Source organism: Pomacea canaliculata, linkage group LG2, assembly GCF_003073045.1.
Source record: "Pomacea canaliculata isolate SZHN2017 linkage group LG2, ASM307304v1, whole genome shotgun sequence".
NCBI classification, from domain to species: domain Eukaryota; kingdom Metazoa; phylum Mollusca; class Gastropoda; order Architaenioglossa; family Ampullariidae; genus Pomacea; species Pomacea canaliculata.
Genome location: NC_037591.1, coordinates 1984345 through 2115909, shown reverse-complemented (window position 1 = coordinate 2115909; position 131565 = coordinate 1984345). Strand labels below are relative to the sequence as shown.

General features: G+C 39.4%; 9 protein-coding genes, 1 long non-coding RNA gene and 1 other non-coding gene across 21 annotated transcripts; 4 read left to right on the top strand and 7 right to left on the bottom strand.

Moving 5' to 3' along the window:
• Window positions 1-7136: 7136 nt before the first annotated feature.
• On the bottom strand, window positions 7137-10722 carry LOC112556223. Its single transcript, XR_003097645.1, has 3 exons — window positions 10192-10722; window positions 7627-7698; window positions 7137-7222 (listed from the first exon to the last, which is right to left on the bottom strand). It is a non-coding gene; the product is annotated as an uncharacterized LOC112556223 (long non-coding RNA).
• Window positions 10723-10764: 42 nt separating this feature from the next.
• LOC112556222 (protein RCC2 homolog) lies at window positions 10765-24578 on the top strand. Of its 3 annotated transcripts, none has more exons than XM_025225033.1 (11): window positions 10766-11054; window positions 12164-12254; window positions 12895-13035; window positions 13949-14080; window positions 14623-14711; window positions 15487-15601; window positions 16153-16319; window positions 18864-19044; window positions 19452-19560; window positions 20222-20294; window positions 20551-24578. In XM_025225033.1, the coding sequence occupies exons 1-11, from the start codon at window positions 10881-10883 to the stop codon at window positions 20722-20724; spliced, it is 1446 nt and encodes a 481-aa protein (XP_025080818.1). In that variant the 5' UTR covers window positions 10766-10880; the 3' UTR covers window positions 20725-24578. The 3 variants fall into 3 exon arrangements, with proteins under 3 accessions (XP_025080820.1, XP_025080818.1, XP_025080819.1); XM_025225034.1 differs by having other exon boundaries at window positions 10767-11054; window positions 19455-19560; XM_025225035.1 differs by lacking the exon at window positions 13949-14080 and having other exon boundaries at window positions 10765-11054.
• Window positions 24579-25885: 1307 nt separating this feature from the next.
• Window positions 25886-34101, bottom strand: LOC112557655 (COP9 signalosome complex subunit 7a-like). Of its 5 annotated transcripts, none has more exons than XR_003097981.1 (9): window positions 33978-34101; window positions 32864-33029; window positions 32274-32349; window positions 31757-31845; window positions 31507-31566; window positions 30999-31141; window positions 28185-28290; window positions 26814-27007; window positions 25886-26664 (listed from the first exon to the last, which is right to left on the bottom strand). XR_003097981.1 is itself a non-coding variant. In XM_025227644.1 (9 exons), exons 1-9 carry the CDS (start codon window positions 33989-33991, stop codon window positions 26631-26633), a joined length of 810 nt encoding a protein of 269 aa, XP_025083429.1. In that variant the 5' UTR covers window positions 33992-34101; the 3' UTR covers window positions 25886-26630. The 5 variants fall into 5 exon arrangements, 4 of the variants coding, with proteins under 4 accessions (XP_025083429.1, XP_025083432.1, XP_025083433.1 ...); XM_025227644.1 differs by having other exon boundaries at window positions 26886-27007; XM_025227647.1 differs by lacking the exon at window positions 33978-34101 and adding an exon at window positions 33889-33966 and having other exon boundaries at window positions 26886-27007.
• Window positions 34102-34211: 110 nt separating this feature from the next.
• Trnar-ucu lies at window positions 34212-34284 on the top strand. The gene has a single exon. It is a non-coding gene; the product is annotated as a tRNA-Arg (tRNA).
• A 488-nt stretch (window positions 34285-34772) lies between these two features.
• LOC112557556 lies at window positions 34773-37331 on the bottom strand. The gene is given in 2 exon segments (XM_025227497.1): window positions 34773-36842; window positions 36844-37331. Coding segments are annotated over 2 exon segments (678 nt in total). The 5' UTR covers window positions 37010-37331; the 3' UTR covers window positions 34773-36330.
• A 2248-nt stretch (window positions 37332-39579) lies between these two features.
• On the bottom strand, window positions 39580-50165 carry LOC112557283 (F-box protein At1g78280-like). Its single transcript, XM_025227042.1, is given in 10 exon segments — window positions 39580-40062; window positions 42532-42681; window positions 44477-44542; window positions 44544-44598; window positions 45046-45131; window positions 45942-46103; window positions 47504-47653; window positions 48863-48971; window positions 49106-49556; window positions 50013-50165. Coding segments are annotated over 9 exon segments (1149 nt in total). The 5' UTR covers window positions 49360-49556; window positions 50013-50165; the 3' UTR covers window positions 39580-39945.
• Window positions 50166-64742: 14577 nt separating this feature from the next.
• Window positions 64743-89780, top strand: LOC112557279 (GRB10-interacting GYF protein 2-like). Of its 2 annotated transcripts, XM_025227035.1 has the most exons (22): window positions 64743-64799; window positions 67256-67339; window positions 67728-67829; window positions 69763-69827; window positions 71718-71947; window positions 73699-73929; window positions 74190-74314; window positions 74661-74758; window positions 74934-75104; window positions 76002-76234; window positions 77116-77227; window positions 77743-77820; window positions 78311-78418; window positions 79162-79265; window positions 79533-79674; window positions 80772-80965; window positions 81346-81448; window positions 82124-82223; window positions 82701-82747; window positions 83508-83630; window positions 84014-84206; window positions 88473-89780. In XM_025227035.1, the coding sequence occupies exons 2-22, from the start codon at window positions 67333-67335 to the stop codon at window positions 88478-88480; spliced, it is 2574 nt and encodes an 857-aa protein (XP_025082820.1). In that variant the 5' UTR covers window positions 64743-64799; window positions 67256-67332; the 3' UTR covers window positions 88481-89780. The 2 variants fall into 2 exon arrangements, with proteins under 2 accessions (XP_025082820.1, XP_025082819.1); XM_025227034.1 differs by having other exon boundaries at window positions 84014-89780.
• Window positions 89781-91704: 1924 nt separating this feature from the next.
• Window positions 91705-98564, top strand: LOC112557284 (cdc42 homolog). Its single transcript, XM_025227043.1, has 5 exons — window positions 91705-91812; window positions 93289-93416; window positions 93886-94068; window positions 94476-94673; window positions 95132-98564. Exons 2-5 carry the CDS (start codon window positions 93312-93314, stop codon window positions 95219-95221), a joined length of 576 nt encoding a protein of 191 aa, XP_025082828.1. The 5' UTR covers window positions 91705-91812; window positions 93289-93311; the 3' UTR covers window positions 95222-98564.
• Window positions 98565-99021: 457 nt separating this feature from the next.
• On the bottom strand, window positions 99022-108550 carry LOC112557282 (endoglucanase 4-like). 2 transcript variants are annotated; one of them, XM_025227041.1, is made up of 16 exons: window positions 108401-108550; window positions 107977-108164; window positions 107480-107600; window positions 107240-107314; window positions 106884-106952; window positions 105327-105478; window positions 104276-104483; window positions 103844-104014; window positions 103448-103632; window positions 102574-102733; window positions 102165-102276; window positions 101645-101798; window positions 101078-101222; window positions 100770-100935; window positions 99822-100012; window positions 99022-99457 (listed from the first exon to the last, which is right to left on the bottom strand). In XM_025227041.1, the coding sequence occupies exons 2-16, from the start codon at window positions 108151-108153 to the stop codon at window positions 99375-99377; spliced, it is 2169 nt and encodes a 722-aa protein (XP_025082826.1). In that variant the 5' UTR covers window positions 108154-108164; window positions 108401-108550; the 3' UTR covers window positions 99022-99374. The 2 variants fall into 2 exon arrangements, with proteins under 2 accessions (XP_025082826.1, XP_025082825.1); XM_025227040.1 differs by lacking the exons at window positions 107977-108164; window positions 108401-108550 and adding an exon at window positions 106279-106341 and having other exon boundaries at window positions 105327-105481; window positions 106760-106952.
• A 2847-nt stretch (window positions 108551-111397) lies between these two features.
• LOC112557281 (endoglucanase 4-like) lies at window positions 111398-121867 on the bottom strand. 3 transcript variants are annotated; one of them, XM_025227036.1, is made up of 17 exons: window positions 121741-121867; window positions 120901-121088; window positions 118855-118975; window positions 118604-118678; window positions 117476-117808; window positions 117057-117125; window positions 116584-116732; window positions 116151-116358; window positions 115862-116032; window positions 115213-115397; window positions 114636-114795; window positions 113982-114093; window positions 113482-113635; window positions 113121-113265; window positions 112611-112776; window positions 112209-112399; window positions 111398-111653 (listed from the first exon to the last, which is right to left on the bottom strand). In XM_025227036.1, exons 2-17 carry the CDS (start codon window positions 121075-121077, stop codon window positions 111571-111573), a joined length of 2499 nt encoding a protein of 832 aa, XP_025082821.1. In that variant the 5' UTR covers window positions 121078-121088; window positions 121741-121867; the 3' UTR covers window positions 111398-111570. The 3 variants fall into 3 exon arrangements, with proteins under 3 accessions (XP_025082821.1, XP_025082822.1, XP_025082823.1); XM_025227037.1 differs by lacking the exon at window positions 121741-121867 and adding an exon at window positions 121714-121732; XM_025227038.1 differs by lacking the exons at window positions 120901-121088; window positions 121741-121867 and adding an exon at window positions 119952-120438.
• Window positions 121868-123904: 2037 nt separating this feature from the next.
• LOC112557140 (endoglucanase 4-like) lies at window positions 123905-130717 on the bottom strand. The gene is made up of 15 exons (XM_025226795.1): window positions 130427-130717; window positions 130194-130314; window positions 129970-130044; window positions 129546-129617; window positions 128724-128881; window positions 128242-128449; window positions 127790-127957; window positions 127241-127425; window positions 126932-127091; window positions 126451-126562; window positions 125880-126030; window positions 125357-125501; window positions 124855-125020; window positions 124385-124575; window positions 123905-124082 (listed from the first exon to the last, which is right to left on the bottom strand). Exons 1-15 carry the CDS (start codon window positions 130691-130693, stop codon window positions 124000-124002), a joined length of 2262 nt encoding a protein of 753 aa, XP_025082580.1. The 5' UTR covers window positions 130694-130717; the 3' UTR covers window positions 123905-123999.
• Window positions 130718-131565: the final 848 nt, after the last annotated feature.

The window sequence follows — 131565 nt, the reverse complement described above, 5'->3', positions numbered from 1 at the left end:
GGGAAATGTACAATGGCTCTAGTTTCCTCACATTGTGAGCTAACTTCAAGCCGGTCCTTTTCCTGTAAGTAGTTTTCCACTGTAATTTTATTTTATATATGTGTTATTTTTTTATATCTCGCTGATACGTTTACAAAGTTGGGAGTCAAAGTACACTGATGTTACACTCTTTCAAGTTTGTTCCCCTTTCAGTTAGCGCGCCATCTTGCACGCGGACTATTTTTCTGGATCTAATTAAGACCTATGTGAAATAAGTTGATACTGCATTTCAATCGATAGTCACGGTACACAAAAATTAACTACGATAAATAAAATAATTCCCAGAAAATATTAAAATATTTATTCAAGACTTTTTTCCCTAAATATCCACATTACAGTTTTTTTTTTGGCGTGGATAAACATCACGATGATTGTGATGGTGTATTGTGAGGTGCAGGTATCCATCATCAAGATGCTCATTTGCCACAGGAAGAAACTGGATTAACAACCAAAAGACAGGACAGTAGAAGCAGGAAGGATGCACATTGTGAACAAGAAAGAGCGGGTGGTGGGAGAGAGTTGGGCGGTTTAGCTGATAACTGAGTCTTCAGACGCCTGATAAAGACTGCTGCCGACAGCGTGCTTTGAAAATAGAATTCTCTCATATACAGTGTCGAACGCCCTTGCCCCAAAACTCTCTTATTTATTTATTTTTTATCTTTTGGTGTCTTCGATTTACTTTTTTTTAAGGAAGCTTTTTTGATTGTTTTTCTTCCACAATTGTCGGCAAATAGGTAATTTTTGTGCAGTTATATACGAAAATTATCGAAAACTATCTTTTTATATTCGTAACTCCTATTATTTTGCATACTTGTTGGCTCACTCGTAAATAGGGACCGAGAATGAAGCTGACCCCGGGATAACAGTGACACTAATTGTAACATAATAACAATAAATACCGTTAATAGAATAAAATGCTGCCTTAAATATTAAATTTTTTAATTAACAATCGTCCTGCGAAATAGTACTCAGTAATTTGTTCAACAGAGTCGCTCTCAGTTCATTCTCATCAAGAATTTATAGGTTTCCTGTTGCGAAAGTCTTATGAAAGCGATTTTTAGTAAGTAAAAATTCAATATAAAGAGCAAGAATCTACACGTTGACATTTTTTAGAATAAAGTTCTGTCACAATGAAAGGCAAGGTTGATTCTGATCACGCTTCACTAAACCTGGAGGTATCCATCGTCTGCTGCTAGTTTTCACGTCATATTACAGAATTCTTGCTTGCTTTCTTTCGAAAATTTACGAAAAACAATGTTAACCATTTGAAACTGAGATTAAGTGTTGTTAGCTAACAGTTTTGTTTCACAGTACAGATTGACCTGGGTCAAATGCTGCACACATAACAATTAGTTCATAAAAAAAAAACCCGAAAAAGGTCAAACCGACACGCGATATATATAATACGGAAGATAGCGGAAGGACTGTAGAACAGGTTTGAAGTGTTCAGAGGTTTTTGTACTAAATGCTGTATTTGAAATCTTCTGAAGTATGTGCATGTAGCATTGTACACATTGCAATAATCTAGTCTGGACATGAGTGTAGCCAACGTCACCATTTTATGCAGCCTCAGTGGAAGTGACAGTTACCAATGACTGTGTTGATCGATGTGCAAAGGTTTGGACAATTAAGCATCAATAAAAAGTGCAATGTTGCTGACCTAGTTGACTTATTCTTGATAAACTTTTCCCTGTTGGGCTATAAGACCCCACGCACAGAAGGGCACACATTTTAGTCCTCTGTAACACATTAAAAAAAGAAAATAAGAGCAACTACAGATATTAATTTTATTTTGTGACACTGGACGTCAATTAAAAATTTCAAATAGCCAAATTATATTAAACTGTAAAAATACTAAATCTAAATATTTTAAATCTCCTCACCGTCGTTGTTGTTATTATTATATCAGGTTACTAGAGACCCAAGATGTTGCAAGTAGGAGTGAGCATTTGGTAACTTCTGGCGACTTCGGAAACTTAAAATCTAAACTTAGTGCCATTAAGTTATTTTAGGTTTATTTTTATTGTCTTTTTCCTTAAACAAAAGATATAACACTCGTAACGTTCACTTCTGTTTTCCTGATCTTCTTGCCGTTGTTCTTTTTATGTGGAGGTCGTTGATGTCTTTCGCGCTGAGTGCGTTGCTGTTTCTTTCCATCCGCATGCCGGTCTGAAACAAGAAGAATGCAAACGTCACAATATATTTTAAAAAGATACCAGAAGCATGGCAAATCCATCTCTGGTGTGGAGTCAGAAGATGTATCAGTCAGTTGTGCCACAACAACAAGCTCTATACAAGAAATGTAAAGATCGGCTTACCCTTAACACAATGTGGGCAACACGAGTCTGGCAGCTCTTTTAGAGAACGACCCTGAAACGTAGACAGATTTCAGTATCTTATTATTACCTAAATTATGAGTATTACCGGGTTCTTTTCGGAATTTCGGGCAGAACAAAGTTCAGCTGAAGTCTTCTACAACTCGGTCATGACGTTTTGTTTAGGGCAAAATATCTTCAGTTTTGTTCCTTAAACTGTTAAAACCGTGCCATTTAAACTTAAGCACGAAAACTAAAAAACGAAAGCATTTTAATCCATAGACTAAAGCTCTCTGCGTGCAAAGGTTTTAAATCGTAACACTGCTATCTCACCTCGGGGCATTCCTGTCTGGTTAGGCAACGCTGGCGACGACAGTAAATAATCCCATCGTCACAGCGACATCGCATACAGGCGTCACTCAACCACCTAGATCCGGACTGCCGCAGGACAGAAAATTTCGAGGTTACTATCACGGCAGACCCTTCTTTCCTTCACCACTTACCCCCCCCCCCCCCCCCCACACACACACATATATAAATATTTAAGTACAAGAAAGAAGTCGCCGTGTCTTTGAGTATCAACGTGCGGGCTTTGCTGATGACATGCTAAAAGACCTGTGGGTAATGGTCAGTATCCAAGTTCCTGAATTTCCAATAGTTTTTTTTTTTAATATTAACTATAAGGAGTATGTCGGTCCGATACCTGATAGATTTTATTGTTGTGTTCACACGGACGTTGTTCACTGCAGCGAGGGCAGCACGACCTGCGCCTGAACGTGTACTGGCTGACGTCGCACGGTGGTGGAGTGCACACTTCTCGCTGGCAGACAATGGAACCACGCTGTGACAAAGACGGGTCACCAAAGAGCGATTATTCTCACACTATGCTAGATTTCGGGTACTAGAGTTAATACGAGGATTCCCACCACTGCAAGAACATGGTTGTGATGGGCAGATCACGTGTCATGTTATTGGCCATTTGAATATTTACACCCCCTATTCGGAACAGAGGGGGTAGATATAGAGAGGCTGCACTCTGGTAGCACTACTTTTCTTAACAAGTAAAGACAAAGAAGGAGTGCAGCCTCTCTATATCTACCCTCTCTGATTCGGAATTTGTTCCTCCCACATCTCCATTTTCACATGAGGGAAGCAGAAAATAGCACTAAGTGATTTTGTGAGGCTTATATAGATAGAGTGGGTGAAGGAAAGTGGGACCAGGGGATATAGAGAGGGAGAATATCGATTCAGGAATTCGCGAAATTAACAGACTATCGTCCACCTTACTCGCTTTGTTAAGGATGCTTTTGAGCGCTGTCTCTAGCGCTTCGCAACTTCTGGTTTTAATTTGCAAAGAATGAGTGCATATACGTCGAAAGTGAGTACCTTTTTGTCGTCTGCCTATTATCAAGTTGATCATTTGGCAAACACATACACCATACTTTCTTGGAAACGTTCCCTCTTCCTTGAAAACATTTTGAAGGCTACTTGATTTCCCGTTCCTATTTGTCATGTTTCTTACAAAGTACGGTACTTTCGATATGCATACGAAAAAGTGCCACCTGGAAACCGGGAAATGGTCTATCTTGGACATAGTCACACGCACTTGGCACTGGCTGGTGGACGAAAGGTTACGGAGTCCCTTACCAGGCATGTACAGATTGTACAGTTGTCTGGCTTGATGACTGCTCCGTGCGAGACGATGATGCCGGAGAAGAAACACGACGTACGCAGGTCGAGCGCTCTCCTGGACCCTGAAACGTAACCGGAATCAGTAGCAGCTGTGCGGCGATCGCACAACATGTGACATAACCATGCCTGATTTACACTTTTAGTAGGGTGTAATTTTTTTTAATGATTGGGTAAAGCTCGTAATATAAGGTAATGTCAGATCTATACCTACCTTTCGTTCCCGAGGTTAACGCCTACAAACATCACTATGCACAGAAAGAGGTTAAGAACACTGACGTCAGGATTGTACATGGATACGTTTATGTTGTCAATGCCTCAGAGGGAGATCTGGGGAAAGGGTTATCTGTGTATAAACATAACGGGTTTAAAAAAACGGAATTACTTATATTCACGGGAAGATGAAAGACGTGGGCTAGGGCGGTGTAGCGACTAGTTTTAAAAGCAACAAAACTGTGATATATTCTCGTGAATAAGAGAATGAAGGAAACAGGGATGGCCACTGTGTGAAAAATGTTAGTAGCATCATCTGCTGGTCTATCTGTTACATTACAGCATCCTCACCTTTACACCTTGGGCAAGTCTCGTCCTTCACGAATGTATTGAGCTGCTTCAGGACAATTCAAAACAGGACATGCAGGGTAGGCACACGTGACCTGCCCATCCTGAAACAGATCATTCGAGTAAAATGCAAGCATGATCCTTTATGGTAGTCGAAACAACTGATATGCTGCAGACGTTAAAGAAATACTACTAACTCGTGAGACAGGTGCCTCGAGAAATGAAAAGGAGTTTCAAAATAACTATATATTTAATGATATATATAAAATTTAGCAAAGATTGTGTGGATATATTTTTATGCTTACAGCAAAAACTGTACAATTTTCAAATAAAAATGACAAAGTTGTCCCGACATATTGAGAGCATACCTTGCAGGTGCACTGGAAACCACGGAAAGAAAATATCTCTCCGTTTAGATGGTCTATTCCTTCGTACTTGCAGCCTGTCAGAAACAAGAAACCCTTATTATTATTTTAGCGCCATTTTTACCACTTACATTCAGTTTTTGATTTAGTATGTTGGTAACATTATTTTAAAAATAATTTCTGATTCATGATCCTTTCCCTGTTAGACGTGTGTCTGTGTGTGTGTGTATTGTTGACTTTAACAATAAGCACACCAAAACCATATACGGTCATGTAGTAGACAGGAGAACGATTGAGGAAATGTTGAGCTACCAGTACAAAAGCAATAGCAACTGGATAGTTTTTTTCACTTGTGTTATAACCTGTTATATTGTTAATCAATATATTTTGTCTCTTAAGCAGCTGTAAAAATGAGTTTGGAGTAACAATATGAAATAAACAATTCTACCTGCACACGATGGACAACACTGCCCTGGTGTGTAAATGGGGTTTGTGCAGTCCACAAAGCATTTGTCACGTGACACTGTCAACATCCCAGCCTGGAAATCCACATAAAAATAATATACGTAAAGTTATCTTTTTTGATTTGTATTTGTATCGTACGCTTTTTCGTTTTGCTATTTCTGTTAATTTTATTTTCACGAGTAAAACATAAAACTCCCATAGTTCGCGTAGAACTGATGGATTATGTATACATACTACATAGACTTTGCGGAGCACATAGTAAGTAGCAGCAATACAGAAGGTAACAACTCTTTACCTAGCAAGACAGAAGTCACGCACGTGGCTTGACAGCATGTAGCCAAACAGTATTGATGCCAGAAGGACCGTAGCAAGACAGTATATACCAAGATACTACATCCCTTTAGTTGCTTTGATTGGTCTGTTACAAGACACTGCGTAATAAGACAGAATGCAGCAATACAGAGCATAGGGGGAAGCACACGTTTCTAGGGCTATGGTAGAGTAGCAACTCTAAAGTGTAAAGAAAGAAGAAAGAGAGCAACAGGGACGATGATGAGAAGGAGGAAAGGGAAGAAAGAATGGGGTAAAATTAGAGGATTACTTACTTCGCAGATAAAGCGTTTGCAGGGATCATGTGGGCGGGTCCATTGTGCACCGCTTGGGTACAGCGTCCCATTTATATTACACCCTGAACACCGAAGACAGCAAAGACATATCAGACTGACCATATGCAGGCTTCTAGACAAAATAGTTTCCTGTCGACAAAGCAGACTGACCATACACAGGTTTCTAGACTGACCATAAAATTAGTTTGCTGTCGTTTTCCGAAACTGTACCAAAGCAAGCACGTTCATCCCTGTGTAAAGGTGCCAGTTCTAGAGAAATAAATATACCGGTGACGAAATCTGAGCCCGCGATACAGCCTTAGTGACAAGAGCTTTCTCAATGGGCAACCATGAAAAAAAAAGACAACATGAACACTAGATGTAAACATTAGGTCTGACGTAGGTACCAGATCGTCCCAGCGAGGACAGTTAAGGTCCTTGGTCACAGTGATTAATACGTCATGGACAAATGAGACATAACTGGTCACTCTGACACTAGAGATATGCAAAATAGTGATAGAGTTAACAAACTAACCATTCAGATACCTGCAGCAGAGCAGGCTACGAGGACGGCATAGACAACGGTGATGCTGATATCGAAATGTATAGACAACACATAACCATCATAGACATCATTTCGACGCTTTATGGTCAGCCTGGTATCTACGTGATAACAAGTAACAAGAAGACAGCCATGTGACATATCTTACCTTTGCACACCCCACAGCACGTGTGCCTGGACTCATCAAGACGGCGGCACGGCATCCATCCAGTGCCGGCATACCTTCACCTGACATTTCACCTTGCCGCTCTGATGTCAGATGAAATTTTTTTTTAGAAACGTGATTGAGCTATATTATATAACCATATCTTGCCGCGTATTTTTGCACGTAATTTATAGCCAAAAGCTTTAGACTAAAGTTAGAACCAAGAACACATCGGCAGTTTTGGAAGGGTTGATACATGTTTTATTTGTACCACTGCAGAGTTCGTTACTTGCATCAGTGAACAAAGAAAAGCAAATACTCAACTAGTAGCTAAAGTAATGGGTGATAAAATTTTCGAGCGAGAGTAAAGTGAGTTTAAGAAATACTTGCCCTGCAGTGACACGCTATACAGGGGTCTTCAGTAATGCCGGGTAAAGTCATAGGCTCACCTTCCACCTGGCATATTTTTTCGGCTCCTACAACAGAATGCCACTTTCGAACGATTAACGAAGTTTTCAAGATTTTCAAGATGTTATCACATCCATCGGGTAATAATTATGACATTTGACAAATTGCGTGTGAGAGAGAGTACAACGCCAAATCAAAAAGTTTAAGATATCAGTCACTGTCAAACTTCGCACCTCTACAGATTTTTGAAAAACAACTGTTAACTTTACCCTAAAAGCAATAGACTTTGTTCTAAACAAGTGTTTGTTTGAAATGCATCTTTGTTCTCAAAGAACATAATCATAGCCTGAGCATGAAAAATACTCGTAGCACCACTAAAATCACTTGTGTTAACTTAAACTGCATCGAATTTTTTGCAGCTAATTACAGTCCATCCCTTTAGTGCTTTGATTAGTCTGTTTAAACAACTGACCTTTAATAGTCCCGCCTATGAGGTCAGCACGAAGCAAGAGAAAAAACATCAGTAAACTGATTAAAGGCATTCCTGTAAACAGAAATAATAATGTGACAAGCAAGGTGTAGAGGAAGCGTATTTGTAACAATTCTGGGACATGGACAAAATGAACAACAAAAACAATTTTTGTAATGATTCAGTAGATTACACATATGCACGAGTTTCATCATCGTTTCCTGGCTTAGCTTTTCTGTATTTTCCGTTTCACAGAACAAGTAGCAGCTTTCGATGTTAATGTTTGGGTCGGAGTTATATGCACTTTTACTCGCACGTGTACGCGCACAAGAATGTGTAGAATTAGAACTACGTACCTCGTGTCCACATGTCAACAGCTAAAGAATTCAAAAGTCGCCAAAACAGTACAATCCGGAAGATGAGCTCACAGTCTTCTGACGACTATCGGTGATTGAGAGCTCAGTGTAAATCACTCCTTGAAAATGATCGCTCGGATTATTCGCAGCGGGTTAAGTACCCAAGAGCACTCGGGCGATCCGGTGGCCTTTCACCAAAACAGTGAGGGTTGGCTGCCCTGGGTTCAGCTCTCATCTCGGGCACGCTGTTCTTTCTCTGCACGTGGCATCTGTTTACGGGGCTGGCTGCCTTGCCATGATATAACCTTAATTGCTGGCTCGGTGTAAAACACCAATTCCCCCCCCCCAACAGACACCACCTAAGAGCCCTCCAGGCCCAACACCTGCGGGGCTGGCTCGAGTGTCACACGCACTCAGCGGCTGGTACCTCTCAATTCTCTCTCCTTCGGCACAGCACAGCGAGTTTCTTCGGTCCTTACAAGCTTGCTGAAAATAACAAAAGTCAGGTGGGGAAGTCAGGTGGGGAGAACAGTTTATCAGTTTCATATTGCTTGTAATATTCCAAGCACTAAAACGCGTTTAACCTTTTCTTCTCCAGATGTACTAATGTACAGAGAAACGTGGCGTTGCTTATGTGACGCTCGTATCGATGATCTAAAAAACAAAGAAAGCCTTGTACATCTGTGAAAACTCTGAATGCTAAATTCAGTTTTTATGTTCCCTTACTTTTACCTATATGTAGATCCACGGTTTTAGTTAACTGGCCAGAATAAGATATTATTGGTGAAATTAATGGAAGAACGTTTTATATTCTTTAGATACATTTGATAACACAAATGCTGCTTGAAGTTGCTGGTGGTTTTCTTGTGTTTACAAGCCCGCTTGTTGAGCTTGTGAACGGCAACAATAAAGACACGGCTTAGATCCTAAGCAGAGAGAAAGCGCCACTTCATGGAAACAAAGTCCTGTTGAACGTCGTTATTCAAGCGAAACCATTTCACGATGAATTCTATCTAGCTACAGTGGTAGTAGTGTAGCGGGAGCTCTTGTGTAGGGCAGCGTGTACCGCAGACAGTGATTATTCCCTCCACCCCGCATCCCCTCCCACCCCATGTTTGGTCGAGCGAGCGCGAGCGAGAGAAGGACAAGAGCGGGTGACGTGGCACCCAAACTGTCCAGTACAGTATTAGCAAAAGTCAGTGCTTGCACCTGTTTACCCGAAGGCATTAAAAGCAGTAGAACTTTAGTTCTGAGCAAGCGAGTGCCATTCTGCCGCAAGGTGTATTGGTCCGCTGAGAAGCGGCTCACGTCACTCAGCCTCCACCTTCTATGTAAACTTCAGTTCTGTCCACCCGGAGTACGAGAGAAGTACCATTTTGCCGCAAGGTGTTTTGGTCCGCTGGGAAGCGGCTCACGTCACTCAACCCCCTCTTTCCCCACCCCAGGGAGTTACATGCTAGGTTTTAGTAGACTATGAACGGACTGACTTGGCCGCCGGTGTTGGGACGTCGTCAGTCCGGCTACAGCAGCAAAGTCGATATAATCAACTTTGGTGATAGCAATGATAATACTGAACTAAGACCCTGCCTCTTCAAGAACGAGAGCGATAAACATCCTTTATTTCCACTGTCCTTCGGCGCCTTCTCCGACCCAAACAATCCCTGGTGATGATTATCACTCACGGTAGGAGGGGCCGCACAGCCTGATGAGCCCTGAGGTTGCTACGTCACTGCCGGCGGCGACACCCAAATGCTCACAATCAAAGCAAATAAAATGAAGTACGTGGCCAAGACGTCCACAATAGCCATCTCTTCCTAGATCGTGTTAATTGCATACATTCATCTCCTTAAAGTAAAGGCGTACTAATTAAACAATAACATCGCTTTTCTCCTTTAGGTCTTTGTAGTCGAGGCGATCCCGACCAGTACAGCTCACAGAGTATTGTAACTATACGGTTGGCTTTGCGAGAAGAAAATGCCAACAGCCATGGATTGAGTTCTCCGAAGCTTGTCGAGCAGAGTAACAACTGTCTGATCGTGTAGCTGTTATTTATGTTATTTTATACAAGCTTGGCTGGATGTATATCAAAACCTATTTTATACACTATCTCTATCAAAGATAGCTTACCTCTCCCCGTCCGCTTGAAGTGTTATCTGACTATAGTGGGGGATGGGGAAAATGAAATGGGTCCGCTGACAAATAGAAGGCTTACCTTGTCCATCAACATGTGGCAGCCACTTAGGCACTAGGGTTTTCCTGTGAGAACTTCCTTGTCTTCTTCGAAGTCTGTCTTACATGATTTAACACACATAATGTCATTCAGGCATTTTGCCGATCGTGCGCGACTGAGTTGGGACTGGTTTAGACGCCCTTGCGTAAGACAAGTGCGATCGGCTGCACACACCTTATACTAGCCACGGCGGGTTCTGAACATTTCTTGAAAACCGCTTTATATTTTGCGTTCAGTGCATTAATTATACCACAAATTCAGTGTTTAGAGCGGATTGTCATTCTGTTCGGTCTTTAACAGAATCACACTAATGATCTATATTTCACACCAATATATGTTCGTTTGTACCTTGAAAAGGAAGTATGTACCCCAGATAATTTGCAACATTGTTTCGTCGACATCCACATTCTCTAATAGAATTACCACAATTATTTCTTGTATTTTTCTGTGGTTGAACAAAATCTGCATCAAAACGTTTGTCCAAGAATTCAGGTCAAAATTTCCCGCGAGTTGGCTTAACAACCAATCAGAACAGCTTCTCGTCGTCAAGTGCGGGAGGCAGCGAGACTGTGTGAGACTCCACGAGGGAAACCAATGTGATTGTGTTTCGCGGCATATAGTGGCAGATTTAATTCAACAATAAACTCCAGAGTGAGTCTGTAACAAAGACAATGCCGCCTTCCAAAAAGAGGACGACTGATAGTGATACGAAAGGCCAAACAAAGCGAAGAAAGAAGCAAAAGGAAGACGAGTCAGAGGGATCAGATGTTGATGGTGCCGAAACGGGAGCCGGCGCAGAATTTGACAATGAAGGAGAAGAGGGTTCATCTGGAGATATTTCATTTGTACGTTTGCTTGTTTGTTTTTTTTTAATAGAATGCTATAATTTTATTCGTTGATTTAGTGTACTAAGGTATTTCACCTATTTAGAATTATCTGTCTTCATGATATTGTAGAAGGCCTGACTTCAGAATTGAGTAGGTTGGTAGAATCTTTGATACTCGGTGCGTCTCGGACAATGAATCGAGTATGGAGTAATCAATAATTTTAAGTCGCCTCAGTGTCATGTCGCGTATGCTTCCTCGCTTGTTAAATATAGATTTATGCAGGAATGATTGCCAGCCTTAAATTGATTTGAAGCGCCTTCAGTTTCCTGTGTACGATTGGTGTAAATATCGGTCATTGAAAAATATGAGTTTCGCGATAGAAATATGATTTACGGTGCGGTCAATAAAAGCTTTTGTGAATGTGATACTTGATAGCCAATTTATAAAATGTAAATTTAATTTTATATGAAGAAGTTGATTTCGTATTAATTTTACTAACCAATTATAAAGTTGAATTATTTAAAATGTGTTGATTCGCTCCATCTGAAGAAAATTAATAAAAACGTCCATTAAAAGATCATCCCATGTGTAGCAGTATTCTGTACAAAAAATACGAAGCTTGTTTACTTTTTCTTTCTTTATTTAAATTTTGATTGTAATTTGTTGTTAGTACAAACTGTGCAATCATAGACAATATAATCTTTGGAGTAATTACACCAGTAAGGATAAAGATTTTTTAATCATTCATTTTATCCTCAGTCAGATTATTCTTTTCTTGTTATTTCATATATTTTGTTATTATACTAAGTGCACACTTTCTTATATATGGATATGTGACATGCCACCAAGTAGGATATACTGAGCAATTTGGTAGTAGAGTCCCAGAAAGATTGTTAGGCTCAACTTTTGCCATCAGACTTGCACACTTCAAACCTTTATAAATCAAAAGAAAGGTCAAAACATGTACATTTTAAAAAATATACAATTTGCAAAATTTTAAATTTCCTTCTTAAGATCTATTCTGTAGTGGTGGGTCACATATTAGAAGAAATTTTGCTTTTCTTATATCCTTGCACATTTTAGTGCAGTAATTATGTATTTTAATGACTGTTTCCTTTCTTTCAAAGAAACTTGAAAGTCCCATGCTGGCTGGGGAAGTTTTGTTTTGTGGTGGCACAAACTGGGATTTAGTTGGACGACGTACCCTACCTAAAGGAGGTAAAGACTGGTTTATGCTACCTTGTACTTTTTTATGTTTATACAGATTTTAAAAACTGACTCCCATTAGATTGCTTTTTTGTTATCAAATGTTTTTATAATTGTATGACATGTATCAGTTTTGTTTTTGTAGTGTACAGTCATCATGAAGGATATAAACTATTTAGAAAGTGGAGTCAAGTATCATAGCTTGGACTGGCTCTTCAGGGAAAAAGTGTGTTTTTCATTGACTTTTTCTTCAAGGCAGCTGTATTTCACATTTAGAGTTAGTGCACGTGTGTTTATTTATATTTACTGTTGTTTGTTTGCATTGTTCATCTTTTTTCCACAAGAAATAAAAAGATCTGCTTTCCTGGACTTGGTAAAGAGTAATTTTTTTTGTTAGAACCTTAAGAATAATTGCATTTGCTAAGTTAACATTAGAATAGTATTGCAGGGGAGTATGAACTGGTATGTAAAGTCATTTTAACATTCATGATAATACTAAAGGATGTTGCGTAAAAGCTTTGATTACTATATAACAACTAGTGATAAAAATGGCTGACTGGAATGCAAGGTGTGGCTTTTTATTACAAATTTGTTAACAGTTAAAAAATTAGCTTTGCTATATTTTTGTTTTCTTTGCTGACTCTTTTTTAAGTAAAACCAATTGGTGGACCAAATCTTTGGGGACCACACCGGCTTGGGGGATTGGAGAGCATCAAGATACGAACTGTAGCATCAGGGTGCAATGCTTGTCACTGTGTCGCAATTACAGAAGAAGGAAAAGTATATACATGGGGTGAGTGTGTATATGCCCGGATATTGGAGTACAAACATTTTGCGTGTATATTACATTGATTGACAGCACACAATAACCAGTTTCCTTCTCTTGCATGTGTTGACTTAATTTGCCTTTAAGTGACCAGTCATGACATGCCTGGACAAATTTAGAGTCATGTGGCATATGGATGTGTTAATCCTTTTTCTTTTTCAGTTTTAAAAGTTCTGGAAGCTTATCATTTGCATTTGCCTCTTGAGATGATTGTCTTTCACTTGAAGCTAAAAGGAACAATGGTAGGCTGATAGGTAAGCTGTACCAGGGCTCCTAGCAGACATGCAAACAAGTGTCTTTAAGTATTTCATCAGAATTTGAGATCCTTTTGGTCACACTCATTTTTGCTAGGTTCAGGCCCCTTGGAAACTCTTGATTTTATAAAAGAGATCAGGAGCCTGCGAAATTTTGTTTTGCCAATGAAAACCACTATATAAATCTCTGTTTTGTAAAAGTCAGCTTGCATCTCGGGTATGAGCATGTGTTCTGCCACATTTGTATGCAAGAGAGTAAAAACATAAAGGAAACGAATCACCATAAATCTTCTGGGACTGAAAGCTTCATAGACCAAGAGTGTAGTTTTTTGTTTTACCAAGACCATTGCTTGCTAACAGTGAGAACCTAAAGATGTGCTATAATGGTCAGCTTTGGGGGCTAGAAGTAATAACTTATAGGGAGGGAGCCTGATCTTAGAGCACAGATCTTTGAATTCTGTCTTCTGTCAGTGCGTGTATGTGTGTGTATATATATATATGAGGCAAAGAACATGCAAAGGCTACGATATTCTTCAGAATATATGACTGGGGTGGAAATACCGGTAAGCTCGCAGATTAGAGAGTATTACATTGAGTACTCTTTGTAACTAACAGAAATATTACAGGTCGTAATGAGAAAGGTCAGCTTGGAGTGTCCGACATCAATAGGCGAGATGTGCCCACAAAAGTTGACCTCTTAGAGAGTTTTAACATTGTGGCAGCTGCCTGTGGCAAGAACCACACACTTTTTCTCACAGGTACGTTTATGCAGCTTTGATGATATTTCAGATGTAGCCTGCAACTTCTAGGGTAGTTCTTGACAAGTGGTAACATTGACAGTGGTTAATAATGTGATTATTTATTTGAAGCATTTCTTCTCACAATATAAGCTGCAAGCTTGGACAATTGCAAACACAGAGCATAAGTAAAAATCTGGAGGGGGCAGGGGGACGTGAAAAAAGCTTCAGTGTGAACAGCTAGGTGCATTTCTTTGTGAGATCATTATTGAAGGCTGCATCCATCGCAAGAGCATTGTTAACTCAGTCAAGATGAGTCACCAATTTGATGACGATCATTAACAGTCAAGATGAACATCCTAATGTACTGAGTGGGTTCCAAGTTACTGAAGAGTTGGATATAATGACATGCCTACTTTATGACTGTAGATTCATAGACAAAATTTGTAATGTTACATTCTAGATCAGTTTTTTACCTCTGTAAATTTATGATTGTTTTTTTATTTCTTTGTGTTAGATGTGTAGTCAATGTTTTGAGTGCATTGTTGTCTTTTCTTTTAAAGATCGAGGAAAAGTACTTGCCACTGGAGACAACAAAATGGGTCAGCTGGGGATTGGTAATCAAACACAGCAGGTGCCATGCCCCATGCAAGTATGTAGACCTGTGGCATCATTTCTATGTATGTGTGCACTTGTGAAGGGAACAAATTGGTTGTTATCCGCCTAGAGTATTAAAAGATAGTGCCGTACTCATAAGTTTCAACTCGTTAATTTGTTGTCTGTACTTTAGCAGCAGGCATTATCCTCCTTTAATATCCTCCTTAGCTACTTTGTTCCTTCTTAATATGTCGTTAGTGGTTGAAGGGATAAAACTGCTGCTGATATAGACTGTTTTTGTATAGGAGCTTTTTACCTTGGCGTCAAATACATGTTAAGTCTTGATTTTGTGGTCTAGTGGTAGTTAGTAGATTTAATTAAAGATTTATAAAATGAAAACAGAAAATTATGACCTAAGTAATCAAGTATAATTCATATTACGACCCTGCTGTATTGAATGACAATAGAACTATTTTTGAATGGCTAACATTGCTGTAAAGTAAATTTCACAAATATCTTTTTGAATGTAAGACTCTTGCTGTCTTAAGTACTTATCACAGATTTTTTAAGGTCACTCCTATCTAAATACTATTTGTATATGTAATCTAATAATACTGTTATTAACTTTTGTCATGAATGTGTTCCAGTCTGACATTTTTACAGTGAACACCCCTCCATGTGAACATTAGGAAATTTAGTCACTAAACTTTCCTTTAACATTTTTCTATCTGAATCCAAATTCCATTGCTTTTGTACCACAAAAACTAAGATAAATGCTTACTATACCAGGTAAGAAAAAAAACCCTTAAAACCTTTGTGGTATGTTTTAGGTAAAGTACAAAGGGCCACCAATCCGGCGCATTGCCTGCGGAGGGGAGTTTAGCATGATCTCAGACATCAATGGCAACCTTTATTCCTTTGGTTGCCCAGAGTATGGACAGCTAGGTAAAAATCTTTGATTTATGCTAGATAACATCAACTTTTGCATTGTAGTTTGGAATTTGTCACTTACAATTTTTTTAAATGGCTCAAGATTCCTCATTGTTCATTCTTTACCATTAGCAAATGGCTGGTTGCATATGTATTTATAATTTTCTCATTTCTTTCATGCTTAGTTTGCTTTTAGTTTATGGTAGGACAGGTACATTTCTTGGGATGTTGCCAAGATAAATATTGTCAACACAGAATTAGCCCCCTGCTAGTTCTAATTTTCTATCTTCAAGAAACAGCAAATTATATGATAAAACAGTAGTAATGTAAACCAAATTAGCATTCAAGTGTTATTAAAAACTGTTGATACTGGCTCTATTTTATTTTATTATTTTTTGCGAAAGTAACTGTTGGGAAATGGGAGATCAATCTGTCATTGCATCATATAGTCCAGATGAATTTTTTTTTCTCCTTCAGTCATGTTTTAAGTATTTGTATAGCATGTGACTTTCACTTTCTAATTTGATGACAAGGCACATCAGTAACATTTATTTCATTTTTGTCAGGTCACAACACAGATGGAAAATATTTTGTCACTAGTAATAAGATGGAGTACAAGTGTGAAATGACACCTCGAAAAGTGAATGTATTCATTGAGAAAAATCGAGATGGTCACATTACACCTGTCACAGATGTCGATGTCAGGGAAATTGCATGTGGTCTTAACCATACAGTGAGTAGATTCACTTTTACAACTGTTAATGCATTTATCAAAGTAATTTACATTTGTGTATATATCAATAGCCTTCCTTAACCTAGGCAGTACAAAAGGCATCTACTAAAGATCTCCATTTTTTTTCTCAGCAGCAAGTTATGTTCTTCTAGGTTAGTTTCTAGTCCGGTTTTTTTTTTTTTTAACTGATCTGCACTTTGTGTCTTCTTGCTGATCATGTCAGATGGTGCACCTGGTTTCCTTCTTTATCCATGCCCTAGCCATATCCATCTTGTTTGGTCCTGGTTTCCATAATTGTGCAGCTGGCTGTTATGAGGATTTCTTTGTTGATTGCACTTGGTCAGAATATCTTGAAGAATTTCTTCTGACATTTTCTCTAGTTTCTGCTATATATATATACTAATACAAAATTTATGCTGAGAGTGAGAGTGTTTAATGGTATGATTTTCTCTGTTTTTGTGTTTTATATTTCTTCTGTTTTTAGTTCTGACAGTAGTGTTTCCACACCCTATTTGACACAACAACACTTTTGATAGTTGGTTGCTGCTTTGGAGCTGCTGGATTGCTTTGTACTACACATGCTCTAATAATGCATGGGGTATTATATCTGCAGCAACAATATGCACAGAAGTGTGACTGTTGAATCAAGCCAGGTAGACTTTAATGTACACTTGGTTCAAACTTTCAGTTACAAACTTATAAATTAAGCTTCCAACACCAATGAGAAAAAGAATGGATACCAAGCACTTGAGCACTCATTAATACTAAGAACTTCTTTGGTGTTGCAACTCCAAAACACACACACAAAGAAATAAGCTATAATATTCAATTTGATACTGTTTATCAGCTCCTTTCTGATGAATGTTTTCTCCTCCATCTTGCCTAAAAGTAGAGCGGTCCGGTGGCGCAGCGGTTAGCGCTGTTAGCGCCTGTCACCAATACAGTGAAGGTTGGCAGCCCAGAGTTCATTTCTCGTCTCGGGCACGCTGTTCTTTCTCTGCACGTGGCATCTGTTTACAGGGCTGGCTGCCTGCCGTAATATTGCCTCAGTTGCTGACACGGCGTAAAACACCAAACCCACCTTGCCTAAAAGTAGGCAACTAGCTTTTTCTTGTTTTTTTTTTTTAACAGACTAAAACAAATAGCACTATTTTAGATAATTTTGTTAAAAACGTAATTTATTTCTCCTTATTTTCTAACTTACAAGAAGGTAAGGATATAGTTCTGAAAATAGGGGTAAATTCAGGCATAATAATAATTGATTGTTTGTGGAGTGCCTTATCCCACCAACAAAGGCAGACAAAGTGCTTACATAAGCATGGTTTTAGTAGACATCAAATGTGTCTTACAAATTCATTTACCATCACTCATATCATAACTACTCAGTCTTTCACATGAAGACTACTGACAGTCAACCCTGTCACATGATAAAGATGAGATATGAACACATGACCCCCCACCCTACATGGTGGTGACAGGCACTTTAGCCACTGCACCACCGTGTCTATGTTGTAAAGCATAAAATGTGAGAAATAAGTGCAGTGTCATTATTTTAAAAGCATGGTATATATTTAGCAAGTGTAAATAATATTTCTTTTTGGGTAATTCAAACAGCCAAGAACTTGGCACTTTGGAGCTGTCAGATATTCAGTGTACTCCACTTGTTCAAACAGTAAATGTGGCGTCATGTCTGCAGCAACAACATACACTTAAGTGTGGCTGTAGAATCAAGCCAGGTAATCTTTAATGCGTACTTGGTTCAAACTTGCAGTTACAGACTGTCCATGGTTTTTGCCCTGCAGAAAGAAACAGACAAATATACCTGACAAAACTTTTTCAGTATTGTCAATGACAACCCTTCTAAGAACCCTTGCATCTTATCATATTCTTATCTGATGTTAATCGTATGCCATGGGTGTTGGCTAAATGCTTTAGCTGTGTTAAAATTTTTAGTTTTTAATATTTGTATTTTCCTCTTTCCTAAAATTGAGGAAAACGAAAAAAGATAAAACTTGTTGGATACAGTGTTGCTGTAGTTTTTATTTTGTTTGTTTCTTTTAAATTTTTTAATCAAAGTAATAATCTCTTTTTAGAACCTATTTACTGTGTTATTAAAATCTTTGTCTTCGATGTTTTCAAATCTAAGGCACTTAAATAAGTATACTTGGGTTTTCCTTAATTAAAAATTAAATTTGTGATTAAATTGAGAACTGGAGCCAAATAGTACTGAAGAACCTGGATCTGTAGTCAACAAACATTTTAGTATACAAAAAGAAGAAAAACTGGGGGAATGGTGAAAGGAATGCAGGGTGGGCAGAGTTCATCGACTGGCAAGAAAAGTTGTACGTTAACTGAATAGTTCACGTTTGGTCAGTTGTCATTGTGTCCTCTCATTCTCAACATTATTTTTTAGTTACAGCTACAGAATAATATGTGGCAGTGTAGGTTTTTTTTTCGGTTAAATGTCCAAATCATGGATAACATAAAGCAGTTAATTGAACATTTTGTTGTTATAGCTCTTTTGTTATCATGTATCTGCTACAGTTGATCATAGACTCCAAAAAGCGCATCTTCAGCTGGGGATTTGGAGGTTACGGTCGTCTTGGACATGCTGAACCCAAGGATGAACTTGTGCCCAGAATGCTTAAGTTCTTTGATGGTCCAAACCGAGGAGCAACACAAATCCAGTGTGGCTCTAGTTTCAGTATGGCAGTAGGAGAGCATGGTATGCCAGTATGCATGACAATAGCAGGTTTTGCTTTGAAACTAAGTTTCTTTTTTTTTTTTTTTTTTTCCTAAGTAGTTCAAACTGAAACAATTCAAACTTCAAGCCAAAAGTACAGGCATTTATCTTTAATATTTATTACCACTTATAATAACTCATTATAATGAAAGTAACAAACTGCTATTTTATGTGTGGTGTTAAATGTTAAAATTCTTGTTACCAATGAGGCTGCGTGTCATTAAATAGCTATCTGTCACAATGTGAAAGCTTTCAGTAGTTTTACCACTAACCTTATATCTTTTGTTCCTTTGGTATAATTTGCAAAGTGTCCTGAGGCTGTTCAGTGTAGTATGTAGCTTCCTTTCTTGCTTTGCACAGGCCATCAGAATATTTATTCTTTAATGTTGAAGGAGCAATGTTTTTTTGGGGCCAGTCCAAACCAACGGGGGAAGCCACAATGTATCCGAAGCTTGTGCAGGACCTTAGTGGCTGGAAAATTAGAAGCATTGGCTGCTGGTGAGAGAAGTCTTTTCTTTCTCTCATTTTTTTCTTGATTGCTTTCTTTCTAAACCTGCTTCACTCTCAACTTGTCCTCTGCCTGCCTCTCTGTCTCTTTCACCACTAACATAATTTTGCGATGCCTAATATTTAGAGAAAGTTAATAGTTCCAAGCATTTATGATGGAAGAGTCCAGCATGTGTGTATGTTTGTGTATATATATAAAACTGCTTATTGTTACAAAAAAAAAACAACAACTAAGGGTGTAATTGCTTTGAGTTTGCATAGTATGATGTGAGTGTGAGCTTGCCAAATTTGCATTATGTTATGTAAAAGATAGTGGGCATACATTTTAAAATCAAATTGTTGCAATCCTGACCAGAGTTATGCTTGTTCTTTCAGGTGCTAATGAAAAATATTTACCATGTAAAAATAAATTGCTTTATTATAATGAAGTGTATAACTGTTTACAATTCATTTGATTTGATTATTTGTGGTGGAAAAACCACATCTTATTGGTTGAGCAAGAAACTCAGAACCTGAAACAGTTAAAAAGAGAGAGACTCCCATCTGCTTATCATTAAAGACTTGCTTGGACAAATACAGTAGCGCTTTGTATGCAGTTTTATTAGCTTGGATTAAGTTAAACTCTTTTTGTTAATCTCTATCTTTGTTTCAGTTACCGCAGTATTGTTGTTGCTGCTGATGACAGTGTAGTAAGCTGGGGACCCAGTCCTACTTACGGTGAACTGGTGAGTTGCTTGCTTCACCCATCAGCTGGGTGCATGGTTGGGTTGTAAAGTATGTAGCTAATTTCCTCTATAGAATAGCACAGTTAGACCTTTTTCTTGCATGATTGTGAGAACAAATAACAAAAATTCTTCACAGTCTTCAAATGCAGTAACAGTTGTATGATTTTGTTGTTTTAGTTTTTTTTTTCCGGTGGTTTTTTTATTATTTTTTTTTGTTTTGATAAACTGCAGATTGTAGGTATTATTTTCGTTACAGGGGTATGGAGAAAACAAACTCAAGTCCTCAACTGTACCACAGGAGGTAAAACTGCTGGACGGTACATATGTTCACAGTGTGGCTTGTGGTTATGCACACACAATGATGATTGCACGTGCAGACACTGAAGAAGACAAGTCCAATTTGCAAAAACTGCCTGTTTTCAACCCATAGCTGGTTGGGGATGAGTGGCTATACCACCCTTTGAAAGACAAAAAAATGTTGGTCCAATTGGCTGGTTGTGCGGCTTTATTGTTTACAGTGTCTAGGAAAACAATACAAAGACAGTGGGGGAAGACCATTCAGGGAGATGCTGGCTCAACTTCACCTATGTATCAAGACAGCTGGGGTACAACATTTAACACCTAGGGAAGAGTCTGGATTCTCTTCACTTGTTTAAGCTTGACTTAACTGGAGATTGCATTGTCTGTCTCTAGCTGTTTTTAATGCCTGTATGATGATAATGTGTTGTGAGAAGTCTGGCATCTTATTCATGAGATCTGTTAGGTGAAGGTTTTTGTGTTAAGTCGCGTTGTTCCTCCTGCTGCATTCTCATACTTCTCAGGTATTCTCTTAGCATAGCTAGACATGACCTTTGCTTCACTTAATGTTGCAACTGCAGGATAAGACCCTGCATGGTCCCTGTGTGGTAAACGTGCATCCTGGAATGACATCAGCTGTGTAAGGCCTGGAGCCTTTACAGAAATTAATTCACTCTTGCACCTAATGCAAGACACTGTGTGAAATGCTTGGAAAGTGATGACGTCCAAAGTACATGAATGCAGAAAACTTGAGACAAAGTACAGAGCTACTTTTTATTGCTACAGTCAAAGTGCAAACTATAAAATCCCAGGCTATGATTTTTATATTCTATTCTTCTGATGCCTGGTGTTTTGAAGACATAATTGTAACAGCCAACTTTTTCAGCCAGAAATAAACCCACTTCAGGTGGGCTTTGCTGTTTGTTGCACAACAGAATTGGTTTAATACCATACAGAGTGTTCTCAGATTTAAAACCTTTGCTTATAGCAGGAATTAGATGTGACAAGTTTCGAAGCACAGACAAAAAGAGTGTACTGATACTTGGTGGATTCCATGTCTGTAAATTGTTTCCGTTTCTCAAATACGGAGGAACTGCAAATCTCCCCCTTTGAGTACTTGATGGGAGAAACAGTGTGCCTTCCTTGCATCACAGGGGTTGTGAGTTGGAATCTTGTCTCCAGTCTCCATTTCAAAGGAAGAGGGCTTTGGCAGCTGTGACAGTTTCTCTCTGGTGACATCCACAGGGCAGAGGTCACCAACAGATTTTTAACTATCATCCATGTAAATAAAATTTATTGCTGTTCTGCTTTACTGCTAGATTTCTCTAATGAAAGGTATTCTTTTCCCTCCTCATTAAGTGTTGTGAAGCATAGCATAAATGTGTTGATATTTCATTTGCTGTTTCACCATCGCAGATCATTGTTGGATTTTCATCTTTCATCCCTTGTACATTCATGTGTTGTCAAAGCCAGCCATTTGTGTATATGAAAAAAAATCAATTATTTTGTTGTCTTAATTTTCCACCTGTTTATTTTTGAAGTCATCGACATGACAAACGGGTAATTTTGTCAAATGACATCAAGAACATTGCACATGGCTTCATAGAAACGTGACTCCAGTGCAAACATTTGTGCATAAGCATAACATCAAGATGTCACTTTGAAAGGGCATTAGTGAGTTTTAGAGATTTTTTTTTTTTTACTGAGCTAATATGTTTGGAGATTTATTTTATCTGTGCAGGGTGCAGTGTTGATAAAGCTGGATGTTTTGTAGAATTCTATTTAAAACAGTACTGTCTCTTTTAACCTGTCTCCTTTCTCACAAGCAAGTTTTATTTGGGCTTCTGGTAGAAGTTAAAATAAGTGTAATTGACTTCATCTGATCTTGCTTTTTTTTCACAATATGGATAAAAATAAAATTATTATGCAAAGATAGAAAACCTATTTGAAAGCATAGATAAGGAAGTCTCTAATTTACTAATTCACAATTAAAAGCACATAGAAATGTGTATAATTTCTGGACTAAACTGAATGGGGTAAACGTTGATGGACAGGTTGTTAAATAATGTTTTTAAAATTTAAAGCAAACTCCAGGTCTGTAAAGTCTTAGGAATTGTGTGGCCATTGTCTGTTATGAGGACTGTTGATCAGTAAAGCTAAAAAATGATTGAATGCTGATGGCATAAGCAGTGCTGCTGTCTGTGATCATGTGACATTATCTTGCCCATTTACACTCCTGACTCTAAATGCTGGGAGAACAGTTAAACCACTCTTTAAGTTTGTTAATTAGAGTGATTTGGCTATATAATGAGTATTTCATAATGATATTTCTTCTAAACGTCTTGGATACTTAAGCATTTGTTTCAGTACTCTCTTTTACACTCAGTTATTACGTCAAGACAAATCAGGTTGGCATAGTAACTATTCTTTTAGGTTTGTGTTTGTGTAGAATGTAATGCCATAGTTTTGTAAACAATCTCCTGTTTTGTGACCATGTAGGTCTGCAGCATGTCATCAGTGGGATTTTGATTAGTTTTTACAACATAAAGTTTCATCTTCTGTAGAGAGATTGTGCATCTTTTCATCAGTCTGTGCATGCTCATATTTATTTATGTGCAAGCACCTGCATTTTTTTTTTTCTAGCAGATGGCAAAGTTTTAAAATCTTGTGGATAATATATATACTGAAAAGCATGACATTAAGGACTAATAAACTGGCAATCTTTAATCAGCATATCCTTGTTCAAGCTATACCAAAAAAGTATTGTAGATTTTGATACCACTTTCAGGAGGAATAAAATTTGAGATAAATCAAAATATACAAGTGCTTTGGGCTGCATGCAATAGCTTTCAAACAAGGTGACATCAGAGGGAGAAAGATGAGGCAAGAAACTTGCAAGTTAATTTTCACCAGCATCCTGAAAGTAATTTGCACCATATTCTGTATATGCACATTCATATGCTTAAATATTTCACAGTTTGGTCTCATTTGATTCACAGATTTAAAAAGGGTGGAATCAAGAGTTAAGAAATGTGACACTGAAACAAATACATAGCTGAAGGAAGAAACAATTCTCCAAGTTAAAGCAGTTGACACTAACATTACTATTTAACCTTGCCTTTGGTGTATGGTGTAAGGTTCCGTGGTCATGTCTGTTATCAATGCAAGCTAAAAGTAAATCTCAAAAACGTTCATTATGCAAAATCTTATCCACTTGATAAATTTTGAATACTCCAGTGTGTAATTACAGAAACTTGTTCTTTTTGTGATGGGAGATGCAAGTCATGGGACATCATCTTTTGATGTTTTGAAGAATCTTAGATATCCACAGAAATGACCCAGTTCATTGCACCTTATTTCTAAAGCAATGTTTACATCTCCATCCCTAAACCTCGTCTTCCACCTAAGCAGCCATTTTTGATGTCTTGCTTTTTTTAAAACACTTCTTCATCCCAGATAAGACCACTCAAGTCATGGCATTTGTATGATGTATTATTACTGGCTAAGGGCATTTTAATAACTGTTCTTACATTTGTGTGACCACAAATTTGATTCTGAAAAACACCTTGCAGTTTATACTTTTAAAGAAATTACCTGCTATGTAATATTATTGGGGATGGTAGGTGTTGAATATCAGGTCTGTTAACTATTTAAGAATTTTCTATTTTAGACAATTTTAAGCACTAATATTTACAGAATTTAATGCTTTTGACAACAGGTCCTCAGACTGTTGTCATCACCACATGAAGATTAAACAGTAATTTTTTGTGCAAATAGCTTCTACACTTGAAAATCAAATAGATGTTTTATCACTTTAGTCAAGTTTAGTGGGATGAACTGAAATGTAAACATTGCTATCATATCCAGTCGTGCAAAGTGTGCATGAATGAAATTGGAGATAACTGAAGTTGATTATTTGAGTGTAATCTCGTATCCTTTATGTATTGACTTAGTAGACATTGAAATGCAATAAATCTTTGAAGATTCTCTTGTGGTTGAATCTTGATGCCTTGCTTACAAGAATGTAGTCTGTATCTGTGAGAGCTAGGTAAATCTGGTGTGCCAGCAGGGACTTGGCATACTGAAGACCTTCCAAAAGCTTATAATAATGAGGAACGTAGGGTTGGTGTGGATTTCAGGGGGTGTGGAAAAGTTTTTCAGGGTTGGGAAGGTATGGAAATTTGAGAAGGCCAACATGTCATACTATTCATTTGGATTTATTTCCAGAATGAAATTTTTTTGACAAAATGATAGCGATGAGTGGGAGACTTAAGGATTATTGGTTCATTTCCTTGCCCTGGTAATGAGCTGTTCAACTCGTACAGGTTTGAGGGGCTGGATGGAGGCAGCTTGGTAAGGCCTTTCTTCAGCGCCTACTATCATGGGAGAACTAGTCAAATGTTTGACAGTTTTTTTTTTTTTTCCCCCAGCTAGTTCTTCCTTTGTCTGCATTTTCTAGCTGCCTTCATGGTTACCTTAGAACACTCTTCAGCTAGGTCACAGACTGTTTTGCTGAGGGGTTCATCATAAACAGCATGGGAGGCAACCATGTTCCATAATCATCGTCTTGTGCATCAGGTTATGGCGGTCTCCTAGGCATTTGGTTTCAAAAGTGCAAGTTTTCTGTGTCACCAAACAGAAAAATCTAGCACATAAAGCATGGAATTATGAAGAGCTTGCACAGCTGATACTTCATAGCAGATCTGATACTTTTGCCATGCTGTCATGTTTAGCATGGCCATTGCAGCTGTTGTATCTTCATGCAGGTTTCTGTGATACAGCTGCTCTCTTTGAATAGTGAGGTTCAAGGTATTCAAAGCTTCCGAAACAGTTTTGCACTTCGAACTCTTGATTAAATTTCTACTCCTTTCAAATGTGAATGGAAGTGGTTATCATAAGGCTAGAACTATGAAGGTTCTAAAGTTGTCCTTCCAAGTCAGCAGACCAAAGAGAGTTTACATGAATTTTAAAGTGTGTGTGCATGTGTATTATTAATTATGCAGCTGCAACTGAGTAACCTACCACATCATGTACGCTTTGTAAAGATAATGCCCCTTGCATAGCCATAGGTTTTTGATGCCTTCACTAATGCAACCACCTGCTGTTGGCTTGCAGCTAATAGCGTGACTATCGCCAAGTAAACTTTTTGCCTCAGAGTCCAAGTTCAAAATCATGGTGATGGTCAAGGTGATGATTTCCCTCAGATCCCCAATCACCCCACAGGGCAAAGCTGCCTTGAGGTGGAAGCACTTTTCCATTCCAAAATCAACAAAAAGCAAAATCAAACGCTGCAGTTTATACATTGTTTTGGAGCTTTACTGCAAATCAGCACCACATACATATACACCAGTAATGTAGCATATTAATGTTACCAGTGGATGCCGAGATTCAAGAAAGTGTGGAAAAAGGGATTGGGATAAAAGTCTGGAATTTTGTTTGGTCACACCTGTAAGAAGCCTGCAAACATGAAAAGGATGGCAATCCTGAACCAAATAACCATTGATAATCTTCCTTGGTAAAACAAACTACCATTAACCTCAATATTTTGCTGAAGTGTTTGCCAACTGTAGCAGGCTAAACACAATATAGTCATGTGACCTTTGGTAACTCCATTTTGATGCAACAGTCAGAATGTACATATACCAGACCAAATCTAAAGAATTAACCAGCCCCAAACTCCAAAAGAATCCCTCTGATAAATGCCAATTCTTTAAAAGCACTCACGTACACATAGCATGAATTTCAACAGAACATATCTGAAACAGTTTGAATTTAAATTTAATTTACAATGAACACTCATAACATTCACCATGTCACTCAGCAAAAGCAGATACCATGCATGTCCACTGCTTCCTCTGTAAATGTATTGTTTGCTGGGTATTTAAGTCTCTTCACCACCACACAAATATTTTGTTGTCAATGTCTGCCTCCGAATGCAAACATCTTTATAAAATCAAACTTAAAAAGAGTCTGTGTTGTCTCATGTATCATCTCTAATGCTGCAATATCTTTGCTTATCATGTAGATACCGCTTCATGGTCATTTCCACAGTTTTGTTGAGCTCCCTCGCAGTCTGCAAACACAAACTCACTCAAGTGATCACACCTTGTTAAAGTTGTCAGTACAAAAAATTGTGACAACAAAATGAAGTGCAGAAGTACATATTGAAAACCAGCATATCTTCAAACATCTATACAAAAATGAACTAAAAAAAATTCTTACAAAAAATGCTTCATGCTGTCTTCTATGCTCGTGATATTTTGAAAAACAAAGCAGCATTAACCCAATATTTACGCTTTGTTTTTGGCAGACTTCTTAGGCTTGTCAGTTGAAGGCAGGTCAGTGCGGCTGTCTGTAACCATGTGCTCATCATCTTGTTGATGAGTAGCTTTCATTGTCTTTTTTATGGCTGCCACCTAACAAAAAGAAGTATGAAAAACTTACCAACCTCATCTATTCTGGTGTTTAATTTTTCTAATTTTTTTAAAACCATACTAAATCTCCCTAGCACTTATATCCCTCCAAGGATTTATTCTAACTCACAAACACATGACTGCACATTTTCAAATTTCAAAACTGTGTACAGAAATACCTTTGAAGAATAAATTGATAAATAAGACTAGAAAATCAGCAACATATTTTAGAGCTTCACATCATGGGCTAAGCAAGAGTTAAAGCTATCCTGTAAACATTAAAAAAATTGTTAATTGTAAACCAATTTTTCTGTCAAACTCAGAAATGCAAAAAGCAGCTTGATTAATTTCATTTCTCTCAACTACTACTAATACCACTGATAACAGAATTGTTCCCATCGGATTGCTGCAACATTAAAGGTATAGCAGAGTCATCTGATAGTTTCTTCTTTGACTATACCAGATGACATTACCATGGAATATTATAAAGGGTTACTCTAGCTCTTTTACCATCAAAAAAATTTCTTTTAGTTTTTGTTATTTTTTTATGAAACTTTGCTGCTTCCAGAATGCAGAAATTTTGAGTACATGCATTATCTCTGCACTACACTTAGTGCTGCCATCCTTCTTTGTATCAGATGACATGACCAAAGGAGATAAAGGGTTACACTGGCTCTTTAACTACCATAAGTTGTCTCCTTGACACTGAGCTAGCATGTGCCTGGTGTACTACATGCTTCCCTGGTCAGGTGAGCAATCGCTCTCTGACAGCTATAAAGGTAAAGCCAATACAGCATTTTTTTTTATAGTTACAGTGGTATTCACTAATATTACAACACAGAGTTCATTTTGGTCAAAATATTTTTCTAGGTGATGAATTTTAATTTTTCATTTGTGGAAACCGTTTATGCAGAGTGCTGTCCTCCCAAAATTCATAAACTTTCCCAGACTTTATAGGCAAAGTGTCAATTCCAAAACATTTCCAGGTCTGAAGAAAGTTTTCAAAACACAAGAAATGGTTTTTGACACATTCAAAACTATACAAAATCCTATTTAAAAAATCCTGCTTTCCAATGATATCTGTAAGTGAATTTTATACTCATGAGAGAACTTCCATACTCTACCCCGAAAGGAAAATAAAAAACACTTTTTAAAAGAAAGAAAAATAAAAACTGCTTACCTCGCTTTCCATCTGTGTTATCAGGCGATTCTGTGACTCACGACTGCAGTTTGCCTTCAAAATCTGATCCTCAATTCCCTTTAGTACTGCTTCACAGCCTGAACACCTGCGCACCAATGTTTAGGCTAACATTGTGTAGTTTACTACATCGGTATGGGCTAGTCTGCACACTTCCATACCAATGTTTAGGCTAACATTATGCAGCTGGCTACATCAGTATGCACTTGACTGTGCGCCTCCACACCAATGTTCAGGATAAGATTATTCTGTTAGTAAGTTTATCAGTATAAAAATGTGCCTTGATAAAAAAAGGTAAAAAATTAACTTTGAAAGAATAAGAATGCTGAATGGATGGACTACATCAATATAAAATGGGATAAAATTAAGACTGCTGAAGTCTTTTTATCAAACCAAAACTAAATGCATCATAATGTAAAAAGAATGGTTGATTAATTTGATCTCCATGACAGGAGTAAAACACTTTTTTCAGTCCTTATAATATTAAAATAATCACAAATATCTTTTAATTTCCAATTCTCTTACAGTTAGGGTGAACATTTAACAAAATCATTTATATCAGACTATTAATTAAACCTGTTACTCATTAATGTTCTACACTTATAGAACAAAGAGCATGTACTCCTGTTCTTCTTTGAGCAGTGATTTACAATTCAGTGTAAGCATTCCTGGTTTAGTTGTGTAGCTGAAATACTTTGTAGTAAAGAAAACACAAAGATATAATTATTTTTGTTCAGACCACTTTTTAGCATCCATTTACAAATTATAAGTTCATTAGTTGACATGCATTTGTCATGCAAGCACAATAAAACATATATTTTAATACTGAAGTGTTTACAGATCTGCACCAGGAACCTTTTAAAAATGTAATATGAATTATGTTTGCCTCAACTGTAGAGTTCATTCATTTCATTCCATAACAGTGGTGCGATACCAGTTGTAGGGAGATCAGATGGAGCACAGCAGTGGTGAAATTTGTGCCAGGGCTGTTCTTGCACCCACATAAGGTCCCCCAGTGAACAGCTGGTCCACTCCTTCACGTTAATCACCCAGGTATTTTCTTGTTTGCCACCTTAAACATAACCTCACCTTGTTCGACCGTCTTTGGCAAGGTATCATGTCAGGTGATGTGACCAAACCACTTCAGTTTCTCCTGCTTGACAGTACAAGCACAGACTCCTGGGGACCTACCAGTCAGGCGACTAAGCTGCATACAAAGATTCATCTTTTGCTCCCTGTAGAAAATCCAGAGAAGTTTCCTGAAGCATTTCATCTCAAACGCTTGGATCTGTCACTCTTCTTTTGTGAGCAAGGACATGTCTCACAACCATACAAAATAACTGGCATTACAAGAGACTTGCAGATCATGAATTTGGTGCAGAATCTGACACCTCTGCTGTCCCATTATTGCTGTGATCTCTGCACAACCACTGTCTTTGGAACGTTTATGCCTAAGTACATACAGGACTGCACCTCCATCAGTTGTACTCCATTCATTCAAATGCCTTTCTAGATCCAATGGTGTTTACCACGCCCTTGCTCTTCTTCATGCTGATCTCCATCCTGCACACACTTGCACAGGTGGTGAGTTTGTGAGCGTCTGTAACTCCCTCTAGCGGCCTGCCATGAGATCTATGTCATCAGCAAAGCAGAGGTTACTGAGTGGCCTCCTTCCAATTGACACCGAAGTGTGATGTTGAATAGCGCTGGAGAAAGCAGGCATCCTTAATGTATACCCACTGTCATGGGAAAGAGCTTACCCACTTCGTTATTGAAAATTAATGAGCTCCTGGAGCTGTCATGCAGTGCCTTGATGATGAGTAGCAGACCTTCCTCCACATTGGATGAACACAGCACATTCCAAGGCCCCTCATGCCAAACTCTATTAAATGCCTTCTTGAATTCAAAAAGTTATGGTACAGATCTTTACCATGATAAAGGTCGTTCTTGATGAGTACTAAACTACTGAAGCTCAATACTGCTTCTGCTGGCCTGGAATCTGGCCTGTTCCTTGGATAATATCTCCTCTTCAGCAGGTATAAGACAGTGTTGGATCTCTTTTAGCATAACTTTACTTTGGTGACTGACCAGGCTGATTGTGAAATAGTTCTAACACTAACTTATTTTGCCTTTCTTAGGCATGGGTATGACCGCGACTGTGTCCACTTTAATAGACACAGCTTGGTTGCCCAGATCTTCTGGTGCAGTGTGATAAGAGCCATTACTATCTCTTCTCTGCCACCTTTGATAAACTCTGCTGGGACGCTGTAAACCTCTAGGGACTTTCCTCTCTCCAAGCTCTAAATAGCCTATGTGTGTAGTACTTGCAGGTTCTCTGAGAAGCCGTTCATTTCCTGGATATCCTAGACTGACCTAGAGGATGTTGAGGTCTGTCGTCAGCAGGTAGTTGTAAAGCTTGTGGTAGTACTCTGTCCTACGGTCTAGGACAACTTAAAGAGCAGATGACCCTCACTATATTCGATTGCGGATGTTTTCTGCTGGCTCTCACTGGTGAGGGTCTTAAGCAGTTGTCACCCTAGGCCACATTGTCATCAATCTCACTGCACCTCTCGTCGATCCAGGCTGGCCTGGCTGCCTTCATGCCTTTCTGTATCTTAAAATTGACCTCCCTGTAGGCAGCCGCTATCTCAGGGTTTTACAGCTTGTTGTGTTAAATCTTTGTATCAACTGTTATCACACCAGAATACTTTAGTGAGTCCCACATATTTCAAGTTCAAATGATTACTATACAAGTATAATAAATATGATGCAATTATAAACACCAAGTTGTCTCACCACTCCTGTAGTACAGAAATCATTTGTGTAATAGCTGTAGGACGGATGTCTCGGCCAATAGCATAGTCCACCTCCAGCTGTTGGTTCTTCTGATCTAGTTTGCCATGGATGATGTCAGCATAGATCACCTCAATAATTAAGTCCTGCAAACACAATCTTCATAATCATGTTTCATTGGCATACCCACAATCTTTACAAAAGCATTTTACCCGAAGTAAACAAAATGTAAATACAGACATAGACCAACACATATCAACAAATATGGAAACACAAGAACCCAACATAAAAGCATAACAAGATGATCTGGCAGTTAAGGCAACTTCATAAGAGATAGATCCAGAGACACAATACTTTCCAGCAAAGTCAGCAGAACACACGGCAGTTGTGTGAACTGAACAAAATGCAAAGTGCAAGTTTTAATGTGTGACAGTCAAGGGCATTGTAAGATTTGAAATAAATCCAAAGGTTAATTAAAAGCCATGAAGGAAGACAAACAAGACACACTCACCTCTAAGTTCCTTACATTCTGTATGTCCAGCTCTTCCAAAAGGATGGAGTAAGGAATACACTGCAACATCAAATAATTCTGTCAAGCACAAACTTACGGCTGTTTGATTGCAGTTTAAAAAAACAATATATAGTTGCTTCCATATAATTTGCATCTGACAAATGGCACTTTCTGAAATGCATTGTGAAGAAAAATAAGAAGAATGGTGCCAAAGCTTGGTAGCGCATTGTGCTAAGATACAAGCAGGTACCTTGCTTTTTGTTGCCAAAGAAACAACTGTAAGATGTCGCAGCTTTTTTAACTGTCCAGGTGTCAATTCTGGCAAGTTAGCTTTTTCCTCTGAAATATATGACAAAAATATATCTAATTTATATTTTGATATGAATGTGTGATGACTAATGCACAGAACATTTATTTAAATTAAACTTACATGATAATACACTTTGAAAAGGTGCTCCACAGACATGTCATTAATGCTCTTGATTTGAAGCAGGAAAATAATTTAAGGTCAGTGACTAAAAACTGCCTCTGTACACAATAGTAAACATGGACTTAAAAGTTCAGTACTGCTTAAAAGAAACAGATGAAGGTTGGATTTTGTCTTTCATATGCTGTTTCATAGACATGGTAAAACACATTTGCCACTGCAATCACTAGGCCTTGAAATCTTTAAAATATTTAAGAGGGAATTAAGCAAGTGTAAGTAAAGTCCCCATGCTGTCACAAATCTCCTCTCCAAAAACAAGGGACTGATGATCAATGCTTACCTCTATAGTCTTTAACTGTTCCATAGGAAAATAAATTCAGTAGATTAAAGTATGGGCTATGCTGACCATTTGCAAGCTGAAACAAAAATGAAAACATAATTTCACCTCAAGAGTAACGTGTTTCATACAAATAATTCTGTCAACTTTGTAAAATGTTATTGCTCAGCTTTATAGCAAATCTTTTTAAACTACACTTTTGATGTAAGTAGTAATATCAATATATATATATATTCTAAGCAGCATGTGATGGAATGAAGTGGCTAACATTGCAGATATACTGGAGTCTTTGAATAACATATCATAGATTGTTGAGCATCCTAGTTCAAGTAAAATATATAAAAAGTGTTGGGCTTCTACTGTAAAGGCATACATGTTGGAACTGTTACAATAACCTCAATTTACCTTACCGCCAATATTTGATATTGTCATCAGTTTAAATCTTATACATTTAAAAATAAACACAACCATTTTATCGTTAAAAAATCGATCAGCAAATAACACTAGCCTTCTCAATGATTAGTATACTATCATTAGTATGGTACCATTAGTACCATGGTAAAAATGACTCAAGAAAGCAAAACGCTGCAGACCTCTTGAACATTAGGCATATCGAGCAGCTCTCCAAAAACATAAACATTTGGTGCTTCCAGTGCCTGTGTTAACACACTCACTGCTGCTGCTCCTCTTGCATTTTTCATTAAAAGGAGGAATTGCTCTAGTGGGTTGCTTGCAGCTGGTTTGTCTCCAGACATGATTCTGACCAAAGACAACACGCACCTTTAAAAGCTGGTGTAAATACAATTACTTTTGCCAAACTAAACTAACTTGGTATTTAAAAATGTTTCATTGCTTTTCTCCTAACTTTTAGTTTCAAATAATGAAATATCTATATATTGATGGGGGGGGGGGGGCGGGGTTGATCACTCTCTTGTTCTTTCTCTTAGCATTTGTTATTACTAAGCTAAACATGTCTCTCTTACTCTTAAACACTGAGATAGATCTCTACTTTAAGCAGAGGAAATACTAAAAAATCTTAGTAAGGTGTTGTCATTTACAAAGTATCAATTTGCATTTTCTCGGATGAAGATTTAATACGAATTTTAACATAACATGTCACTAGGTTCGAATTTGCACAAGTAGAATTTCTAATGACTTATTTATAGTTGTTTTTAATCTGCGTGAAAATTTCTGATATTTTAATTGGTGGATGGAGTGGGGGAGGGGAATTTCAGGAGAACCTGATAGTTTCTTATGGTAAGTAGCTCGCACTTTATGCATACCAAATAGTTTAATATTCATTTGCGGTGACTGATATAAACTCTCCAAAGAACAGTTACCCTGAGTGAATGAGAAATGAAAGTGTATATCGCACATTAATTTTAGTAAATAACTTTAAATTCTGCGTTATACAACTGGTCACGTTAACATTCTTTATAAATCTTATACGTGTTTCCCATTTAGCGATTAAAAAATATGCCGTAAGGAAAACTCAAAAAAAAAGAAATAGCGGTTTCTAACACAGTTCACATTCAGCAACCGACGTGTGTGTAAATTTCAGTACTCTTTCCCCTATTTCATTTTCGCAAAAAAATTGACGTAAATTAGCATAACCGACATAATAATTCTCTGACTGTTAAATACAGAAAAATTCTTGATTTTTCAGGAAATTGAGAGCACACTCATATACACGGTACAGCAACTCACTTATCAGTGCTCATTACAAACCGGATGTCATTAAACCCGAGAAATAAGAATAGCCTCCCCTTCGTGCACACATTCGCATGGAAAGACTTGCACAGTCGAAAGAAAATGAATATCACTAACTTGCTCATTGTTGTATATAATTAAATAAACTATTCATACTAGGTTTCAACTCTTGAAAGATAGTGAGAAATGCTAAATAAAATATATAACATACTGAACGCTTAGCTACCACCTGTCCCCGTAGCGCAGTGGATAGCGCGCTGGACTTCTAATCCAGAGGTCGCGGGTTCGAATCCCGCCGGGGATGAAATGTATATTTTTAACACCCCTGTAGAAGAACAAATTGTTCAATTTATTGCAACAAATAGGTATTGTAATATGCTTTTTGATCACTTGTGTGTCAGACTCTAGAAATCAAAGATTAGTCTTTCCTACCAGATTTCTACCTCAAATAATTTAAAAAAAAAATTAAGGTATCGTAAACTTTACACTGATATTGTTCCACTTTCCATACATTTCTTTGGTGCTTTTCTTCATATCCAGTTCAGAATGCTAGACTTTTTTTATTTGAATTGTCACAGTCTTATTGGCTTTAGCCTAACAAGAGACAGGGTTAATGAGACAATAGCACTGCCCTATTAAATGGTACATGTTTGTGTGTACGTGCACATGTTTGCTTAGATGTTCTTGGTCTTCAGTGTAGTGTATTCCTTGTTACTTCAATAGCTGAAATTTGTCTTATATTTGTTGCAAATTACAAAGCATGGTACAGTAGTAGTCAACATAAAACATTCTGTTCTTATAAACGTCCCTGGTTTTTATTAACATTTTTTTATGAAAAGAGGATACAAACACATTAAAAATGACATTTAAAGTTATCAAGCTATTTAAAAAGTTTTACAAAAATAAGACTCTTGTACATCATTACATATATCTCCCTTAGTAGTAGTTTAGTTTATTCCTTGTTGCTCCTTAGAGGAGGACCCAGTTTTGAGCAGCCCCCTTCAGTTGGGACCGGGTGGTTCCGATGTCCATTTAAAAAGTTTTACAAAGATAAGCCTCTTGTACATCATTACAGATATCTCACTCAAGGATGGCAAATAATAGTTTTTGCACATACATCCCTCAAACACACGACTAACTTGTGAAGTTGAAGGCAGTGAACCATTTAGCAAATTAATATCCAGAACTGCAATGAAATCCTTAAAACCAACAGACTCTTGCAATACATTTTTTAGTTAATTTTTATTTCTGTCTTTTCTGGTAAAAGTTCTCGACCTCCACTCCCATAACTTAGACTCATCTTAGAGCAAACAAACCGAAAACACAACAGACCATAATGCTTGAGCTTTACAGAGAGAACAGATATCTATTCTCTCTGGTTTCACATCGTCTGCTCTTCTTCTTGATCTTGACAGTTAAACCAAATGCAAATTTATGCTTTTGCCTTGTTTTCAAAAGTATATGCAGAAAATTCATCTGCATGCTGTCTAGAGATATGTGTCTATGGTTAAAATAGCAGCTCTTTGGATGGGTGACCCATGAAAAAGTAATCTGCAAAGAAATTTCATGCACATCAAAGCAACAGGACAGAGGCACAATTATGGATACAAATAATAAGAGTATGAAACATCAATCAAACAGAAGAGAATGAAGCACACAAATCTTAAGTCTTTCATTTTTCAAATAGTAAAAGAAACTTTCTGATATTTCATTAACTTATATAGCTGGCTTTTAGAACATAAAATCTTGATTCCCTATTCCCTAAGAAAGTTTTGAGCTCAATCTGCTGCATTTTCACAATATCCTCATTTGTTTTACCTGTCATGTAATAAAATGTCTGCATAATTTAATTCAACTGTTCAACATTTGTAGACATCAGCATTTTACAATTTAGGGAACAGGTGTGAAGAAATGTTCTATTGAGATGAACATACTGACATCATGAAGATGGACTCATAAAGCACATCGATATAGAAATTGCCAGCTCCGTTAATAATAATCACTATTATTAAATGTGTTAACTACAGTCTTCATTACATTACACATGCTTATTATTGAATATTAGGTTTTATACTACTTATATCAGCTATAGAATACCAATCCATTTTTAAAAGTAAATCAGCACATTTGTCTGCAAATCTAAAACAGCGGCACAACCACTGGAAAATATTCAAAAACCTTTCCTTTGATTGATTTTTGAATTACTTTTATGCAATGTTTGGGAATGCAGGAAAAATCATACTGATGACAAAAGAAGAAATTTTTTTTTCAAATACAGGCATATATGTTAATGGCAAAGAAAAACAGAAAAAAAGGATGCACACCAAATGATAATCTGATATTCAGTACATTACAAAATGATGCAAACACTTTCTTCGGACGTATTTTGAAAAATCTTAAGCTTTTCGAGAGCTGGAGGTACTGCCTCATGCTCTGAGATTTCTGGAACTTGCAGTAAGCTAATAAGAACAGAAAGAGCACGATTGAGGTCTGTTCTTTTGGCTTTCATTCGACCACGTCGCAGGAAACTGTTGCGAAGAACCCATGCTTTTTGTATAAGATCCTTTGATACATGAATGAGAGTGCAGTTTTCCAGAAAGCAAAGAGTGAATCTGATGTCTTCATGGAACTCGTTGGATCTGTAGTAAAAGCGATGCGCTCGGGGTATGAAAACACGAGCAACCTCATATGGATTGCTTGGCCAGTCTTTTGAACGAAACCTTGACCACACCACTCGACTCGTGTATTCTGGTGATGCAAGTGCTAAGATCTCTCGGTGCCATGTGAAGCACATCCCGCACCACTGTTCTGGCTCTGAAAACACCTGGCTGCAGTTTTGTGAGCACGGATCATGAGCGGGAACCACTCGCTTTATCTGCTTGTGCATGCGCCCCTATCCAAGCATGCATGCTGGCAGCAAGTGCAAGAGTTGCATCTCGCAGAGCCACATGGACATAAATCCATTCACGACCTCCATGATTTGAAAGTTCTTGGTGGATGAAGTCTAGCCGAGATGACAACTGTCCCATGGCGATAAATATTGGTATTTGCCAATTGTTTGGTTGTGTTCACTTGCGCGCCCACAAAATGAAAGTCCATCTCAACAACGTAAATTCATGGCGTGTAGCTAACACAAATGTGCCGCGTTCGCAGAGATGGTTGTGCCTATTTTTATGACTATTCACTCAAACACGAACTAATGCCTTTAATGGCAACTGAAAAGAAAACAACGATCGTTCCATATAAAAATACCATTCCACGACCCAGTGTCTGGGACCACGGATTTATCCCGAGTTGATATGAATGACCGTCTTGTTCTCGTCTACGCGTGCGCATAGGGCCAAAGTTCATTACCGCTTTCGAGGGTCATTTCCTCTTTGAGGGGTTGTACTAATGAGGTGCATGTGGAATCTGTGGTAATTTTCTTATATGGATTAAAAGCTTTAAACAAGATACTGAAGTTGACAATCTGCAGGAATGGTGTAAAGATAATATGATGCACATATAAAATAAAAATAGATGGTGAAATACGAATAATAAAAGGTGTAATCAGAAGGACTTGCAGATTAATTTTGACTATGAGTCATCTTTTGATGCACATATTCAGAGAGACAAATCAAATGGTTGGCATTTAGGAGGACTTTCATTTGGATAGATGTTTTTAAAATTGTGCAAAGCACTTGTGTACCCACATTTGAAATATACCAATATGATCTCAGTTAAATTTCCTTATTTGGCTAAATCAAGAGTTCAACCTTAAAGAGGCAATCCATATTTTTTAGTTGAAAGAGTACAAAGATGTGCTACTAAATTACTTTTAGTATGTAATATGTCTTATTCTGTTAGATTTATGTACTTAAGATTCCACTCTAAAGAGAAGAGAAATAATTATTTATAAGGGGAAACCTCGATCATTCAAATACTCAAGGTTTTTTTCACAGATGTGATATCAATATGCATGTATTTTTCTCACCATCACAAGCATCACTTATTATTCAGATGGAAAAGTATTCATCAGACATTGTTCCACTACTAAACACAAATGTTACTTTTCACAGAGTTGTAGAAAATGTGCACCCTCTGCCGACTAACAATAAATATCCACTAAATTTAAATAGCTTCAAGAACTCTAGAAAACAGTTCAAAATTTATCGAACTATTTTAAAGCCTTGGTGAAGCTGTAATCTGGTTGAAACTCAGACTCAACCAATAATCAAGTGACTTTAAGAGGGGACCTTAAAAAGGGCTGTGAGGCCTGGGCAAATGATAGCTAGTCTGTATGGTTACTATGATTAATGCTCATCTGCACACTTGCACTACACACATCTCCCACAGACTTTGAAGGAACACATTCCACTGAACATTTAGTACTCATTCATGGCACAGCAAAGTTCAGGAAAGCTACTGCATTGGCCAAGAAACTGTTCCTAAGGAGGGATATTCTGCCTTGGACATGTCTATACCTGACCCTAGACTGGCCTGGAGGATATGCAAAATATAGGCCAGCCGAAGGGTGGATGAGTCAGTTTGAAATAAAACTAAATGAAAACAGTTTATTAGTCCTTTCTGTTATGTGTTTTATTTCATAATAATATGAAGCAAGTTATTTAATTATCAAACAGTGTTACTGTCATGACCATAGTCTTCGCAACAAAAATCACTTTATGTTTCAGTTGTGCCTGTTGTTCTTTATCATCTTTTGTGAAATGTTACTCATGCCTGATAGAGCTGTTTGAACAGAACCACTTGATATAAGAAAGCTACACAGCTTTGTGCTCTAAAAATTACAATATATCACAATTTCATGTTTCTTTTAGATAAATTTTTTTTTTTAGAATAATAGAAATATAAAATAACCAGAAAAAGTGTTGTAAAACTGCATTCTTTATTGAAAACTGTGCAAAATATGAAACGTGTCATAAAAATGTGCAAAAATATGAAAAAACATATAGAAACGTGCAAAAGAACTTACACTTGTGTAAAGATAATAGAAATGTATGAAGATAAAAAATATATATAGTGCAGATCTTTCTGTAACAGAAGTGCTTTTCAATGTTGAATATTCCCATAACTATTTATCTGTTCCCTTATAACCACAGACTTTGACTGCTGGAGATGTCAGATAGATTCATCCTGATGCAGCACAGAAAACAAGATATTAAATTCAGCTGGACAAACATATAAATCTGTGCTACTGAAAGTACTTTTAATAAGTCTTCGATTGAATGAACTGACAATAGTAAGATGTGGGATATATATATATACCTTGCAAATGTTTGTCACATTAGCTTTGGTAAAATGTTTGCATCATCCATTGCAGCATATGTAATACAGTCAAATCTCCCTACTATGCCACCCCGCTACTATGCCACTCTCGGTATTATACCACTTTTGCTCGGTCCCGACTATAAATTCAATGTAAAAAAAAATTTACTATGCCACCACCTACTCTCGCTACTATGCCACTTTTTTGTGATTGTTAAAAGGCACAAGTTGTGAAATTCCATGCAGTGCTCGATTACTATACTGTATGGTAGTGTAGGACATGGCAGTTAGGTGGATGGAACATAGCACGCACACAGGGAGGGTGGAGGCTGGCGATAGGGGGTGATGGTCGCTGGCCGGGTGACAGTCACGTGACAGAGGGAGACCGGGAGGGGGTCGACTAGCGACAGGATGCAGGTGCGCGGATGTGGTTAGGAAGGGTGGAGGATGAAGAGGTGATGGGGAGAATGACAGGAGACAGCTAGTGCAAGCAGACGATTCTTGAGAGTTCTGGACTGACGGATAACTTGAACAAATAAAGCCGTTTTTACGAACCCTCTCTACTATGCCACTCTCGCTACTATGCCACTTTTGCTCGGTCCCCGTAGGTGGCTTAGTAGGGAGATTAGACTGTAGTAGCGTTCTGTATGAATCAAAAAAAAAAAATTATCAGCAGTTGGGTATTCTTCTGCCATGGTTTTTACTCAGTTGATTTCCTGGCCATGGCTATTTTCTGAATTGAGTTGAGATAGTCCTGAGTCCACTTTTTCCCCTTTTTCAACAGCTTTTTGGGAAGAAGAGTCATAAAGATTTTGACCTGTAATAATATAACAGAAAGTAAAGAAATTAATGCTGCCATTCCATACAATAATAATAATAAATGCAAATTTGTAAAGTGTATACTCACACTCCGAAGGAGCATGCTCTTAGCACCTAAGAACAAAAACAAAGCATGGAAGAGGGACAGGAAAACAACATGAATTATAAAAGAATAAATAACAGTACTAATGAAGAATACAATCAAATACAGAAAATGCAAAGATGAACCAAATAAGAACAAGAACTAAGGTTAACATGATACAGCAAAAGGAAAGGGTGTGAAAAAGCACTAGCATTGTGTGAAAGGGTAATGGATACTGAAAACCTACTCTTCCTTACTTCCTTTAAAATGTCTCTTAAACTTCAGGTTTTTTTCTGCCACTCTATATGTCAGTATACATACAAGTGTGCACAAGTTCTTTATGCACGCACCATGAATTGCTGTAGTAGTGAGTGGGCTTGTATTAATAATATTAGTATTAGGCAAATCACCTTTACAGTAAACATAAAGTCAAATATGTAAAAATACTACAATTAAATGAATAACACAAAACAGATGTCAAATACATCACAAAAATGCAAAACGAACAAACAAGCTGTAAGGCAGTATTGAGCCAACAAAATGATGCATCGTAAAATATAAGGCTAAATGCTTGTATTTATTTACAAAGCTGTCTTAATGCAGGTCTTTGGAACTTGATATTTAAGCAAACTTGTTATTCCTTTACACCCCCAGTGGACCATAGGGCCGCAACTACACCATGCCATGGGATCCAGTTCTGGGTGTCCCTTTCCAGTTGGGTCCATGTCTTGCCACCTGCCTCCACCTTTCTGTGGACTGATCTCCTCTATGTTTGTCTGGGTCTCACAACCCTGCACCGGCTCTGTGGGTTCCACCCCAGAGCTTGTCTCATTAAATTGTTAGCCCGGCTTTCGCAAGGTGTAACCGATCCAACCCCACTTCTGCTTCTTGATGTCCTGGCTACCAGGATTTTGATTGGTTCTCTCCCACAGTTCTGTATTGGAGATCTTCTTGGGCCATCTGATGTCAGGATGTGGCGCAAACATCTGTTGACAAATGTCTCAATCTTGCTGGTGATGGTGTTTGTCACATGCCATGTATCAGATCCATATAAAAGAACTGACTTTACATTTGCATTGAAGATGCAAATCTTGGTGTGGAGAGATAAAGCCTTGGAGTTCCAGATAGGTCATAGGATGTGGAATGCAAGCCTGGATTTATTTAGTTGGCTTCTTACATCTTTATCTGCACTCCCATCTTTGCTGAATATATTGCCAAGACAGATGAAGCAGTCAGTCTCTGTAATACATTCCCCATATAGTTAAGTGGGGCTTCTTGCTTGTTGACCTGCATAACCTCCGTCTTCTTGATGTGGATGGTCAGGCCAGTCATCGCTGCTTCTGAGAGCTGAGTGAGCTTTGTCTCTACATGTTGCTACTTGTGGAACAACAGGCAGATGTCATCTGCAAAGTCAAGATCTTCAGGTTGCCTGGTGAGGGTCCACTGAATGCTGTGTTGCTGTTAAAGGATGTTCTTCTCCTGACTTCCTATTGGGGATCACCTGGCATATCAAGTCTTCATACAGCTGCTGGATGATGGCAATGAACTTTGCTGCATCGGCTTCCAGATGGTTTCCCTGTCTACGGAGTCAAAAGCCTTCTCAAAATCCACAAATGTCAAGAAAAGTTGCAACTGCCATTTGATGGGATGTTCAATAATGATTCACAGTGTACCGATATGGTCTGTGCATGATTTTCCCTGCTGAAAGCCTGCCTGCTCTTGCCTCAGTCTCTTGTCTAGGGCATTCTTCAGTCGCTCGAGGATGATTCTTCTCAGCACCTTGCTGGGAATGGACAGTAGCGTAATCCCGCGCCAGTTGCTGCACTGGGTCAGGTCGCCTTTCTTGGTTAGCTTTACTAGCCAGTGAAGCTTCCAGTCTGCTGGAACTTGCTCCTGTTCCCAAATTTTCTGCAGCAGGGGGTGTAGCATCTCTGCTGCAGCTGCTGAGTCTGCCTTGAGTGCCTCTGCAGGAATGCCATCTGGGCCTGCCACCTTGCCAGTATTCAAAGACTTGATGGCTTTGATAATTTCTGCCTAGGTTGGTGGGTTGGTGTTCACTTGGAGCTGCTCGGCGGCTGGAGCAATATCTAAAAGCAAATTATAGGTCAGAGCAATCCATTCATGATCACTTTCAATTTACCCATTGGTTTAAGTATTGTTTGGGTAACGACTCAGCATCTAAGCAGTAACTAATGGCTAACAGCATAAATAAGTGAATATACAGATCCTTGCAGGACCTGCTATTTGCTGCTCAAGAAACGCATCTGTGGCAAGCCTTGCTTGCAGAAAAATGAATAAATGAATGAATCTAATATGGACAGAGAATTAGAGATGCCACACATCTTGTGAAACGCTTATATTTATGTTCAGAGTTCATCCTTTCACCTGATCTGGGGGCAGCAGGTTGTGAAAGCCATCTGGCAGACGTCTTTGTTGCAGGTTGCCTGCTTTAAGAATCTCCTTAAATACATATCTGTAATTGTTGCGATTCATGACCTGGCCTGAGACAGCCAGTGTCTCTTCTGTGTTGTATGCCTGCAACAGAAAGCCACACAATACTTGAGCACATGCTAAAAAATTATGAATATAGTTACAAAGGAAATGATATCTCATAGTCATAGGGGATAAAAGATATTTTCACTCTTTAAAGGTCTAATGGGGTGGAAAATCATTTTTTTAAATGACTGAGTATAGCTCAGTGCACATTACTATTTCCCCAAATCTGTCTGAATACTGAGGTACCTTAGCCACTTCACAGCAGACCAGAACACTACACGGTGCAGTGGTGCTTCTCCTGCATTCAAAATAAGAGTAAGAGAAGTTACAGGTGCAATGGTATTTGGAGGTTCAGGGTGGAGGAAACAAAGCACTGTCACACGCTGCCCCAAACACGCGCTTCCACTACACTATGATTGGCGATTTATGTAGCCATGTATCTTCAGAATGGCAGGAGAGTGGTCACCCAGGGAAATAGTGTTGTGCACTATAAGCTTTACCTTGCTATTAGAAAAAAAATTGTGCACCCCACTAGACTTATGAATGCATGCTAACTAAGAGCCCTAAAAAGAGCATGTGCTATCAATGTCAAACTATTGTGAATTCAGCTTTATGCTTTATTCAGTTTCATGAGCTACTTAAAAAAATAGCCTCTCTTTTCTTCAGCCACTTCTTTCCAATCAACCAAAGCTTGATGCCTCAGAAAAAGCAATGTGTGTCTTAGCTGAAGCATGGGGTCACCTAGAGCGGGTTTCAGCTGATCAACATCAGTGGCAGACTCTGGTTGAGGCCTTATATGCAACCTGTTGCACGAAGAGGAATAGATAGATGGAATGACATGGTGAGATACACACAAGACCCTGGTCATCTACTGCATCCCAACCTGTCTCCAGTTGTCTTTACTTTGTCTTGCCACTAGATCCACTACAGTTAGATGGGAGAGTAAGGATGACACTGCAGACTTCTCCATGCCCTTGCTATAATCCAAGTCCCACTCCTTCTGGAAGCTATTTGGGTAACCTGCCGGTCCCAATCCCGGATGAAGGAGGAGGGTTGGGCGTGGGGCTAGCAACCCTACCCTGTAAAAAAGTAAAACACTGCAGAAACCGCAAGCACACTAACTGTACAACTGGAGCCTGGACGAGAAGATCCCTCTTCAGAGGGGCTTATGATGCGTGCTGGTGAAAGCCCTTGGGAAGCCAGCTCGCTGACCCATCTTCTCACGGACAAGGCAAAAACCAGGATAGGGACCTGGAACATCAGAACCCTATGCGAGAGAGGAAAATCAGCTCAGATAGCACAGGAAATGAAGAGCTATAACATCAAGCTCCTCGGCCTGTGTGAGACAAGGTGGAACGGCAATGGCCAGACCAGACTTTCATCAGGGGAGACTATCATCTACTCTGGACATGAAGACCTTGACCATGACCACACACAAGGAGTAGCAGTACTGATGACACCAGAGGCTGCAAGATTACTAATAGCAGAACCGTGTCCTATGGCGGAGTGTGGTTGCGGCCCTATGCTCCACTGGGGGCAAATAGGAACAAGAAGAATAATCCAAGTCCAGTGCAAGTCATGACTTCGCCCAAGCGGCAACCACTCCACCTTTTTACAGAAGCTCTACATGTGGCAGATTCTTTTGGGTCCTTATCAGCCATCTCCAAACCCATCACTAAATCCTTAAATGTGTGTGTGTGCTTGAATTGCGCGCATGAAGTCATAGTCATCATCAGCCACTGATGGACAACATACTTATAAGAAAGTAAAAACCCACTTTTCATAAGCTTTTTTGTATTTATGGTAAACATGAAAAAAAATGTGTATTCCCTGCCTGATGAAACCATCCTGTTGGAATGATGAGCATCTCGCCAGCTTTCTGCTCCACTTCTATGTAAGGTTGCCAAATTGTAGAGAGGATACTGTTTTTGGTCTGGTGCAAAGGTGTCAATTGGACTGTACAAAGATAAAAAAATACAAAAATCGAAGAAGCAGTGCCTGTCTTCAATCTACGAAAATAATTGATCTGCCACTTATTGTGAGACAAACAAGATGTCATTAATTAATTCAAAGTGTTAGTGGTCACTGTTTGAGGACAAACGACAATCAAAAACTATGCTGCGGTTTACATTTTCAACCTGAGACACTGTGTGACTGCTTTAGCATGTGAATCACACATCAAGTTTTGATACTTAAATTGCTATTTAAAATTATTGCAAAATGTTTCATGCATTTTTGATATGATTAATAAAATACCTTGTGATTCAACAGATCTTTTAATAATTAACATATTTTGTCATAATGTTCCCTGCAGTCAAGCTAAATTGTTTCCCTTACTATGACAACATTTTCTCCATTCTTTATAAGAGCATTAAATAACATTTATGAAAAAGAGATCTATACCTGTTATACTTGTGGCATTCCAAAGGAAACCCACACATGGCTTCTGGATACACATACAGAAGGTGGTCTTGACCTGGTGGAAAAAGCTTTAAAAAAAAAGTGGTGTTATTCTTTGAACAAAGATCTGAGCAGTGAATTAAAGAAACTAAAAAAATTGGTTGATTTCCTATTAAAGCAATGCATGTTCAACTTCTGTAGCTAGAATCAGCTTAGCCAAAAACTTCCACAACTTGAATAATTTTCCTCCCCCATCGACCATGCGCTCCCATATTCTCCTTTCTGCATAGGAAACACATCTGCAATAAGTGCGACTCCGTCTCCACGGGGTGCCAGAATGTCTTTAAAAGAATGACAAGAATTTTCTACTCACTTTCTGTCATTGATTTGCTTATTTTAAAAGAAATGAAGGGAAATTGTTGTGAGATGTCCATAACAGACTTTTTGCTGGGAATAATAATGCATGACCACATGCAGAAATAAAGATAAGTTCACAGTGAAAAAAATGTTCTTTTTTCTATGCACTTCCTTAATTTGAACTTTGCCTAACTCAATTTTTTTTCATCGGTCCCTTAAAGCTTGGACTTACAGATCGAAGTTTGACTGTAATATCTACATAATGTGTTTTCAGTGTCAGCTAGTTTTAAATTATGTTATACTTTTAATCTAACAGAATTAAGATGGCAGTGCCTGTCACAGAAACAGAATGCTGCTTAGGCTATTGGCTAGCAGGTCACTAAGCTTTACCCTCACTTGTTTTAGACAGTGTAGTGTGAAAGTGAACTCTATGAAAGAGAGAAGTAACAAAAGAATAATGTTATAGCTAACAGTTACAGAAGAAACACTTGTCAATTTATCTTTTCGCCTCATGATCAGTGAATTCAATAAATGATATCAACCTTCCACTTCTTCGTTCCCTTAATGACAGCATTTGTGCCTGTCCAGTTATAAGGGTCAATGTGCAGCGATGATCGTGAGTGAGCAGTGCCCCATAACAGCATACAATCCCAAGGTCGTATATCTTTAGGAAACAACTTGAAAAAGTCTTCCTCTGTGTAAATCTAAGAATAAAACAACAAATCAGGAAAAGAAAATTTGTATGAATGTAGAAATGAACGAAAAAAATAATATACACTGTGTCTGTGTTTTTAAACATAAACTATAGGGCCTTTTGCCATCATATCTGACTCATAAGCTATTTCCAGACATAAGGATTTACTGCTGTGATAGCAGATTAATAATCTGGCTCGTAATCTCTGTCTGAATCTTAGAACCTATACAACTTGAAATGAATACCTCACATAAGCTGATGGGCTTAAGGATATAAATATCATGCTTAGACATTTGTAGTTCGAGGACGATGATGACGGTTATTTATAGTGTCTTACCGGACCATCAACGGCAGCTCAAAATGCTTTACATAGTCAAGCATACACAAATAGATAATGATATTTAGAACACATCATTCAAAGGTTATATGCACTGCACATAACAAATCGCATTGCTCTCTTAGCAACAAGTTACAGTACTAAGACACAAATTCTGTGAAGAGAGAAACCATTATTGTTGTTCCGCAAAATGTCACCACTTTAGAGTCCAAGATGTTTATGCAAACAAACACGTCAGTCACTGATGAACACGTAGTGATGGGATAGTCATACAAAGCAAAGATAGAATTGTGGCATATCTGTAGATTTTATTCATAGTTTTGCTCGGTGGCTGGACTGCCATCTTTCCACTCTCACTTCCAAAATCAAAAAGTCTCCCTCAACTGTAAAGCTACACTACTTATCCTATCCCTGTCAAACATTCCAGAAACCACCACCCCCTTTTTTCCCATGGTCTTGTACCGACCTTTCCCTGCCCCCATGTCGGCAGTTATCACCCCCACCCTGCCTGGTCTGGTCATGGCCTTCCTGAGCAGCTCAGGCAACTTCGGAACTTCTGGTGTAACAATAGGTTCAGTAGCCACGAGTAGACAGTTCAAGGCTGACTGTTACGTATGCACCCGGCCTGAGAAAGGGACAGTCCTAAGAGCTGTTCGACCCCCTAGCCTCTACAAAACAAAGACATAACTTACTACTACTAGAGTGCTACATTTATGACGCTATAGTTTAGATCTAAAACTTCAACAGTCCATAATGTCATCTAAAAGAATAGATTAACACTCAGGAGAGTCTTGATCAGATAGCTGGTTCCATTCCCATCAGGTACAGAAAAGATCACTCTGCATTAAAATGCAAAATAAAACATGATTGGCACTTAAAAGTTAAATTGCTAGCAACTTTCACACACAAAAGAACTTTGCTATTAGAGAAGAAATTGATGGAAAAGTGGAAAGCCGTAAAGGAAAAACAAAAAGGCAACGAAAAATAGTTGAGGACAATGATGAGTATCTTAGGAAAAAAATACAGGAAGACAACAATAAGGATAATAAAAAAAATTCTAGTACAGTACTTACAGATGGCAAAATCTGTTGGTAGAGCTCAGGCCTAGTGATAATAAACAACTCATCCTCCAGGTATGTCCAGTAGGTTGGGGTGCTGGTGTTGATGTGTGTGATAAAACGGTGAAGAGGAAGTGAAAAACCTTGAGCATCTGCAAGAGTCCCCTGTAACAGACACAAAAAATTATGGCTAAACACTAATTTTATGCATCTTGTAATAAACTTTATTGCTCTTTTTTGCAGCTGAAATAAAAATTATCTGTCCACATGCAGATACACACTTTATCTTATACGTGTATATGCACATATGAGATAGAAAGCATAGAAACACAGACTGATACACATTCAACAGAAAACGATCAGGGTCACGGCACCATTTACTTTGTAGCCTAGGTCGATCCATTTCTTACTCAGGCTAACATTGCTGCCCTATAGCGCCAATCGGTCTGTTCCTTTTTTCTGTTCCATGGAAGAGGATGAAAGTTCCATAGGAGAATTTTCTGCTAAAATTCTGACTCTTGTTTGTCAGGCGTGTTGTGTAATTTACCTTGCACTGTGTTCTTTTTTTGCCCCATCCACTATCCAGCCGACTTAGCCGACCTTGGAATCCACAAAAGACCCTGCTTTTTCCCTAACAAAAGTGTTTTCTCTGGTGTGGATCTTCATGTGTGTTTTGCTGTGTTGTGGACAACACAAATCTCTTTTGCTCTAGTGATACACGTCACCTCATTCACACGATGAGGACACACATACAACATGCTAGCATTCATTCTGAATGACATGCTCACAGAGGTAAATAAGTTCAAAGACATAGATTTATTTATGACACTTACACATACAGCTACTATTTCTGTTCTAATCCACCTACCTAGCCTACTAAAACCAAGCACCTAGCTCCGTGGGGTGGGGAAAAAGGGAATTGAGTGACATGAGTTGCTTTCCAGCAGAACCAAAGCACTTTGCAGCAAAGTGGTGCTTCTCTTGCACTCAGGGCTAAAGCTTTACTGCTCTGCCAAGCAGGATCAGTCACCTTTTGAAAATGGATGCAAGCACAGTATTTATATATTGGAAAGTTTGGGTGCTATGTCACCTGGTGTTGTCATATGTCTTGCACAGCACTGCTTGCGCGGCAAAGTATTGGGGTGGAAGTGCGTGTGGGGTTGTGGGAACAAAGCACTGTCAGCAGTACGCACTGCTCTAAGCAAGCACTACTGCTACACAGCAAAGATACTAGGAACTCTAAAAACAAACTGCTATCAAAAGATTGAAACTGCCAACTTCTACCCCAGAATCGGTAGGTTTTGAAATTTGTATTTTATAATCATGTTATATTCATTGTACACACTTTGTTAAAATGTGTCCCTTATATTTTACCTTGACAGCTTTCATTGCCACTTGTTCATTCCCATAAGTTATGTTGAAAAACTCTGTTGTCCACGAACGAGCTGGCCAGGTACTAACAACATCAGTGACAATCACTGGCCTAAAAAAAGAGGCAACAATCACAAATGGTTATCCTTCTTCATTTATGAAAATTTTAAGCAATTAAGAAAAACCAGAAGAAACATTTAATTTTCAAAAGTGAAAAATAGGCTTGAATAACACACTTCAACTTACCATTTCGCATCATAAAGGTCCCAAAATTCCTGTAATGACAGATTACTTCGTCTTTCAACTCCTGTTAACTGTAAGTCATGCTTGTATTGATGTAGTAGTTCTTCCCTTTCTTTTATCACAGTCTGAAAGTCTAAGACAAATTCTGGGTACACATAGGTCTTATTTAGCGATTTTCCTTGTTTGTAGCTGCTGTTGAAGGTTTCCCATAGTATAGATATACATATCACGCAATCATAGCCAAAAATGCAGCCCATGAAAAAACAGACATAAAATTGCCACCACGCACTTTCTTCAAGTCTTTTTTAGAAAGCTGTGAGTTCTTCATAATTTTGGCCTCCAGGTGCTGATGGTGAGTAGCTGGAAGTTAAAATGGTTTAGTTCTCACTTATGGCATCTCAGAGACATGAGGAGAGTCCAGACTGCTAAAGAGATTTACGCTGACATCGATATTCTGTAACAAATTATAAAAGAACAATCAGGGATATATATATATTCTTACATTCACTCTAATGAAATGGTGACATGTATTTTGTTCATCTGATTAGGGTAGGGGAGGTTTAAATTAAGCAGATTCAGTTTTATCTCAAGTAATCCAAGTCAATTAGATCTAAAAAATAAACTGCTAATTTTTTAACACTCGCTCCACACTGTTTTCCGTCTCCAGTAATTAATGTGATTTTTGTATCCTTATGAAATATTCTGGATTGGTAAACTACTATTTTTTATCTGAACAACACTACTCATATTGTTGACTTTCACAAGATTATATATATATTTCTATATCTCAGACAGCTCAATTTTCTGATCTAGTTTTAATACTTTCACATCTATCTTGGAACCACTGGACAAGGAAAACTGAGAACAGTTAAGTTTAGGAAAAAAATAGCATAAATTAGCTATGCTGTACTGAGTCGATCGGTAACTGAATTTTAGGCATCCTGGTTATGGTCGTCAGCTGGAGCATCTTTCGTGCGGACCTTGCAGCCGTCGCCAACCAAGCTTGACCGCTCCGCAGGAAACTCGAGTCTCATTTCCTCTTCGTCAGATCCGGGGAATCGAGTCACGTGACTTGTGTTGTACTACGGCCATTTTGGTTGAGTGCTGTCGTGTGCTGTCAAGTGACGAATTTAGAGGGCTAACAGCCAGCATCTTGCATTTCCAAGTATTCTAACTATCAAGTACGATTGTTGGTGTCAGTTGGATTAATATTCGGTTTCATTTGAAGAGGGGGTCTGGCCGTGCAAACTTGTTCAGAGCTTTCGCATCTGGAAAACACTTGCTATGTTTTGAACAGTCAAGTGTAGTCGAGAAACGGGTCAAACATGAAAACGTCACGTTGTAAATTGTGTAGTTTATTCATCTTTCGAAAGTTGAAAAGCTTTTATAAACATATATAATGCCACAATCAAAAAGTTATGAGTTGTATATTGCTACCATTACCATTTAGAAAGAGGACCACCAGAAAAATCGGCTATTTTCATTTTAGTTTTTCTTCCCACACTCCCATCAGTTTGTTTCCTTTATTAACTCTGCGTCGGGATTGTAATTTTGTTATACTCAGTAAGCCGTCTTTGTTGAAGTATTTCTGAAAGTAAAATGGTCTGAAAATGGCTTGAAATGTACAGTTAACGTGCTTTAGGGTAGCTCGTGGTAAAATTGTACAAGGCGTGGTACAGTAACACTAACAGCTGTGAGAGAAACTTTTGTGATCGTCATTACAAAGAAGTGTTAAGCTAAAGTCTGTTAGCAGAATAATTTTTCTTCTGCTAATTGAAGCAAAAAAAAAAACAAAACAAAAAAAAAAAAGTACGAGAGAAATATGTTGATCATGACATCTTATAAACTTTAAAAAAAAAATTAACCTCCTTTTTAAAGTCAGTTAACAATATTTTGAACTATTTTATCATAGCATATTTAGGGTTTTGAAATAAAAGGTGGATGATTATTATGAACAGTGAGTACAAATGACTAAACCAGCAATATAAAAACATAATATTCATCTGTTATTTCTGCTTTACACTTGCAACTGCATTATTTTGGACACTTTGAATTGTCACCAGTAGGATACCTACTTTTACTGACGAGGTCTTAATCCATTTATTGATTAAAAGATTTTAAGACTTGTTTGAATGTAAGGGCTTATTGAAATGTTGGATACTGATAGACAACATTTTCTTTTTGTTGACAGTTTCTCCTGTTCAGCAGCAATGGCAGATACAATGAAGTTTGGGCCTGAATGGTAAAAGTTTTAATATGTGTAGTTGGCTTTCACAGTTTGATTTTTACTAGTGTTATTTCATCATTAGTCTGTTTCATTGTTATCTGGCTATCCAGGTATCTTGTCAGATAAAGGGTTATTCTCATATTTCAATCTTTTCAAGGTTTGTGTGTGCGAGATTTCACTTGCGATGTAGCTTTGTTGCACCGTTCTCCTTACATGTAGCAAGACCACTTGCAAGTGTCTTACAAGGTGACATCATATGTACAGAGGATTATGGGTAGTAAGGAATATAGCAGATAACATTGATGACAAGATATTTTCGGTAACTGAGTGGCTACCTTGGTCATATTACTCAAGAAAGCGCAGAGAGAGGAGTGGGTGATGGAGTGCAGACTTGGTTAAATACAGGTAATTCTCCCAGAATGATATTAGCATGAAATATATAGGGTAATTCTTCCACGATGATATTAGCATGCATCATTTCTCAGACCACATTGCCTTTTCACTTTTTAATTTGGAGGTAAAAAGAAGCCTACTATTTTTTTATTTTCTATTTGATTGGTGACAGCAATGCAATGTAGGTCTTGCTTTGTGAAAAATAAAACTTTGCATACAAAACTTAAAAGGATAAGAAAATTCCTTTGTTTGCTTGAATGGTAGAATTTAAGAAGATTGTTTATGTGTTTCTCAGAATATTTAACCCTTTTGCGACTTTCTGACTAAAAGTGTAGAATGTGTGGCTGAATGGATGAAAACATTAGATAGGAAAGGGTTAACTATGACAGTGTTTAGTGAACACAGTTCACCAGTAGGTTTTGGCGAGAATGAGTTGTGGAAATTTACTGAGGCCCGGGATAGTGAAGGAAGAAGACTTGCCTGAATCATGAGTTGTAAATATCCCTAGTTGAGATTTGTGTATAGTAGAAGGGTAGTGTTGATCGATGCTGGACGCGGTGCAGTACTGGCACACTTTTGGAATAACCGCCTAGACGAGGTTTTAATTGTATGGAGCCATTCTGGATAAGGAAGAATTGCATCCCAGGACCATTCCGTGATCAATGTGATTTTGGTTCAGCACCCAGCAGCCCCTGAGCAAGAAGCCCTGTGACATCACCACGGAGTACCTCCATTGTGATCCTGGAAACCGCCTGACCGACACAGCCAGTGTGTACGGCCTTCGCGTGTGTATTTGTGTTAGTGGATTTTAGTTGGCTGAACATGTGGAGAGCGACAACCTTAAGAGGGATGATAAACTGTGAGTAACGGTCATAAGTTAGAAAACAGAACTGGAACTTTGTTATTGAACAGAAAAGAGTGCAAGGCATTTGATTTTCATACGTGGATTGTAAGATTGGACTATGTTGAAATTGATCAGAGGAGTGCCCCGGATGTAAACATTGTGTTTAGCATTAGATATTCAGTGCCTTTAGAGCTCTGTGTGGAGGCGAGTTGTTATTAATGCATATTTGTGTTGTAGTCTGTAAAGTCCTGAGCCACTCAACAACGAAATGAACCTGATTTGGGTAGCCTCAGGCAATTGTTTTGTTGTGTGTTGAATGTGCATTTGTCTGGCTGAGTGAGTTGTTAAGCCACCCGTGCCGTGACAGTGGTCCTAGTAGATATACTCATCTGTGGGGAAAGATGTTGTCATGCAGTTAATGCGCATGCATATAAAGTAAACACTGGTAGTTTTGAGGCTTAATTGGGCCAGTGACTGGCCATACCATGCTATCCACTGCTCGAGAGGCCAAAGTGGCAAGACTTGTCAGCCACTGCATCTGTCTTGTTATTTCCCTGACGATTGGTTTAGCAGACTAATCTAATGGTACCAGACTGACTCAATTACAAATGGGCTATCAAAGAACATAAAAGATGACAGAAGGTTAGACTCCCTTTTCTACATGCTATGTCCAAAACACTCTATCACTTTCAGCTTCTTGACTGCCTCTGGGCCATCGAGTTCATGAAATATAATTTATTAAAGTGTTGTTATTGTCCATTTGTAAAATAAATGCACATGTCAATGTCAGTTTTAAACATAAATGCTTGTTGAGGCTATCTTTGCATGTGGTATAACAGATTTAATTCACTTTGTTTACTTCATTTGTCATGTGACCCTTAGTCACTATTGATGCAGTATCACAGTGATGCCCAACCTTTTTCGGCCTGCAGGCCATACACATTTCCGACGTGTGTCACGGGCCGCTTCATTGCAAAAATACAAAAAAAGAAAAAAATTTAGAGCAGATACCATTTTTATTAGAAACAAGTTATACTTACCATTAATTATGTAGTAATTAGTGGGATATTTGAAGTTGTTTACTCGAAACCAACTTCTGAATGTCCGGCTGCATCGTAGAGACACCAAGTCGGAGCACTGAATCGAAATGTTCGTCCATCGAAAAAAAAGATTGAGAGATGCCCCTACGTAGGGATAAATACTTCTTCTTCCCCCTTTTTTTTCGTTTTTTTAGGTCTTAGGTTTAGGTTTTTTTAGGGCCATAGGTTGGGCATCCCTGCAGTATCAGAATGACAGTAAATAGTGTTGTGGGTTTGTTGACATATATTTAATGACATCTGTGAGAAACACTAATAATAAGATTTATATAGTGTGTTGTTGCATATGGAGGTGAGCTCGATGTGCTCTACAAGAGACCGAGTAGGGAACGAGGACAGATGACACATCACGATCAGGCAGAACGTGTATCCACTCTAATTTTAAATGTTGCAGAGCAGAATGACATTCACATGTTTTTGCACTAGACATAGATAGTATACATCTTTTGAGTAAGTAAATAGCTTTTTTAAATTTTTATCTGCTCAAGGCTTCGTGCATTGTCTGATGGGCCTTTATCAGCATCATCTGCAACAACCAAGTTCAAGCTGGCAGAACATCGCTATGGTTTGGAAGAGATGCTAGCACTGTACCAGGAAACATTTGAACCTCCTGAACATCTCAGCAACTTCAGGTCCATTTTTGTTGAAGAAGCTCAAAAACCGTTGGCTCTCTTGCCACCTTCAGAGGAAGAACAGGTACGAGAAAGTTTTTTTAAAAATATTTTTAAAAATCTTTTTATTCCTTTTCACCGCCAGTGAAGCATAGCACCACAACTACACCACTCCATCAGATCTGGTTCTGGGTGTCACTTTCCAGTTGGGACCATGTCATGCCAGCTGTCTTCGCCTTGCTGTAGACCGATCTCCTCCATGTCTGTCTGGGTCTCCCAACCCTTTGCCTCCCTTGTGGGTTCCAGCCCAGAGCTTGTCTCATTTGATTGTTAGCCAGCTTTCGCAGGGTGTGACCAATCTAGCCCCACCTCTGCCTCTTGATGTCTTGTCTGGCAGGTTTTTGGTTGGTTTCCTCCCACAGGTCTGTATTGGAGATCTTCTCGGACCATCTGATGCTGAGGATGTAGCGCAGACATCTGTTGACGAATGTCTCGATCTTGTAGGTGATGGTGTTTGTCACACACCATCTCTCAGATCCCTATAGAAGGACTGACTTTACATTTGCGTTAAAGATGCGGATCTTGGTGTGAAGAGATAAAGCCTTGGAGTTCCAGATAGGTTACAGCTGCAGTTCTCAACCTGTGGGGCGCGCAACCCTAGGGGTGCATGACTTGCTTACAAGGGGGCGTGAAGGTGGTCATTTTAAAAAAGTTTCTTATACCGGTATTAGTGAAATTAGCTTACATTGTGTGGCTGAGGGGGTCGCGCGGACGTACCTTTGTTTTTCATGGGGGAGGGGGGGGGCGTCACAAGTAAAAGGTTGAGAACCGCTGGGTTACAGGATGTGGAATGCAAGCCTGGCTTTATTTATTCGGCTTCTTACAATTCATCTGCACAAGAAAGATATAGCATACCTTTACCTGGAAAAAACCCAAAAAAACTGGATTTTTCAAGTTTGAATTTGAATGGCCTGTAAAAATAATTTTACTTTGAAAAAATGGTACAGTCAGTAAATAATGTTTTGATATAATGGGGATAGTGCAGACAGAGATAACAATAGTTGTTTGTGGTGATTAATACAGCATGTGGTTTACTAAAAAAAACTATAGTAATTTTGCTGTTATGTTTCAGAGGATTATTGCACAGGGTGTAAATAGCACATTAGTAACGCGTGGACGAGGTGGCGTGGCAGCTTTGCGAGGTGGGAGAGGCGCAAATATTGATCGAAGCAGAGGAAGAGGTAGGACATCCTATTTGGGTTTTTTTTGTTTTATTTTTAGCAAAACTATTCACCATCTGGGAAGGTTCTGTAAATGTTTGTTGTGTGTGCTTGATTTTACCACAGTTTTAAAGCAGAAGTGATTTAGAGCAGAGTTGGATGACATCATCAGGGAAAATAAAAAAGGGGAAAATTGAGCATGAGGTCGAGCTGCTAAAGATAATGATAAGAGCGACATGAACATCACTGAAAATCCTGTACATCCTACTAAATAAAGTTGTTAATTAACAGTGAAGAAAATATTTCTCACTTTGAGGGAGTGATTTCAATAGTGTGTTGTGCAAAATTCCATTCGACGACCAAATTTCATCACATTCAGTATGCCACCATGAGAGGAGTATACAGCAGCTACCTTTCTCCAGCTCTTTGGAGATCATCAGATTGTGAAAGCTGTGAAGCATCAGGCAAAGAGATTTGGAATTCAACAACATTTAGATTGGAATTAAACGGATTGAAACCTGTACATGCAAGAACTGTTCAAAAATATTGTTTGGAAAGGCCATTGTTTTTTTTAAATTTGAGAGAAATGCTTTTGCAGCGGCAGTGAAAATTTTATTTCCTGTGCAAAACTTTGAAGTGTGTGTTTTGTGATGTGTAGGAAAATGCAAGAAAAATAAAAAAACTAAGGCTCTGTCATTTAAAGAAGCAGTGATATACTACTTCAAAGAATGCAAAGTTGTATTTTCATCTTATTTTGAGAATTTTTTTCTCAGCTTTGCAAGCTTGCCATTTTTGTTTAGGGCAAGTGAAGATAACAATGACAATATTTTACAACTCTAGGTTGTTCTTAGTTCAAACAAAATCACCAATTCAGGATAATTAGTTAACCTTAAACACATGATCCAAAATAAGCCAAAACAGCTTATTTTGCCGATGTGATTTCTATTCATGGATATTTTTTTTTATGTCTGTAGCCTCAACGTTTGATAATTTGTTAGGTGGAAAACAGATACATCTGCAAAGCAAGATTGTTCAAGGGTGTGTAAACTATTTGTAGGCTGTAAATCTGTCATGAAACATTTACTCTTAATTTACGGGAAGGGAAAATAATGAATTTCAAAACAATGTCTATGCATACATTTACTAATTTACTTAACACCAAGTCCATGTATGAATTCTAAAGCCCATCATTGAATACACAGGAAGTTATAGTTCTCCAGTTACAAAATACGACAGTGGGAAATTCAGCCTTTAATTTCATGTGTTTTTCTCACAACGAAATAAAGGCATACTAAAACAGCAGTTTGAAAACACCATAATTTGGATTCTTTTATGCATTTCTGTGTCCACCACTAAGTGACTGTCACTACCCAAATTTAAGGAAAAGGTGAGGTAGAAACAGTTGATGGCTGGATATTTTGAACTTTATGAATAGTTTTGATTTATTTCATCACTTTCAGTTAATTTTTATGACTTTTGAAAATTGAATTTATGCATACCTGAGTATCTGCATTGATATACTTTGTGGTGTTACGTGTTCATTTGGATTTCCTGGTTTTAGATGAAGGCATTTACTGTAATAGCCAAATGTTATGACAGAAATCTTACCTTGATGGTCTACTCCTCACCTAACCCCTTCCGCATGTTTATGTCTTTCTGTATCTGGTTATATGTGGTCTGTTTGTAACAGGTCATGTGGCTGTGAATCTATATATACATAGAAATATCTATAAATAAGATGGATAAGACTTTATTTATCTTAGAGGACAATTCCATGTAGCTCTGTATGAAAGCAAAACAACAATACCACAACATATCCTCTGTATTAAATTGACTCTTATACATTCATGGTTTGGGCTTACATAGAGGCTACATTCGTTCACACACAGTAACATTTAGAAGTTGCATGGCCAAAACAACGAAGGACAGCTGAAGACTGTTAGTCCAGCATTCAGGTACACAGAGTCGGCGGCCCAGTGGAAGTTGAAAATATTCTAATGACAAGGAATGCCTGTCATCACGAAGAATGATATTCTACAGAGTCTGAAGAGCATACATATGATAATAATGGGGATAAAACTCAGCCTTGATGTCGGTACATATTGTGATGAAGTGCCTTTGACAAATAAATATTTGTCGCCACCTGTCAACAAAAGAATGATCGATGACACTAGCTGGTGGTCAAGGTAAAACTCATCAATGAGTATTCTAGCTAGAAAATGTGGCTGGATGGTGTTGAAAGCTGATAAGAAGTCAGCTGACAACAGTCATGCATGGGAAGATGGATTCTCTGTGTGTTTGAACAGAGTATGGAGGATAAGCAGTTTGCATCATCAACACTTCTTTTGGCATGGTATTCAAATTACAAGGGTTCAAGATATTTGTTAGTGACATTTAGAATAAGTGCTTTAATGATTGTCTCCAATTTTTTTAATGACCAGCAATGTTAAATTCATCGAATTGCTGAGCTGAAGCTTTCTTTGGAACTGGGACTGTGGTAGACAATAAATAGATACTGGAAGCTGACTTTGAAGAACTGCCTGGTGAATAAAATATCTTTCATAATAGGTTTGTATATTCTACTGTTTTGCACTTCTAATACACTTATCACATCTTTTGGCTTCTGCACTTGTAGGGCGTGGTCGAGGAGATGTTTACCCTACAAGAAACTCTTTAGAAAATGGAGATATTGGTGGAGGATTTGGTCGACCACGTGGACCAAATAAAGATGGCTGGGAGGAGGTGTAAGTCACTATAAGTCCTGGTTGTTGCTGTTTTAATAAGTGAAAAAGGAACTAATGGGTAACTATTTCAGAAATTTTGAAGTTCTTGTTTTGAAGTATTGGATATTTGATAAATTGTACATATTTTGTGTCCTACACTGATAAATCAAAGAAGCTAGAATTTTTTAATTAGTTTTCTTTCTCTTGCAATGTCATTCCCTTGTATTTCATGCCCTTGTACGTTTTACTTGTATGAAGTTTTGTTACTTAGAAGCATAGTATCAGGTTGCTAGGTGACTGTTATATTGCCTTTTACAGGGGTCGTAAATTAGATCGAAACTATCCTCGCCCATATGATGAGGTGGCCAGTGGAGGCAATCCTCGATTCAACCGGTCCATAAGTGATAACTGGCGAGACAAAGGTGCAGGAGATGATGATGAAGAAGGAGACTGGAGGAAGGCTGGAAGAGATAAATGGAGTAAGATAGTGTATTGTGGTGTAAGCAGATGGTTACAAATCAGTATAAGCTAATCAATCAGAAAACAGAAGATAAATGTACTTCAACCAAAACTTCAATTTCCAGCATAATTAAAAGATAAACGTAAAAGCCTTCCTTTCCTTGTAAACTAATGTGATCAGAGTTTGAGGGACATATGGGAGATTTAGAGCAAGCCCTCTCAGGCTCTAAATTTCAAATGTCTATATTCTCCTGTTAGTATCAGTAAGCAGAACCTACATGTTATATCCATATAACAAACGGGTACAGTCTGTACTTGGTAGTTAACCTGTTGATATTCCTGCAACATGTCCTGTCCAGTCTGGCCATTGCTGCTGCTTTGTGATCCTGGTGCAGAAGCTGCTGTAGAGCTTCCATCTTTGGAAAGGGTTGTTTCCAAGTACTTAATGCTGTGTTCCTTTCCTTTAGATCTCTGCTTTGCTGTTGCTGCTAACAGAGACTATTGCATGTAACAGCCTTCATGTTAAATGCCAGTGTAAAGTCAGCTTTGTTGAAGCTCTGTTGCTGTCTCTGCTTGTCCCGCAATGTTCCTCGAGCATGATTCTAGCCACACTAGGGTCATGTGTGGACATTCCACATTTCAGTGGATGGTCGTGATCTGTGGAGATGTTATACTTCAGTAGCACACTTTCCTCTCTCCCATGCTGGGGCTTACCTGAGGTGAGCACAGTTGTGTTTCAGGCCTTGACCAATCCAGCATGTTTCTTCTTTGTTATCCATGGTCCTTTCTCTAGGCATATACACTTGGTGGCACCCATCTCCTCTCTGAGCAAGCTCACAATTGAAGGGTCACCATGGTTGTTAACATGTAGGTAGTGGGCCCTGGCTGGTGATTTCCTTGTGGAAAGCCTTTTCCTGGTCGTTCCCTGTTAATGGACAGAAAATGAAGCCATTGAACACTAGAACAGTAGTGGTGGCACAAATACTCTAATATTCACATCTATAACCTGAAATAAAGACCACCACCATGCGACACACCATTTTAAAAACATTTAAGAAATGGGATTTGCAAAAAATATAGTTTCCATTTTCTTGTACTAAATGCAAATAAAAGATGGTAACAGAACGAAGAGTTCCTGTCATGAAAGTGGGTTATGAGGAAGAAATTTACAAAATACATACAGATTGAAGTGCCAAGCAGCAAAATATTTTATTAGAATATACATTAGAATTCAAATATTACATTTTTGGATGTTGGAGGATCAAATCAAGTCAAGTAACTTACAACTGTCTCAAACAAGGCAGAATTAATTCATAGTAAAACAATCCCTGAAAAAGCCAGCAGTTTCTTCCTTTATTTATTCACTTATACACATTGTGATGTGTTTTGTGACACTAAGGCATGTTCATATTACAGTGTGTGAAGCAGTCAATGTACTTGTCAAAATTTGTGTTTATGCAGGAGAAAAACATAAGGAAAGTTACTTACTGTAAGTGGCTTACTGTAAAGATTAAATTCTTTAGCTTTTTATTGTTCTGAAGACAACCTGCTTGGCAGTAGGACCATTTGCCCTTTGCAAGGGTGGTGATAGAGGGGAGAAAATGTGAGCCAGGAAAAGTCTATGCTGCTTTGTTTCACCTAACAGTATCATATGCTGTATGCGCTTTCAATTTGTCATTTGGGGGTAAATGAGCATATGAGCAGCTTTGTTTTGCTTGCCATTCACTAGGTGCTGGTGTTCAGATTTTCCTCCTACAATATACAGGAGTGACAGTAAACTTTTCTCTAATTTGTCATTACCCAGTTCTCTATGAGTCATTATGCATTGGCCCTTGTCTCATTTGAGACAGTCCGCCACCCTGTATGTTCTGTCGCCGTGATATAACCTTAGTTTGTCATTTGTCATAACATTTGTCATTTTGGGGGGTGGAGAAATGAGCATTTGAGCAGCTTCACTTTGCTGGCCATTCAGTGGGCACTGGCATCAAGATTTTTCGTCTACCAATATAAATACTTGAAAATGTGTTCTTGGTGTTTGCTCTAGAATGTGGTAATATGGTAAAGACATCATCACTACATCCACTTTGACAGCAGCATGATAAGCTTCTTTGTGTTATGACAGATTATAGCCAGCATCTTTTTGAGATATTGCTGTTTTCCCGTAGTAGGTCACAGAAGCAGTTGGCGTGAACCAGGCAAAGGTGTCTCAGAGGCTGATAGGCGCAATGGAGGTATCAGCAGAGGTCGAGGTTTCAACACAGATGAAAGGGGCCGCAAGCCAGATTCCTGGGAGTCAGAAGGTATAGAAGTCACATGTCTTCTTTAAATCAAGATTAGGTAATGCATAGAAGGACAATGTTGTTGTGTTTTTTTTTTTTGTTTTTTTTTTTTTTTGTTTTTTTTTTTTTGCATTTGGGTTGGTGGAGGGAAGCTGTGGAAAAAAAAGGCTTGCTAAATAAAATTCATGTAAATGAGAAAACTTTTACAGAAAATGGAATAATTACATCTAAAAATAGTGAATACTTCAGGCCATTGGTGATAAGTATTTCTTATTCTTTTCTAAAATAGAATGAAGAACAACTTTTGTAATTTGTTAGTGTCCAGCAACTTTTACTTTTTGGTCATAATTAGAATGAATTATGCTGGCTTGGTGTAAAACACCATTTTCCTTCCCCTCTTCTCCTCCTCCCCCCCCCCCCATCATCCAGGGATGCAAGCAGAAAACGTGGTGGTTGAGTAACATAAAGGAGTAAACAGGCCACCAATTAGGCGACAGGAGGGAAGGGGCACAGCCAGTGCACCTACCTCAATTGCTGTAACTCATGATACCATCCAAATGACTGGAAACAGTTAAAAGACAGAGAGAATGAATGTGTAAGATGCATTTGATATCTAGTGATAGATGTGTGGTCATTCAACTTCATGTCAGTGCTTTGAGCCTTCCTTCATTGGTTGGAAAAGGTGCTTTATAAACATTCATTGTTAAGGTTATGTATAATGTATAAGGAATTTTTCTTCAGCTTTCTTTTCTTATAAATCTGTGGGACATTAAATTTTCAAGTTTCTTGTGGATTATTATTATGGGCACATAGCAACAAACATAGATGGAGAGGAGACGTTCTCAGAGGGGAGAAAATCAAAAGGTCCATACAAATCAGCAGAAGATTAATTTTTTTTTTTACTGGGGTTGGCAAGAATGTCACTGTTTGGTTTACGGTGAACTCTTGGAAAACACTTTAACATGCTTATATTGAGTCTTTCAGGCATGTGTAATGGAGAGCTTTAGGCGTGTGTTTAAAGTTAATCCAAGTCAGGGTTAGCTTAAAATTGTGGACAGCTTAATAGAACGTATTGCTCGTACTATAGATATGATTAAAAATCTTGCATCTTATGCACAGTTAAAGCTAGTCATTTGGAAAAAAATTGTCTGGACTAGAATTATCCTTTAGAACACTAAAACATTCTTCTCAGATGTTCCAGAATGGGCTGAAGATGGGTCTGATGAAATGGGTTCTTTTGATGGTGGTGCTTTTGTTTCAAACAGGGTAAGTATTGATGTAGTGTATTTTGGTATCAGGATATATGTTTACATTTTTAGTCATTCTTGTTTAAGTTTGAAAATTACTTCTTGTCTGTTTAGTTAACATCTAGGATGAGGAAGGAGTAATCAAGAAAATTGAAGGAAAAAAAGGTTTACAGTCCTATCAGTAAAGCAGATAGTGGTAGTTGTTGACTGCAAAATCTTTTATTGTGATCAGTGCAACTTCAGTGAAACAAAATGCCACAAAGATTTATTCATTCCATGTGCCTACCACTTCACCAACAACATGTTTTAATTTACCTCACTTTATAAATTTGTTTACCTAATATTAAAACAGATCACATCTACTGTTGTAAATTATTTCTCTGCATAATCAGCTGTATACTTGCTAGTGAGCCAGCCACTGTATTTGTTTAGGTGGGTATATAAAGTTGTTGATATACAAAGATTGACTTCTTTAAGGAATTTTCTTGTTGAAATGGTGTCGTCTATTTTGAGTTGAGAAAATCAGTTTCCTTCAAAACCAGTAACAGCAACTCTGTGTGTGTGTGTGAGAAAGAGTATGTGAAATATGTAGGGAAAATGGGAGATTGATTTTGAGAAATAAGAAGGTACAATGGGAAAAACTTTGTAATTTGAGATGGTTGTCTCTCTTGTCATTTCATTGTTGTAAGGAGCATCAAGCAAATAAAGAGATAAACAAAGGAAGTCAGTCCAGAGAACATTTGGAAGAGACTACAGCTCAGACAATAGTGAGTTATTGTTTTCTTTTTTTTACTTTACCAGAAGACAAAACGATAAGAGTTTCACTCTTTTACATCTTTGTAGAACTTGCTTCCCTTAAGGAAAGACAATTTACTTGAAAATTTTAAGTGGTCTTTGGCTTTACTGAATGACATAACTTAAAACATAACATAATATATAACATTGAGGGATGTAACTAGCAGGGTTAACTAAGCTCATGTGACTTCTTTACTAAGTTATTCACAATGGCAAACTCATTAAACCTTTTATAATAAAGACTGGCAGAAGATAGGGTTGCATATTATCACCGACAATCTTCCTGATGGTCATACATGCAAGACAATTCAAGATGACGACACCGGTATCCAGTGGACCTTCACCAAGCAGCTAGAGGACCTGGACTTTGCAGACGACATTAGTCTCCTTTCTCATCAGCAGCATGCATGCACAAACCAAAAGAGTAAGCTAGCAGAGGAAGCGGAGAAGACGGGCTTTAAGTCCAACAGAAAGAAGACTGAAGTGATGAGAATCAACAACAAGCAGGAACTCCCAATCCAACTTCAAGGAGAGAATGTCGTGGAAACGGACCGCTTTGTGTATCTGGGGAGCATTATCAACAAGGATGGTGAAGTGGATGATGACATCAAAACCTTCATCAACAAGGCCAGGCATGCTTTCAACAGCCTATGTCCCATTTGGAACTCCCGAGCATTATCCTTCTGCAGCAAGATCTGCATCTCCAACACCAATGTGAAGGCAGTCCTACTGTATGGTTCTGAAACCTGGAGAGTGACAAATACCATCAACAACAGTCTCCAGACCTTTACCAACCAATGTCTACGCCAAATTCTGGGAATAAGATGGCCAGGAAAAATCTCCAACAGCAGCCTGTGGAAAAGAACCAACCAGTATGCCACTAGCCAAAACATCAAAAAGCACAAATGGGGCTGGATGGAACACACCCTGTGCCACCCAGCTGACACCATTGCCAGGCAGGCACTTGACTAGAACCCTCAGGGGAAGAGGAGAGTTGGGAGACCAAAGCAGACTTGGAAAAGAACAGTAGAGAGCGAGGCATTGGAATCACCTGGGCCCAACTGAGGGGGTGGGTGGGTTGCCCAAAACCGGGTCTGCTGGCGAGGTGTTGTTGTGGCGCTATGCTCCTTGAGGAGTAACAAAGAATAAACTAAACTGTGTCTTCCATTGTCTATGGGTGAGAGTGTTAACGGTAAAACTCCTTTGGTAATGGCATCTGCTAAGTCTAAAAGAAAAAGAATTAATATAAAATGTTTTTTCTTTAAGAGGATTATATGGTCAAATTAGTTTGTAAGAAAATCTTTGGAGCTAAAACAGTAACATTTGTGATTGTATCAGATTGTCATGTGTAAGTTTTTCATTCTAGAAAATGTTATATACATATAGTGCTTAAATATCAATTAAAAATAAAAGGTATAGAGACCACATAACTTAGATTGTGGACAGTTCATTTCTGATCAGTCCTTTTAGCATTACAAATAACTGATATTTTTTTTCTCCAGATAAAATCTCAAAATAAAAAAGAAAATGATAGCTGCACAAAAGAAGAAGCAGCAGTAAAGAAGTCAAGTATAACAGACAGAGCAGCACCCTTAAATGGACTAGCTGAATCCCCTCGCAAATTCAAGGACTTGAACACCCCATTATCGATCTCAGAAACGCAGCCCACCTCAGCTCCACCCCAACATACAGAAGCTGTGTCTATGCCTCTTGAAGTCACTGCTGCCAATACTGGTGGTGAGGAGGCTGTCCATGAACCAGCAGAAGATTTAGCGGTTCTTTTGACAGATGCTCTTGGCGAGGTGAGTGTGGAAGCATTGGTTGGATGTGAAGGATGTAATAGAGCATCTTTGGTCTGTTATACTTCTATGTGAAGGTTTACAGTATCTGAAAACATGAGATCAGTGTAATTATTTAGCATCATGTACAGAACCAGAAACATTGGCACACTATTATTTGGTTGGGTGTTATGACTGTGATGTTTATTGTGGCTGTAAGATTGACATGTTAAGTAGTTGAGCAGTTGTGGAGTTACGGGGGGTGCGCCCTGTAAAGCGCCCTGTAGTAGAAGAAAAATATTTAAAAAATGTCTGTCAACCAAACAGAAATCTTTATTATAATAAGCTTGGATGCATTATTGGGAGATTTTCATGTAAATTTTGTTTTCTATAAAGCATGATTTTTTTAAAAATAGAATTATTAATATATTTTTTTTTAGTAATAATCTTAAGGCTACAGCTATAGAAGCTGATGTGATGTGTACAAAGAACAGAATGGACTGGTTGGGGATGTTGCAGTTCTTTATAATGTAGATGTTGTTTTTTGGATGTTGAGATTTATAAAGCAGATATGAAAAATATTAATCAGGGTTTGGAAAATGCCATAAATTCTGTTTAACCTCTATTCTGCATTCAGTATGGAACAGCACTTGTTCTTTAATATAGCTAAACACAAACATCTGCCAGTGGTCTTATGCTTAGCATAGAACTGAACTTGTAAATTTTCTTTAAAGTTGAAAGAAAACGAGCGAGCATGCTTTTTTGTTAAAAAGCGTTTAAACCAAGCAGCCATGTAGGGCTGACTTAGTCACGCAGAAAAGACCTACTGGTGAGCCTTATCACCTGCTACATCAGTCCAGCACCTACCCCTTCACGCTGATGACCAGTACTGGCAGACTAGCAAAGAGGGTTATTAGCAAGTATCAGTCAAGGGATGAATAAATGAGTGAGCAGTACCTGAATATAAATGCTTTTATTATTTCATCATTATGCTTTATTGTATCTGAATAAGCTGGGATACATAAGCAGACTCAATATTTGGGTTCCCTATGAACTCAAAGACATTCACATGATGGAGTGTATAAACATCTGCGATATGCTCATTACATCCTCTTTTTGAAGGCTGATATTTAATGATGAGAAGTGGATTGTTTACAACAATGTGGTGCGCAAACTGTCTTGATAACATTGTGATGATTTGCCTTAAAGCAGACATCCTCTAGAGAAAGGTTATGCTCTCAATGTGTGGGTTTTAAAGGGTGCCATGTTTTTCAAGTTCCTACCAAAGAACCAAACAATTTGAATGTGTACTGTCGTCAATTGGACAGCTTGAATGAACCCATCATCCAGAAACGTCCAGCCCTCATTAATTATAAAAGAGTCATGTTCCATTATGACAACATGAGACTACACAACACAAGTTTGATCACCTGTCAAAAGTTATTGGAGCTTGGATGGGATATGTTGTCACACCCACCATACTTGCCTGACTTTGCGCCATTAGACTTTGACTTGCTTCGCTCACTTCAAAACTCCTTATATGGTATAACCTTCAGTTGAGATGAGGCTGTTATTGAGCATCTTGTTCAATTTTTCACTGATAAAGACAGGTCCTTCTATGGAAGAGGAATTATAAAAAATATCATGACTTTTTCTACAATCTAATATACAGTCAAATCTTGCTACTATGCCACCTACCGGGACCGAGCAAAGTGGCATAGTAGCGAGAGTGGCATAGTAGTGAGGGTTCGTAAAAACGGCTTTATTTGTTCAAGTTACCCATCAGTCCAAAGCTGGGGTGGGCAATTAATTTTCCCAAGGGGCCGCATGAGAAATTGGGATGGTTTTAGAGGGCCGGACTAATATAGTTAACTCAGTTTTACCCAATACTATATGTATAGTATATATAGTGGCGGGTGGGCCGGTCAGAGACAGGAGGCCTTTGCCCAGGTCTGGTCCAAAGCTCTCAAGAATCGTGGGCTTCGCTAGCTGTCTCCTCTCATTCTCCCCCTCACCTCTTCATCCTCCACCCCTCCCAACCACATCCGCGCACCTGCATCCTGTCGCTAGTCGACCCCCTCACACCTTCCCTCTGTCACGTGGCTGTCACCCGGCCAGCGACCACCCGACCCCCACATTGCCAGCCTCCACCCTCCCTGTGTGCGTGCTATGTTCCATCCCCTAACTGCGATGCCCCACACTACCATACAGTATAATAATCGAGCACTGCGCGGAATTTTACAACTTGTGTCTTTTAACAGTCACACAAAAGTGGCATAGTAGCGAGAGTAGGGGGTGGCATAGTAAATTTTTTTTTTAATTTATAGTCGGGACCGAGCAAAGGTGGCATAATACCGAGAGTGGCATAGTACCGGGGTGGCATAGTAGCAAGATTTGACTGTATCTCTGTTCTTTTTATTTCCTAATTTTGATGAGTGGAATAGAACTTCATAGGTATTTGAAAAAGCTTATTTTTTCAGAAACCTGAAGAAAGCACAGAACTAGCACCAGGAATGAAGAAGCACTGAAATGGTTCTACACTGACCCTCAGGGAGAAATGCAAGGTGGGTTAACCTTTAAAGTCTGGGGAAGATGTTGCCATGCAGTTATTGTTTAAGATGGATTATTTCGTATGATCTCTGGTTTTGTGTAAGAATAAATGCTCGTAAAACAGCAGAAGTTAAAAGAAATGTGCATCTTGAATTTTTTTCTTTGCTGGTTATTAAATAAATGTCACAAAAAATGTTAAAATTACATGCACTTTGCAGTAAACTATTATAGTCTGAAGGTATGAGAAATATTTTTGTAAGAAAAAGTTTCTCAAGGGCATTAGAAATTTGTCTGATATGTGTATTTTAAAACAATTATGTCAGTAATGAAAATGCTCACATTATGTAGAAGAGCTAGACAGTATTTCCACCAAAGGACTAAACAATACATTTGGATCTGCAGGACCATTCAGTGCAGAAGAAATGGCCCAGTGGTTCAGCGCTGGCTATTTCACAATGAACCTGCTAGTGAAGCGAAGGTGTGACCAGCAGTTTCAGCCATTAGGTGAGGATTGACATTTTCAACATATTATCCATTTCAAAGGATGGATTTATATGTTGGTTACATGTATTTTGTGATTTTCCGTAAATTTTAGCATCAAAAATATTATGGTGAGTGGTGACACAAGTCATTTTCAAAAGACTCTTTTCCAGTTCAAATCTTTCTCTGTGCAAAAACAAGGCAAATGGTTTTCCTTCAGTCTGCTCCTGCACTACGAGTTGTACTGAAAATATATCTAGAAAGTGTATAAGAATGCATAGAAAATAATTAAGAAGGAATAAGTTTTCATACTTTCTTAAATGATCCATCGTTGATCAAACAGCTGGTCACCTTGGTATATATGAGGCCAACTGGTGATAGTCTTTTCCTAGAACCTGAAGAGTACATTTCTTATTTACCAACACTATAGTTTTCCCTGTAAACTTCCTGTATTTGTAGCACTATGCTCAGAAACTGTAACAAGTACAATGTCAGCCTGCAAAAGGCTAGCATATACCAATTGCAATATGGTTTTTTTTTTTGGGGGGGGGCGCTAGTGTAATAAGGTGTGCTCTGTCAATACAAAACAATCATAGCATCAAATTTTACTTTTAGTGAAGACAATTTAAGTAAATTAAAAAGAAAATAATGACATCAATACATTGAAAAATAAAAAAGAGGGTTAAAAGGCATTTTTTTAAAGCAATGTTTGCAGTTGGGAAAATAAGTTTTGCAGGATTTTAGGAGACATGAAAATGCCCCTCTACCTCAGAAATAAAGCTGGTTTTGCCCTAAACACATTACAGTTCCAACCTAGCAGAAGAAGACATAGAGTGCGGTAACAGAATTCAGCAGAAAAATGATACAATAAAAATTTAAGGTGCCAGACAATAATGAGGCTAAAATGTAAAAGCGATCTTGTGTTTGTTCAGGGTTCAGCTAATTTTTTGCTTTTGGTAATTGTTGTGTGTGCAGTGGAAAAGAGTAGCTTGCACAATTTCAGCAGTGGCTAACTACTTGTGAAGTTTAGTGGCTAGTGTAGAACATGTACATTCAAAAATAGCAGACTGAAGTAAACCGTAGGTTGCAAAACCCTTTTTTTTCCCTAGAGAAGCTGGGACAGTAAATCATACTGCAGTTGGAAATCTAATAAAATCCAATGCAGACGTGTGATTTGGCCATCAAAAGAGGATGTGAAGTGAGTTGAATAAAATGAATGGAAAACAAAGGGTATTTAGCATAGGTGGAAGAAATAGGTTCCAAAGGTGGGCTAGCCAAAAAAGAAAATTTTAAAATATAAACCCTATGCAGATATGTGGGCCTAGTGGCAATATAGAGAAACCAGAACTGGTGCCTTTCTTTAAAAAATAATCCCCTCATTTAGCAACCAAAACAGAAATAGGCTTCTTTTTTGCCTGTGAGGTCATCAAACCTATGTTAACAAACTTTACAAATTACAGTCTGCGGAAAAGGTATGCACATGGAGGAATAGAAAACTGAAAATTTACTTAATGTTTGTTGTATGTGGCTAAAAAGTCTAGATTTGTTCTGTTAGCTACCCACCGCAAGGTTTTGCACATGCAACAGTGGTTTTCAGATGTACATTTATGGTGATATGGGAGTCAACGTCTGTCTTTGTGGACACCAAACACATATTGGACAAACTGAAGATCTTTTAAGGAATTCATCACTTTGACTGCAGCTGTTGTTTGGATGCATGGAATGGCTAAACTGTTGTGACATTATTTACCATTATGAACAGAGTTTTGCTGGGCTTGCAAATTACAGGTTCAGATCACAACTTTAAGTAAGATAACAAACAAGTATATTTTTGTTGCTGATATTTACCAAATATATTAAATATGCCCACCTTTCCAGAATTAGTATAAAATGTTTATCCCCTGAGCTTTTGATATGCATGTTATCTGTATGTGAAGAGAGTTTTTGTTGTTTTCAGGAGAGCTCATCAAGAGGTGGGGACGTGTTCCTTTCTTGCCTGGTGCTGCACCACCTCCTGTTGTAGTAAGTTAGATAGTGAAGTTCTTTGAAACACAAAATATTATTTCCACTGTGATCATTTCATATGTTAAATAGGGTTTTATAGATATATATTTTTTAACTTTTCTCTTTTTGTTCTAAAAAGTATAAACCTACTTTAAAGGGCAACAAGAGTGCTCAGGAAAAAAATCTCTGGAAATAGAGCATAAAGTATTACAAAAAACATATTCTGGTGCTATTTTATGACGAAGAGACGTGAAAAATGTTTAATGCTTTTTTCTTGATCACACCTTAATTTTTTGAGAAAACAGAAAGTGATGAAAGGGTAGTATTTCTAAATATAGTGTAGATAATGTCTACAAATGCCAGTGAAATCTAGATCTCTGTTTTGTTTAAACGTTCTGTGTGAACTTCGTCCCCACACTGTAATCAAGAATTTGCTTAAAATATTTCAAAAGCGATGGTTATCCTGTCACTTATACAGTACATGCAAGTCTTGAACTTTCAGTAAAGCGAAGAAATCTTCCTACAGCAGTGCCAACTATACAAAAGTATGAGCTGTTAAAACCAGCTATGATTGCTGGTAAGAAACAAAGGTCAAGCAAAAACAAAGATCAAGCACCAGATAAGCAGCATCGATACTTTCTACACCTTTCTGGCCTACAAGTAACATTGTGATGCACTCACAAACACATCAGTTCTATCCCTAACCAGCACAAAACTGACAGTGAGGGCACCGTTGATGTGCATGCTCACAACAGCTAAAAAGAAGAATTGAGGGTGACAAACAAACGTATGAGGACCGTAAACAGGAACACATGCGATTAAATTTTGCATGCAGTTAAAGGAGGAAGAAATATGTTTTTACATCAGTGAATATGTGTAAAACTTTTATGTTATTTTGAGTGGTAAGAAAGTCATTATCAGCAGTTGTAACTAAAAAATAAAATTGCTATGCTAGAAATAACCTTCTAATGAAAATGTTACACGAGTTTATCGTAGATAAACACACATTTGAATTGTGTTTATATTTTATTAACAATAATACGTGGAAAAATTAACTCAAATGCATCCGCTTAATAGACAATAATAATAATAATACAGTGTAAAGTGCAATGATCGTGATTGTTTCCCATTAAATTTTGATCAGGAGAAGATTTTCTTACCAGTCTGTAAAGTGAACTCCATTTTGGACCTTTTTATTTTTTCAACTTCAGTCAGAGCATCTAAATAGAGTTCAAATCTTTAGGCCTGTATTCCAAAATCAGCCGTTTCATTTTCTGGAGTGGGGGGTGAATCGTTTCTTGAACACCATAATCTGAGCGATGTTTCTTCATCTAACTTGAAGACATGCATAGATTTGCTGGAATCGCTGTTACAAATACTACTTATACACAACAGAACTCTCCATTATAGAGAGTGATTTTCTTCTTTCCTACTGGCAGGTGAGAATGCCGATGTGTGAAGACTTGTATCTTGAAAATTAAGCATAGTTATGTACTCATATTTTGGGAATTATTTGGTTTAAGAGAAACTTAACCTGATGATAAAGAAAAAACATTGCACTCGTGTTGCCCTTTAAGAATTTTTAATGAAGGGTTGTAAAGTTAGAGAGAAAAAGAATGTTCGGAATCCCTAAAGAAATGCATTCAAATCAACCACCCCCACCCACACTACAATCAGACAGCAAGTGTAAGAACTATGTTGAAAGACTGATAGTAGGTATGGACATAAATGTATATATCTTTTTATCTTTCCATGAAAAGTCTGTTAGTATAAGAAAAAAAAGTATTTTATATGCCATTTATATTGTGCTTTGAATACAGCAGTGGGGTTTGAGGGGATGACAGAGTTTTCTTTTAATTTTGTACTTTGTAATGTTATGTTTAACACAATCATTGAATGTCTTGCAAGCACTCTCCTTTGGTGATATCGGAGCCCACAGAAACTGTTGCCCAGCCACTTCCCTTGCACCTGCCTGAAATCACATCTATGGCCCCACTTCAGCCTGCATTGCCTGTTGTCACCTCTACTCACACATCAAATCTGACACTGCCTCAGGGACCAGGAATAGGGCCAGATCAATTGCTGGTGCAACAGCATCTTCTGCTTCGCAACCAACTCCTTCAGCAACAGCTGGTCAGGTGGGTTTTGCCTTTTGCCTTGTAAAGCAAGATATTCCCCTACCTACTGTCACACCTTCTCCGGTCATGTTGGGGTGTTGGGGGAAAATGTTTGAGGCTTTAAGTGTGGGACCATATGTCCAACAAAATTTTTGAACTGGATATCTGAAGCTGGAGAGAATGTTGATTGACAGATTGTGAGGAGGAGAAAGACTGATAAAAGTTTGTCCCCCCGCCCCACCACGCACACAAACACACAAAAAGAATTATCATGTGGTGTGTTGAATGGCATAGCTTGGGGAAATATTGAGTTTTTTAGCTAATATAATTTTTAACTTATTCGATACGCCCGGGTTCAACGAGGTCAGATTCCCCTCGTACACATGGAAATTCACCAATTTAAAAAAAATCATAAAAAATTAACTGTAAGAGATAGAAAAAAATTTTCAACTAATAATAAGAGATCAAACTGTGTGAAACAAAAGTGTTTACATTTGAATCCTGCATGAACAGTCACTTATTTGTCCAAAGCAAATTAGGTGTAATTGAATTTTTTACAAATTTTCACACAGGGTTGCACAGGATATATCATGCTAGCACAAGCTACATCTCCAGGAATCACACGTTGATAACCGCATATAAACTTGAAATGAATAAACATTGTTCTTGTCCAAAAAAAAAATTCAGATTGATGCATTTAATAATATTATCGGTACGCTAAGAAGGTACAGCTTCGCAAAAACAAATCACTACGGAGCACAGAGTGCCCGCGAAGCAAATTTTCACCGGTGTTTTAAAAAAGAAATTATATCTGTTAAACTGCAAAAAAGACAAATATATGTGATACGCCATTTAAAAGAGCATTTTAAAAACATTTGCAGGGTGTTCAGGGCTTCTGCTTATGCAAAAAATTGCTTACAGTATGCATTAAAAGTTCAGAGGACCCCTTCAATTTTCGTCGATGGGGTCCCATTCAAATATGGACGAAGAACAACTTAAAAATCTGAAGAAAGGGTCCATGGGACCCCAAAGAATTTAGCCTTATCAGAAGCCCTGGTGTTAATTTCAAGAATTATAGGTTCTGATTTGTAGTAAACTCACATCAAAGATAGTAACTGTATGGGGCAAAGAAATCAACCTGAGTGGAAGGCCACATGTCAGAAATTAAGAAAAACATTTTTACATAATATATACAAGCATAAAGGACCAAACATGATCATATTTTATTAGAATATACATTAGAATTTAAATATTTCATACTGTTTTCTTCTCATTTCTGTTGTTTGAGTACAAATCCACGTGAAATCGAGTAACCCCCCAACGAATGTCTATGGCGCTCAAATAAACAAAACATAGAGTGGAATTTACACGAGGTAACACCCGATTGACCTTTTCACCCTTTAAAGGGAAGTAATCATTGGAGGAACAAGTCTTAAAGGTTCCCATGTTTTCTCCCTTATGTATTCGTTCATTTACGCACAGGCTTACCCTTAACTGGTTACTGCAGTGTTGCGTCCCTGGGCGGCGGGAACGTCCAACTTTATTCTAGCCGTTTTACCGTCCGCAGGCAGCTGAAACGTATCCACCGTGTTAAGGGTTAGCATATTGTCTATTTGATTCTGTGTCTAACAAATGTATAAACTGCAAACAACAGCAGTTGAAAAAAAGTTAAATCACAGAAAAACTTGCATGATCTCTGGAAGAAAATTTTTCTTAACCAGTATTGTTGCACATTTGTTATTTGTGCGTACTTGTATATTCATCTTATGCAGGCAGATACAGATGCAAGCACTGGCACATCTGCAGCTACAAGAACAAGAGGGTTTTAAAACATTGGATCCAGTGCAGCAGCAGCACCTGAACTTACAAATCCTGCAGTCACATCCTCTCCTGCTTCACCAGGTTCAGCAACTGCAGCAAGCACAGCAACTCCAGGTGTCACAGGGTCAACCACAAGCCACAATTCCAGTCCAGCCTATATCTCAGCATGTCCATTCCCAGCAGTAAGTGTTGTAATCACACGTAACATTGAAATAAACTTTTGGATGGCTGAGGTTGCTAGAAGTTAGAAGACTGACAAGAACTTTGATTCATGTGTAAACCTAATATATGTAACATGAAATAAAAATTGTCAGCAAAAAATGAAACTGAAAATATCTGAAGATGATGATTTTGTTAAGAGAATAACAGCAAAAAGCTGTTTTGCTGATGAAGAGTATAAATCAGAGCCGATAATTAACTTGGTCCTCTTTGCCGTGTGTAGACCTAGCACAGACATGGATCTGTCCTTGCCATCTCCCAGTTTTCAGCGGTCTATTTCTCAACCAGCAGCATCCACAGAACGACAAGGCGACATGACTTCTATATGGGGCACAGTTTCCACAGCAGGTATGCATTTTGAGGTGTTGGTGGAAATAAGAGGAAAAATGTTTTGTCATATCTACATTTCAAGTGTTATCTTTCAAACTATTTTCATTTTACACAAAGGATGATTCTCCAGGGAATCAGCGATATGGCTGGATTCAAATGGAAAATCATGTCTCTTGATGTACGTTCTCTCAAATAGTTCACCAACACAGATGAGCAACTATGACTGTTAACTCCTTTATTCCTGACGGGGGGTGTGTGGCCTGTGTGGCACCAGTTTTTGTGCCAGGTGGTGAACATCATTTTTGACATCTTGATTTAAACAAAAGCTGTTGTAGTGCTATAGCACACATTTGTTTTTTTACAGGGGCATGGTCACAGCCAGGGAGTGTGTGGGACTTGGAAAATGATGGTGCGTCCTCTCTACCTAAAGCTGATATAGCTGACATCGAAAAACTTCGACAGGTGAGAAAATGATGTTTTTTTTTAATTTTTATTATTGTTTAGAAAATTACAGTTTTCATCTTTGCCTTATATCTGATAGCTTGATCATTAAAAAAAATGTCCGCGGACCACTCTTTGAGAACCACTGCTTTAGCAGACTATATTATGGTTTAAGTGGTTGCTAAATGTGTTTTAGGAAAAAGAAACGGAGTTGGCAAGACTGGCAGAAGAAGAGCGGAGACGTCAAGAAGAGATTCAGAAGCAGCAAGAGGAGCTTAGACGACAGCAGGAAGAACTGCAAAGAGAACGGGAGCAGGTGCTGAGGGAAAAGGAAGAACTAGAGAGGCAGAAACAGATGGAGCTGCAGGTTTGACAAAGCTTTTAGTAGTACCATTATTGTGAAAAGAGACTTATATTTTCTGCTGCGCTTTGTTACATAAAGGTTAGGGTTAGTGTTTGGATGTATCAGCTGAAAGATTTCATGTCCTTTAAGTTTTGTTTGATAAAAGTGAAATAATTTACAACAAACTTAATCAGATTTTTCATATTTAATTAGACATAAACGAATCCTATGAAGACTGAGTTATAATTTAAAAGTTTTTTTTTTTTCGTCTGTTGATTTTGTTGATGGTGCATGTATCTATAAGTCATTGAAATGCTATAAAATTCATGAATGTCATTTAGACCATTGTCTCAATAATGCATGTATCCACAAAATTCTTTGAAATTCAGTGAAATACTAAAAATACTAGAAAGTCTATGTTTATCATGTAGATCATTATTTCTGCATCACAGAAATTGGGAGGATTATAAATCATAGCAATTTATATTTGATTTGCTGTAACTTTTTAAGAAGTGAGCTTTACACAGTAGGATTGTTTTAGCATAGTCTTACAGAAAACTTGTCACTTGCAGTTAATGCACGTTCTAATATTGCTGCATGCACTGTAATGTTCAGGATTTCTAAAGAATGTATAAAAGTGGTAAATCATTCATGAAAAGTCTGTGTTTCTGTTCTGTTAAATCAAAGGAATACATTGTCACTATTGCTGCTATTGCTGCATGCTTCAAAAATTAAATTCAACTTGCAGAAGTGCATCATCAGTGTTTAAAAGTTATCTCTTCCCAGGGAGACATTCCATGAAATTTAATAAAGTGGAGTGGTGGGCGTAGTATGTTAAAGATTCTTGAAAGAAAGATTTTTGTATTTGCTTATTCCCATATTGTCCTTCAAAAAGCTCCAGAAGTCTTAATCTGTTGACAGCGATTAGAGGAGGCACGTAGACAACATGAAGAAAGGCAACGACTAGAGGAGGTGCGTAGACAACATGAGGAAGAACAGAAGAGAAGGGAATTGGAAGAGGCTGAAAAGCGTAGATGGGCAGAAGAGGAAGAAAAAAAGAGACTTCATGAAGAACAAAGAAGAAAAGAAGAAGAAAAGAAGCGGTTAGAAGAAGTTCGGTGGCAGGAGGACAAGCGAAAACAAGAGGAGCTTCGGTATGGCTGTCATCTGTTGTTACAAAACTATTATTTGTACTTGATAATGATAAGCATTCACTTTGCTATGTAATATCTAGAGTAGCCTCAGTGTCTCTAGAACTTTAAGGTGTGGAGACTTGTAGGACTACTTTTTGTGCACATTTTATGATCTTTTTTTGTAACTGGAAGCTTTTGTCGGCCGTTGTGGCAGATGAAATTCTTTTGTTGTCATTACACTTCCTTTTTTTTAGGTCCTTATTTTTTTCATTGCTTTGTTTTTTTAATATATATATTTTTGCATTTTGCCTTTGCTTTATGTCTTCTCTCATTTGTGTTCAAACAACATTGTTTGCGCTACTAGAACTCCATACATTTGTATGACCTTAGTTTCACAGTCAACAGTCTAATTCCATAGTAGCTGTAAACAACTCCTGATGCTCTCATGCGTAATTGAAGCTACCCTTCTGGATTTTTGCATTGCCGGGGATTACAGTTATTGCAGAAACAAAATAACTAAAATCCAGTATAGTAATAGGAACATTAAACTTGAAGGAAAACAGAAATCACCTTTCATTTTTGTTTGCTTGTCTACAAATGATTAAATAAACATGGAATAAGAACTACCTTGGAATTAGTTTTCTCAAGATAAAAGGTTGGTCATCCTGAGGGTAAACAGGTTTAGCTATGTTTTTATATTTGCTACTTACTTTCTGATCATAGTTTTTGAAATTTGGTGTGTGCTGAGAACATTGCTTCTTTGGGTGGTTTGAGTGTCAAGTAGTGTGGCTTTCTAACAGATTTGTTGATCTGAAAGGGATGTATAAATTGTGGCTTACAATAGAAACTTTAATTTAAGCATAAACAATATAGCATAGGAATAAAGAATGCCTCTCATGCAGTCGGAAGGCAGACGAGGAACTGGCATTACAGGAACTCAAGAGGCAGGAAGAAATGCGGCAACAGGAAGAGGCTGAACGGCAACGGCAGCAAATGGAGATCCAGAAAAAACAGGTATAATGTGTAAGCAACTTGTCGTCAAAATCTCTTGTGCATTCATATGATCATATGCAGTAAGCATGGTTCAGAATAGAAAGGTGAAAATTATTTGCATAACTGACAAAGAATCATTATCAATCAAAGAATAATGAGTCACTCCAGACTCGTACATCACATTTTTACCAAGTTTCACATTCTTTACATTCTTGCTTCAAATCCTCAACAGTAGCCCACTTCCTGCAGGACTGTTCAACCCATCAGAAACTAAACACTGATGAAAGAAAAGATCCTCAGATCATTACAGTGTCTGCAGCACACAGCAGACTTTGTAAGAGCCTCTGGAGTTGTTGTCTAAGCATTCAAAGAAGTAATGTGACTGGATTGCTAGACTTATCAAACTTCTTGTCATCACAGTTGAGAAATGTTGCACCATGAATAAAGTGCCTTCATCACTGCATATATTACTACTCCCCCCCCCCCCAATTATCATCCAGAAAACATCTGATTGTGTCTAATGTCTATATTTGCAGCAAGAATTCCAGAAGCAGCAACAAGAGGCACTTAGAAGGCTACAGCAGCAGCAGAGGGAGCAGTTAGCTGATATTCAGGTAAGAGGCTAGTTCTCACAGATCATTGCCTTTTGCTGGATCACTATCAGAAAGTAGTCTGCTATCAAATGTCATGACTGCCATTGTACATCATGAAATGGGTGTGGTTTTTTGGTGATTTTTATTTTATGTGAATAGATCAATTTTTTTTAATAGTGGGGGGGTTAAGGTTGGATGTTTTCAAACACAAGGGACCACCCTTTATAATGCAGTTTGTTACAGTCTCTTGACAAATCATGATATCAAGGCAGTTGAACACGTGTTTCAGTAGCTCTGTTTGGAAGCTGTATGATTTTTATATTTGTGCTGATTGCTATGTGTTAGAGGTTAGTGTCATTTTTAAGTGCCTTTATTGTGCAATAATAATATGTTATGGTGCTTGTGACAAGTCACTGTGCCAGACATGCAGGCACTGCAGTCATTTATCTTTTGTGATTGCCTGGGACTGAAACTGAGATATATGAATTGATGGATATGCTTATGTTGACAGCTACCTCCTACAGCCAACTGGGCAAGGCAACAGCAGCAGGCAGGGGGACCACAGCAGTCACTGACAGAAATACAACAAGAGGAGCAAAAGAGACAGCAGCAGTTAGAAGTAAGATAACTTCACTGCCTCATTTCCTTGTTTGGGTAAAAGGTAGATGAGCTCCTGACTTCTGTGTATGTTTGTGTGTTTGAGAACAAGTGTTGTACATATGTTTGAAGAAGACAGAGACAATCACAAGCAGAGATGCATGTATACTGAGCATATGATAATATGAGTGTGCAACTTGTATGATTGCAACTGGCCATATTATCTTTGATTATTATACAACCGGTTTTATTAGAATCAAAACATGCATGGTCTTGAGTGAAGGAGATATCAGAATGATTTGTTTCAGAGGAATAAATAATTTTTTTATCTTATTTTTCATGCTGTTGCTATGTGGGTTGCATCAACACTGTGCAAATACATGAGTGGTGGTGTTGGGTTTGGAACATGTAATTTTGTAAATGCATTCATTTATCCCTTGACTAGTGTTGATGAACATGCTGACCTACCAGTACTAGTAGGTTGGGAGGAGTGTTGGGTGGGAACAACTAGATAGATGCAGTGCTCACAAGGCTTGCCACTTAGGTCTGTTGAGTGATGGTGAGCAGATCCTGAGCAGAGCCACCATACTGCATAGCAAACATAGAGAGGTCATGTTGCAAAGGTGGAAATGGAAGCAGCAAAGTGAAACTACTCAAATATGAAAAAAAAAAAATTAAGTTTTGTGCTGGGGAAACATTACTTCTACCACAAGCAGTGTTTGTTGAACCTGCCAGTAAGGACAGATGCTTTTCTTGATATTATAGTTAAAGAGACAGCAGATGCTGAGACTGCAGGCTGAGCAGTTGGCACAACAGCAACTACAGCACCAGCACCAGCAGCAGCAACAAAAATCTTGGGCCAGCAGTGCGTAAGTAAACATGGATTTGTAATCTCATGGCTGGAAAACCTTTTAGAAGAGAGCAGTTGAACTGAAATACAATTGTGAAATTTTGTAGGCAGCATTTAAATACTGTGCATCATTCTGTATATTAGCTTTAAATGCTTATTCATATCTTCCTTAAGCAGGGGTATCATGTAGGCAATAGAACAGTTCAAGAAAAATGTGTGGGTTTTTGTTGCTCTGTAATGCATTAGCTTGCATTATGTCTTAAATTTTCACGGCCATTAATTACAGCGCTGTGCCCCAGTCTGCTAGAATTAAAACACTAGCAGAAATTCAGGAAGAGCAGGCCAAACAACTCCAAGAGGAACAAGAGAAAATAACACAGCAACAGCAGCACCACCAACAGCAGCAGCAGCAGCAGCAGCAAACCAAGGTAAATTCTTTATCCCTTTAAACTAGCTCAAGATTGGGTTCTTTTTATTGCCAAGTTTGGGTGGAGGTGAAACATCCCCTGTGTACATGTGACCTGCCACCACGAAATGAGTCGTAACTCGTGCACATCTGTTTGGTGGCCCAGAAAAGTGATTAGGGTCAGCATTGTGCTGTTTCACTTTTGTGAGAATGAATTTCTTGGTCATGAAACAAAAAGACATTGTTGTAATAAAATAGATGTGAGAATTAGTCTTAAAATAGGTTTTAACCAAGGTACCCTACAGCGATCAGAAGGATTTCTGTAGGAAAATGATGAAATTCAAATGATGTTATTATATCTCTGTCAGAACCCCATCATATTATACCTTATCGGAGAGCTTCTAGTCTATATTTTCATTTTCTGTAATATTAAACATAAGATCTGTCTGCATAGTTTTATGAGTATGCAATTCTTGTCATAATTTTGTTATTATCCAATGGGATAATCAAATAGTGATGTTGATTTTAATGAGACAAAAAACACACTAAGCGATTGGCTGACAGGAAGGTGACTCGTTGCTGCAGATCTTTCTTCACACTTACAAAGCACTGTGTAGATCGAGAGAATGGCAAAAAATTATCTTACTAATTATTATTATCTTAAAGCCAGGCATGGCTTGAAATTTAAGATTTGCAAGATGTATATAATATTTGATTTGCCATAGATTGAAACTTAAAAAACAAAATTTGTGACTTGATGCAATTGGTTGCTATGGAAATGATCCAAATTGGTGCCCAAACAAATAATTTTAAAAGCTTATAATTTTATTAAACTCAGTATTATTTTTGTAATAGTTACTTGAAAGAAAGATCTACATTTTGCTGAGAAATTTAGATTGCTTACATTCACACACTCAAAATTAAAAAAACTGTTTATATGAATGTGACTTTTGTGGGTGCAGTGAAAGTTTGATATTTTCACCATTAAATTTGTAGAGATTTTATAATCAACTTTGTTCCTTCTTCCCTCTGTCTTATGTGGATGATATCTGGTAATGTCCAATTCATCATATCTGTGTAAATCCTGTTGTAATGTGTTATTCTTCATTCATTGCACAGAACATGGGCCTGTCTATGGCAGCTGTCTGGGGTTCTGGTGAGCCCAAATTTAACCTTGGTTCAGCTGCTTGGGGTGGCGGCTCTGTTTGGGGTTCAGAAACATCAATGAGTCTGTGGGGAAGCAGCTATAATAGCACACAGCCTACACCAGTCTCAAGCAATGCATCAGTGGCCAAGAAATCGGGGAAAGAAAGGTAAGGTTGGCACACCATCCTAACCAGCTGTTTTTAGCGTGCCATTTATTTAGATGGACAGTAATAGCAATCTTTCAGCGGAGAACAGATAAAGTTTTGCAAGGAATGTATATAGCAAGTTTTGATTGACAATGATCTGTAGTTTGTCATATAGTTTTTGTTGCTCACAGGACAAACGATAATAATTATCATTCATTATATACAAATAAGTAAAAAAAAATTACATTCAAGGCAATTACAGGCATATATCTGGGCACTTACAAAAGCCCCAGAAAGAATTCACCACAAAGCGAAGCATGCTGATTTTGTTTTTATGTTTTTATTTTGTTTTTATGTCAGAATCGATGTATTCAGATTCACATTTCACTTGTATCATGCAGCACCTCCCAGTCTTCAGATTTTCCCGCACTGATTAATCGGAAGTCCAGCAGCAAGAGCCAGTCTAACAATAAACCACAGCCCACAAAAGCTATGAAAGAAGAGGTATGCTTTGAACGTATTTGCGCTCGGCATAAAAATGAAATGTCTCAAAATGTAAATGTCAATTGTTCCAGCAGGTTGATGGTTTGCTTTCAGCTTTAGAGTCATGAGGAACAGGCGTATACTAAATGTCATATTATGCCTGCACTGTGAATCTAGTGTTTATGGTTGTTAAAAATGATTGGTGTGCAAGGTGGTCTCATAAAATTAGTAACCGTCATATCTCCAATATGAGTTAGTACTGACTTAGAGCTGGCCAGAGTTACTGATGTCAGTCACTCACACCCTATGAGATGTCCCGCTTAACTTTCTGCCAATTCTGCTTTAAAGTTGAATCCCCAACTGTTTAAAGGAGGCCAGACGTCTGTGATTAGCCTTACCTATAGTATTTGAGCGCTGTCTCACACTATCCCATCCAATACACCTGGTCGGCCATTTTTTTATTTGTTGTTTTTATGATTTGCATCAAATTTGCATTCATCCTGCTAAGCGGCATTCAAAGCTCTTTAAGAAATGCACTTTTTTTTAAACAATACCAGTCCACTTCAAATAACTCAACTAAACTCATTCAATACAGACAAAAGAACTTGGTAACACTATACACTCATAACATTCATACAAAGTAAAGAAACTGCCCAATTTGACTTCTCTGGAAATGTTTTTCTTGATCTTTTTCAGGAAGCTGTGCAACGATTATTTCAACAGCCTGCACAGAAAAAAGATGACTTCACTGTGTGGTGTGAAGCTTTCTTACAGGGCATGGATGTCACTGTCGACAGTACGTTTGTGTTTTGTTTGTGCGGTGGTGGTGGGAAATTAGATAAAGGGAAAGGCAAACACTGATGACTGAAGATTTTAAGAGAATTTACAGTTTTTTCTTTAGCATAATATTTAGACTTTTCCATACATAGAAACAGATTAACAGCAAGAAAGAAATAACATAGTTTGATTCTATTAATAATAATTATTTGCCAGATTTTGTACATATGCACATGCAAGAGAGGCAATCTGTTAAAATAATTGTTTGATTTCATTACCGTTACCAGTTCACTTGACTGTTAGGAGCTTGAAGGCTACAGCAATTTAAATGAATTATTGTCCTAATGAATAGAATTAGCAGTCCTGGCTTCCAGGCTTCCTTGCTTCCACTGAATCCAGGTGCATCTGCCCCTGATTACAAAAAAATTTGGCTTTTGATAAAATTTATCTTTTTACAGCATCTTGAAATATATTTTTTTGTTTTTGAAATTTTCAGTTGAAACTTTTGTGTCCTTCCTTCAAGCCGTTGAATCTCCATATGAAGTAAGTGTAGTTTTGTCTTAGGAATCTTTTGATCAACATTTTTCAGTAACCCCTCACAACAACCCATACCCTCACCCCCCTTTTTTTAATGCCTATTTTTCATTACACTTAAAGGCCTATACTTCATAAGAATTTAGCAGTCTCTTAGAGTCGCCACAGGTCCATCCAGTTTACATTAACACTTTTTTTTATATTTATGCAATAATTAGGTGATACTTATGTAAAATACTTATCAGAGCATTGGTGAGCAATCTGTAGATGCAGACACTTGAACTTTTCTCAGATCTTCCAGTGGTTAGGTATTTAGAATCTTGAAGATCATGATGGGTGAGATGAGTTATTTCATGCCTGTTCCCCAAAGAAGACGCTTTAAACATAGTATATTTACCAAGAATTGCAACACATGGAGATGATAGAAAAGTTGTTGATAAAATGTTAAACAGCTTGCAAATACATGCATACACAAATATGAGGTCTCAGGTTAAAAAGAGAAGGAAAAACTTTTTCTGAATTTTGTAAGCAGCTATTGCTCCTAGTAGAGGTTTATTATTACAGTTGTGACTTGAGAAATGAACCAAAACTTCTATTTTTTAACTTGTATAATAATGTTTTTGATAATAATTCTATGTCTGTAGTTTCTAAGAGTAATGCTAATTCTCACTAACTTTTTAATGTTTTAAGATTGACAAAGTGTTGCTTCATATTTTTGTGCTAGAATGAAAGTGTTAAAGAAGGGTTAAAAGTGTGTTTTGCTATGCAGGTTCATGACTATGTTCGCAACTACCTCGGAGAAGGTAAAGATGCCAAAGAGTTTGCTAAGCAGTTTCTTGAGAAGCGCAGCCAGTTCAAAAATAAGGCTCGAATGGAAAAACGACAGGAAGAGGTAACATCTTACCCCACCCACTTAGATTTTTCAGTTGCAATTTTTGTTGACAACAATAGAATTAGACCATGAACTAAATTTAATTTTTCTGAATTTAATGCTTCAAAAGCAATATCGGATAAAGCTTCGTAGAAAATGTATCGTTCAAGAGAAAGCATCTGGTAAAAAGTGAATTAAGAAATTGAGGTTTATTTTTTTTTCATTATTAGGAAGCCTTTTGTCCATGTTTAATATCTTATTTCAGCAATAAATGCTTATGTAACAGAACTTATATTCTGTCAAATCAGATTTTGTTGATGTAAAAGATGATTTATAAAGCAGGAAACTTAAGATTTTGATTTAAAACATATGGAAGAGGAAGTAAGAAAAGTCTGTTTAACCAGGAGAGCATATGGGGTCCAGCACCAGCAGTTACTCCTCGTGAAGCTCGTCGCCTGCCTCAGCAAGCTCCTCTGGAACAGAACCATGGTGACGGTAGTAAAGCGAAAAACAAAAAGAAGAAGAAAATGCAAAAAATGGATGGCAGCAATCTTTTGAGCTTCACTGTGGAAAAGGACCCAAACAGAAAAAATGCTGGTGAAATTGCAAGCCTTGATTGAATGAATGACACGATTAGAAGATGCATGGATGATCAGCAGTATGTTTATGTGAGAAAGAGGAGGGGGGGTGAGAATGCAGAAATAAGATCTGAAGGGTGGATGCTGAGGGAGGAGAGACAGCTGAAGTGTGTTCATGGAGAGAAGCCTGTGTAAAGCCAGGATGCCTCTGGTGAATGAGCTAAAGTTTGGAACAAGGTGAAAAGTGCCTCAGGTATAACAGCTTGATTAAAGGTGCACGACAGCTGATGGAAGAGTGCATGAAGGATGATACAAAATCTTAAACCGGTAAATCTTCATTAGGGGAGCTCTAGTTTTAAGTGATCAAGTATTGGAAGTCTGGCATTGTGTAGGGGTCATTTGTTGATGGAAAACTTGGTCATCTTTCCTCATTCTTTTTATTGATGCTTCTGCCATGCTGCTGATCATCGCACAAGTGCTGTACATGCAAATCTTGTACTTGTGTTGATTAGTAATGATGCATGTGAGATTGCATGAGAGGAAAATGTGGGTAGGAACACTATTTGAGGTATGGTTGTCATTGAAAAGAGCTAAAATCGTATACATGATATGAGAAAAACCTTTGAAAAAGTGTGGTGACATTGTTGTACATCATGAATATAATTAATGGGTGGGCATAAATTCACTGGGAAGGGCTGGACTGATTTGAAAGCGCAGGTAAAGATGTTTTTCAACTTTTTAACAACCCAGGTATATGAAAATGCAGCACTATGGCGATAATGTCCTTGGAAAGGTTTTTGAGATTCAGAGATGAAGCACACTGTTTATGTAATGTAGAAAAAGCAGGGCAGTTGACATGCATACACTAGCATCTCAGTAAAGGGGATATTTAGGTAGTGTACACAGCAGATAAAACCCAAGAAAAGTCTTTTTAGGTGTTCTGTGAACCAGCAATGTAAGCAGTTGGGAATTGGATGGTTGAAACAGGAAGAGAGCCAAATGTGAACAGGTTCTAAACTAGAAGCAGAGTGTACACAGGAAGTAGAAAACACATTTTCATCACACTTGTGTTTCCCTTGCATTAAGATGCTTGGTGAACACTTAGCTATGGTATGTAACAGCTGGCAGATTGCATTGCAAAACTGAATCACTTGACAGAATATCTGTTGGCCTCTTTCATGATGTGGATGATCTATTGTTAATGTGTTCTGCATGGATATAAGTAATTTTGAGTTACTGGATATAGTCCAATACTTCTCAGGCATATTTTTATTTGTATGACAACATGGCAGTGCTCTTTTAAAGTTTGGTTTGACCTATAATTCTGCTCATCAATTATCCTATTCTGGCAGCAAATCTTTCATTTGGTAAACACCAATAAATGCTAATGAGCAGAGAAAAATTCCATATCCATATTTTGTCACCAGTACTCTAGCTGCCATGCAATTTGTAGCGAAGGAGAGCACAGGAATATTCCCAAGTACCTCACTGTATGTGTTAATCTGAAACTACATACCATTTCCTGTACCTCTCCAGTACAGCATATGTTCGCAACAATAGCACCAAAAGTGATGTGCCTTTGGCGTCAGTAATATTTTACATGTTGCAATATTTCCAATACTACAATGTTTAAGTTGTTTTGCTATCAAGCCTGTTACCTATCCCCTACCACAAACTAGTTACAAGAAAGATCAGTGTTAATCAGGGCTAGTAGTCATATTGTTAAGGAAAGGATGTCATTAGTAGGTAATATACCATTCATTTTTCCTGACAATTGTGTACTTTCCTGCTTCCTGGCAACCCTATGGGCTTCACTTGTTAATAGGTCAGAGATTACCATTTTACAGGGAGTGCATATTAGATTTATATCTGATTTGAAATATGAAAGGAAATCAAACATTGCATTTCGTTCTAAATTTTCAGGCATAGTGGCCAGCAACACGACTTAGTCAATATATATATATCCTTAATTTTGGGGGTTAAAGTTTGTGTCTAAATGTTTATGCTAGGAAATTGACCTAGGCACAGCTTCAGTCTAACACTTGAAATGGAGTGCAGGATTTTTTTGTTTTTAATGACTGGAAAAAGCTTTGAATTTTTTTCAGTTTGCAAGATATTTGAAAATTTAGGTAAATACCCCACATTCCATTTTCCAGAGAAAACCCTGTGGATCATGCCAGAAAGGCTTTTCAGCCAGTATGTGGACCATTCCACAAAGGCTTTTCAGCTGGTATGAATACAGTTGCTACCTTTTTGGCCAGGATGCATGTAGCCTGCTACCAGCTGATAATTACAGAAACTGAGGAGTAACAATTACAGAAGAACTAGCAGACAATGAGGAGGAATTTATTATTGCGGCATGTGCATTGTGTATTGTGCAAAATGCATTGGCTGAAGAGAAGTATTGGATCTTAACGAAAGCATCTCCATTAAATTTTGTTATAGAGGTGTCGGAACTGAGGTGAGAACCCTTTCTGGTGTGATCCATAAACATGACCATACACAGAAAAAGGTCAAACTCATGACACCACATTTGTACACTGATATTTCTAATTAACATATGCTCCTATTTGCTGAAACTATGATAGCATGAGCTTATTCATGGGTGGTCTAGATAACTGGAGTGTAAGGTGACCAGACGTTTTGGGGGCAAAAGCGGGACACGTGCCGATGATGGTGTCGTCACCGTCAAAGAACGCCGAAAAAAGGGGGGGGGGCGCTGTGGGGGGGGCCTTTCCTCTGACTTTGCCGGATGCGAAGCAGCATACGACGGTATTCAGATTTTTAAAGACAACCGGGACATTTGATGGACTTTGCCAGAAAGCGGGACATTGGGCGTCCAGCCCGATGAGCAGGTGGGACACAAGGTCAAAAGCAAGACTGTCCCGCCTAATGCGGGACGTCTGGTCACCTTACTGGAGTGTGTATGTGCATAGTGATTATACACATTTATTTCAAGAATGAGAATGAGGACATTGACTCATCTTTGGTAAATACCATCTGAGCCATGTAAGCTTTACCCCGTCATTTGAAAATTTGCACCCCACTAGGCCTTTAATGCTGGGGCTGGGTATTTTCATTTGTGAGATATAGGTGTATGACAGATCGACTGGCTACACACAAGCCAATATGTTGCCTTAGGTGCTGACACTTACAGTCTGTGCTGCTCATGACACTACCACACAACTATCCTTCCTTTCACATATTATATCCTTTCCCTTTGGCCACCATCACAAACCAAGGGTTTACCCCCTTTTTAATACTAATGCTATTTAGCATTGACAAAAATGGTTTTTAGCCTGGATGATAGTGTGCCTGAATGTAATTTTTCATTAATGATAGCAGTTTTGGTCAGGTGTAAAACATGACTTTTTGCATGGTTTAGTACTGCTGTGATTAAAATTTGAATTTTCAGAGAGTGATAAGCCTAAAACAGCATGGTGAGACAATGTTGCCAGTAAGATGATTAACAATTAGTAATCACAACCTGAGGTCCTAAATGAATTAAGTTTGTCAGATCTTGGTGTTGATTTGACAGTGGTACCTGGGCAGATCTCTGTGCAGATGTTTATATTCATGCAAGAACGAATGTCTTGATTCAGGGTGTGTGCACACTTGTGTATACGTTGTTTACATTCTTGTGTCTAATTGAAAATGTGTATACATTTGTGCTCATGTGGTGAATGTTTCTGTGGCTCTCCGTATGTATGCACCTTGGATACATCGCCTACCTATAGCATATAAGAGAATTTTTTCAGTTAACAGATCTACATTTACCTTTAACAAAGGAGGTGACAATATTCTTGCATACATTTTTGCCCTAGTACAATGTCCTGATGGTATCAACTTTAAAGATAATGAGGATATTGTCTGTTTTACAGATGCTACAGCAGCCCAACCACACAACTGTTCTGTGATAAACTGTACATAAAAAGTCAGCACCTCCATTTTCCTGTATTTTCATGCTTATGGTCTCTGTCTTTCTGAAATATGTATCATTTGATTTTCTACATATACTTCTTCCTCTGTGACCTGAACACTGCAAGAGAGCTGGTCTCATACTGTCTCTTCCAGCTTCTGCTTTTATTTCTTTAGATTTTTCTCTCTCATTCAGTTTTTGCAGATTGCGTCCGTTACTGTCAGCTTGTCTTAGTTGAGTTAGTTTACTGGTTCAATTGTTGCTGCGTTCTTTTAGTCTGTGAACTATGTGTGCAGATGGTTGTAGGATGGTAAAGCAGACAGGCTTTTACAGAGGAACATTTCTGTTTGTGAATTATGTGTGCAGATGGTTAAGCAGGCAGGCTTTTACAGAGCTACCTTGCTATGGCACCTGGATGCCCTGATGTTTGCTGGAATGCTGTGGCTGTGATGTTTTTATGTCTGTTTTTTAAAAATGTGTACCAACTGGTCATTGTACCTATAGTTCACACACTTTACATTTGATAAATGAACTAAGTGAAGTTGACTGCCCATTATCTCCAGTCTGATTAAAAGAGTATAACTTTTTTTTTAAGCTGTTAAAAAGTTTTATGTGAATATAATGCAGCTGTCATTCATGAAAAAATACCAAAAATTGCTATTAAAGTGACATTTAGCAAAGAAAACTGCACAACATAGCTTGGTAGTGGAATAGTTTGTTAGTAGCATGGACGGAAGAAGCTCCTGCTGAAGAAATAAGATTTCTATGCATTTTTTTTTAATTTTATGCTTTAATATTTAAATTCTTGATACTTTTTGATTGCATGCATAAGAGTGGTCACATGCTGCCATCGGATTAAAAACTAAACAGCCTTGTGCATGTATGAATGCCAGTACCTGAGGTGTAGAATTGATTGCAGCATCCCAGGGTTTTCTTTTTTGTTTTTACTTGGTTTGTTTTCCTTAAAGATTTTAAGCGTTTTGAGTATGACAGTTGTGTTTTAAACCTGACAAATAATGAGTTGTGATTTGAGAAAAAACACAAGCATGAATGTATATAGTATGAATGGGTGGTAGTGCTAGTGTTTGGGGATTTTTTTTCCACAGATGCTGCCATGCTAAATCAGCTAAAATTACAGATTTTGTTATTGTATGCATTTGTAAGTGTATGCAGTCATGATGGTTTGAAATGTCTACAGTAGCCAGCTCAGTAAGGATGGTTTGGTTGCCATTTTTTTCAGAGACAGTTTTTAAGATTAAGTAGTTTGGTATACTATGGTACCAAAGCAAAATTAGGATTCACCATATAATAACTTTAAAATGAAGTTTAAAGGACAATGTTAAAGTTGGCATGGTTACCGAGTATCAGTATTTGTGGCTGGCTGCATTCTTGGATGATGGGACTTGCATGTTTGCTAGTGTATATGTAGACTGTAAGAGTCATTTATCAGTCTTTCCATGAATTTTTATCGTGAAAATTCAAGGGGTGTGTGTGTGTGGTTGGAGTGGGAGGGGGATGTAGGGAGAAGGGTGGTGATGCATCTTTGAGGTGGCATGGATTCCCATGACATTATCTGGCAAAAAGATTGTGAAAATGTTATACTTAAAGTGTTCAAATGCAAGTTTGTTTTTTTTTGCATGTGTAAACAATAAAGTGCCAAGTTATTTTCACACATTTAGAATCTTCTTTGTGTGATGTGATTGAACAGGGTTTGGTATTACGCACATAATAATAAAGGAGGCAGCTATGAAATGCAATTCATGTGATGTAATTTACAAAAATTACCAAATCGTGTGTTTACAACTATACATTTTCTGCTGAAAAGCCTTTTCATTGCCATGATGATCATACATTTATATGTTTGTTCGTTGAGGGTTGATAATGACAATAACTTTAAGAATTTATTTTAGGAGGCTGTGGTTCTATCCGCAGGCAGCTGGTGAGGCCAGTCCATGCTAGAAATGTTCTCCCATATGGAATGGCATGGTACTTGTAGGCTCGAGTTCTCTTTCTGCCCTTGAAACATGCGTACCTTCCGCTTCACAAGCCCCTTTGGTGAAGTTGCTACACCAGTCCAGGCGGTCAATGCTGAGGAAATCCTTATACCGCTCCATCAGCTAACGTCCTGCCACAGTTCTCTAAAGATAAGAAGCTGTTTTGGCAGACAACGCGCCCCACCCATCTTGCTTGGACATTCAACAGGAGGAGGCAGGTGTTGGGAACACTAGTCTGCCTCGGGACTTCCGTGTCAAGGTTCATAGACAATGGCAGTGGAACATCACATGGAGGTGCTTATCTTCTTGCGAAGCTCTCTGATGTTAAGTCTCGGCAAGCCAATACAACGAACGTGACTAAACCGGAAGTATTGTACACACCTGCCTCGTTTTAGTAGTTAACTGGGAAAAAAATTTGTTGGCCAGCAGTCCAGTAATACAAGTTTGTGGTTCCAGCTAAACTGCTTCAGCAGTGTGTGGATTATACAAAGAGCCTGCGCCTGCGCAGTGGGAGAAGTAAAGTTGATTCTCATGTAGCTGGAGATCGTGACACTGGTGCTAGTGGTATCTCCATCTCCTGAAGCACCATCCCACCAGGAGCTTTGGGCAGACGTCTCTTCTCGCCACCCCTGACGCCAGTGGTGTTACTATCGTCCAAGGCAGGCATGAGTGGCCACATCTCTCCGTGTCCACCCCCACAACAATGACTAATTACTTATTGCTTGGTGGTAACAAAGGCAGCACTGACTGAAGCAAGTCTACCTCAGCTTCGTGTTCACTTTTTTTGACAGTCTCATCAACCGTCTTATCCAGGGTAGGTTGGAGCATGACATTTTAGTGGTGCTACTGATGGTCAGTCTGAAGTTTTTCGCACGATGATGAGAGGCAGTCAGCCTTAAAAGCTCAACACGATGATAATAGCAAAAGTGCTACTGGAGTGTAAGGAAAACAAACTAAAAATGAAAGAACTAAAACATTTCCTAGACAAATATAGACGGGGCTAAACCTTAATACCTGCCTCACCCCTCCCAAAGAAATATGGCACAATACGCTTTCATTAGTATTATCAGTAGCGACTAACTACCCAAACTCTAGACTGACAAGATAGTCAAAAGATTCTAACTGGATAACAACAAAAATTATTATATACACCAATAGGAAAGGGGTACCAAACCGTCTAAAATCCAGAGTAAAAATTAATCCATACACCACCACGGTGGACCAGACAAAGTGGCAGCAGCAAAAAAGGGTACCATTACAGTACACTACCAAAACAGACTCGGCAAAGATAAACAGAAAAAAGAGCACAAACAAAATAGACAACACCTGCGGCGTCACAAGACATCGATCCCATCCCTAAACCCACGTGCCCCATCCCCACACGCTCCGCCAAAGATCCGCCGGCAACAGTACGAAATCACCGCGAGGTGGAAGAACTCTCCCCCTGCCCCTCTCACAAAAGCAATAACAACAACTTGTGGATAGGTGTCACAGTGTCCCAAGACGAGATCTGAACCACGAGCCGCTACCGAGCGCCATTGTATCGGTGAGCAGTGAATGAACTATTTATATAAAATGACATCATTGCTTCTGCGCATGTCTGTAAAAATCTTTGTATCTTCCTTCCGGTAAAACTGGATGAGTGGAAGCTGCAGCTCATTTATTTGTTGAGGCGCTTCTCTGGTGGTCTTGGATTATTAAAAAAAACCCAAGTAAGATGATGAAAAATAAGCCTTTCTTGCTGTAATAGGATACCATAGCTAAGACTGATATTTGTAACTTGACGTATATTTTCATCTTTTGTGTAAAGAGTAGCTGCGCCCACTAGCTAGTCCTGTGTCGGCGGAAACAAAATGGCTGCTCGTTATCCAACTGACATACTTCGTTGATTTACGGGATTTGCTAGGAGGCGTTCACAGTCATTGATAACATTTTTATACCAGGCTGAGGTGTTAAAATACAAGTGCAATGGTAGAGCGTGTAGTTAATATCTTCTTGAACTTAATTTTGTCCGTGTCTATCCACTAACCCAGTAGCACTATAAATACATCAGAAGTGGATCCACGCGAAATAGAAAATTTCAAGTCACATAACGGCTCATATTTTTAGGTCTGGGAGAGTTAGAACAAATGAAGCAACTAACTTTTTCTCGTATTTCTCGCGCATGCATTGCTTATGCTGTCTGCACCATCAGCATATAAACATTAAGTTATGCAGACTAAGAGAGGACCGCTCCCGCCACACCCGGAAGCAATCAGAATTGACGTCGGTTTTAATTGCTGCTTTATGCTGCTATTCTCAGATTTATTTTAGCTTGTTTTCCACATGGCATGGAATACATAGTTGTTTTAGCGTAAAATCAGAGTAGGTGAAACTTGTAGCTAGGAAACACCAATGATGAACACATTGATTCTGGATTTGAAATTTTAGTGGAGTTAGTAACATCTTTTAGGGATGCCTCATGCATTTGTAACCAAACCTTGGTAATCATCTACCCTCAAATTGCTTTGCATATTTAAGGAGATTGAAATGGTTTTTGATTGTTTTGTTTTGTTTTTTTTTAAAGTGCTGGTTAAATACCGAGTCTGGATTAAGGTCGTTTATAGTATAAGAAAGCAGTTGAATTTCATTTATAACATAATTAGAAACTTAATTTGGATTTGTTTATATATCAGGGCTTCTGCTTACGCAAAAAATTGCGTACAGTACGCATTAAAAGTTCGGAGGACTCCAATTTTCGTCAATGGGGTCTCCTTCAAATGTGGGCGAAGAACAGGGACCCCTTAAAAATCTGAAGAAGGGGTCCCTGGGACCCCAAAGAATTTAGCCTTAGCAGAAGCCCTGATATATTTTTTAATCTTATTTACTTCATTTACTTTAGTAATTTACCATAAGAACAGTTTTATCAATGGGTCAGTAAATAAAATGCTAGATGCAAGGATTTACTTTCAAATTCTGCAAAGAAACTATGGACATTTTGGTTCTTTTCAGTAAGTACACATCTAACATCTTTTCCCTTGTGTACACATTATTTCTCTTCGATACCCACTCTCGCAATATTTAAGAATACAAATACACTTATGGGCACACCATTTACATGCACACTAACACTAACACTTTTTTTTATTATGTCATCAAAGAAGTATTTATTTATGTTGTTGCTAAGCTACACAACATTGATTCTACAGCTGTTTAGCAGTAAACATCCAAAATGCAGACCATCAAGTGCGTAGTTGTGGGTGATGGAGCAGTGGGTAAAACCTGTCTTCTCATCTCGTATACAACAAATAAATTTCCATCAGAGTATGTTCCAACGGTAAGTTCTCGTCTATGAAAAACTATTAATGTGTTAGTGTGGTAATTTGTTAGTAAGTATTTATAATTAAAAATGTGCTTTGCTGTTTAAATACCCACTCTTTTATGCATTCTTTTTTAGTCATTATTGAGACATTTTTTTAATGTTTTCAGAATGGACATCTGTATATTTTTCACAAATTTTTATTAGAATATGATGGACAAAAAATATTGAAAGTGAGGAAGGTAGAGTGAAAGAGGAGAGAATAAATATATGGAAGATAAGGGGGAATAGAGATGAGCTTTATATGTGTTTGATTCCCTTAGCTTACAGTTACCTTTCCTCAAGGTTGAGGGAGAGGATGTGGAAACGTATTCCATTATCACTTAAAAAGAAAGAAATTGAAAATAGCATAAATTATGTTATTTAGGTACTCATCTTCAGTTTCAATTAACTGTATGGTCTTATGATCTGTCACTGATAATAACAGGTGTTTGACAACTATGCTGTGACTGTGATGATTGGAGGGGAGCCCTACACACTGGGACTCTTTGATACAGCAGGACAAGAAGACTATGACAGATTGCGTCCTCTTAGTTATCCTCAAACAGATGTTTTCCTTGTCTGTTTCTCAGTTGTGTCACCTTCATCATATGAAAATGTCAGAGAAAAGGTAAATGTGAATTTAGTTAAAACGCATAGGATTCATAAATATATTTAAGACTATACTACTTATTTTGAAAGATGTTCTCATACAGCACATTAAACATAAACTTGATTCATGTGCCTGATTTATTTTCAGTCATTTTGTTTTAAGTGTGACACTGTCATGCTGAATGCTAACAGATGTATGCAGATCATGAAAATGCAGATTAAAACAAATTCCTTTCAGATTTTGAGTTCTGGTGGTGTCTGGAGGTCAGGATATGTAAGATCTCTCCATCCTTCCCTTTAGTCTGTTTTGCTTAGGGTACATGAGTATTTAAGGACTGGTGTGTATATGTATTGTTGATGGTGGTTTTTGCAGTACAATGTTCGATTATTTTCCACTGCTGCATTTATGTTGTACAATGTCAACAGTGGGTACCAGAGATCACACACCATTGCCAGAAGACTCCATTCCTGCTGGTTGGTACCCAAATAGATCTACGGGATGATGCAGGCACAGTAGAGAAGCTGGCAAAGAACAAGCAGAAACCGATTACAGTAGATATGGGAGAGAAGTTAGCACGTGAGCTCAGGGCTGTCAAATATGTAGAGTGTTCTGCCTTGACGCAGGTGTGTTCTTTCTCTTGCCTTCTGCTTCCCATTAAATCTCTTCCTCTCTCATCTTTCTTTACACACCTTGTCACCATACATCATTTAGAGATTTCAAATATTATAATATGAGCTCATAACTTTGGCATCATACACATGTGAACTAATGTATATATTATCAGTTTGAACTAAGCTTAGGTGAAAATAAACTTTTAGCTCCATTATTTGAAGAACAATTTTCATTATTTTGAATGGCCTTTACCCTGTAGTCATTCATTTTCTACTCTTGATTTTGAATATTGAATAGTTATTAGTATTGCTGTGGTAAGTGCTAAGAGAAGGATTCAACCAACCTTGCCTCTCCCCCACCCCCATAACTCCCCTTGATCAAAGCAGCAAATATTTATGTGCAAAAGTAATTTCATGACATATTTGTACTTCAGGAAAGCATTTAGATATTTTGTTTTCTCTGTCAACAGAAAGGGCTTAAAAATGTCTTTGATGAAGCCATTCTTGCAGCCTTGGAGCCTCCAGAGCCCCCAAAGAAGAGGAAGTGTGTTATCCTGTGAGAGATCCTGCAGACATAGCAAAGACTGAAGGGTCAGGGAACAGGATTTGATTTTGCAGACAGCAGCATCAACACAAACAGAATGTTGCTTATTTAAAGCAGTGTTTTAAATCTTAGCTGCATTTACCTATGGTCAGTTGCCTTTCATCTGTGTGAAGGTATGGGAACAAAGGACTCTCCAAATTCTATAAAATTAAAAATCATCGATGTATTAAAGAATAATGGATGGTGTTCCTGCTTTTGAGATTTTAAGTAAAATGTTTCTTAATGGAGGAAGATTTTATAAAGCTGTATATGGTTAAGATAGTCTCACATGGGCAGTGTATTAATGCATTACAGTGAAATGTGTAGGTGACATGAATGTTAAAACACCCAATGAATATAACATTTGACCATCAACCTTGCTTTAGTGGCATGTTAAAAAACTGGAGAGACAATGATGCTTCATCACACAGTAAGAGGATTAAAATTTCTAGCAACAAATATTGTTCAGCGTGTACCTAATCAGTGTTCTTTTCCCAGTATGCATAGACAAGGTCAGCAAGCTGTTCTTTGTACTTCAGGAAGACTTTTTGATGACAGTTTGAAATCTGCGCTTTTAAATGAAATAATCTTATCAGTGCAAGAAACATGCATTGGGAGATAACTTTGCTCACATCGAGGCTTGCCTTTTACAGAGTTTGGGAAATGACTTTGATTCATAATTGACATGAAACAAAGTCAGTCCATGATAAAAATTATTTTTATCATGGAGGGGGAAATTTTTCCCTTTTCCAGCTAAAACAATCACCATCATATCTTCTTGAAACTGTCATAAATGACTTCTTTTCTTCCAGTTTGGTTCAGCCTGCACTTTTCAGGGGTGTAAGCTGTCTAGACTATAGAGAGAACTGTAATGGTTCCTATTTTTCGAACAGTTTCTTTTTTTTTAAAGCAACCAACTGTAGTAAATGTTTAGTGTTGATCAAACATCATCGACTCATGAAAACTACACATTAGCTATGAATGAGTTTTTGTTTTTTTGGTCTGAGAAAGAGTTACTAGTCTCCTTCCGTGTAACAGCATAAACCATTTGTGTGTTTATCATTTGTTTCTTGGCCAAATTCAGGTCAGCGTTTTATTTTTTTAATCCCCTCGGTTATGCTGCAATCTTTACCCTTCGTTGAGTTGGACTAAAATTAGCAAAGCATAATGTGGTAAGGTCTAAAGCATCGGCTCATTACCATGTAGTCTACAGAATGTTATAAATACTAATGGTACATACCTAAGTCTGCACTCTGGTTCTGTCATCAATACTCTTTTCACTCCTTGGAACGGGGTGGCTGGTTGCACGTGTTGATCAGATTGCATTTGTTGCAGTCTTACTGGTGTCTCTTTGATCTCTTGAAGATTAAGAGATTTTGATTAGAAATGAAACCTCGTCTTAAATTTATAAAATAAAATTTATTTTAGGGATTGGGGTAGGGGAAAAAAGGAGCTGCTTCTTTTCTTTGAAGAACTGTACATTTTTGTCAAGTAGAGTTCATGAGTTATTGTCTTTGAAAGAAAGAAAATATGCTTGTGCTTTTACTGGCAGATACATGTTGCATAAAGATATTTAAGCATTAGTTTTGCTTGAGTAATTTAAAAGCGGCTTACATTCTGTTGTGAATTAATGAATCAATCAAAATTGAAGATAGTGATCTTTGTAAAATGGTAGGCATTGTTGTCATCCATTAATAAAAACTTAAAACCTGTGCACTGTAGACTTTGCATTTAAATTAAAATAGATACAAAGCACATTAAGCTAAAGCTGATTTTTATGAAATTTAATGCAAGTAATGATAGCAATGCACTTTCATGTTTTAATGTCCAGCTGTAGTTAGAAAGGATTAAAACATTTAGTATATTTTCCATAATATATAATAAAGTGAAGCTAACAGTCAATGCTCTTTGTCTGTTGTCTCTAATATACTCACAGTTTAAGGAGTAATGACAATTTCGTTATATCTGTAGAAAAATTGAAATCTAAATCTCTCCAGTCCTTTGATTTGATACATATAAAAGAAGTTTGCTGGACATGGGAAGAGGGAGGAGAGGTACACACACTATAAGAAAAGACTTTGTTCCTTTCTCATGTTAAATTATATGTGTATATAATGTATAGTCAGGACAACTCATTTCTATGTGGCTTTGAGAAGCATTGCAGTAGGTATGTGATGGTGTTACAGTACTGTAGAGTTTTGTACAGACCAGTATTTATGGCTGCCTTTTTGCATGAGTCAGATTTTCCACACTTTAGATTTCTTTGTTATATTTTGTTGCTGTAAACATTTTGTCTTTGGCAAAAGTAGGCATTCTTCATGCTTGACTGTTAGAGCTGAACCAGCACAAGGAGTTGGACAATGTAAAGCAGTGATCAAGACTGCTCTCATGACATTGCCTTAGCTCTAATTGCTTTTTTTTCGTTTTAAAAAGGAAAGTAATGTTGTCTTGTACTTAATCAGGTTAGAGCTGTTGAGCCCAGTCACTACATTTTTTTCCAGTTTGCCTCTGATAAAAGCAGAAAAGAAAATTATAGTGCCATATGTCTTCCCAACCAAAAGGTGACATGGAAAGAAAGTTACTAGCTTGTATTGAACCAGTGACCTGTAGCATTATGGTGTTGATAAGTTTTCTTGGAAGAAGACTTTCAAGGATGTTGAGGTGTCCTGTAAACAAAGTATAAGAGATGAAGATTATAATTGTCACATCTATTGCAGAACTGTGAAAGCAGAGGGAGCTTGGAGCCTTAGTGCTAGAGTAGCAGCTGTAATCAGTAGAGCTACCAGACTAATGTACTGCTAAGAACAAACAGTAGTTTTTAAATTCGCTGAACATAAGAAGCACATTTAGATTCAGGATACCTGACATATCGATGTTGGAATGTGTAGAGTGCAGATTTAGGGTGGTGATTTGGCATAGGCTATGCATCTACAAAGTCTTCTGTGCAAGTAATTAAAAGTTACATTAATGTTGGGTTAACTTTATAGGTTATGTATTACTTGGACGAATATTTGATCAGTCAAGTGAATGCTGATCTGAAGCTCACTTTAAAAAAAGAACATGAAGTCGAGTGCCTCAGAACTACGTTAGATTTTAAAAATTCGGTTTTACTTATTTATTTTGTGTATCGTTTCTTGCATGGGGAGGAAATTGTCATTTGAAAGAGGATCATACCATAGAAATGTTAAGTAGTGGGTGTGGCTTTCTGGGACTTTTCTTTCTATTGACTTGCATCTGTATGAACGTTGCATGTCCATTTTTTCAGTGCTGTATCCTGTGTATACCTTATTTGTCAATAAACATGCCTGTTTTAAACTGTAGTATGGCTTGTTTTTCAGCCATGGATGCACACACATTTGTGGTCAATTTGTCAGGAACTGAAACAATGCAATTAAAACTTTAGTTTCATTTCATAGTTTAGCTTTTGATATAGAGCTAAGTAGCCATGCCAGTGGTTGCCAGAGGTACCTTAATGTGATCTTGTGGGATAGGTTACAGAATTCAGGAGTCACCTTCCATGCAACTGGTAATGGAGTCTGGCACTTGAAGACTTGCATGATTGTAGGATCATTGTGGAGCTGGCTTTGTTTTGAGTTGAATGTTTTCAGATAAAAGTCATGCATTACTTAACACTGGAGATGTGTCATGAAATGATTTTGTCATTGTACAAAATCACAGTGTAAGTGATGGTCGTCCTGTCAAACCTCTCATGCACTGGACATGCTGGAGGGAATAAGGCAGCACTTTCTTGCAGAAGTATGGAAGACGATGCACTCATTCCTTTGAAGGTTCATTCAAAAGTAGCAGTACCTAACGAATTCTTGTTTTAGTCATGTTTCAAAAATCATTGTGTATTAAACATCAGCTTTATATCTTTTTATCTTGTTTTCCAAAAAACAACCATTCCTCTCAATTACCAAATGCTAAACAAAATGACACCAAGCTGATAGGTGCAGAATTTTAAGATCCTAAGTGAACACACTTTCACTCTCTTGCACAGATAACTAACAAAAACCTGTTTGGTGTTTTTAATACTAAATGCACAGTAAGCACTGATAGTGCAGCAAGGACTAAAAAATAATTCTTATGTTAAAGTAGTATTGATGGCAGGTTAGGTCAGTCCCCTTGGGTCAGGGAGCTGGCGACGTGTAAGGACAGGTGGACTGACCGGTCTGTTCTGGGTGTAAGTGTCTTAATAACAGGGAACGAAGTGCTGTAAAATATAAAACAAAATATTGACTCTTATTACTCCGTTAATTTCATTTTGAGTGGATGTGTTTCTTGAGTGTGCAGGTGAGAATTTTGTTAAAATAAAAAACATCCCTACCGCAAAATGTTCTTTTTACACTGACAATTACTAAGATAATGACACTGAAAATGATAACAGAAGTGACAGCCTTCACACTTGCTGAGTTATTCCACATCCTGCTGATATTAATAGTGAATGATAAACAGCTCCAGGAGCAGGGTTTTGAGTGTAACCAACTCATGTTGTAGACATCTAATGACTGGGAATCATTCAGCCTGAAACATTTTCTGAACATTTGTCTAGGACAGAGTGACAACCACAGACTTACCCGCCACAGCTGTTTGGAAGCCGGCGTTGTAGACAATGGCGATGTCGTTGTAGTAGTACTCCTCGCGGTCATCTTTGTAGCCGTCTCGCCCATCTGGCCCTCCCACCAGGGCTCCACACAACACATGAGGGTTGGGGCCGTGTGCATGAAGCACACTTGGGGTACACGAGGCTGGTGGGCTAGGGCAAGAGCTGGTCACAAACGATAGACACTATACCATTTCATTTATTGGTTAGTCTGGAGTTAGAGGGGAGTAGGCTTTATAGCTGACACATAAAAATACATTAACTTGACATTTGTTCTGGAATCTATACATTCAGAGGAAAAATGTTGCAAGAAGAAAGATAAGATCTAGGGTTTTATCAGTATCATTTTTTGATATCCTCAAAAGAATAAATTCAGGGTTATGTTATGGTTAGGTTATGCTGTTCAAGAATAAGAAGCTGAGTTTTTTCTTAAATTGAAAGTTCTTTCCAAAATTCTTGATTGCGTGAACAATGCTAAAAACTATGTTCAATAATCTCAATATCTTGGTTACATAGGCAACATGAAGAGATTGTGAAAGTCTACACATTACAGAATATTAGTTGGATAGATGCAATTAGACAGTCTAATTTATAACACCGTAACAATGTTTCTGTGGTAATGTACAAGGATTTATAGAAAGTAGTCTTCCGGTTATGGTCCTTAAATTATGAATTTTCTCAATGCAGATGCAGTTTTAAAGTTACTTTTCAGTATCTTTATTATCGACTTCCCCATATTAATAGCGCCCCTTGAAACAAGCAGGTCAGGTACAAGACATTGACTAAGTCTCTACAGTCAGGAGGAAAGACCAGAGGTACTAAGGTATGTATGCATCGTAAAGGATTCCAGTCTTTAGCTGTGCTCCAAATTTTGTCTAGCAATTAAGCCTTCGTGATGTACACATATTTTTTTCCTTTCTACCTGGAACGGTGGTGAGGACTGACAGGCGGGTTCTCGCCGAAGCCCACGACATAGCTGTGGCCGGCATCACCCAGAGAGTAATGGATCTGACACATGGCCCAGTGACGGTACTCGTCCGGGTGGATACCCGCTTCTGCAGCCATCAGCGCGGCCAGAGCCATGTTGGCTGTTGCACAAAATAAATTTGAGGCTAAAATTTACTTCTAGGCAACAAACGCGTAAAATGTAAAACTAGTACAAAACGTTTCATAATCACTTTGGTCTCATAGATGTGAAAAATAGAATTAAGACATCAAAGACACACATACCAGCGTAGCGCAGGGAGCCTGGAATTTCTTTATAACCCAGACCCTTTGGCGTGATTAGTATGGTGCCGTTAGGGAACCAGTGTTGGAAATATGCTTCAACACTCTTTTTGTATGTTTCTTGTTTCGTGACTTGGTATAGCAGTATCTGAGAATACACGTGAACATCGTCAACAATCAATGTAAGATCGAGAAAAAGCATCAGTGGGCAACATAACTGACAAACGTGTAAGTTAGCTGTCAATGCTTGGAATTTCCTTTCTTCAAACTGCTTTTTCCATCATTATTTCTGCTTGTCTCTGAGGTTGGAAAGGATGACCCAAGCAACATAACGCCTAAATTGAGTTCAAACTGAAAATTAATGGAATGATTAGATGACATTGCTGACTCATGAGAAACAATAAGGGAAACTTATGTCTTGAAAGTTCTCTATAAGTACCTCGTTTGGGTGGTGTAAAAGAGACTGTTTTCTGTCTAGTGCATACTTATTTGCATTCACGTGTAATTTAAAACTCTGAAAGTGGCACTCGTGCGGCAAGAAATAAACTATGTATGTTCTGGTTCACTGACCTGACTGCCAAGGAATACATGGTTCCAATCCATTTCCCAAGCGTAGGGAGTAATGTGACAGTACTTGAGTGCCTCTGTCATGTACTTGTTTTTGTTGGTGGCTTTGTACATCCACAGCGAGCCCCAGCAGATGTCGTCGTTATAATCCCAGGAACTAGAACACCGCAGGTGAAGGTACAGTTTGACACTGCCTGCTAAGTATCCACAGGATAATAGTAATGTTTCTCTCATTCTGTTTGACGTAAACACGTGTTAAACTTTAATAATGATAATTCTATAAACAATAATGCTTAGAGTATTCATAGTAATGATACAGAAGCCTAGCAATAAGATTATAGAGCACTCTTTTTTTGTTTAGTGACAAAACAAGAGTTGTAGCAGTCCAAAACACTTACAGTAACAATACACAAGACACACAGCTAGAGAACACTTTTATAACATCACTAACACAGTATTATTTGTGCTGACATGATAAAATATATGATATCACTACAGCACACTATAGCTGTAGAACACCTACTTATAGTAACCTTGCGATTCGATGATCCACTGACTGGAGACACCCGGATGTTTGATGCCATAGTCATACACGGTTTGCGCGTGATGAAGCAGTGTCTCTGCGTATTCCGCATCTGAGACGCGGCAACAAAACTTGACAGTTAAATAACAGACGTAGCAGAAAAAGGCGAGAAATTAAAGAACAAAAGCTTTAATCGAACTTCCTTGTAGCAGTGACCCGGCGCTTACCCTTCATCAACTGAGTCTCTCCTCCCGTCCCCTCCCATCCTTTTCACTTCTACATTCCCTCTTTCCCCTTTGCTCTTGTAGGATGGAAGACATGGCAGGAGTGATTATACAGGAAGACTGCACTTTCACAAATTAAGATGATGACTTAAGACCATGAGGTCGTTCGTTCCCAAAACACGCACCCCGTTCTCTAAACGCGAGGTAGCCAGACGCAAAGGCTGCAGCCATTTCCATGGCAACATCAGCGCCACCTCCGATCGAGTCAACCTTGAAGGAGGGTCTGGACATTGCCATGTCCTCGGGGCGTCCCCAGTGTGCTTGGTCGATCATACCATCGCCAACCTGGGGATCAGAAAGTGCTCGTTAGGCAATCAGTTGTGCTGATACCTTAAGACAGTGATGCCCAACCTTTTTCGGCCTGCGGGCCATATCCATTTCGGACAGCCGTGTCGCGGGCCATATCCATTTCGGACAGCCGTGTCGCGGGCCACTTCACCGCAAAAATACAAAAAGGAAAAAAAAATAGAGCAGATACCATTTTTATTAGAAACAAGTTGTACTTACCATTAATTATGTACTAATTAGTGGGATATTTGAAGTTGTTTTCCCGAAACCAACTTCTGAATGTCCGGCCTCATCGTAGAGACACCAAGTCGGAGCACTGAATCGAAATATTCGTCCATCGAAAAAAAGAGACGCCCCTACGTGGGGATAAATACTTCTTCTTCTTTTTTTTTTCGTTTTTTTAAGGTCTTTTTTTATTACTAACATGCCGATTTCCTGCACTGTGGGCAGAAGTTTCGCGGGCCGGATATGGCCCGCGGGCCGTAGGTTGTGCATCCCTGCCTTAAGATATGCTCAACTTGTCACGCACTTAAGTTCACCAGATTGTAAGATATGTTAAACTGGTCATGCAATTAAATGCATCGAAGATTTTCAATTAAAAAAATGTTCCAACTCAGCAAGAGGTAATTTCTGGCTAGTCCGACTAAGGCGTGTATCCTTTACTAATATCCGGGTGTTTGCGTGTCGGCCATTTTGCCGGAGTTCACTGACCTGCACCCACACCACGTTGTCCGACGAGTGACACTTGAGTAGGTAGTCCAGCGGCCACTTGATGCAGTCGTACATCCACTCCACCTGACCGGCGGCCTCGTACGCGTCCCTGAACTCCAGTAGGCCCCAGGTCAAGATCACGGTGGACCAGGCTGTGGGTAAGGTGAACTTGACATACCCCCCGCCTGCGAATATATAATACATGTATATCAATGGCGCTGTGGTTATTGATTTTACGGAACTCAGTTGCTGCTTTATTCTTTATAAATAAAAAGGATATGGGCGAGAAACTAGATATTTAGAAGACGTTAATTGCTGTTAGGAATAACAGAAAAGAAATTATAGGAAGTAACCAGAATGCAAGGTGCGTCGTGGGATCGGGAATAGCTGTCTTACCGTCGTACCAGCCGCCTGTCAAGTCCTCGCCTCCGGTGCCGCGGTCTTGAAGGCCGGAGTCACCTCGCCAGGGGATGCGATTTGTCGCCGGAAGTTTGCCAGAACGCTGCGCCTCGTAGAACATGATGGACTTCATGAGAAGCTCGTCATAGTTGTACTTGGAGCCTCCCGCTGGTGACCGAATTACACTAGATTAGTGGAAGCCATAATGATTCAATAGAATTACACATTACCGGAAACCAGACTTACTTTTTCCAATCACACGAAAAGAATTGAAATCGGCCTGTGATTAGCGTTCACAAAAGTGCCATAAATACTAACAATTTTGTTAACATAAGCCTATCGTTGGGTCTTGGTTTGATACAGCAATAACAACACTCGCTATTGGACCGCTCGTTATACTTGCTGCCATAGAAACGAAAAGACACTCACTGTTAGGCACCTCGCCACAGTCGTTTTTGTCAACTCCCAAGTCGATGAGCACAGCCGAGCACTGGAGGTCTGAGGCGCTGCTGTCCACAAGCGACCCATCAACCTTCATCTCGAACGGCCCGGGCTGGAGGGTCATGTGAGCGTCATTGGCAACCAACTGCCACTGCGTCTTGTCACTGTCGTGGCCCTTAGTATCTGCTTCACTAGCCTGACACATCGTTTGGGGGATCAAACAGTTAAACACTACTCTACTATCCCAATCACAAATGTACTCACAAAGTATTCACTAAATACATTTAACATTCAGGTCGGGGCAGAGGCGAGTGAAAGCTGCAGTCAGAGGCTTGGCTGACGGCGGGAACACAGGGTGGTTGAAAGTAGGAGCTATACACTGTGCTCAGTCGCCTCAACGTTAGTGGTGAGGAAAGAGAAGTTCACACGGAGGTTTCGCTGAAGGCGGGAACCACACAGTCACCTCGGTTATTGCGCTTGGGAGAGTGAAAGCAGCTCACAGGTTTGGTTGAAGGCGGGAACCATTCAGTTGCCTCGACTTTGTTCACCTTTCTAATTGTTGCCAATGCCCCATCTTGCTCTTTTTTTACTTTCACAATCTGTTAGGCAACCGCCTCTCCCCGTTACGTCAGACATCCGTTGGTGTCATGACGACACATTTTACAAGGGGAGAGCACTACGGCCCGTTCGGACGCTCTGCTCACTCCTGTCTGTCTCGACTCTACTGTCATTCTCATGTCGCGGCATACACTTCAGTGACAATCAGAAAAGTAAATAAAACTCTCACGTACAGCTCCGACTCTACCAGCTGTTTCTTAAAGGCCCACAATCTGGCAAATGTCGAAAGTTCGACCAAGTTTGGCGAAGTTTGTATATAAAGGTTGCAAGAATTGGGGAGAACGAACGGGACTTTGTAATTTTGCTCAGCATATTCAACAAAGTTTAAGCTTGTTTGCCAATACATTACCAGTCCGTGGTTTGACCCTTCAGTACTTGACCCAGAATCGAATGAACCCAAAAGCCTGGACGTGCGACTTACACTGAGGCTGTCGACTGACTCCTCACAGGTCAACCTGACGATCCAGCCCGTGATGGGCTTGTCGATCTGAAAGGTCAGCCATTCCTCGAAGCGCCCGTCGGTGATGCTTGCAGTTCTTGTAGTGCCCTCGATGCCATTCCCTCCAGAGGTGGGCGCTAGGAGGTAGGAGGAACACGAAATAGTAAACGACAAGTGACACGCTGGAGGTTGGAGGGTGGGGGAGAAGGAGTTGAGATGAACGCGTGGGCTGCGGGGACTGCTCTAATGAAGAAAAATGTTTGAAGTCTACGACGGTTCTCTAAAGAAACTAACATGATATTCTATGTTAAAGACACACAGCGTCACAATAACTCACAGTTGATCACAATCGCCCTCTTCCCCCTGCCAACCTTTCCACATTGCCCCACTCTCTATCACAAATCACGTTGCAATGTGCGAACCCTTTCTTTTGTTAATTGTTCTTTTTACTACACCAAGGTGATATAGTACAACAACTAATTTTATGTTCCCTTGAACACAGGAAGTCATAATTTGACACATTGCAACGTGTTTTGTGATAGAGAGCGGGGCAGTATGGAAAGGTTGGGGAGGGGGAGGGCGATTGTGATCAACTGTGAGTTATTGTGACACTACGTGTATTTCTAACATCATCTTTCATAAGCATATGCTAAATTCTTTGGTATCGCACAGTAAAATACTCTTACGCTACAGTAACATGCTGTTACCACAAAAAACAACAACAACAACAACAACACCACCACCACCACCAAGCGTATCAAGTACTATCATTACAGTTAAGTCTCTTACTACACAGGAAGAGGTACTTATTTCACACAACTAGCAAAACTTATATAAGACGGTAAGAGCAGCTCAAACGAAGAGTGAGAGATTGTCATAAGAAATAATTCCTTGTTCATTCCTTATTAAATAACTATGTGGCATCATTACTCACAGTGGGTTCCAGGGGCGTTGGTGGGGCCATGCGTGACACTCTTTGTCGTGTGTGTGGCTGCTGCTGACAAGAGTAGAGTTAGGTTGTCAGCATGCGGACAAAGATGCCCGTATCAAACTGCGCGCGCACGCGAGCGAACACACAAAAGACACATTGATACAGTGGTTGACATGCCCGAGTGTACATTTTCTTGCTATGAGTAAAATTGGACCCCTTAAAAAACTTCTTATAAGGGCTTAAAAATTGAACACAATTCAAAGTGATTTTTTTTTTATTTAAGCTCTGAGCACATTTCATTAAGAGGGATATTCTATGTTACTGACTGAGATAGAACCTTCTGTGAAGGTAAACAACTGAACATCAAATTGTCTTTATTAAAATTGCATTTTTCTTGACATTTTCACACCACTGGATGATAAAAGCTTTATGGATTTACAAATGAATATACATTCATGGGATTACATAGCAAAACGTAACTTACTGTGAGTAACAGTAGGGTGGGTGGTGACAGTATGTGTCGTTGGAGTGGTGTGAGTGGTGTGTGTAGTTGGAGTGGTGTGTGTAGTGTGTGTAGTTGGAGTGGTGTGTAGTTGGAGTGGTGTGTGTAGTTGGAGTGGTGTGTGTACTAGGAGAAGCAGTGACTTCCTGGCTATGTGTGGTTCCCGGTGCGCTGGCTGAAAACAGAACAATTACGGATTAGGTTTACAGATTACACACGTATATGCAGATATTCATTTACACAGAAGCGAATGTGAACACCTGGAATCCATAATCACGAATCAAGAAAGCTTCGATAACTCCCCAGATTCATCAACGGTACCTAAGCCCACCTGTCTGGTGTGCAAATAATGAACGAAAATAAGTGAAATAAATGCAAGAATTGAAAAGAACGAACGAGTGAAGGAATGAAATACTGTAGCAGGAAGAATCTGTAAGGGAGGACACTATTTCAGGTACTCACTTTCTCCTCCATGCGAGCCACCATTAGTCAAACCGTCGATGTAGGCCGTGACGACAGGGGCGATGTCTCCGTTGCCTGAAATAGTTGGCAATAGGACAGTAATCTCAGTTACAGCCATGAGTGCATAGGTCACAAACAGCCACCAACACCTTCTTCACCTTCAGCATTGCATCAATAACCAGCATAAAACCCCACGGAACTATCATCAGTACCCCCAACAACAGAGTAAAAATCTCTCACCGTGCCCCATGAAGTCCACGCAGAGTTCTTGTCCGACATGTTCCACTGCGTTCCACGTCTTACTGTCGAGAATCCATTCCGTCTTGTCGTCCGTCGAGGTCTCAACATCGGCCGTCCACACCTACACAAAAGGACAACCAACGACCATGAAACTTGCACTAACCTTACGATTTGACGTTATCACCGGTTGACAACTTGTCGTCCCTGCCTATTTTCTTCCTTCCTTCCTTCCTTCTATCACCCACTCCTACCCACTTCTGTCACCCGCACCGAACGTTCATTGTTCATTCGTCCTTCTGTCTGTTGTTTTCATCACCGCTTTACTCCTTCCGCACCAATTCTGCCAAGATCTCGCCAGGGTGAATCACTGACCACTGATTCTTGAAATGCATTTCTCTTTACATCTAGTGACGGGATCTCTCATACATCTAGTGACTGGATCCCTCTGACATATGGTGACAGGACTTTTTTACGTCTAGTGATGGGATCTCTCTTACATCTAGTGACTGGATCGGCTGATCAAAGATGAGGTGCATGTGCCAGGACGTGAGCTCGCTGTCGATGGTGAAGCAAGCCTTGCCCTGGAACCCACCCGACCAGTGGTTGCTGACGGGTACCACCACGTTGCCCAGACTCATGAGCGGCAGTGCCGCCAACAGAATTAATGTCAGCATTTCTTAGAAATCTGCCAGAAACAGATAGTGGGAATATTTATGTAGACATCTGCCAGAAACACAATGGAAACATTTATATCAACGTCTTGACAAACAGACGTACACACAGAACTTGTGTGGGTAGTTCTGTAAAGGTCTGCGATCAACACACACACACACTTTGGTGACAAACTGCAGTCAGGTGCAACTCTGTGCCATGTAACATTCTAGATACAGCAAAAGAAAATACGTACAAGGACTGACTTACCCGAGGTCTGTACTACTGGAACATTAGGAGTCGCTTTTAATAACTCCATGTCGAAATTGCTTTTGTTATCTTCTTGTCGTGACTTAAAAAACAATGTTTGATCTCCGCACGCAGTTTGCATCTAAAAATAGAACTGTTTGTGTTTATCGTTAGTGCTACTTCCCCACTCATCGAACGTGTCATATACATAGTGACATACACCAACAGAAATACGTGATCGTGGTTTGTATAAGGTGAGACAGCTTACTGCTCTTTACTCTGTCTTTTACAACATAATACAAACAATAAATATAACTTTATTATCTCTTGAGTGAAATTTGCAAAAAGACACAGAGAATGGATGAAAGCGTTGTGTGGTAGCATGACTTCTCTCCTGTGTAGTTTACTAATTATCATGATGAATGTTTTAATCATAGTAGTTGTTACGATAATAAGGACAACGAGGATGTTAGTCAAGTGACATCAGCAGAACAGGGCGGAGAAGGGAAAGAGGCCGAGAAAGCTCCTCTGAAATCGAACTAAGCGTTGTAACTAGGTGTTCTTTACCAGGACTAGTTACCACCTTCTTGAAATAGCTTCACGATGGTTGTCTATTTCCTGGCTTCAAGTTCAGTTCTGTAGCTCATCTTCTTTGTAGTTCACCGTAAGGATCGCCAAAGGTTTGAACGAAGTGTATACAACGCTTCAAAGCTAGGCAACGAGAGAAACGAGCTCTGATGTATTGTGATGTTGATGCTGATACCACTGCTGGGATTTGGAGAAAACTCATCTCACATTGAGCCCGGGCCACCCTTTTCAAACAAATGAGTCTGGCTTGTTATAGTCTCGTTTGTCAATCTGATTTGATACAATAGTTGAAGATCGTTTCCCTCAACTTCATTCATAACCATCACACATCCCGAAGTAACTGTTGACAAACAGTGTATATAAAATATATAAAATAAATTTCATGAGGTCAATATTTCATTTCAAAAAGGCTACCATAACCTACATTTATTCTTATTGTCTTTGAAAGTTCTACAGACTAATAAAACTAGAAAAAAGCACGGTCTGAATATGTGCTTATCTTTCCTTCCCCAGTTTAACCACATTGTGTTTAATTTATCAGCGTTTGCTTTGTGCAAGGGTGAGGGCGGGGCCGGGAGGCAGTACAGACTGCCCGGATGTGACGTCACGCCTTTATCTCAGATCTTGTTTCGAAGAAGGTTTTGATTCTTTTAATATAAATGCAGAAGTGGCAATCGCTTTCGTACAGGTTGATGTTACCCACATACTAAGCACTATGAGAAATTTACTCACAACAACAGGTGCAGTGAAGTAAGCTGCTGACAACTTATTACAGACAAATCACAAAAACACGTAAAGGCTGCATATGGTGGATCTTGAACAAGTAAACAAATGTCCACTGGCCATAAGATCTGAGGACAAGGAGAGAAACTACGACTGACGAGGAGAAAGTGTAGTCAGGGCGTGAGAAGCTAGAAGCTCAGAGAAACAGACTAAATAGATCAAGAGAAAAAGTCTTGTCAGTTTATATTCAATATTCAATTATTTACTCGGTCCAAAACCAATTAAAAGCACAAAGATGAGCAGTAGAGACACAATAACTTGCTCTGAGATTTTTTTGAACTTTATGAAGTTGGGTATTCAGGGTAGTAAGAGGGGGGGGGGGGAAATAAAATAGTCAGAAAAGAGTAGTTTAGAGTTCTTTAGTGTGAGTAGACAATAACTGGTAGACTGCACTGACCTGATGCATATTAAACAAAAATCAACAGTATTAGAACCTACCAAGTATTAATTATAAATTCGAAACTAGAACGTAGATATATCAGTATCACCACCGATCTTTACAGAGTGAGAATGACCAGGCAGAAAGTGAGAGCTTTGTGCAGTTTTACAATCATCGAGTTTTCCTGTATTTTGAACCATGAATTTCCTGGTATGAGATTGTCGTATGAATGGTATTATAGGGAACTATATATATATATAGAAAGATTATAGGTTCATCAGTATGATGGTGTAATTGAACCGAGACTGAACAAGAGAGGACAGAACTTTCGATGGGATACAAAATAAAGGATGAAAAATTAAACTAAGAAAGCCACGACCATATAATGCCACTGTGGAAGGTCGGTAAGCTGAGTGAAAATGGGAGAGGAGGTAATGCGTGGTTAGACATGATAGTAGTTTGAGTCGATGCAGCTCATTCTAATAATTTCAAAAGATGTAACAAGTGGTAGACAGGGAGACAGCTCTGGAATACGTGGCTATCAAAGGCAGGCATTTTAACAATGTCTGTTCTAAACATACTAAGCACTATAGATGATAAAACTACACATGTACGAGCAGGAAGTAAAATGTCAAGATGTGCAGGTGTTGACTAAAGTAGGAAGCTGCTGACTAGAAGTACGACTTCCAGAGATAAGTTTGAGAAACAGATTGGAAAGAGGACATGAAGGCTCATGGTCAGAGATGCAGAAGGGCTGCAATAAATGCTTCTAAATGTTGAAACAATCTGCTAGCATCATGCCCATGACCATCGTCGATTTTAACATTCAAATTATTTTTGCTTGGTTGGTGAACCAGTGAGTAAAGTTAACTTGACAGAGAAACTCTCGATTCATGAGCAGGTGGAGTTCACCAACCGAGTTTAGTTGTCACCACTCAACTGCCCTTCGACGATGAGCAAAGGCGGCCTTTCGGGGTGGCAACTAAGGTGACTGCTTCAGGCCCTGACACTAGAACAGGAGGCTGTGACAAGGTCAAGCATCACAGTGGTCGGATGAAGCAGCCAGGAAAAGGGCAACTCGCTGAACAATGAGATAAGCAGTGTCGATCCCAATATGAGCATTTAGTGCATGTGGGCGCAGAAACTGACTAAATAAAACACGTCAAGCACTTTAATCACCCGAATATTCTGCGGACATGTCCCATCATGTTACACCACACTGACACACACACACAGATCTATTGGCAAGTTAACAACAAACAAATCAATATTTGCAAGTTCGCTATCATTCAGCGTGATTTAAAAAAATAATACTTATCTCATAATGGACACTGAGAGTGTAGGGAAGACTACTTAACATAAATCAAATTTCGAATTAAAGGCAACATTCCTACAAGGTGTGATAACGTCGCCGACAGGCTCAGCAGTGACGTCCTTCGGCTCAGGGGGCTGGCGTTTTGTAAGGACAGGTGGACTGACCGGTCTGCTCGGGGTGCGTGTGTCTCAATAACGATGAGCGAAGTGCTGCACAAAGGATATTTATGCCTGATGTTGCATTCAATTCATCCATTTGTTTCTGTAATTTCATCTGATGTGCATCTGTTATGCCATGAATGAGCAGCCGATGACTGGTTAACAGTGATGAACATGAGAATAACATTTACAATAGGCACAAGACTAGTGACATTTACATAGCGCTACGGGTGGAAAACTTTGTATTTTGTCATTAAAACTATTATTACACTGTATAGAAGGAAAAAGAACAATTGTTCAATGAAATCTTATCGCGTGTGAAGAAAAGAGCAATCACAGGGGATACATAAAAAAGGCTTGCCTAGAAAAATACGATATATTTACCGCTTAACAGCCAGGTTAGATGTCATTCCTATGTACTTCGGCTGCTGAGATACTATGAAGAGGTTTTCCATTAAATTTATCAGACTTTGTTTCCTCATTTCTTATGATTAAAATTTCTGAGATTTTAATTAATGATATATCGTTTTGGAGTATGATACATTCGCGGTGCCAATTTTCTTTTTTAAGCCACTATAACTAGAAGAGTTTCGGTCATGGATGTACCGGCCACAGCTGTCTGGAAGCCGGCGTTGTAGGTGATGGCGACACCGTTGTATAGATACTGATCTCGCTCGTCTGTGTAGCCGTCACGGCCGTCAGGCCCTCCGACCACAGCCCCGCACAGCAGGTGAGGATTGGGACCTGGCTCGTGAAGCGTGTGCATGTTGCACGTGGCCGGGGGGTTGGGACAAGAGCTGACCACAGACAACAGACGCCAAGAGTTTCATTAACTAGTTTGCTTTAAACATAAGAGGGAGGGGAATAGAGTGCTGGCCGAGAAGAAATAATGTGGAAGACGAGACGTCAAGAGCTAGGAGAATCTAGAAAAAGGAAATATTGCATGATTTGTTTTTGTGTAAACGCATGAGTTACTTAACTTTGTAAAGAGCGCTTGTTTGGTTTTACCTGGCACGATGCCGAGGACTGACAGGTGGGTTCTTGCCGAATCCCACGACAAAACTGTGGCCGACGTCACCCAGGATGTAGTGGATTTGACACATGGCCCAGTGGCGGTATTCGACAGGGTGGATACCCGCTTCTGCAGCCATCAGGGCGGCCATGGCCATGTCGGCTGTTACAATCACCCAAACACAGCCCCTTAAGTAACGTACGTAAATTCAGTTTAAGTGCACTTAAAACACAATTCTTTTATAAAGATTATTCTTGACTGAAACTTCTTGTATAATTTGAACATTCGATTTGTTTACTATTATGTTTTGCTGTGTATGCCTTTTATTATCATTGCAATATGCTGATGTCCTAATTCTTGATAATTTTTCCCAATTTTTGTAACCATTTTAGTCGTACAGTGTATATAGCGGTGAAAGGAAGAGCGGAATAGCGCCATAGAAAGCTTGTTGGCCTCTCAGATATGAACTGTAGACAGTAACATTGTGACATCAAAGACACACATACCGGCGTAGCCCAGGGAGCCTGGGAGTGCATAGTAATCCAGACCCTTTGGCGAAATGAGTACGGTGCCGTTAGGGAACCAGTGCTGGAAAAATACTTCAACACTCTTTTTGTATGTTTCTTGTTTCGTGACTTGGTATAGCAGTATCTGAGAATACACGTGAACCAAAGAACATGGTCAACATGATAAGAATAAGAAAAAGAAATAAATACATTTTGTAACACGCAGTGTACATGCAAAGCATTAAGGTATGATAAATGGAATGACACAACTCTAAAAGTGGGTAGTACACTTTTGTGTGATCTCTTAGTAATAGGCACAGGCGTAGTCAGAGAAAACTTGGATATGTTCTGGTTTACTGACCTGACTGCCAAGGAAAACGTGATCCCAGTTCATTTCATACTTCCAAGGGGTGATGTGACAGTACTTGAGTGCCTCTGTCATGTACTTGGTCTTGTTGGTGGCTTTGTACATCCACAGCGATCCCCAGCAAACGTCGTCGTTATAATCCATGGAACTAGAACACCGTAAGAATCAAAATATGCGAGATTACAGCAGAAAATAATGGAACTAATAAACTTTGTGGCAACCTTAACCTGGTGGTTAGTGCGCTCTACTGTGTAGCAGAAAGTCTTAGCGGGACTTAGGCACCAGTCGTTGGGGATGACCTGACGATGTTGCCAACGATGTCGATGGTGTCTGGCGTAAGAAACATAGAAGTAAACAACACAGACCACTTGATCTTAAAAAAAAACAAAAACAAACAGCACAGAAGACGAAAATTCAAGTAACAAAGGAAACAGTCATTTAATAGCACTTTCTAACACTCCACAATCGTTCGTATTAGATTGTAGAATTCTCACTTGTAGTATCCTTGCGACTCGATGATGTAAGAACTGTACGTTCCAGGATGTTTGAGGCCAAAGTCATACAATGTCACCGCGTGTTGCAGAAGAGTTGCTGCATATTCCGTATCTGAGACGGACGACAAAACTTGATTTGAAAAAGTAACTAACACACATCAGAATAAAGAAAAGAGCCCGCAACCAATCAGAACATCAGCTTTCACGCCATTTGAGTAATTTGGAAAACAATGTGTCTGCTAACACTAGTCGCTATATTAGATGATTGCACTCTGAGTAGTTTACATCAGCGGGATTATTGCTAAAGGCATAACACTTTACAGGGTTTCTGAATAAAGTTGGTCACTGATTATCGCACCAAAGCTTCAAGAAATAACCCAAGAAATTCAAAGACAGAAAATGTTGTGCTAAGGAGCTGTGACTAGAAAAGTTTCCATGCCCGCCCAGAACCTTTCCAGACGAAATGGGTATCTGGTTTATCAAGTAAAATAATGGCGAAGAAAATAAATGTGTTGGTTTTCCCATGCCACGCTGTAGACACGGTAAACCACTCATGTTCACTGACCCTATGATTACTAAACGTTTGCTAGTTACAAGTGTTTATTGAGAGCGTAATTCTTAACCAGACATGAGATACATTCTATCCTATCTTACCTCGTTCTTTAAACGCCATGTAGCCAGACGCGAATGCAGCAGCTGTTTCCATGGCAACGTCAGCTCCGCCTTTGGTCGAGTCGATCTTGAAGGCGGGCCTCGACATCGTCATGTCTTCGGGGCGGCCCCACGATGAGCTGTCTATCATACCATCGCCCACCTGGGAATCGGTGATAAAATGCATGTCTTGTCATCTTGTTCCACTAGTCACGAGGGTGCTAGAGAATGCTAAGCACGTCACGGAAGCAAAAGCACTGCTATGTTAAAGTATGTGACTTTGTCACGCAATGAAATGCACTGTATTGCGTACATGTCACACAATAAACGACGGACATGACAATTAGGTATTATATGATAATCTTGTCACGTAATCAAACAAATGTAGAGTGGAACCTCGGTTAGCGAAAGCCTCCGATAGCGAACATTTCGGATAACGAACAAAAATTTCAACAACAACAACCCAACCCCAAAAAACAACAACAAAGCACCATCCAGGTCCTCAGCAAAATAAGAGTTACTTGACTTTCCTCTAACATTTGTGCTTGTGTGTCGGCCATTTTGCCTGGAGTTCACTGACCTGCACCCACAGCACGTTGTCTGCCGAGTGACACTTGAGTAGGTAGTCCAGCGGCCACTTGATACAGTCGTACATCCACTCCACCTGACCTGCGGCCTCGTACGCGTCCCTGAACTCCAGTAGGCCCCAAGTCAAGATCACGGTGGACCAGGCTGTGGGGAAGGTGAACTTGACAAATCCTGCGCCTGTGAACATAGCATCAGGGGCCGTAATAAAGCACGACTCGAACGCTTTTAAAGTTGTTTCTTAGTTAAAAGAAATGTCCAGTTTAACGTCTTATATCTGTAGGTACAGTTCTGTGAGAGGTGCGCCACTTTCCTAACCAAACACACTACAAAAACAACACCACCCAGAAAAGAGCAATGCCAACAAGCTATAGTGACAATACTATCACGTAAACAACAAGCAGCACAGGTCAACACAAGCTTTAGGTTAAGATGTTACAACTGGAGAAAGCAAGGAATTCATATACTAGTAGCTGAGTAACGAACTGATGAGAATATCCCTGTGTTCATTGATGAAAACAGTTACCTTTCACAGCTTGTGTGTGTGAGGGAAGAAACTTGATATTAACAGTGCATTTACCAGTAAGAAATAAAGGAACCATACACAAGAAGATGCATTGTAGGCTCTGCACCAGCTGTCTTACCGTCGTACCAGCCGCCTGTCAAGTCCTCGCCGCCGGTGCCGCGGTCTCGGAGGCCGGAGTCACCTCGCCAGGGGATGCGATTTGTGGCCGGAAGTTTGCCAGAACGCTGCGCCTCGAAGAACATGATGGACTTCATGAGAACCTCGTCATAGTTGTACTTGGAGCCCCCCTCTGGCGACCGAATTACGCAACATTACCAGAAGTCAGCTTCATGTGACCGAATTTCACGATTACAATAACTGATCATGGGACATGGGAGATTTTGTCCTAGAGACGAAAAGACACTCACTGTTAGGCACCTCGCCACAGTCGTTTTTGTCAACTCCCAAGTCGATGAGCACGGCCGAGCACTGGAGGTCTGAGGCGCTGCTGTCCACAAGCGACCCATCAACCTTCATCTCGAACGGCCCGGGCTGGAGGGTCATGTGAGCGTCATTGGCAACCAGCTGCCACTGCGTCTTGTCACTGTTGTGGCCTTTAGTATCTGCTTCACTAGCCTGACACATCGTTTGGGGGATCAGTCAATCATGTAAACAATATATCACTAAGATACTTTCATTAAATTAAGGCAAAATATGAAGGACGAAAATATAGGTCAGCAAGAAGCCTACGACTTACTTATAAGCTAACCAGAGTCAAAGAAAAACAAACTCTATTTCTTCAACACATTGAAAGCCCAGGTGGGTTAACGGAACTTGTGTCTATGAAGTGTTGCGACTTACACTGAGGCTGTCGACTGCCTCGTTACAGGTCAACTTGATGACCCAGCCCGTGATGGGCTTGTCGATCTGAAAGGTCAGCCATTCCTCGAAGCGCCCGTTGGTGATGCTTGCAGTTCTGGTAACGCCGTTGATGCCACTCCCGCCAGGTGCTAAGAGAGAGGCAGGAAGAACAGTAACACCTGGACTGTCCTGATGCAGTGAAAATGTAGGTGTCCGTCGAGAGACAGTACAAAGTGCGTTTTGCTCCTGAGATACACTTCCCTACCCTCAGAATAGCTTCTAATTTTATTTACGTCTCTAGTATCTTCTTATTTTAAAAGAGTATGAATAATTGTTCTTTACGCGTTTAATACTTTAATGTGCTATAATAGTTATAACATAGGGTTGTCTAAGCTAGCCCTAATTCACCAGTGGGTCTAAATGAACTGATCACGTCGCTGAAACGATCACACAGGGTTGAAATAAGTACTCACAGTGCGTCACAGGAGCGTTCGTGGGGCCATGTGTAACGGACTTTGTCGTGTGTGTCGTGTGCTGGGTGGCTGTTGGAGACAAAAGTTGAGATGATTTGGGTCGTGCTCACATGTACATAGATACCCATATTTGACAACCCCTCTCATTCCATTCATCCACACATACACAAAATATATGCCTACACCTAATTGATCGCGTACGAAAATCAAAGTAGACGAGTTCTGAATTGGAAACGAAAGTTCTGTTTACCAGCCAGAATTTCATGTTAGATCGTAACAAGTTAAAGGAAACATTATCTATCGAGTGAGAAGATCATGTACATAAGCAAGTAAACTGAAATTTGTATGCAAATAAAAATGTCAGACTTAGAAGTTTTATAGTGATCATAAGATAGGATTGCACGAAACTGTTAACTTACAATGCGTTGTAGCAGCACGAGTAGAGTGGGTAGCGACAGCATGTGTAGTAGGAGTAGTGTGGGTGGTGTGAGTGGTATGGATCGTAGGAGTCGTGTGAGTTGTGGGAGTGGCAGTATGGGTGGTGTGAGTGGTACGGGTCGTATGAGTCGTGTGAGTTGTGGGAGTGGTATGGGTTGTAGGAGTCGCGTGAGTTGTGTGAGTGGTATGGGTCGTAGGAGTTGTGTGAGTTGTGGGAGTGGTATGGGTTGTAGGAGTTGTGTGAGTTGCGGGAATGGTGTGTGTTGTTGCAGACGCGGTGGACTGTTGGTGATTTGTAGTCCCCGGTGCACTGGCTGAAAAAAAACAGTGACTTTAAGCTAACGACTGCTGATTGCACAAAAACATTCGGATCGCCAACACGCATGCAAGACTGCTGAAAAATAATAAGTAAATAGGGTATCACACACACACACAAATACGGGGGGGGGGGTCTGGCATGGTGATTTCCCTTTTCACACACGAAAATACACACAGTTCACTTTAAACATCAGTTTAGAAAGCTTTCAAACACCTCACATGGCGCAAACATGTCAGTAGTATCCCCAATACCTTAATAAATTTCTTTAACTTACCAACAATACCCGAATGGCCAAGAATACCTGAATAAATTTGTGTAACCTACCAACAACACCCGAATGAACTTGTCAAACCTTCGAAATACTTGAATACGCTTGTCCAAAATTCCAACGATACCTGTTAAATTTTTTAACCTACTATCAATAGCTGAATAATCTTCTCTAGCCTATCAACCATCCTTGAATACGTTTGTCCAGCCTATCAACAAAACCTGAGTAAACTTGTCTAACTTATCTAGAACACCTGAATAAACGCTTGTAACCCACCAACAATACCTGCATATACTTGATCAACCTACTAAGAACTGCAAAATAAACTTTTTGAAACTACCAACAAAATCCGAATAAGCTTGTCTGGCCTACTAACAATACCTAAATAAACTCGCCTAACCTGCCAGCAAAAAGAACGAATGGAAGAACAAATAAACGATCGAACGAACCTACAAATGATTGATTTGAAATCCCTTTGAGATAGGACAGTGTCTTAAGGGAGGCTAAAGTGCGGATACTCACTTACTCCACCATGCGAACCACCGTTGGTCAGTCCATCGATGTAGGCCGTGATGACAGGAGCGACATCGCCGTTGCCTGAGGCAGTTGAGAATGAATGAGTGATTGTAATCTCATCCACAGTTATAACGTAATGACTACTCTAGCCCGTTACCTCTACTTTCTCCACCACCAGTACAAAAACAACTAGCATCAAAAAACCACAGAACTATCCTCATCAACCCTTTAGAACAGAAATTGTCCCGCTGCCTCACCGTGCCCCATGAAGTCCACGCAGAGTTCTTGTCCGACATGTTCCACTGCGTTCCACGTCTTACTGTCGAGAATCCATTCCGTCTTGTCTTCCGTCGAGGTCTCAACATCAGCCGTCCACACCTACACCAAGGGACAACCAGCGACCATAAAACTTCACATGACTTTACGATTTGACGTTATCATTGACTTACTTTTCTACTGATTGATCTACTTGACTCGTTCATTTCATGTTTTCTTCTTTCTTTTCTCTTACTTCCCGTCATTTCGTCCATCCAGCCACCCATTACACACACACACACTCTCTCTCACACACACAAAGAGTTATTTATTTATTTTTTTTTTTAAGCAGACTGACAAAAGTATTTTGCAATGGTGAGAAAATCAGTTATTGTGAGGGATGAATTTTTATCTATCTACAGTGCATCCATGCTTCTTCTTAATAATGGGCTAATATAAAGTGTAATTCGCGGATTTTCCCTGATTTATCCCTTACCATCCAATCTTAACTTCTTTCGGTAAACCAACTAATATGATCAACTTACAGGGCGAGGCCTAACTGCAGTCTGAAACGTTGGTATTTTTCTGTGTCAAAGGTGTACACATAGGGAAGTACACACATACACACATAAAGTGTAGATTTGTTTAACACTCCCCCATTATATAACGTTATATAAATGTCAGAACCCAGTACACAGAGTCAAGGCACACAGATTTAGACAGGCACTGACATGTGTTCTTTCATTCCATATACAACAAATACACATTTTCCCGTAATTGAATTAAAAGGTCATTGGTCTAAAACTGGCTTAATACTTTTCCCATTTCTTTTAGTTTCCTTGTTTCCTATTTTGCTTGTTAATCTTTACTGCATACTGTCAGAACAAAGCGTGCTATCAGTCCCCTGTAACATGTACGATAATATATCTTTAAAACAGAGATTCCTAATATGATTCTCTCACACCTCTCACATTCTAGGCCCTGTGGACCAAAGTCACAACCAAAAGGTCTTCTCTTTCCAATCGTATACAGTCACAAGTCTCTCGCCATTGAAACTGGTTCTGTGGGTTCCAGCGTTTATTGCTGAGAGTTGACTTACGGTTCTGTGGTCAACAAGGGGAGGAATTCTTCAACGAGCGAGAGTTTCTTCCTCCTGATGTTGTGTTACACCCACAGTATTCTTCCGCCGTGACTTTTTACTCGCCGAAGCTAGTCCGTATGAGGAACACCTTTGTACTCGCTACTTGGGGATTCTTCGGCAATCTTTCGACGAGCCTCCGATTTTAAACTCCTATATAATTTCCGTTGACGGCAGCTTTGGTCTGCGGATTGGACTGACGGGGAGAAACCCTTGTCGTTTTGAGATGGCGCCTTGATCTACAGTTGATCTGCTCAGACAGTTGATCTACAGTTGATCTGTTCAGACAGTTGGAGCGTCTCTCGCCGACCTCCTGCACACGTGTGGGCACGCAGTAGCTCCTTGTTCTGTTCTCCCCAAAATAATTCTTCTTGAACACTGACTTCTAAGCTTTTTCTCTTAACGCACACGCCAGCTTCCTTCAACTATCATGTCAGCCAATGTCGTCTGCTTACTCTGGTCTCGCTAGAGTGAACTCCCCTTGACCAATGGTCATCTCGACCTGCGCTTGTCATCCTGTCCTACACACTCGCGTACGCACCTAAAGTAAATATTTATAATAAGGCTTATAAAAATAAATAAAAATAGTTTATGCTCTAGGAGCATTTTCTGAGGTGTGTTTATTTGATAAAATGCTGGAATTAAAAAAGCTTGCTTGAACAGTGTTTCCCTTACCTTCATGGTGGGATCCCTCTTACATTTTGTGACCGGGTCTCTATTGCATCTAGTGACTGGATCTCATTTACATGTAAAGATTGGGTCTCACCGACTTCTAGTGACTTGACTGCTCTTACTTCTAGTGATGGGAGCTGTCTTATACCTAGTGACGGGATTTCTCTTCTAGTGACTGGGTCTCTCCTACATCGAATGAGGGAATATCTTATACATCTAGTGACTGAATCTCTCTCACATCTAGTGACTTGATCGGCTGATCAAAGATGAGGTGCATGTGCCAGGACGTGAGCTCGCTGTCGATGGTGAAGCAAGCCTTGCCCTGGAACCCACCCGACCAGTGGTTGCTGACGGGTACCACCACGTTGCCCAGACTCATGAGCGGCAGTGCCGCCCACAGAACTAATGTCAGCATTTCTTAGAAATCTGTCAGAAACAGATAGTGGGAATTTTTCTGTAGACATCTGCCAGAAACACAGTGGAAACATTTATGTCAACGTTTTGATAAACAGACGTACACACAGAACTTGTGTGGGTAGTTCTGTAAAGGTCTGCGATTAACGCACGCACGCACACAATGGAATTTTCTTTAGAAAAGTCTGGGGAAAACACGGAGCTAGTTTTTGACAGATTTGACAAAGGGCCTAGAACCATTGCATGCACGTTAGGAAACAGACTTGATGTTCAAAAATGGCGCAAAAGACTCAGAGGAAATACGCCGCTGTTACATGTAACACCCAAGTAATAGCAGAAAGAAAGCAGAAGGAAAACACGACACAGTATATTTGTCGGTTGACATTAGTGGTTTCTCGTGAAATAAAAACAAAGATTAATAATACAAGGCACACCAAAGATAACGAAATTCAAAGTCGATGGTGTTGATGGGGTGGAAGATATTCAGGAGAGAAGTTTATACTGCGTCAGACGCAGAAAAGTGTTGTACATAAACAACTTAATAGTGCAACATACAATCAAAGTAACAAAGATACCGTAATGAGAACAGGAAGAATGCAGCAATGACAACCACGACAAAATAAAAAATAAGTCTCACAGATACTGTAACAAGGTCCTACCATACCTCAGTTGAGTGAGAGTTCCTTGCGAACTCAAGCAACACTTTTAATAATGAATGTGAACCAAAATGTCCACTGTTATCTGGACTTCGTGACATACATAGATCCCACCTCGCCCTCACAGTGTTTTATTTATAGTTAATGCTGGTACATCGAGACTATGTTACATACAGTCACCTATACAACAGTAAGTACGACAGGGGGCACAAGTCTGAAACGGAATGAGTTGTTTGCTCTTGCGTATGGTAACATGAAATGTATCCCTACTGATAATCTTAATGGATTTTTACTCATCATCCTGGGACAATGACAAGGGGTCAATCCTTCCAAAGGGATGTAAGGAATTTTTTAAAAAGCAAAATAGACATGAGTTTAATCAGAACTGATCTGAACTTCTGGAGCTAACCGTTCTTTGGTAGAACGCGTGCTTAGAACAAACCTTGTTTTCTAGTTTTACACTCAAAATGCGGTTTTTATCGACAGAGGGGGTCTTCGATGATCGAGTAGAACATCGTTGTCTCTACAAAGCTTGGACACTTCCCTAATGGTAATGATCTGCTACTAGCGCTGATTTGTTTTCTTGTTTACGTACACAACATCCTACAGTTATCCATAGTTTCATGCATGCAGGGAGATAAAAGAGCAAAAAGGCACAGTCTCAGTCCTCTGTCCTTCACTACAACTACTTATCTCTGGAGACCAAATGTACCAGTCTTGTTGGCTGTCACCGACATACCAGGGTGAGGGAGTGACACTACTGACAGCGGTGACACGTGAGGGAGGCAATGCCGACTTCTACTGCCTCCTGTTATCTCTGCTCCTTGCTTCTACAAGTTCCAGATACAGTGCAATGAATGTTAGAAACTTCCTCAGCTAATTATAAAAATTGTGTTTTATAGCAATATTAATTTATTTAACCAGTTCTAATTCATCGTCAGATGCTAGGTATGCAGTAAGGACAGTATTCTATGTTTGTATGAATCCCACCTTATGATGTACTTGCAAGAGTACTGACGTGGCTTACAATAGATATAGTTAGAGACCTATATACCTCACCTTAAATGAATCACTAGCTTGATCTTCATCGATGCGTGTGTCGAGTCGTCAAGATGCTTTCAGACATCTTCGTCCAATATCGGTCTCTTCTGCTTGTTCTTCGTTTAATCCACCTGTAGTCTCACCTTTGCGAGACTCATCTGTCTCAATTTAAATTTTCGGATCCACTGACATGCTATTTCCCAATGTGCTTTCTGATTGCATCTGACTCAGATTAAATATGTCTGTGCATGTCAACGATGTGTAAACATCTGATGTGCATTGTGCCGCGTCCTCGGTGTCAGGATTGTGCTCTGCTCTCGGTCGTGCTGCCCCCACAAATTAATTAAACATCTTTTAATGAAGAATTCAAACTCCCGTAATTGGAAGGTTTTCAACACTTCACCTCGCCTTGACCACAAGAATTTGTCTTTCTGATGCTTTGTTGTTGTGTCTCTGTATACTTGTTTGCTGATGTTTTAGCCTGAGTATGCGTTCTGTTTATTTGTATTCCTTATTTATATCTAGACTCTTGATTGTTTATTTTGTGCTTTTGTTCTGCACAGTGCATTGAACCTAATAAGGAAATGTTATATGAAAACTGACTTTTTGAATATTGTCTGCCAAAGTGAAATGAGAGTCACTGATAAGGGGGCAGGAGAGTGATGGGAGCTGCTAGGATTTTGTTGACTAATTAATAATAAGAGACCTATCATGCGAGACACCCCCAAGAGCAGCAGCAGACCGAACCTGATGGAGGTCCCTCTTTGTAGCTTCACGTGGCAAACGGCACAGAGAAGACTGATTATAATATTGCTGATTGAATTATGGTAATAGACATAAATAGTATAACATAAATGACCAATAATACAAACATATGTAAAAAGGTAGACATTGACACTAGATAAGACAGTTGAGAAGGAGGCGACGGGCAAGAAAGTCACATGACGTGGAGGTGAGATGGTTCACTGGGAGGCAATGGGTCGTTTAACATGAAATGAGGAAGGACGAACAAAGAGCAGACAATCTATAACTGTAAGAGCTCGATATTACTGAAAACAGTTGATGGTTAATAAACAAGACGCTCACACTCGTTTCCTGTTTTTTAAAATGTTAATAACATTCAGAATGACTGCAAAATATATCGCCCGGATAGAGCATAGTTCAAGTGTACAGCAGCATCCAACAAGGTAAGTCTGTCAGAAACACTGGCAGTGCTGCCCCCTTGCTCACGGTGCTCTCCCATGGTAGGGACACGTGGCGCCGCCTTTCTGCTCGGGATGCACGTGTCGGACCAGTAAGGAGCGAAGGCCTGCAGCAGACAACAGCCTTCATCTGTCATTCTCTCCTCTTTAGGTTTTATTTAATTTAATGTACAACATCCACTGCACATGGCTTTCGTGTCTGACAGCAAGTTAAGATATGAAAAAAAGTACGAAAAAGAAATTGATGAAAGCGAAGAAGAAAGCAAAAAATAAAATAAAGAATAAGGAAGAAACAATGAAAGAAGGTTGACAGACTGCATACGTCGACATCGGGAAGTACAATGTGTTATTGTGAGAGTCGAGTGGATGCAATAAAACACAGCCTGAGTCATGAGACCATCAGACATACCGGCCACGGCTGTCTGGAAGCCGGCGTTGTAGTCGCAGGCCACCTCGTTGTTGACGTAGTTCTCGCGGCTGTCCTTGTAACCATCCGAGCTATCGGGGCCACCCACCAGCGCCCCGCACAGCATGTGAGTGTTGGGGGTGTCCAGGTGGAGGTAGTTCATGTTACACCGCACAGGTAGGTTGGGGCAGGAGCTGGCCACAGACAACACACCCGACACACGTGTTGAGGTGAGCAGACAGGAGGACAGATTCACAGACAGGTTTCAAGCTAACAAAAGCCTTATAACATGCATAAAATACAAAAATACATCAGAAATCTGTGTAATAAAATATGCCGTTAACAATAAATAATCATTGAGTTGAAAGAGTTTTAAATTAAACTAGTTTTGTTTGTTAAAAATAAACACAGTAAATCTTTAAAAACACACACACACATACACATATCATATCAACAAACTGTGTGAAGAATACCTAGAGCGGTGGTGAGGACTGACGGGTGGATTTTTGCCAAAACCCACGACAAAGCTGCGGCCAGTGTCGCCCAGGGCGTAGTGGATCTGACACATGGCCCAGTGGCGATACTCGTCCGGGTGGATACCCGCTTCTGCAGCCATCAGCGCGGCCATAGCCATGTTGGCTGTTACATAAGTGTTCAAACACATTCACGCGCGCACGCAGGTCAGGAATGGGACAATCAACTGCTGGCAGCTTAAAATAACCTGAATCAGGCGTTTAATTGCAAGCGAAGCAAGTCCATTACAAAGAAATACGAGGCCAGTAAGCAGCCACACAAACCTTAACAGCATCATTGAGGCTATGAAACGAATCTCCCAATGAAACTGTCAACATTTGCTTGTTTTATTATTTTATGTTTACTTTTCATAAGAGTGTTGAAGACCCTAAGTGTACCCTATTATCAAGCGATGAGACCTTTGTCGTAAAAGTGGAGGCGAGGTGTTTACCGTAGACTTACATGCGTACCGCAGGGACCCCCACTGCAGTCTGTACGCCAGACCCTTAGGGGTGTAGGGGACAGTCCCGCCAGGGAACCACTCCCTGAAGGTGCCCTCCACAGCTGCTTTGTACTTGGCCTCCTTCGTGAGTTCGTACAGCAACACCTGCCAGTGAACACGTGACATGTGAACAACAAGAGCTGTCATTTTTTGTCAGCTCCCTCTGGAAACTTGTCGGGAAAATAGTGACCCCTCTTTTGGTTACTTATATGACGGCTACAAACTGAGCACCGTAAGTTTACGAAATTTCGATCAGATTATCACTCTTTTTATTTTATTTATTTATTTATTTATTTTTAAGAGCGGCGCAGTAGTGGTGAAGGGAGGGCGAGAGGTTCGCAACAGCCTCGCGGTTAGTGGGCTCGGCGTCGGGCAGAAGGTCGCTGGTCGAGGCTCAGCCAACAGATGGCGCCTGATTTTTTTTTTTTTTTGGTAGACGACGACGATGATGATGATGATGATGCCATGTCTTGTGACACTGACCTGATTGCCGATGAAGACATCGTCCCAGGACATGCCCCAGTCGGGAGAAGCATCATAGTGCTTGAGGGCCTCCTCCAGGTACTTGGGTTCCTTGGTGGCCTTGTACAACCACAGCGACCCCCAGCACAACTCGTCCGTGACGTTGGCGGAACTGCGACAGAGAGGTCAGTAGTCAGACTTTTAATCCAGCAAAAGTGCAAGAAAAGTATAAATAGGAAAAAGAAGCATTTGCAACAGCAGTACGAAAATCTTAGCCACAATACAAAACATTTAGTGACGGCAGTGAGACACAATATTTACTCCCTTCACCGAGACACAACACTCAGTCACAGAAGCACAACTTTCACAATCACAACACTAATACATGACACAGTCAACAGAAGGTTTAATTACAGCAATACAACACACTAATCAATCAAGTCATTAATACACAACACTCAGCTGCAGAAGACCATTCGGTCAGAGCAGAGGACAGAACACTCAGGACAGAGGACAGAACACTGTCATCAGAACCCTCGACCAAAGCATCAACATCGAACATCGAACACTCACAACAGAAGGAAACACTCACTTGTAGTAGCCGGCAGCAGCTGACACACTGTCACTGTACTTGCCCTTGTGTGTGACAGCGAACTGCCACAGCGACTTGGCATGTTGCAGCAGCTTGGCTGAGTATGACGGATCTGAGTCGCGAGAAAAAATTACTGAAGTGTCAAAACCAAAGCCAGCAAAAAGTCAAAGGGAGAAAAACATTCAGTCACTCATTGCAGTATCATAACCGTCGACTACGTGACCATCACGTCTGACTGGAGTGACAGTGTTCAAGTGTATTTATAAGTGATCAAAGCATTTATAGTCAGTATACACATCAAGAATAGGGGCCTGACTAGGTATAGGACTGGGGACGCAGAGAGGGAGAGGACATTGACCTCAAACAAGAGATGGCTTGAGATAATGGAGGCCTTTCATTTCTCTAACATCTCACTTCCCATTGACCTTTAGACCATTTTCTTCCCCTTTTACCGTGCATCAAGGGACAGCCCCACACCAACCTTTTTCTTTGAATGCCAAATACCCAGCCGCAAAGGCAGCCGCTGTTTCCATGGCAACTTCAGATCCTGGCTTGGTGGCGTCGATCTTGAAGGCGGGTCTGGCCATCTTCATGTCCTCGGGTCTCCCCCATGATCCGTGGTCTGCACCCCCGTCACCCACCTGACGAATGATCAAAGGTTTAAGTTTGTCTGATTAGACAGTTGAAACTGGACGTTGATCACGTGCTGAGATGTAAGAACATTATTACTATGCTCCAAACTCAGATGGTATGTATGTTCGCCAGTCCGACTGCTACAGTGTTCGCTCACCTGCACGTACAGCACGTTGTCGGACACGTGACACTTGAGCAGGTAGTCCAGCGGCCACTTGACACTCTCGTACATCCACTCCAGCTGACCTGCGGCCTGGTAGGCGTCCTTGAACTGCAGCAAGCCCCAGGTCAAGACGGCCGTTGACCAGGCCATGGGGAAGTTGAACTTGACGAAGTCTCCCGCTGCAACAGTTATGAAGTTGTCGACAAAATAATTACATCAGGTTATTCAATAGTTTTCAACTTACCAAATATATCAGCCAGCAAAACATTTTCCTTGCCATCGTGACTGTTAATTAATTATTTATTGGTATTGACCTAGCGAGTCAGTTCCTTACTGAGGTTTGGGGAAAGTCTTGAGAACGAATCCAGTTTTTTTTTCTTACTATTCCAGTGTGCGAATGTTTCCATCTTACTACTTTCAGCTTTTATCGTCAACAACATCGTTCGTTTCCTTTAGTCTGGCAGACAATGTCAGGAAAGCGAGATTTCATGAATCATCGATGACAAACTGCTGTATTGTGGGATGGACAGGAGCTGCTCTTACCGTCATACCACCCGCCAGTCAGGTCCACCCCGCCATCGCCATCATTGAGGGCGGAGTCGCCTCGCCAGGGGATGCGATTGTTGGCCGGAAGTTTGCCCGAGCGCTGCGCCTCGTAGAACAAGATGGACTTGTACAGGACATCGTCATAGTTGTACTTGGAGTTGGCCTCTGTGGAATCAGACAACAATTTCACTGAAAGGATTGCAGGATGATGTGGACAAGCACAATCAGTGAGTTTGCAGTGTTACACAACAGCATTACTTGAAGAGAGTTTGATGAAAGATTTAGATGATTGTATCATCGGAGTCGATTTCTGCACGTGGAAGCTCATCATCAAAATTCTAGTCATTCCATGAAAGTGATTTCTCTAGTCATAGCAGGGGGAGGTTACTTATTGCTGGGGGGACTTGCCAGAGACGTTTGCTCAGTCACCACTAGGGGGCGCTGCTTACTGTTGGGCAGCTGTCCGCAGGTGTGTTTGTCGACCCCCATGTTGGTGAGTGTGGCGGAGCACTGAGGGGCCGCGTCTCTGCCGGTCACCAGCTCCAGCTCAATTTTCAACTCGAATGTTCCTGGCTTGATGGTGATCTGGTTGTCGTTGTTCACCAGCAGCCACTCCGTCTGATCAGCGTTGTGGCTGAGTGGATCGGCCTCGCGAACCTGCCACACCGACTGACTGATCAACAAACCGCCCATCGGACAGGTTCCTCCATCCCAACCCACACTAACCCATCAGACCAACTTTCCCCAACACAAGACAGACACATCACCGAAGGATGGCAACATTCAGTTTACCATTTCTACAGAGCCGAGTGACACGAGCCATCGCATCTTCATCCTACACGTCACGTGCGTTTGTTTCACAGGTTGATCGGAGGGAGCAGAGGGTAGGGGCAAACGTCACGTGACGCCAGGGACTAGCTCTGTGACTTACGTTGAGGTTGTGCACTGGCTTGCTGCACCGGAACTTGACCACCCAGCCCATGACGGTTGGGCCGCTGATGGTGAAGGTCAGGTAATGGTCCGAGCGTCCGTCTCTCACGTTGGAGACTCGGGTAGTGGCGGGGAATCCATTTCCGTCGGGGACAGACACTGGGAGAGAAAGAGAGATGACAACACATGTGATGCATACAATGGTACGAGTGCATTGTGGGTAGAAACAGGGCCGCCGAGAGCCAGTCCTGGCCCCGGGACAGACGACCTCTCCGGGCTTGTACTTGTAATCGTAAATTATTTTCCCACTCAACTTCTGCATGTGTAATGCTTGGGTGTTCTGTCCTTAGATTAAAAGAAAAGGAGAAAAAGAAAAAAAATCCACTGACCAAGGCCGGGCCCCTTGACACCGGGTACACCAGATCTCGTCAGGCCTGGGTAGAAACGCTGTGCTTGAAGTCCACGACATGTACCCGGGGTAAACTAGCGTGGATTACTACCCTTACCCTTACTTGAATTGGTGTCTGGACACCTGACTGCAAGAAACTTATTAAAAGCGTTTGACTGTGTGTACGATAGGCCCACACCTGTCAGAAAGTGAGTTTGAAACTACTGAGATGGACAGAAGGCCGCTAGCAGACGCTGGACTTCACTGTAATCGTTATTAGACACTCGACTGTCTCCTCCCGTCTGTTGTACTGACCACAGTTGTACACGTCTGAGGTAGCAGTGGGTGGGTGTGACTGCTAGGTGTGTTCTGATGACACTGGCAGTGTGTATGACTGTGACAGGTATGGGGGTACGAGGGTGAGTGAATACTTACATGGGGTTGTATGCACAGGAGCAGCAGTGGCGACACCTTGATGGTGAGCTTGTGTGGTAGCTGGGGCACTTGCTGATCAAGAGAAGTGTAGTGGTTGTAGTTTGAAGGCAGTTATATAGAGAACACACACACACACACAACACACACACACACACACACACACACACACACACACACACACACACACACACACACACACACACACACACACACACACATCTTTATGTACGTATACAGAGGTACACGTTGGTGAAGTACTGATATGCAGAAACACACTCACCACACTACTTTATTTATAACATAGATGTTTATTTGTGTATTGGGATAAAGTAGAAATAGCTGTATGTCTTTCTCTCATTGTGTGTGCGTGTGCGCGCACATGTGCGTGTGTGTGTGAGAGAGAGTGCGAGTGTGAAGTACTCACTAGCAACTTGATGTGAACCGCCGCCACTTGTTCCTTCCAGGGTTGCTGTGATGACAGGAGCGAAATCACCAGTTCCTGAAATCATCATCATCATCATCATCATCATCATCATCATCATCATCATCATCATCATCATCATCATCATCATCATCATCATCATCATCATCATCATCATCATCTCTATTGGTGGTATGGTGACACCGAGGACAGTAGACCTAACGTACCGTGACCCATGAGGTCGATGCACAGCTCGTCCCCGACATGCTCCACTGCGTTCCAGTTCTTGCTGGTCAGCGTCCATTGCTTCTTGTCCGCGCTGGTGCTCTGCGCATCCGCCGTCCACACCTGCACCGACAGAGGGCAGCACGGTTATCAACGTCTACTGAACTCACCGACACAGTCTCTTCCAGGTGTAGACTGTGGTAGGATACATCTACCTATGACAGGTGAGCCTTACATCAATTGTCTCTACAGGGTGGTCAAAGGTCAGATGGATGACCCAGGAAGTCATCTCCTTGTCGATTTTGAAGCAGACTCTAGCCTGGAATCCACCCGCCCAGTGGTTGGTGACGGGTACAGTGATGGCAAAGCTCAGCAGCGGTAGCGCCGCCCACACGACTAACGAGAACATTGTCCTGACAGTCTGCGAAAAAGAACAATCATGAGTGTCCTCGGCAATCAAGTTGACACCGAGCTTGTGAAAGGTCATAGGATGCTGCAGCATCTAGACTAGTGAGATGGCACATGAATGGTGTTGTTGTTGTTGTTGTTGTTGTTGTTGTTGTTGTTGTTGTTACTACTACTGCTGCTGCTGAAAAAACAGAACATCCATCTTGTCGTCATTAATTTGGTTTGCTGCTAGATATTCAAGACAATAAAACATCCAAGAATACAATGTAGTCCAGTAACCTCTCACTTCATGCCATCGACAGGTTATTTTAAAACGATGACAACGAAACGGTTACAACCGAAACCTGTTTTACCATAGACTAACTGACTACAACAATTAAGTTGCTACGGTGTATTGCTGATCACAAAACATCCTCAAATTTCTAAATAAAGACCTACAATGTGCGAGACTAAACCAGACAACTTAAAGAAAAGCTGGGCTGACATGGTGAGAACGTCGATTGTTTATATTTATTCTCATTAACGGTAAACAAAATGACACTAAGTGCAGATTTCCTGGCACCAAAGACAGAAATACGAGAAAACAATGAGACACATAAAACAACAGTGTGGTGTACACAGTAAACAACAGGACACAGACAACATGTGATGTACAAGAGAAGAAAGGAACCACCCGGCGTGTGTGAGACTTGCCTGGTGTGCCACTCACCCAGCGACTGCAACTTTCGTCTGATGACGACCCCAGGTCCTCGTTGTTATCTTCATGTCATGACCACCACAGCAATCTAAGACTTTTCATCTGAAAATAGCTGTGCCTTACTTTGGTGAACTGCCATACCTCCCTCCTCCTCCCCCTGGTAGCCTTATAGTCTGGCTATCTTCATGGAGCGAGAGACAGGAATGATAGACACCATGTGTGTGTGTGTTGCTTGAATATAAACATTATTTTTATTCTTTCTTATCACG

Excerpts from the sequence above, each read along its gene's own strand:
- LOC112556222 (XM_025225033.1), top strand. The coding sequence starts at position 10,881 with ATGCCGCCTTCCAAAAAGAGGACGACTGATAGTGATACGAAAGGCCAA. Across the intron at positions 11,055-12,163 it reads CATCTGGAGATATTTCATTT|AAACTTGAAAGTCCCATGCT; the intron begins GTACGTTTGCTT and ends TTTCTTTCAAAG. Across the intron at positions 12,255-12,894 it reads ACGTACCCTACCTAAAGGAG|TAAAACCAATTGGTGGACCA; the intron begins GTAAAGACTGGT and ends CTCTTTTTTAAG.
- LOC112557655 (XM_025227644.1), bottom strand. Across the intron at positions 31,846-32,273 it reads AACAGTTAAAGACTATAGAG|AGGAAAAAGCTAACTTGCCA; the intron begins GTAAGCATTGAT and ends CATATATTTCAG. Across the intron at positions 31,567-31,756 it reads CTTTGGCAACAAAAAGCAAG|TGTATTCCTTACTCCATCCT; the intron begins GTACCTGCTTGT and ends TTGATGTTGCAG.
- LOC112557279 (XM_025227034.1), top strand. Across the intron at positions 67,830-69,762 it reads CCAGCAGTTTCAGCCATTAG|GAGAGCTCATCAAGAGGTGG; the intron begins GTGAGGATTGAC and ends TGTTGTTTTCAG. Across the intron at positions 82,748-83,507 it reads CCGTTGAATCTCCATATGAA|GTTCATGACTATGTTCGCAA; the intron begins GTAAGTGTAGTT and ends TTTGCTATGCAG.
- LOC112557284 (XM_025227043.1), top strand. The coding sequence starts at position 93,312 with ATGCAGACCATCAAGTGCGTAGTTGTGGGTGATGGAGCAGTGGGTAAA. Across the intron at positions 93,417-93,885 it reads CATCAGAGTATGTTCCAACG|GTGTTTGACAACTATGCTGT; the intron begins GTAAGTTCTCGT and ends TGATAATAACAG. Across the intron at positions 94,674-95,131 it reads AGTGTTCTGCCTTGACGCAG|AAAGGGCTTAAAAATGTCTT; the intron begins GTGTGTTCTTTC and ends CTCTGTCAACAG.
- LOC112557282 (XM_025227041.1), bottom strand. The coding sequence starts at position 108,153 with ATGCTGACATTAATTCTGTTGGCGGCACTGCCGCTCATGAGTCTGGGC. Across the intron at positions 104,484-105,326 it reads AGTCAGTCGACAGCCTCAGT|GCTAGTGAAGCAGATACTAA; the intron begins GTAAGTCGCACG and ends ACGATGTGTCAG. Across the intron at positions 101,223-101,644 it reads ATGTATTCCTTGGCAGTCAG|ATACTGCTATACCAAGTCAC; the intron begins GTCAGTGAACCA and ends GTGTATTCTCAG.
- LOC112557281 (XM_025227036.1), bottom strand. The coding sequence starts at position 121,077 with ATGCTGACATTAGTTCTGTGGGCGGCACTGCCGCTCATGAGTCTGGGC. Across the intron at positions 117,809-118,603 it reads TGGTTCGCATGGTGGAGTAA|CCAGTGCACCGGGGACTACA; the intron begins GTGAGTATCCGC and ends GTTTTTTTTCAG. Across the intron at positions 114,094-114,635 it reads CATGGCGTTTAAAGAACGAG|ATACGGAATATGCAGCAACT; the intron begins GTAAGATAGGAT and ends CGTCCGTCTCAG.
- LOC112557140 (XM_025226795.1), bottom strand. The coding sequence starts at position 130,693 with ATGCTGCAGCATCCTATGACCTTTCACAAGCTCGGTGTCAACTTGATT. Across the intron at positions 130,045-130,193 it reads CATCGACCTCATGGGTCACG|GAACTGGTGATTTCGCTCCT; the intron begins GTACGTTAGGTC and ends TGATGATTTCAG. Across the intron at positions 126,563-126,931 it reads TTTGGCATTCAAAGAAAAAG|ATCCGTCATACTCAGCCAAG; the intron begins GTTGGTGTGGGG and ends CTCGCGACTCAG.